The following is a 123,478-nucleotide window of genomic DNA, read 5'->3' on the forward strand; positions in this document are numbered from 1 at the left end:
GGGTCAGGGGGGCCTACCAGCGGCCGGGGCGGCGTTATTTAAAGGCGAGGTGCCGGGTGGCCATTTTTGTTGCTGGCCACCTTCCTGTGCTCCCGTCCCTGGCCTCCTGACCCGCCCCCCACCTCCCGTGGAGTGCCGGCTGCGCTCCATGAGCCCGGCATTCTCTCGAGTGCCGGGCTCTTTTGCCGGCACTCCGATCTCTGGTGGCCCAGCTGGGCCCCGGGTCGCGCAGCGCAAGGCCCCTCCCCTTTAAGAAGGGGAGGAAGGTCTGCAATACCGTGGCACGACGTGCCGCAGCACATGGCGCTACTTTTAGCGCCCCGGCGAAGTTAGCGCCCCAAAAGGGGGCGTGACTCAATTTTTCCCCCCAAGACTGCTAAGAATTTAAAAGAACTAGGGGGAAAAATTCAGTTGGTAGCACCACCCGTTAGCGCCTTAAGAGGGCGCTAAGTGGGGCGCAAACCAACTAGCGCCCAGGTGCGGCGATGTTTGCGCTGCTCGCAAAATTAACTAGACATTTTGCGGCGGCACTAAACACTACCGCCACGATCTCCTGCGCCAGCAGATCGTGACGTCAGTTGAGTGCGCAACGCCCCGGTAGCGCCCCAGACTGGATGTTGAGTGGCGCCCCCTGCCTTACCGCCTGCCGCTAGCAACGACAGGTTGAGGGGAACGTTTTGCAGTCAGGAAGGGACTGGGGGAGCGCTATTTAAAGGCGACCACTTCCTGCCTTTTTTTGTTGGTGACATTTTTGCAGAGATAGAGAGAGAGAGAGAGAGAGAGACTTCTGGAGAGATTCAATGCTGTGTGAAGGAGTTTTGGGTACTGAGCAGCACTTTGCAGGTTCATTTTGATTTGCCCTTCCTTGTATCGATTTAGAAGAGACTGTGGGGGCTGCACTCTGAGCTCTTTCCCTGGGTCTCTCCATTGTTCTTTCCAGCAGATTTGATGTACAGGTCTCTCCAGGCCGAGACTCAAGGCTGCAATGAACAGGATGTGGATGGAGACCAAGATCTACCCTCCCCTTTAAGATAAAAACAGAAAATGCAGGAGAAACTCAGCAGGTCAAGCAGCATCTGTGAAGAGAGAAACAGAGTTAACGTTTCAGGTCGATGACCATTCATCAGAACTCCCCTTTAAGAACTGGCCGGTGCCAGTGTGTCTGTGATCCATTGCTGACTGACATCACATGAGCTTCGCCAGCGCTGTGAGTTAGCGCCTCGCTCCTCGGCCTTTGCGCCTTAAGACAGATGTGAAGCGCCTGATTTAGCGCTCCAATCACCTCCAGGGGCGATAAAAGCCAAGTTTGCCGTCTGAGGCGATAATTAGCAGCAGGCGCTAAACTTTGCGCACGGCCGATAATGGCGCCCCAAACGGGGCGATACTGAATTTTTCCCCCCTAATATCTCCAACATTCAATGAGTAAGAAGGAACATAGAAACATAGAAGATAGGAGCAGGAGTCGGCCATTCGGCCCCTCAAGCCTGCTCCGCCATTCAATGCGATCATGGCTGATCATCCAAATTCAGTACCCTGTCCCTGCCTTCTCCCCATACCCCTTGATCCCTTTAGCCTTAAGAAATATATCCAACTCTTTCTTGAATATATTTAATGAATTGGCCTCCACCGCCCTCTGTGGCAGAGAATTCCACAGGTTCACCACTCTCTGGCTGAAGAAATTCCTCCTCATTTCTGTCCTAAATGGCCTACCCTTTATCCTTAGACTATGACCCCTGGTTCTGGACTCCCCGGCCATCGGGAACATCCTTCCTGCATCTAGTCTGTCCAGTCCTGTCAGAATTTTATAAGTTTCAATGAGATCACCTCTCATTCTTCTAAACTCCAGCGAGTACAAGCCCAATCGACCCAATCTCTCCTCATACATCATTCCTGCCATCCCAGGTATCAGCCTGGTGAATCTTCGCTGAACTCCTTCCATGGCAAGAACATCCTTCCTCAGATAAGGCGACCAAAACTGCACACAATACTCAAGATGTGGTCTCACCAAGGCCCTGTACAACTGCAGCAAGACATCCTTGTTCCTGTACTCAAACCCTCTCGCTACGAAGGCCAACATACCATTTGCCGCCTTAACCGCCTGCTGCACCTGCATGCTTACCTTCAGCGACTGGTGCACAAGGACACCCAGGTCTCGTTGCACTTCCCCTTCTCCCAATCTATTGCCATTTAGATAATAATCTGCCTTCCTGTTTTTGCCACCAAAGTGGACAACCTCACATTTATCCACATTATATTGCATCTGCCATGTTTCTGCCCAATCACCCAACATGTCCAAATCATCCTGGAGTTTCTAGGCATCCTCCTCACAGCACAAACGCCCACCCAGCTTTGTGTCGTCTGCAAATTTGGAGATATTACATCTAGTTCCCTTGTCTAGATCATTAATATATATTGTGAGTAGCTGGGGTCCAAGGACCGATCCCTGCGGTACCCCACTAGTCACTGCCTGCCACTCGGAAAAGACCCGTTTATTCCAAATCTTTGCTTTCTGTCTGCCAACCAGTTCTCTATCCAAGTCAATATCTTGCCCCCAATCCCATGTGCCTTAACTTTACACGCTAATCTCTTATGGGGACCTTATCAAAGGCCTTCTGAAAGTCCAAATACACCACATCCACTGGTTCTCCCTTATCTATTTTACCAGTTACATCCTCAAAAAATTCCAGTAGATTAGTCAAGCACGATTTACCTTTTGTGAATCCATGTTGACTTTGTCCGATCCTGTCACTGTTTTCCAAGTGTTCTGCTATTACATCTTTTATAATGGACTCTAGCATTTTCCCCACTACCGATGTCAGGCTTACCGGTCTGTAATTCCCCGTTTTCTCTCTACCACATTTTTTGAATAGTGGGGTAACATTACCTACCCTCCAATCCATGGGTACTGTTCCAGATTCCATCGAATGTTGGAAGATGATCAGTAATGCATCTACTATTTCTAGGGCCACTTCCTTAAGTACCCTAGGATGTAGATTATCAGGCCCTGGGGATTTATCGGCCTTCAATCCCATCAATTTCCCTAACACCATTTCCCTACAAATACTGATTTCTTTCAGTTCCTCCCTTTCATCAGACCCGATGTTCCCCGGCATCTCATAGAGTCATAGAGTTATACTGCACAGAAAGAGGCCCATCGCGTCCGTGCCGGCCATCAAGCCCTGTCTAATCTAATCCCATTTTCCAGCATTTGGTCCGTAGCCTTGTATGCTATGGCATTTCAAGTGCTCATCCAAATGCTTCTTGAATGTTGTGAGGGTTCCAACATCTCTGGGAGGTTATTTGTGTCCTCCTTTGTGAAGACAGTACCAAAATATGTATTTAGTTGGTCTGCCATTTCTTAGTTCCCCATTATAAATTCCCCTGATTCTGACTGCAAGGGACCTACGCTTGACTTCACCAATCTTTTTCTCTTCACATATCTATAAAAGCTTTTACAGTCAGTCAGTTTTTATGTTACCTGCAAGCTTACTCTCATATTCTATTTTCCCCATCTTAATTAATCTCTTTGTCCTCCTTTGTTGAATCCTAAATTGCTCCCAATCCTCAGGATTATTGCTTTTTCTGGCCAATTTATATGTCCTCTCCTTGGATCTTATGCTATCCCTAATTTCCCTTGTTAGCCACGGTTGAGTCACCTTTTTTGTTTTATTTTTGTGCCAAACTGGGATGAACATTTTCTGTAGTTCATCCATGCGGTCTTTGAATGTTTGCCATTGCCTATCCACCGTCAACCCTTTGAGTGACATTCCCTAATCAATCCTACCCAACTCGCGCCTCAGACCATCGTAGTTTCCTTTATTTAAATTTAGGACCCCAGTCTCTGAGTCAACTACTTCATTCTCCATCTTAATGAAGAATTCGATCATATTATGATCGCTCCGACCCAAGGGGCCTCGTACAGCAAGATTGCTAATTAATCCTTTCTCGTTACATAATACCCAGTCTAAGCTGGCCTGATCTCTGGTTGGTTCCTCGACATATTGGTCCAGGAAACCATCCCGTAAACACTCCAGGAATTCCTCCTCCACAGTATTGTTACTAATTTGGTTGGCCCAATCTATATGTAGATTAAAGTCACCCATGATGACTGCTGTGCCCTTATTGCACGCCTCTTTAAGTTCCCTTTTAATGCCATCCCCAACCTCCGCCTTACTGTTTGGAGGTCTATATACCACTCCCACTAACGTTTTCTGCCCCTTGGTATTTCTCAATTCTACCCATACACATCATGAATGACCCAAGTTCCTTTAACCCAAGTGCATCCCAAGACTGATGAGCAATGACACCAGCATTAAATAGATTACCCAAGATGCTAAGGCCCAATCAGATGGAGGCAAACTGATCACATGCAGTTCTGCCTGTCACATGTGAGGGGCACGAAATACATGAGAAATACCTCTACTCTTAACAACAAATGATTGTAAACCAACATTTTTCCAAATGCATTTTTAACATTGTGCGGTTCACCATGATTAACATGATACTCTTTTTCTCTATTAACAGGTAGGCCAGAAGATAGCAGCATTGAAGAAAGCTATTGATTACCACGGTGCTTACACAGACATGGTAAGAGCAGATCTGGGGCACCTGTTCCCCAACTATGCAGTAAAATGTGTCTGCAGTGCAGTTCTGGTCTTGGTTTGGCCTTTGTTCTTGTCATTTTGTGATCCAGTTTCCTGGAAACTGGTAGGATCAATGAAACTCCAATTAACTTATTGGACTGGGAAAGATTGTTTCATCTGCGAGCTTCTCGAGATAGAATTGAGTGGGAGAGGGGGAAAAGAGTTGATGAAAGTTGTGGGGGACGAAAGTTAAGGCTCAGTGAAAGTAGGCGGAGATATCTGTCAGAATACAGAATATCACAAGCTATAGAAAAGTAAGTGGAACATGACATTTCTGACACTGGCTGGAGTCACACCTTGCACAAAGGAAGATGGTTGTGGTTGTTGGCGGTCAATAATCTCAACCTCAGGACATCGCTGCTGGAGTTCCTCAGGGCAGTGTTCTAGGTCCAGCAATCTTCAGCAGTTTCATCAATGACCTTCCCTCCATCATAAGGTCAGAAGTAGGGATGTTCGCTGATGACTGCACAGTGTTCAGTGCCATTCACAACTCCTCAGATAATGAAGCAGTCCATGCCCGCATGCAACAAAACCTGGACAACGTTCAGGCTTGGGCTGATAAGTGACAAGTAACATTCGCGCCACACAACTGCCAGGCAATGGCTATCTCCAACAAGAGAGCATCTTACCACCGCCCCTTGACATTCAACGGCATTACCAACGCTGAATCCCCCAACATCAACATCCTGGGGGTCACCATTGACCAGAAACTTAACATAAATACTATGGCCACAAGAGCAGGTCAGAGGCTGGTTATTCTGTGGTGAGTGTCTCACCTCCTGACTCCCCAAAGCCTTTCCACCATCTACAAGGCACAAGGAGTGTGATGGAATACTCTCCACTTGTCTGGATGAGTGCAGCTCCAACAGCACTCAAGAAGCTCGACTCCATCCAGGACAAAGCAACCCGCTTGATTGGCACCGATACAGCAAAGGCTATGGGCCCCGACAACATCCCGGCTGTCATGCTGAAGACTTGTGCTGTATCGTTCATGGGATCTGGGCATCGCTGGCAAAGCCAGCATTTATTGCCCATCCCTGATTGCCCTTGAGAAGGTGGTGGTGAGCCGCCTTCTTGAACTGCTGCAGTCCGTGTGGTGAAGGTACTCCCAAAGTGCTGTTAGGGAGGGAGTTCCAGGATTTTGACCCAGCGACGATGAAGGAACAGCGATAAACTTCCAAGTCAGGGTGGTGTGTGAATTGGAGGGGAACTTGGAGGTGGTGGTGTTCCCATGCACCTGCTGCCCTTGTCCTTCTAGGTGGAAGAGGTCGTGGGTTAGGGAGGTGCTGCTAAAGAAGCCTTGGTGAGTTGCTGCAGTGCATCTTGTAGATGGTACACACTGCAGCCACGGTACACCAGTGGTGGAGAGAGTGAATTTTTAAGGTGGTGAATGGCCAATCAAGCGGGCTGCTTTGTCCTGGATGGTGTCGAGCTTCTTGAGTGTTGTTGGAGCTGCACTCATCCAGGCAAGTGGAGAGTATTCCATCACACTCCTGACTTGTGCCTTGTAGATGGTGGAAAGGCTTTGGGGAGTCAGGAGGTGAGACACTCACCACAGAATAACCAGCCTCTGACCTGCTCTTGTGGCCATCGTATTTATGTTAAGTTTCTGGTCACTGGTGACCCCCAGGATGTTGATGGTGGGGGATTCTGCGATGGTAATGCCGTTGAATGTCAAGGGGTGGTGGTTAGACGCTCGCTTGTTGGAGATAGTCATTGCCTGGCACTTCTGTGGCGCGAATGTTACCTGCCACTTATCAGCCCAAGCCTGAACGTTGTCCAGGTTTTGTTGCATGCGGGCATGGACTGCTTCATTATCTGAGGAGTTGCAAATGGCACTGAACACCGTGCAGTCATCAGCGAACATCCCCATTTCTGACCTTATGTTGGAGGGAAGGTCATTGATGAAGCAGTTGAAGATGGTTGGGCCTCGGACACTGCCCTGAGGAACTCCTGCAGTGATGTCCTGGGGCTGTGATGATTGACCTCCAACCACCACAACCATCTTCCTTTGTGCTAGGTATGACTCCAGCCAGTGGAGAGTTTTCCCCCTGATTCCCATTGACTTCAGTTTTACTAGGGCTCCTTGATGACAGAATCGTTCAAATGCTGCCTTGATGTCAAGGGCAGTCACTCTCACCTCACCTCTGGAATTCAGCTCCTTTGTCCATGTTTGGACCAACGCTGTAATGAGGTCAGGAGCTGAGTGGTCCTGGCGGAACCCAAACTGGGCATCAGTGAGCAGGTTATTGGTGAGTAAGTGCCACTTGATAAAACTGTTAATGACACCTTCCATCACTTTGCTGATGATTGAGAGTAGACTGATGGGGCGGTAATTGGCCGGGTTGGATTTGTCCTGCTTTTTGTGGACAGGACATACCTGGGCAGTTTTCTACATTGTCGGATAGATGCCAGTGTTGTAGCTGTACTGGAATGGCTTGGCCAGAGGCGCGGTTAGTTCTGGAGCACAAGTCTTCAGCACGACAGCCGGGATGTTGTCAGGGCCCATAGCCTTTGCTGTATGCAGTGCGCTCAGCCGTTTCTTGATATCACGTGGAGTGAATCGAATTGGCTGAAGACTGGTGGGGACCTCAGGAGGAGGCCAATATGGATAGGACCATTGAAACAGTGAGTGCTCATTAACTATCCTAGGAATTTGTACAGAATGTTTTTCTTTCAAATAATATACTTGTTTTATTTTACTCACAGGCACTTAAAGGAATGGCAATTGACAGACACTTGCTGGGCCTGAAGCTGCAGGCTATTGAAGAAGGTCTGAGTGTGCCAGAGATCTTCATGGACACCTCTTTTGCTGTGGCAACACACTGGAGGCTCTCGACAGGGCAGGTGCGTCTAAGTTGGGCATAGGAAATAATGACAACTTCAGTGCTGGCATTTACAGCACCAGCTGAACCCTCAAAGAGATTACCACACTGCAGACACTCCCAGATATTCTTCATTGTCTCAATTTTGAAGGTCCTGGACCAGCAATAAGGTCTCGCACAGAGCCAGTGCCCGTTGGACAATTGGGGGTAACGTGCCCACCATTTTCTGAAATGCAAGGTCCTGCCAGTGGTGTGGTGCCTTGGAAAATGTATACATACAAGCATACGACCTAGGAGCAGGAGTAGGCCACTCGGCCCTTCGAGCCTGCTCCGCCATTCAATAAGATCATGGCTGATCCGATTACTCCACATTCCCGCCTACCCCCTGTAGTGTATGTACCCGTCTACCTTTAAGGGAACTATTGAATGTAACCGTTCACCTTTAAGGGAACTACTTTAGGTGTGGCACTATTTGTTTGGCTTCTGTATACTGTAATACCGATAGTGACCACACCAGTATATAAGTGTTGTGGCAGGATTGCTGGGGCAGATTCGCCCTGACCTTCGAATAGTAAAGACCTGTTTGTTTGTTACTCCTGAAGTCTGTGTATTTATTAACTGCACAACCCACAGACTTTACAGTGGCGACGAGTCCGATTGTACCCTGCGGCAAGATTACCAAAGCAAGAAGAGCGTCGAAGAGAGGCAACCGCCCTCGTCGTGCTGCTGGAAGAAAACACGAGGCTGCAGCAGGAGAAAGGTGGAAGACTTTAGCAACAAAAGCTTCCATTAGCAACAGGCACTGACTACCCTTCTACCACGGTGCGGAGTGAGCCGATCAGCAGGGAACAAGGCGGCCGAAGAGACTGTGAGTAGGGGAAGGTGTAGAAGTATCCGGAGGATAAGGGCAGAGCACTCGACCTTGGTCGAGGGGGGAACGGAGCCGGTCAGAAAGTCGGGTCCAACGGCGTCGTGAGGCAGTCGGACCTCGATCGGCGGGAAAAGCCGGGCAGCGACCGCAGCCACGAAGCGCTGAGACTGGGAGTAGGCGCGGGAAGAGAAACCCAGCCGCAGCCGGGGAGGGAAACACCAGTCTGCGAGAGGGCTGGGAGGCGAACAGGAACCGTGCGGGTGGGAGAGAGAGACAGAGCCGAGCAAGGGGAGAGAGACTGCGCGAGAGCCAGTCCAGCGGCTGAGCTGTCCTCCACCAACGGGGTAACCAGAGCTGGTAGAACCGAACGTGAGGGAGAGACAGAGCCGAGCAAGGGGAGAGAGACTGTGCGAGAGCCAGTCCAGCGGCTGAACTGTTCTTCACCAACGGGGTACCCAGGGCCGGTAGAACCGAACGTGCGGGAGAGAGAGCGACAGAGCCGGGTACGGAGAGAGAGACTGCGCGAGAGCCAGTCCAGCGGCTGAACTGTCCTCCGTTAACGGGGTGTACCCAGCGCCGGTAGAGCCGTGCGGGCGGGAGGAAAAGACAGAGCCGAGTAAGGGGAGCTGTGCGAGAGCCAGCCCAGCGGCTGAACCTGTCCGCTGTGGGGAAAGCGTACCCCTTCCACCAGGAAGAAACGCGGGAAGCCGCCATTAGGCGGAGGAGACGACAGAAGCGGGAAACCGCCATTGAAGTGGGCGGGGAGAGAAAGGAAGAGCGGGAAACCGCCATTTTCACGGGAAAACCGCCATCTTAACTGACATACCGCCATTGAAGTGGGCGGGGAGAGAAGGAAAGAGCGGGAAACCGCCGATTTTGCGGGAAAACCGCCATCTTAGAAATAAACAAATAAATAAGAATACTTAAAGAAATACTGGTGCTGCTCCCAAGGGAAGAAAGATGCCTAAGCGAGGGAATATTAACGACTTTAATTCTGAAATAGAAGACTGGGCCACGTACGTGGAACGCATAGAGATCTATTGCGAAGCCAACAAAATAGAGGAAGACGACAAGGCGATAACATTGCTAAACTCGATGGGGGCAAAAACATACGGGCTCTTGAAGCATCTAATAGCACCAAATAAACCAGCGGATCAGATCTTCGAAGAGATTGTGGCTGTGCTGAAGGACCACTTGAACCCCACACTGTTGATGCTGGCTGAACGATTCAAATTCTACGCAAGAACGCAGAGGAAAGACGAAAGCAATGCGGAATACTTGGTCGAACTGCGTAGGCTAGCGAAATACTGCCAGTTCGGAGGGAATCTGACAGAAGCGCTGCGGGACAAGTTCGTATGCGGATTGTCCAAAGAAGGGACGCAGAAGTGACTACTGGAAGAGAACGACCTCACACTGGACCGGGCTGTCCTTATAGCTGCATCGCACGAAGCCGCAGCGAAAGGAACGGCGGAAATGCAGCTAAAGGCGGCGGCACTCGGGGTGGACCAAATTACTTCAAGCACAACAAAATGCTACCGTTGTGGGAAGACAACGCATGACCAGAACCAATGCTGGTTTAAGAACCAAGAGTGTAGGAAATGTGGCAAACTGGGTCACATCGCGAAGGTATGCCGGTCCAGGAAAAAGACCAACAATCAAAGGAAGCCACCACAAGAAAAGTACAACAAGGTACACAAGGTGGCTGAGAAGAGTTCAGACGAACAGAATTCAGACTCAGACCCAAACAACCAGGAGCTGGGTAGTCTGAGAATCCACAATGTGGGTAAAGAAACGGATCTACAGACCATCTGGGTCATACTAAAAATAGCTGGAGTCCAAGTAAGAATGGAGCTGGACACTGGATCAGCTCTATCAGTCATCAACCGAAGGGACTACCACCGGCTATTCTCTCACATACCTTTAAGAAATACCAAGTTCGTATTACAGACATACACGGGGCATAACGTATACCCCGTGGGGAAAATAAGAGTCAAGGTGAGAGATAGGGGTAAAGAACACCTAAGAATGAACTTGTACGTATTACCTGAGGGAGGACCACCACTTCTAGGATGGGAGTGGATTAAGAAAATAGACATGGAATGGCACTACCTAAAAGCCATAATGAGGGAGGACTCGGTGCAAGCTATTAGCTCAGATTCTGAAATGGATGATGATAAGACCAATTCGAATATGGAAGACAAGGCTAAAAGGGACTTGCCGACGATGGGGAAGAAAACGAAGACATGCAGAAGGACTTATGGTACCAAGAAGAATAAAGCTGCAGAGCAGAACTCCAGGTTGACAGAGAATTCTGAGCCTGTTCAAGCAAAGGATTCATCCACGACGGAAGAACACCGAGCTCGGACGCAAACTTATGTCAAAGTACGACAGCAATTAGAACAGTTGAGTGACCGTCTCGTACAAGAGATGAAAAATATGGAAAAGTTCTGGGACACCGAATGGGAGAACCTGGAAAGACAACAGAGACAGCTAGCTCAAGCAGAGAGCGACCATAGAGCCACCGTGGCCAAATACCAATCACATTCCCCTGATGTTGTTCAGGAACTAGAATATTTACAGAACGAACCAAAGGAAGAGGAATCTTCAGGAAGCCAGGATTTTATTCCAGTTCTTCTCTACGACTCCTTACAAGCAGAGTGTGAGAAGTTGAAAGAACAATATGAACAGGCCCAGGCTACAATTCTGGAGGGGGTTAACTCGGCAACCTCCGAAAAGCTAGTTTCAGTAGAAGCATATGAACAACTAAAGGTTGAACATGAGCAAGAAGTCCAAAGGCTGCAGGAAATTCTTGATGGGCTCAAGGCCAAGACAGACTCATCGGTAGAAGTTCCATCCATAGATGAGAAATTAGAGGTGAAAGACATGGCAGAACATGAAAGACAAGATGTCCAAGAACTCATAAAAATATTGAAGGAAACCCAAGACAAATATGAGGCGGCAATGTCCGAGGTTCAACAACTTGAAGAACAGATTCAACTGGGAATCCTTTCAGTGGAAGAAAAGGAAACTGTAAGAAACACAGAGACTGTAAGAATGGTCCCTGAACATGAGCTAGAGAGCATCAGGGCACAACTTTTCCGAGCGCTGAAAGCCAAAGTACAAGAGGAACAGAAGGTGGAAGCATTGGAGGAAAAGGTGGATGAAATGGAGAAGACTCTGATCCACAGTGTTCCCGTGGAAGAGTTAACGGTCAGCCAACTCCTTCATATGCTGAGGGAAAAGACTCTGCAATGGGAACAATCTGAACACGAGCTTCAATCTTCAACGGGAAGGAGTTCGGAGCTCTCAAAAGTTTGGGAAATAGCTGAGGTTGCAAAACAGACTTTACTGGGATGCCAAAAGTACGCTGAATCGCGTCTATGTGAACAACAGAATGTTGAAACAGCTGCTCCAGTAGAAGGATTGAATAGCCCGATCAATCAATCCCCGAGGGAAGGGGAAGTGTTAAAATCACAAATGAGGTCATTAGTGAAGGATTTGCAGGAAACCCAGGAAGAGCGGGATGAAGATGAATGCATGAAGAAGTCTTTTCAAGAAAGATGTCTAGGGAAGGAACCACCGTCAGCTAACGTCCAGACGGGTGAGGAGGAAGAAGAAGGCTCTCTCGCTGGCCTAACTCAGGACGAACCCGAATATTACCATGACCTGTTGAGTGACACTGAATATTACGAGGATGTGGTCTGCCCAGCTTGTGATGAAAACTCCCAAAGTGCTGAAATCCGGAGGAAGCACTTAAGGTCTAAGGAACATAGAGAGTTGGTGGCGCTACAGCTGGCAGCCGAGAAAGGAGCTCCGAGAGTTTCAAAAAGGCAGAAAAGAAAAAGAAGAAGCAGAAGATAATAACTGTCTAAAATATTAGCACTTCTACCATCTCAGGCGGGACACTACGAAAGGAGCTAAATTAGTTGAAAAACTGGAAAATGTCAAGACAGCCAGTTGGTTGTAAAAGTCCGCACTGCTGGTTCAACAGGACGAAAGTTCAAGCTGTTACGTCAAGAAAAAGGCTATGGAGGAGTCACGCTAGCCAGGTGAACCGGCTACACCAAAGAAATGTTGTTCGGAACGAGTCAAGATCAGAGACTGAATCTATGAACTGTTTCCGCAGAGACTGAACCTGTGAACTGTTCCCACCGAGATTATATCTGTAAATTGTTTTATATGACATTGACTCCACCGAGATTATATCTGTAATTTGTTTTATAGGAAGTTGAAGATATGTATGTTTAACGGGGACTCTGTAAGTAATAAGCTAAAAAGGGAGGATTGTAGTGTATGTACCCGTCTACCTTTAAGGGAACTATTGAATGTAACCGTTCACCTTTAAGAGAACTACTTTAGGTGTGGCACTATTTGTTTGGCTTCTGTATACTGTAATACCGATAGTGACCACACCAGTATATAAGTGTTGTGACCGGATTGCTGGGGCAGATTCGCCCTGACCTTCGAATAGTAAAGACCTGTTTGTTTGTTACTCCTGAAGTCTGTGTATTTATTAACTGCACAACCCACAGACTTTACACCCCCGATAACTTTTCACCCCCTTGGTAACCAAGAATCTATCTACCTCTGCCTTAAAAATATTCAAAGGCTCTGCTTCCACCGCCCTCTGAGGAAGAGAGTTCCAAAGACTCACGACCCTCTGAGGGAAAAAATTTCTCCTCATCTCTGTCTTATATTCAGGCTTTTTGAAGCAATCTAATCCTATGATCATTTGAATTTGTGGTTCTTAAGTCATATATATTATACTTTAGGAGAACATATCTAATTTCAAATGAAAAATATGTTTAAATGAACATGGGCCCCTAAAATGTAATCTTGTTTGAGGATCTCTGTGGTTATATGTTAAATGACCGCTCATAATTTAGTTTCTAATTAAACATTGTGAGGTTTAATTTACTTTTAGTGTAACCTTTTGCACACTGGCTAATGTGCCCAAGCTAAATTCCTACAATGAGCACACCAGAATTGAGCACAAATGTATTAACCAGTGCATTGAAAAGAACACCGAAGGGGGAAATGAAATTCCTGATTCTGTCGACGAATAAAGTACCCTATTCATGAAAAGGCAAATCTACTTTCATTTGTTTCCTGTTAGTGCATTGCTATTTGTTGGGATTTTGCTGTAAGCATCATGCCTAAAATGTTCTTGCATGTGAAGCGCTTTGAGATGTTTGGTTTAAATGCATCATCCACTTGTGTGTCTAATGTCATATGGTTAAAATTCCATGGTTCAAATGGGTTTTCTCTTGCCTCAAAGAAAAAAACCAAACAACTTTTTAATTAAGACCAAGACCGTTGGTACGTCGCCTTCGTTGCTCTTAGGGTAGGGCGGAGGGAGCAATTAAAGGAAGAAAGAATTAACTTGCATTTATATAGCATCTTTCACATTCTCAGGATGTCTCAAAGCATTTCACAGTTAAGTATTTACTTTTGAAGGGCAGTTCCTGTTACGTAGATGAAAATGGCAGCCAGGTCTCACAAACAGCAACCAAGATGAATTAGTTGATGGCGGTGGTTGGGGGAATAAACCCTGCTCTTCTTCATATAATGATATTTTATGATCAGGCAGACGGAACCTCGGTTTAACATCTCATCCAAAAGACAGCACCTCCAACAACATCCCTTGGTAATGACACTAAGATAGACAGCATGGTGTCAGCCTAAATTAAGCACTCAAGTTGGGATGGGACTTGAACCCACAACGTTTTGATTTGCAGGAGAGATTGATACCAAATGAGTCATGGGAGGGGAAGTTGCAAAACCAGAGGAAAATATACAGAATAGGAGGCAAGACCATTCACAAATTACGCTGAAAGTGATGAAAGGTCTCTGTGAATGTGGAGCTTTTTTTTTGATTGGCTATCAGTGAGCAGGAAATCTAGGCTATGATGTTCATATGGCGCACTGCTAGGCACTAAACTAGCCTGGAAGTGTTGCAACATTTCTGGCCAGGCATAATTGGAGGGCAGCAGAGGTTGGGTGCCATCAGATGCACTCTTTCAAGCTGGTGTAGGAAAAGAAAGTCTTGCATTTATATAGCACCTTATCACTTTGTCTCAGCACATACAGTGAATTACTTTGAATGCAGCAGGCATTTTGTGCACAGCATGGTCCCACAAACCGGAATGAGGTAACTGACCAGTGATCTATTTTTGGTGGTGTTGGTGGAAGGAGGAATGTTGACCAGGGCATTGTGAGAACTAGCTATTCTTCTTGAACCTCTGGGGCAGGCAGATGAGTGCTTGGTTTAGCATCTCACCCAAAGGATGACTCCACTCACAGTCCAGCACAGTTCTCAGTGGGTGCTGCACTGTCGGCCTAGATTATGTGTTCGGTTCTGGGAGCGGAGCTTAGACCCATAACCTTCCGACTCTGAACTGAGCCAAGTTCAGACAAATCTCGAATTGCAGTCCAAGGTACCGCCCCTCCTTGGCAATGCCTGTGCCTAATTTGCATGCCAGTAGCTTTCTGGTTTGATGAAGAGAACTCGACATTTGTATACTGAGCTGTGCATGTTCATTCTTGTGTCATCTTGCCAACCACAACCTAACCAATGCACCTCTCATCGATCACCCTTTGTTCCTCTCTCTGACTTACGAGCTTTGGCTGGTCCGATTTACTGAAGAAACTGCAATCCAGTCTGTGATTAATCCTGGCAGCCTTTACAGTCATCCAGGATCCGACACTTTGACCTCGGCTCAGTCTCTGAGTCAGTCTGGGTCAGGAGTAAAGCTGTGATGGGGTGGGGATAGCAAAGTGTAGTTTCAGTTGCCTGAGCTTGCAGAGTCCAAAATGGTAAGCCTGATAGAGGTGGAGGTAATTCATGTACAATGCATGTGTTAGCTGTTTTGATGTTGAAAGATTGGCCTTAATGTTGAACCTTTTCTCCTGTATAGGTGCCCGCCAGAACGGACTGCGTGATGTGCTTTGGTCCCATGGTGCCAGATGGATATGGTGTCTGGTACAATCCCCTAGAAGATCATATCAATTTCTCTGTCTCTGCCTTCAACTGTTGTGAAGAGACTAACGCAGAATGGTTTTCAAAATCTCTGGAGGCTGCTCTGTCGGACATGCAAAACTTAGTTTTAGAGACATCTTGTCAGACTGCATAAGAGAATCCTGTACGGGGAACACGATACAGCCTTTTATTGAGAAGTCACCTTGCAAACTGAACCAAATTGTTTGGTTAAGGCAGATAGCTGTCCGATCCAGATGTCCCAACAACTGAATTGTTAGTCAGTACCCACCATAATGCCTATTTGTAAGATGCTGGAGGCGGCTTAAGACCAAGTATCTGCTTTCAGTCCCAGAATTCAAAGGTCAAAGTGTAATGTCCTTGTTCTCATAATGTGTCTGAGGAAACCAAAGTTGTCATCTGTATAGTAAAAAATGTGTCTTGCATTTGCATTTATATGTTACAAATGAAGTGTATTTGTGCGGATGTAAGAGATGGACTTCACTTATTATCTCTGTTGGATTCTCATTCGTAACTTAATTGGCGACTGCTATGACAGATCAACACATGAAGGTATTGATTTCACTGTAGAGGACAGTATACGCGTGCATTATAAGCCTGTTACAGCTTTACGTTAAATGCAGTGATTTGTCTTTTGTCATCTTTATGCACATGTTTTTGCACCCCATGATTGCCTCTCACATCCACAGTCTAAAGGTATGGTACCGTGAAGGTCTAACCTAGCACTGTACAATACTCTATTATGCTGACATGTTGCCAGGTTCCACACGCCACTCTAACCTCCACTGCCAGCCCTTAGGCCCTCTCAGATTTCACATTTTGCTTGCAGTAACATTTTGTGTTCTGAATCCCTCTGTACTGGCATCTGGATTGTCACTGCCATTACTTCGGGGCTCGACCAGCCACTGAGAATTTCATTCTATGTATTTGGGTTCAATTTGAAGCTGGATCCCAAAGAAGGTGAAACATAGTCACCATCCCTAAAAATGGAATGCTTCAAATAGTTTGCTCAGTAACACCGTTTGATTTTGAAGTATATTTTTTCATGCAAATTTGCAGACACATATGTTAGTTCTTGCCAGTATTGTGAACAATATTCTACTATTAACAAAAAGTAGTGGGATGTAACAACATTTTAAATAAATAGTTTCTTGCAACTATTTTTTTCTCTTCCCCATATATTTTATTGGCATCTAATTTTAATGATTTTGCTGTTTATGAATGGAAATGTGAAATTGAGAATAACTAGCGAACACGAGCTTGGTTTCCAGTCACGAACTTGGAAGCTTGTTCCATCCTGAACAAATATCCTGAGGCTCAGGAGGAGACGTTTGTAGATTTTCTTTCATGCTGGTAACAGGAAGCACTTTGCATGGTTGTAGTTCACCGAGGAGGAGGAGGAGGGGCACACCTTCGTCTCGCTTTAGTTTGCTGCCTCTCCCTATTCTGTGCTTGCTGGAGGCTTTATAGAAACTTGCAGCACAGAAGGAGGCCACTCGTGCCTGTGCTGGCTCTTTGAAAGAGCAGCCGTACTTAGTCTAAGCCTGTTTTGTGTCCATAACCCTGTTTTGTCCAAGCCGTGTCAGCTGTGGCTCAGTGGGTAGCACTTTCACCTCGTGAGTCAGAAGGTTGTGGGTTCAAAATCTAGGCTGACACTCCCAGTGCTGCACTGTCAGAGGTGCCGTCTTTTGGATGAGACGTTAAACCGAGGCCCCGTCTGCCCTCTCAGGTGGACATAAAAGACACCATGGCACTATTTTGAAGAAGAGCAGGGGAGCTATCCCCGGTGTCCTGGCCAATATTTATCCCTCAATCAACATCACTAAAACAGATTATCACATCGCTGTTTGTGGGAGCTTGCTGAGTGCAATTTAGTTGTCACGTTTCCTACAACAGTGACTACACTCCAAAAGTACTTCATTGGGTATAAAGCGCTTTGAGATGTCCAGTGGATGTGAAAGGTGCGATAGAAATGCAAGTCCTTTTCTTTGTAACTCCTTTATAAAATTAGATAAGGAATCCATTTCAACCACCTTTTCTGGTACCGCGTTCCAGATCCTGACAACTCTGAAAAAATTTCTCCTCATCTCCCCTCTGGATCTTTTGCCAATGATTTTAAATCTAAGACAACTGGTTGTTGGCCCAATCGCCAGAGGAAATAGTTTTTCTCTAACAGAGAAACATAGAAGACAGGAGCAGGAGTAGGCCATTCGGCCCCTTGAGCCTGCTCCACCATTCAATGTGATCATGGCTGATCATCCAAATTCAGTACCTAGTCCCTGCTTTCTCCCCATACCCCTTGATCCCTTTAGCCTTAAGAAATATATCCAACTCCTTCTTGAATATATTTAATGAATTGGCCTCTACTGCCTTCTGTGGGAGAGAATTCCACAGGTTCACCACTCTCTGGGTGAAGAAATTTCTCCTCATCTCTGTCCTAAATGGCTTACCCCTTATCCTTAGACTGTGACCCCTGGTTCTGGACTCCCTGACCATCGGGAACATCCTTCCTGCATCTAGTCTGTCCAGTCCTGTCAGAATTTTATAAGTTTCAATGAGATCCCCTCTCATTCTTCTAAACTCCAGCGAGTACAAGCCCAATCGACACAATCTCTCCTCATACGTCATTCCTGCCATCCCAGGTATCAGCCTGGTGAATCTTCGCTGAACTCCTTCCATGGCAAGAATATCCTTACTCAGATAAGGCGACCAAAACTGCCACAATACTCAAGATGTGGTCTCACCAAGGCCCTGTACAACTGCAGCAAGACATCCTTGTTCCTGTACTCAAACCCTCTCACTACAAAGGCCAACATACCATTTGCCTTCTTAACCGCCTGCTGCACCTGAATGCTTACCTTCAGCGACTGGTGCACAAGGACACCCAGGTCTCGTTGCACTTCCCCTTCTCTCAATTTATTGCCATTCAGATAATAATCTGCCTTCGTGTTTTTGACACCAAAGTGGATAACCTCGCATTTATCCACGTTATATTGCATCTGCCATGCTTCTGTCCAATCACCCAACCTGTCCAAATCATCCTGTAGTTTCTCGGCATCCTCCTTACAGCACACACGCCCACCCAGCTTTGTGTCGTCTGCAAACTTGGAGATAGTACATCTAGTTCCCTTGTCTAGATCATTAATATATATTGTGAATAGCTGGGATCTAAGGACCGATCCCTGCGGTACCCCACTAGTCACTGCCTGCCACTCGGAAAAAGACCCGTTTATTCCAACTCTTTGCTTTCTGTCTGCCAACCAGTTCTCTATCCAAGTCAATACCTTGCCCCCAATCCCATGTGCCTTAACTTTACACGCTAATCTCTTATGCGGGACCTTATCGAAAGCCTTTTGAAAGTCCAAATACACAACATCCACTGGTTCTCCCTTATCTATTTTACCAGTTACATCCTCAAAAAATTCCAGTAGATTACAAGAGGCCCCAGAGGCTCAGGTAGGCCTCAGTGCGGCATCGGCAGCGGGTGGAGGCGGAGCAGCGTGGCAGAGCGACTACAAGAGGCCCCAGAGGCTCAGGTAGACCTCAGTGCGGCATCGGCAGTGGGTGGAGGCGGAGCAGTGCGACTACAAGAGGCCCCAGAGGCTCAGGTAGGCCTCAGTGCGGCAGCGGGTGGAGGCGGAGCAGCATGGCAGAGCGACTACAAGAGGCCCCAGAGGCTCAGGTAGGCCTCACCAATCTCCAATCTCAGGCAAGGAGAGAGGTAAAAAGTATTCAAGGTGTGACATCACCACAAAACAGGTAGGTGATTGGTTGGAGTATTTCTCTCGTTTTAAAACTTTAAGTCTGTGGTTTATAGTTTTTAAGGTTGCTGTGGTGTACCAGGGACAGTTTGTAAACCAGGGCCCTTAAATATATCATTTAACTGGAGTGAAATTGGTGGGATTCATTTAATTTTAATTAATTAGTTAAAGGGTAAGTGCGAGTCATCAGAGTGCTGTGAGCTTGGGTAAGAGTGAGAGTTCTTTAATTGTTATTTCTCTTCAAATCATTCTTGATAAGATTACTTTAAGCAGTTTAAGTAAAGGGGAAAAGTTAAATATTTGGGATTCTGTTGGTTTAAGAAGAGTAAAACAAGGTAACACTGCAGTAGGAGTAAATTGGCACAGCAGGCAGTGGAAACCAGTTTTCTAACCAATCAGCAGGGGTGACTCATTTGGCTGTAAACAAACAAACAGTATAAAAAGACCAGTCCCAGTGCGAGCAAGCACTGAGTGCGAGTCATCAAAGAGTGCTGTGAGTTAGGGTAAGTGGGGTATTAGATGCTCTTTTCAAACTTTAACTCTGGGTTGTAGTTAATAAGGCCTTTCTGGTGCAGAGTGACTGTTGGTAAACCATTTAACTGCTGTAACTAGAGGGATTGATTTAATTTTAATCCAATTAATTAAAGGGGATACTAGCATCTAAAATCGGGCAGAGGGTGTCCATAACTAACAATAAAAAATTTAATTAATTACATAGAATGGAGCAGGTGATGTGCTACTGTTGCGAGATGTGGGAGCCGGTGAACCCCATTGAGGCTCACGGTGATTACGTCTGTGACAAGTGTCTGCTGCTACAGGAACTCCAGCTCCGTGTTGATGAGCTGGAGTCTGAGCTTCAGACACTGCGACACATCAGGTAGGGGGAGAAGTACCTGGACTCTGTGTATCAGGAGGTGGTCACACCTATGAAGTTAAGTAATTCAGATGTAGCCCATGGTCAGGGACAGGACGGTGTGACTACGAGTGAGGCAGGTACGGGGATCCAGGAGGTAGAGCTGGAGGAGCTGCAGCCCTTGCTCTTGACCAACAGGTTCGAGGTTCTTACTCCCTGTGGGGACAGGAGCAGGGACTGCAGGGAGGATGAGCAACCTGGCCACAGCACCGTGGAACGGGGGGCCATTCAAGAGGGGGGAGTAAATAGAAATGTTGTAGTGGTAGGGGATAGTATTAGGGGGATAGATAGAGTTCTCTGCAGCCGAGAGCGAGAGTCCCGAAGGCTGTGTTGCCTACCCAGTGCCAGGGTTAAGGACATCTCCTCTGGGCTGGAAAGAAACTTGCAGTGGGAGGGGGTGGATCCAGTTGTCCTGGTCCATGTTGGTACAAACGACGTAGATAGGACTAGGAAGCCGGTTCTGTTAAAGGAGTATGAGCAGCTAGGGGTCAAATTAAAAAACAGAACCACAAGGGTAATAATCTCTGGATTATTACCTGAGCCACGAGCGAATTTGGCTAGGACAAATAAAATTAGAGAGTTAAATGCGTGGTTCAAAGACTGGTGTGGGAGAAATGGGTTTTGCTTCCTGGGACACTGGCACCAGTACTGGGGCAGGAGGGAGCTGTTCCGTTGGGACGGGCTTCACTTGGCCAGTGCTGGGACTAGAGTCCTGGCGGATCATATAACTAGGGCTGTAGAGAGGGCTTTAAACTAACTAGTGGGGGGGAGGTTCCTAGAGAGCAAATAATAAAAATGACAACAGAGAAGGTCATAGACTTAGGTAGCAGTGGGAAAATTAAAAACCAGAGCGTGTCAGGAAGGGGCAGAAGGTATGGAGTAAAAGGTAAAGTAATAAAAAGGGCAAAAGCAGGAACTAAGTGTCACAAAACATATTTGAAAGTTCTCTATCTGAATGCACATAGCATTCGTAACAAAATAGACGAGTTAATGGCACAAATAACTACATATGGGTATGATCTTGTGGCCATTACAGAAACATGGCTGCAGGGTGACAATGCCTGGGAATTAAACATTCCAGGTTATTTAACGATCAGGAAGGACAGGCAGGAAGGAAGGGGAGGTGGGGTGGCTATATTAAAGGAAGGAATCACTGTAATACAGAGAAATGATATTGGGTCAAAAGATCAGGATAATGAAACAGTTTGGGTGGAGGTAAGGAATAATAAGGGGAAAAAAACACTAGTGGGCGTAGTCTATAGGCCTCCGAACAGTTGCAACTCTGTTGGACGGAGTATCAATCAGGAAATAGTTGAGGCTTGTAATAAGGGAGCATCTATAATTATGGGGGATTTTAACTATCATATTAATTGGACAAATCAAATTGGGCAGGGCTGCCTTGAGGATGAGTTCATTGAGTGTATTAGGGATGGGTTTCTTGAGCAGTATGTAACTGAACTGACCAGGGGGCAAACAACCTTAGATCTGGTCCTGTGTAACGAGACAGGATTAATTAAAAATGTCCTAGTAAAGGATCCCCTTGGAATGAGTGACCATAACATGGTTGAATTCCATATTCAATTAGAGGGTGAGAAGGTTGGATCACAAACAAGCGTGCTAAGCTTGAATAAAGGAGACTACGAAGGTATGAGAGCGGAATTGAGTAGAGTGGGTTGGGAAAATAGATTAAAGGGTAAGACGATACATGATCAGTGGTGTACATTTAAGGAGTTATTTTACAACTTCCAAAAAATATATATTCCACTGAGAAGAAAAGGGTGTAAAAGAAAAGACAGCCATCCGTGGCTAAGTAAAGAAATTAAGGATAGTATTCGACTAAAAACAAGGGCATATAAGGTAGCCAAATCTAGTGGGAGGATAGAGGATTGGGAAAACTTTAAAAGACAGCAAAAAATAACAAAAAGATTGATTAAGAAAGGGAAGATAGATTATGAAAGTAAATTAGCAAAAAATATAAAAACAGATAGTAAGAGTTTTTATAGTTACATAAAAAGAAAAAGGGTGGCTAAAGTAAATGTTGGTCCCTTAGAGGATGAGACCGGGAAATTAATGGTGGGAAATATGGAGATGGCAAAAACACTGAATGAATATTTTATATCAGTCTTTACAGTAGAAGACACTAAGAATATCCCAATACTGGACAAACAGGGGGCTAAAGGGGGAGAGGAGCTAAACACGATCAAAATCACTAAGGAAGTGGTACTCGGTAAAATAATGGGACTCAAGGCGGATAAATCACCTGGACCTGATGGCTTACATCCTAGGGTCTTGAGGGAAGTGGCGGTAGGGATTCTGGATGCATTGGTAATAATTTTTCAAAACTCCCTGGACTCGGCAAAGCTCCCGGCAGACTGGAAAACTGCTAATGTAACACCCTTCGTTAAAAAGGGCATTAGACATGTAATACCCACTGGAAATGTTATGTACGCTAAGTATGGTTATCAATCTTTAACTTAGACACTGTATTATCATTGTTATAAATCCCTGGGTTAAAGTTGCCCATGTGAAGGTACGGCAAGAACTTTTAAGGACACAATGTGACTAAGAGCAGACTTTCCATAATTCTGCACCAGTATCAACTGTTGCAGACAGTGAGGCTGCGCAGTCTCCAGGCAGAAACCCCAGGAGGAAGGGGTGGAGTCGGGGTTTTCGAGCGGGAAAAAGGAGCGACTGGAAAAAAAGAGGGCAGGAGCTCTGAAAAGAGGGCTCAGGAGGCAAATGGCTGCCGCATCCCGTCCCGGGTTTCCAAACTCGGCCGCCGCCCTTCGTATTAGTAGCTCTGCATCCAGAACTCAAAGTGGGATTCAGTGATCGTGAAGAGAATTCAACGAAGGGGTTCGGCGTCGTAAGTCTTGCAGACATTATACATACCATGAGCTCCAACTTAAGCGCGCCAATGAAAGAGTGCACTCGAATTTGGACACAGGGACAGATTCTCCTTTGAATCCATGTAAATGGAGAATGTATGTTTATTATGTCTAGATTCATTCTAATGTATGCAAATGTCTAATTTAGTTCATTGACCTGTAATCTTCTTATACTGTCTGACGTTAAAACTATAAAGTAAGATAATTAGAATTAAGCCAGTGTAGTAGTGATCTCCTTACTGGACTATAGAATACTGTCTACAACAGAGACCACATCTCACATATATCTAGAGAACCGTGAAGGGGTTACAGACAGAAGGCTGGAAACTATAGACCGGTTAGCACTGTGGTTAGCACTGTTGCCTCACAGCGCCAGGGACCCGGGTTCGAATCCGGCCTCGGGTGACCGTCTGTGTGGAGTTTGCACATTCTCCCCGTGTTTGTGTGGGTTTCCTCCGGGTGCTCCGGTTTCCTCCCACAGTCCAAAGATGTGCGGTTAGGTTGATTGGCAATGATAAATTGACCCTTAGTGTTAGGGGGATTAAATACGTGGGGATAGGGTGGGACATGTGTTGGTGTAGGGGTTACGGGGATCGGGTGGGATATGTGTCGGTGCAGGCTCGATGGGCCGAAATGGCCTCTATCTGCACTGTGGGGTTTCTGTGATCTGTGGTAGGTAAAATTTTGGAGTCCATTATTAAGGAGACAGTAACAGGACATTTGGATAATCATAATTTAAAAGGACAAAGTCAGCATGGTTTTATGAAGGGGAAGTCATGTTTGACAAATTTGCTGGAATTCTTTGAGGAAGTAACATATAGGGTGAATAAAGGGGAACCAGTGGATGTAGTGTATTTAGACTTCCAAAAGGCATTTGACAAGGTGCCACACAAAAGATTATTGCTTAAGATAAAAAATCACGGGATTGGGGGTAATATTCTGGCATGGATAGAGGATTGACTATCTAACAGAAGGCTGTGGTAAACCACTGTTTGTATTCCACTGTGTGCATGCCTGTACATGCCTCGGCTGACTCCTCCCACGAATCCAGGTATAAAGGTGACTGCTCCACAGCCCCTTTGTATTCTGGACCGGTCGACCACTCGAGGCACACCTTCATTCTCTTGTTAATAAAAGTCTGTTAATTACTCGCTTAATCTCAGTCTTTTGAGTTATTGATAGCGCATCAAAGGCAGAGAGTTGGGATAAATGGTTCATTCTCAGACTGGCAATCAGTAACTAGTGGTGTTCCGCAGGGGTCAGTGCTGGGTCCCCAACTCTTTACAATCTATATTAACGATTTGGAGGAGGGGACCGAGTGTAACATATCAAAGTTTGCAGATGATACTAAGATGGGAGGGAAAGTAGTGAGTGAGGAGGACATAAAAAAACCTGCAAGGGGACATAGACAGGCTAAGTAAGTGGGCAGAGATTTGGCAGATGGAATACAATACTGGAAAGTGTGAGGTTATGCACTTTGGCAGGAAAAATCGTAGAGCAAGTTATTATCTTAATGGCAAGAAACTGGAAAGTACTGAAGTACAAAGGGATCTGGGGGTCCTGGTGCACGAAACTCAAAAGGTTAGTATGCAGGTGCAGCAAGTGATTAAGAAGGCCAATGGAATGTTGGCTTTCATTGCTAGGGGGATAGAATATAAAAATAGGGAGGTATTGCTTCAGTTGTGCAAGGTATTGGTGAGACCACACCTGGAATACTGCATACAGTTTTGGTGTCCATACTTAAGAAAAGACATACTTGCTCTCGAGTCAGTACAAAGAAGGTTCACTCGGTTAATCCCGGGGATGAGGGGATGGACATATGAGGAGAAGTTGAGTAGATTGGGACTCTACTCATTGGAGTTCAGAAGAATGAGAGGCGATCTTATTGAAACATTTAAGATTGTGAAGGGGTTGGATCGGGTGGATGCGGGGAGGATGTTCCCGATGATGGGTGAAACTAGAACTAGGGGACATAGTCTTAGAATAAGGGGCTGCTCTTTCAAAACTGAGATGAGGAGGAACTACTTCACTCAGGGTGGTAGGTCCATGGAATATGCTGCCCCAAAAAGCTGTAGAAGCTACATCATTACATAAATTTAAAACAGAAATAGACAGTTTCCTAGAAGTAAAGGGAATTAAGGGTTACGGGGTGCGGGCAGGAATTTGGACATGAGTCTAGGTTCGGATCGGACATGGCCCTGTGGGTAGCGGAGCGGGCCCAGGGGCCGTGTAGCCTGATCCTGCTCCTATTTCGTGTGTCTAATTCTGTTAGATTCAGGAGATGGTTCTGTGATAGTAGATTGGCGGTTAGGATCAGATCAGCCATGATCTTATTGAATGGCGGAGCAGGCTCGAGGGGCCGATTGGCCTACTCCTGCTCCTATTTCTTATGTTCTTATTAGTCGAGCATGATTTACCTTTTGTAAATCCATGTTGACTTTGTCCAATCCTGTCACTGCTTTCCAAGTGCTCTGCTATTACATCTTTTATAATGGACTCCAGCATTTTCCCCACTGCCGATGTCAGGCTTACCAGTCTGTAATTTCCCGTTTTCTCTCTACCTCCTTTTTTGAATAGTGGGGTAACATTAGCTACCCTCCAATCCATGGGTACTGTTCTAGATTCCATCGAATGTTGGAAGATGATCAGTAATGCATCTACTATTTCTAGGGCCACTTCCTTAAGTACCCTAGGATGTAGATTATCAGGCCCTGGGGATTTATCGGCCTTCAATCCCGTCAATTTCCCTAACAGCATTTCCCTATAAATCCTGATTTCTTTCAGTTCCTCCCTTTCATCAGACCCTATGTTCCCTGACATCTCTGGGAGATTATTTCTGTCCTCCTTTGTGAAGACAGAACCAAAATATGTATTTAATTGGGATGCCATTTCTTTGTTCCCCATTATAAATTCCCCTGATTCTGACTGCAAGGGACCTATGCTTGACTTCACCAATCTTTTTCTCTTCACATGTCTATAAAAGCTTTTACAGTCAGTTATGTTCCTTGCAAGCTTACTCTCATATTCTATTTTCCCATTCTTAATTAATCCCTTTGTCCTCCTTTGTTGAATCCTAAACTGCTCCCAATCCTCAGGTTTACTGCTTTTTCTGGCCAAGTTATATGTCCTCTCCTTGGATCTTATGCTATCCCTAATTTCCCTTGTTAGCCACGGTTGAGTCACCTTTTTTGTTTTATTTTTATGCCAAACTGGGTTGAACAAATTCTGCAGTTCATCCATGCGGTCTTTGAATGTTGGCCATTGCCTATCCACCGTCAACCCTTTGAGTGACATTCCCCATCAATCCTACCCAACTCGCGCCTTATACCATCGTAGTTTCCTTTATTTAAATTCAGGACCCTAGTCTCTGAGTCAACTGATTCACTCTCCATCTTAATGAAGAATTCTATCATATTATGATCGCTCTGACCCAAGGGGCCTCGTACAACAAGATTGCTAATTAATCCTTTCTCATTACTTAATACCCAGTCTAAGATGGCCTGATCTCCAGTTGGTTCCTCGACATATTGGTCCAGGAAACCATCCCGTAAAAACTTCAGGAATTCCTCCTCCACAGTATTGTTACTAATTTGGTTAGCCCAATCTATATGTAGATTAAAGTCACCCATGATGACTGCTGTGCCCTTATTGCACGCTTCTCTAATTTCCCTTTTAATGCCATCCCCAACCTCCGCATTACTGTTTGGAGGTCTATATACCACTCCTACTAACGTTTTCTGCCCCTTGGTATTTCTCAGTTCTACCCATACAGATTCCACATCATCAGAGCAAATATCCTTCCTTACAATTGTGTTAATCCCCTCTTTAACCAGCAATGCTACCCCACCTCCCTTTCCTTTTTGCCTATCTTTCCTGAATATTGAATATCCCTGGATGTTGAGTTCTCAGCCTTGGCCACCCTGGAGCCATGTTTCCGTAATCCCAATCAAATCATATTCGTTTACCTCTATTTGCGCAGCAAATTCATTCACCTTATTACGAATGCTCCTCGCATTAAGACACAAAGCCTTCAGGCTTGTTTTCTTAACGCTCTTAGACCTATTAGAATTATTATTTACTGTGGCCATATTTGATTTAAACCGTTGATTTCTCTGGCTGCCCCTTTTGTTTTTCTCCTTCCTATCTCTTGCTTTTATCCTTGTTTCCCTTTCCTCTGTCTCCCTGCTCAGGCTCCCAACCCCCTGCCATTTTAGTTTAAACCCTCCCCCAGAGCACTAGCAAACACTCCCCCTAGGACATCAGTCCGGTTTGCACTGGTCCCAGCTCCCCCAGAACTGGTTCCAATGTCCCAGGAATTTGAATCCCTCCGCCTTGCACCATTCCTCTAGCCACGTATTCATCTGAAATATCCTTCTATTTCTACTCTGACTAGCACGTGGCACTGATAGCAATCCTGAGATTACTACCTTTTGAGGTCCTATTTTTTAATTTACCTCCTAGCTCCCTATATTCAGCTTTTAGGACCTCATCCCATTTTTTTACCTATATCGTTGATACCTATATGCACCACGACAACTGGCTGTTCACCCGCCCCTTCCAAAATGTTCTGCAGCCGCTCGGAGACATCCTTGACCCTTGCACCAGGGAGGCAACACACCATCCTGGAGTCTCGTTTGTGGCCGCAGAAATGCCTATCTATTCCCCTTACAATAGAATCCCCTATTACTATAGCTCTACCCCTCTTTTTCCTCCCGTCCTGTGCAGCAGAACCACCCCTGGTGCCAGGAAGTTGGCTGCTGCTGCTTTCCCCTGATAAGGCATCCCCCTCAACAGTATTTAAAGTGGTATATATGTTTGAGAGGGGGATGTCCACAGGGGACTCCTGCACTACCTGCCTGCGTCTACTACTCTGCCTGTTGGTCACCCATTCCCTTTCTGCCTGTGCAAGCTTTGCCTGCGGTGTGACCAACTGTTTAAACGTGATATCCACAACGTCCTCAGCATTGCGAATGGTCCAGTATGTATCCAATCGCAGCTCCAGTGCCGCAATGCGGTCTGCCAGTAGCTGCAGCTGGATACACTTCCTGCTCACATGGTCGTCAGGGACACAGGAAGTGTCCCTGAGTTCCCACATAGCGCAGGAGAAGCATACCACGGGGCCGAGCTCTCCTGTCATGACTTACCCTTTAATTAATTCAAATTAAATTAAATCAAATCAATCCCACCAATTACACTGCAGTTAAATGATATACTTAAGGGCCCTGGTTTACCAACAGCCCGCGCTTTACCACAGAGAGCTTAAAAACTATAAACCATAGAGTTTAAGTTTAAAAAAGAGAGAAATACTCACCAACCACTTACCTGCTTTCTGGTGACGTCACACTTCGATTACTTTTTACTTCTCTCCCTCCCTCTGAGCTCGGAGATTGGTAAACCTACCTGAGACTCACCGCCGCTTTTGAACCTCGCCACCACTGCCTCGGTCCTCGCAGGGCCGCCGCCGCTCTATCTACTCTATCAAAAACTCTTAAAAACCGCTACTATGTCGCCTCTTAACCTTCTCTTTTCCAAGGAGAAAAGTCCTAACTTATCCAATCTCTTCTCATAACTGAAGTCCCTCAGCCTTGGTAAAGCTCCTCTGTGATCTTTCTAAAGACTTCACATCTTTCTTGAGGTGTGCTCCCAAGAATTGTCCACAATACTCCAGCTGAGGCCAGGTTAGGTGTTAATCAGAGTATAAAGTCTTAATCCCCTTGTGCAAGATCTTCATTTAAACACAAATTTTTTGTGTGTTTACACAAAAACATAGAAGATAGGAGCAGGAGCAGGCCATTCAGCCCCTCGAGCCTGTTCCGCCATTTAATGAGATCATGGCTGATCATCCAAATTCAGTACCCTGTCCCTGCTTTCTCCCCATATCCCTTGATCACTTTAGCCTTAAGAAATATATTTAACTCCTTCTTGAATATATTTAATGAATGCCTTCTGTGGTAGAGAATTTAACAGGTTCACCACTCTCTGGGTGAAGAAATTCCTCCTCATCTCTGTCCTAAATGGCTTACCCCTTATCCTTAGACTGTGATCCCTGGTTCTGGACTCCCCGACCATCGGGAACATCCTTAGAGTCATAGAGTCATAGAGTAATACAGCACGGATAGAGGCCCTTCGGCCCATCGTGTCCGCGCCGGCCATCAAGCCCTGTCTAATCTAATCCCATATTCCAGCATTTGGCCCGTAGCCTTGTATGCTATGGCATTTCAAGTGCTCATCCAAATGCATCTTAAATGTTGTGAGGGTTCCTGCCTCCACAACCCTTTCAGGCAGTGAGTTCCAGACTCCAACCACCCTCTGGGTGAAAAAGTTCTTTCTCAAATCCCCTCTAAACCTCCCGCCCTTTACCTTGAATCTATGCCCCCTAGTTATTGACCCCTCTACTAAGGGAAAAAGCTCCTCAGCATCCATCCTATCTATGCCCCTCATAATTTTGTACACCTCAATCATGTCCCCCCTCAGCCTCCAAGGAAAACAAACCCAATCTGCCCAGTCTCTCTTCATAGCTGAAGCGCTCCAGCCCTGGTAACATCCTGGTGAACCTCCTCTGCACCCTCTCTAACGCGATCACATCCTTCCTGTAGTGTGGCGACCAGAACTGCACACAGTATTCCAGCTGTGGCCTAACCAGTGTTTTATACAGCTCCATCATAACCTCCTTGCTCTTATATTCAATGCCTCGGCTAATGAAGGCAAGTATCCCATATGCCTTTTTTACCACCTTATCCACCTGTTCCGCCGCCTTCAGGGATCTGTGTACTTGCACACCCAGATCCCTCTGACCCTCCGTCTTGCCTAGGGTCTTTCCATTCATTGTGTATTCCCTTGCCTTGTTAGTCCCCCCAAAGTGCATCACCTCGCACTTTTCCGGGTTAAATTCCATTTGCCACTGTTCCGCTCATCTGACCAACCCATCTATATCGTCCTGCAGACTGAGGCTACCCTCCTCGCTATTTACCACCCTACCAATTTTTGTATCATCCGCGAACTTACTGATCATACCCTTTACATTCATATCCAAGTCATTAATGTAGACCACAAACAGCAGGGGACCCAGCACCGATCCCTGTGGTACCCCACTGGCCACAGGCTTCCAGTCACAAAAACAACCTTCGACCATCACCCTCTGCCTTCTGCCACTAAGCCAGTTTTGTATCCAATGTGCCAAGGCACCCTGGATTCCATGGGCTCTTACCTTCTTGACCAGCCTCCTGTGCGGGACTTTATCGAAGGCCTTACTGAAATCCATGTATACCACATCCACTGCGTTACCCTCATCCACACACCTAGTCACCCCCTCAAAAAATTCAATCAAATTAGTCAGACATGATCTTCCCTTGACAAAGCCATGTTGACTATCCCTGATTAATCCTTGCCTCTCCAAGTGGAGACAAATTTTGTCCCTCAGGACTTTTTCCAATAATTTTCCTACCACTGATGTTAGGCTCACTGGCCTGTAGTTCCCCGGTTTTTCCCTACTACCCTTCTTGAATAATGGTACTACATTAGCGGTTCTCCAGTCCTCTGGCACATCCCCTGTGGCCAGAGAGGTCCTGAATATATGTGTTAGAGCCCCTGCAATCTCCTCCTTTGCCTCACACAGCAGCCTGGGATACATTTCATCCGGACCTGGGGATTTATCCATTTTTAGGCCAGCTAAAACCGTCAATACCTCCTCCCTCTCGATGTTAATATGTTCGAGCATATCACAGTCCCCCCGCCCTATTTCTATGTCTACATCGTCCTTCTCCATAGTGAAAACAGATGCAAAAAATTCATTTAGAACCCCTCCTACATCTTCCGGCTCCACACACAGATTGCCACTTTTGCATCTAGTCTGTCTAGTCCTGTTAGAATTTTATAAGTTTCAATGAGATCTCCTCTCATTCTTCTAAACTCTAGCGAATAGAAGCCAAATCGACCCAATCTCTCTTCATATGTCATTCCTGCCATTCCAGGTATCAGCCTGGTGAATCTTCACTGCACTCCCTCCATGGCAAGAACATCCTTCCTCCGATAAGGCGACCAAAACTGCACACAATACTCAAGGTGTGGTCTCACCAAGGCCCTGTACAACTGCAGCAAGACATCCTTGCTCCTGTACTCGAATCCTCTCGCTACGAAGGCCAACATACCATTTGCCTTCTTAACCGCCTGCTGCACCTGCATGCTTACCTTCAGCGACTGGTGCACAAGGACACCCAGGTCTCGTTGCACTTCCCCTTTTCCCAATCTATTGCCGTTCAGATAATAATCTGCCTTCCTGTTTTTGCCACTTAAGTGGATAACCTCGCATTTATCCACATTATACTGCATCTGCCACGCATCTGCCCAATAACCCAACCTGTCCAAATCATACTGCAGTTTCTCTGCATCCTCCTCACAGCACACACGCGCACCCAGCTTTGTGTCGTCTGCAAACTTGGAGATATTACATCTAGTTCCCTCGTTCAGATCATTAATATATATTGTGAATAGCTGGGGTCTAAGGACCGATCCCTGCGGTACCCCACTAGTCACTGCCTGCCACTCGGAAAAAGACCTATTTATTCCAACTCTTTGCTTCCTGTCTGCCAACCAGTTCTCTATCCAAGTCAATACCTTACCCCCAATCCCATGTGCTTTAACTTTGCACGCCAATCTCTTATGGGGGACATTATCGAAAGCCTTCTGAAAGTCCAAATACACCACATCCACTGGTTCTTTCTTATCTATTCTACCAGTTACATCCTCAAAAAATTCCAGTAGATTAGTCAAGCATGATCTTTTATAATGGACTCTAGCATTTTCCCCACTACCGATGTCTGGCTTACCGGTCTATAATTCCCCGTTTTCTCTCTACCACCTTTTTTGAATAGTGGGGTAACATTAGCTACCCTCCAATCCATGGGAACTGTTCGAGTCTATAGAATTTTGGAAGATGACCAGCAATGCATCTACTATTTCTAGGGCCACTTCCTTAAGTGTCCTAGGATATAGATTATCAGGCCCTGGGTATTTATCAACCTTCAATCCCATCAATTTCCCTACCACCATTTCCCTACAAATAATGATTTCATTCAGTTCCTCCCTCTCATCAGACCCTATGTTCCCCGACATCTCTGGGAGGTTATTTGTTTCCTCCTTTGTGAAGACAGAACCAAAATATGTATTTAATTGGTCTGCCGTTTCTTTGTTCCCCATTATAAATTCCCCTGATTCTGACTGCAAGAGACCTATGCTTGACTTCACCAATCATTTTCTCTTCACATATCTATAGAAGCTTTTACAGTCAGTTTTTATGTTCCCTGCAAGCTTACTCTCATACTCTATTTTCTCCCTCTTAATTAATCCCTTTGTCCTCCTTTGCTGAATCCTAAACTGCTCCCAATCCTCAGGTTTGCTGCTTTTCCTGGCCAATTTATATGTCCTCTCCTTGGATCTTATGCTATCCCTAATTTCCCTTGTTAGCCACGGTTGAGTCACCTTTTTGTTTTATTTTATGCCAAACAGGGATGAGCAAATTCTGTAGTTCATCCATGCGATCTTTAAATGTTTGCCATTGCCTTTCCACCGTCAACCCTTTAAGTAACATTCCCCAATACATCCTAGCCAACTCGCGCCTCATACCATCGCAGTTTCCTCTGTTTAAATTCAGGACCCTAATCTCTGAGTCAAATACTTCACTCTCCATCTTAATGAAGAATTCTATCATATTATGATCGCTCCACCCCAAGGGGCTTCACACAACAAGATTGCTAATTAATCCTTTCTCATTACATAATACCCAGTCTAAGATGGCCTGATCTCTAGTTGGTTCCTCGACATATTGGTCCAGGAAACCATCACATATACATTCTAGGAATTCCTCCTCCACAGTATTGTTACTAATTTGGTTAGCCCAGTCTATATGCAGATAAAGTCACCCATGATAACAGCTGTGCCCTTATTGCACGCGTCTCTAATTTCCCGTTTAATGCCATCCCCAACCTCAGCATTACTGTTTGGGGTTCTGTATGCAAGTCCCGCTAATGTTTTCTGCCCCTTGGTATTTCTCAACTCTACCCATACAGATTCCATATCATCAGAGCTAATATCCTTCCTTACTATTGTTTTAATCTCTTCTTTAACCAGCAATGCTACCCCACCTCCTTTTCCTTTTTGCCTGTCTTTCCTGAATATTGAATACCCCTGGATGTTGAATTCCCAGCCTTGGTCACCCTGGAGCCAATTATATCATATCCTTTTACATCTATTTGCACAGCTAACTCATCCACGTTCTTGCGAATGCTCCTCGCATTAAGACACAAAGGCCTAGAAATTCAGTATCGCCACGTTTGGGGCGTTATAGTCGAGTGTGCGCTAAATTTAGCGCGCGGCGCAAATTATCGCCACCTTCAGCGAAATTGACTTGCTTCGCCCCAAGAGGTGCTTGGTGCGCTAAAGCAGGCGCTGCACGACTGTCCTAAGGCGCTAAGCCGGAGAGGCAAGGCGCTACCACCGAGGGCGGGCGCAGCGCAGGTGCGGCCAGTTAGCGATTGCAGGCAGACACGCTGGCGCCGCTCACCTCTTAAAGGGGGAGGGTCGATTTGGCTTGCAGCCATGCCCTGCACATTGGAGCCCTGATTCTCGGCCTGGACAGACCCTCTGCCACATTCTAACACCTAGGACCATGGAGAGGGCCAGGGAGTGAGCGCTGCGGTTCAGTGAGGGTGCCCTGAAGGTTCTGGTTGGCGCAGTGGAGCGCAGGCGATCTATCCTGTTTCTGGACAGTGGCAGGAGGCCGCTGCCCAACGAATATCAAAAAGCTTGGAGGGAGGTGGCACACAGAGTGACCTCCAGCATCATGGTACCTAGGACCCCTGTGCAATGCAGGAAGAAGTTCAACGACCTCACTCGGGTTGTCAGGGTGAGTACCCTTTCCAGTATCCTCTTCATCCCTGCATATGCACCTCACTTTATGGCCAAAGGGTCCTGAAAGCCCCAATGCCCAGTCCTCATCCAACACCTATGGGCCTTTCAAGAAACTCATATGCACATTCACCACTTTACACACTGTAAGGGCTATTCGACCATGGGAGGCAGTGCAGCCAAGATCAGGGCTTCACACTGTACTCAGAGCCCGTCCTTTCTCTTGCAGGGCAAGCTGGCGCACAATAGGAGGCAGCAGCAACGGACCGGGGGAGGCCGTCCTGACCTTAAAGACCTCAGCGATCTGGAGCAGCGAGTCCAGCGGATTATGGCAGGCCGGATGATTGGCCCCGTCACCACTGGAGATGCCGACCCCGTTCTGGACAGCAATGGTAAGGTCATCACCTTTTTGACCTCTCTCCTTCCACTTGTGCCTCACACCAGCATCCTTTGCCACTATCGAACCAATACAGTGCATTGCAGCACTCATGCCTCCCTCGCTGCCCCCCTGTCCTCACGCTAAAGCAACTCTTGTACCTCCCTGCTTTCAGATGCTGATTCGCCAGGTGAGGAGGCGGGCCCTCAAGCTGCCACTGTGAGTGATTCTGAAGGCGAGCAGGAAGAGGAAGCCAGACAATCAGTGCCACTCTCAGCCGAGGCAGCCCATGGCCATAATGGGGACACGCCTTCCCTGGAGGGGAGCAGGGGGCAAGGGTCTGAGGAGGGTGAAGCTCCGGGGCCCAGCGGGCTGCAGCAACGCCGGGGGGGGGGCGGGTAGGGAAGCTCGGCGGCCTTCTCCCCGGAGGGAGAGTCTGGCCTCCAGTCCTGCTACAGTGAGCGCAGAAGAGGAGCGGCTCCTCACTGAAATGGGCGCCCAGGCAGAGCAGAGGCACACTGAGCTCATGGCTGCAGTGGCAAGGATGCCTGACTCCATAGAGTCACTGGCAAGGAGTGTCCAGGGCTTCAGGGCAACACAGGCAAGGAGTCTGCAGGACTTCAGTGCAGCACAGGCAAGGAGTCTGCAGGACTTCGGTGCAGCACAGGCAAGGAGTCTGCAGGACTTCGGTGCAGCACAGGCAAGGAGTCTGCAGGACTTCGGTGCAGCACAGGCAAGGAGTCTGCAGGACTTCGGTGCAGCACAGGCAAGGAGTCTGCAGGACTTTGGTGCAGCACAGGCGGCTTCCACGCACGTGCTTAGTCGCGCCATGCAGTCAGTGGCTGGTCTGATGCAGACACAGATTAGGGCCACACGAGCACTGACTGCTGCCACCCTCGCTGGATCGGGCAGGATTCGCTGGGGCCCTCACCGCACCGCAGCAGGCCAGCAGTCTGTGCTTCAGCAGATTGCTCTGCATGCTGCAGTGCTGCCCCGTGGGAGTGCCAGTGTGTCGTCCAACCAGGGAGTGCCTGTGCTCTGTCAGGATGGCAGCATTCCTGCTGCCAACACTGTCACTCCTCCACTGCAGCTGCCACCACCCATAGGACAAACTGCTGCCGCCCATTCATAGTTGGAGCAGTCAGCAGCGGGGCCCTCCAGGCCCAGAGCTGGTCCAGGCCGTCCCCCAAGGGCATCTGCCGACTCACTTTCTGACACTCAGCAGCCTTCCCCCAGCCTTGCTGCAGCCACTGGGGTCCCATTGCGGAGGAGCTGCAGGGTGGGAAGGGGCCAATCTCGCAAGCAAAGCAGATCACCCTCGCAGGCCAAAAAGTAGGAGGTGTGGCAAAATGGTGTGAATTTTTTTATTGAAGGCCGAGGATCATGGTCATTTTTGGTTAACTCTTTTGTTCATTGTCTCCAGGTTGTGAGAGCCAGTTATGTGTCTGACTTTTTTTGGGGGTTTCTCTGTATTTCTTTGTCATGCGGGAAGGGCACAGAGTTTGTTAAATAAATAATTGTCTTTATTCAGATTGTGCATGTTTGCTCTTTGAACTATTTGTTGCCTTGACCGGCTCAGGGTTTGTGGAACCGTTCCTTTCATGTTCTTTCAATGGCACAAGCCATTCCCTCAGAGGGGGCCGAGAACCAACTTGCAATAAGCCGCTGACGGACGGTCCTTGCACTTTGTGCCTCCCTCCCGTCTTGGTGCTCCTCCTCCTCCTCTGGTGGTGCTCCAATGTCTGCTGGCAGTGGCTGAGTCCTGAGGATAGCCAGGTTATGCAGCATGCAGCACACTACAATGAAATGGGAAACTCGGTCAGGCGAGTACTGAAGGGCTCCCCCGGAATGGCCCAGACAGTGGAACCGTTGCTTTAGCATGCCGATTGTGTGCTCAATGATGTTCCTGGTCGCTTGATGGCTGTCATTGTATCGTTCTTCAGCAGGGGTGCTGGGCGCACGGAGTGAGGTCATCAGCCAGGTGCACAAAGGATAGCCCTTGTCCCCGAGAAGCCAGCCTCCTGGGTGAGCCAGGGCTTCGAAAAGGTCTGTCACAGAAGTCTGGCGCAGGATGACGGCGTCGTGGCTGCTGCCTGGAAAGCTGGCATTGACAGCTAGTATCAGCTGTCTGTGGTCACACACCAACTGCACGTTCAACGAATGGAACCCCTTCCGGTTGCGGTAATCCTCGGCATTCTCTTGAGGTGCCCGCAAAGCCACATGCGTGCAGTCAATGGCACCCTGGACCATGGGGAAGCCCGCTATTCTTGCAAATCCCATTGCGCGCTCTTGCTGCTTGTCCAGGATCATGGGGAAGGAAATGTACTGACATCTCCTTTTGAAGAGGGCATTCATGACTTGGCAGATGCAGCAATGCACCGCAAACTGGGAGACATTGGCAATGTCCCCAGTAGCGGATTGGAAGGAGCCGGTGGCATAGAAGTTGAGAGCCACTGTCACCTTCACTGCCACCGACAGAGACGTCCTGCTCCTCAGCTGAGGCTGCAGATCTGTCTGAAGCAGGTGGCAGAGCTCAGTGACCACCTCCCTTCTGAATTGAAGTCTCCGAATACACTGCTCCTCAGACATGTTGAGGTAGGATGCTGGCGGTATACCCTGGGAGGGTAAGGCCTCCTGTGCCAACGCCTGTTGGCCCTCCTCCGTCTGGCCATGATTGGCACTCTCTCTCGGCGTCTCTGAGCCCTCTCAATGCAATGGAGAAACCCAACATTTCCACCCATTGCAGCCCCCATAATATGTGGCCACTCAAGGCTATGCCACTGAAAAATCAATCCAACTGCAAAGTTCTGGGCTGAAGCCAGAAGTACCTCTGCGAGCACTGACTCAATGCAGAAGGCTCTCTCCCTTTGTCTCTCTGCAAATCTCTCTGTCTCTCACACAGAAGGAGTGGTCCAAAAATGGCTACCACTAAGAAGCCAGGAAGCGCCCCCTTTAAATAGTGCCCCCCCAACCCCACAGTGACTGGGAACCGTTCCAGTCAACCAGTCGCTGGGAGTGCCAGGCGGAAAGAAGGGGGGCACCACTGAAGTTCCGGTTCGGGGCGCACCAAGGGCGTTGCACCATGAAATGACGTAAGGATCTGCGCGCACAGCTGAGCGGGCGTTGCGGTTTTGCACCGCCGCTAAATGTCCGCTCAATTTCGCGAGAGGCGCAGGTCTCGCCGCGCCCGGGCGCTAGCCGCTTCGCGCCCCACTTATCGCCCTCTTAAGGTGCTAACGGCTGGCGCTAACAACTGAATTTCTCCCCCAAAGCCTTCAGGCTTGTTTTTTTAACACTCTTAGACCTATTAGAATTATTATTTACTGTGGCCATGTTTGATTTACACCCTTGATTTCTCTGACTGCCACTTTTGCTTTTCTCCTTCCTGTCTTTTGCTTCTATCCTTGCTTCCCTTTCCTCTGTCGCCCTGCACAGGTTCCCATCCCCCTGCCATTTTAGTTTAAACCCTCCCCAACCGCACTAGCAAACACTCCCCCTAGACCATCGGTCCTGGTCCTGCCCAGGTGCAAACCATCCAGTTTGTACTGGTCCCACCTCCCCCAGAACCGGTTCCAATGTCCCAGGAATTTGAATCCCTCCCCCTTGCACCATTCCTCTAGCCACTTATTCATCTGAAATATCCTTCTATTTCTACTCTGACTAGCACGTGGCACTGGTAGCAATCCTGAGATTACTACCTTTTGAGGTCCTATTTTTTAATTTACCTCCTAACTCCCTATATTCAGCTTTTAGGACCTCATCCCGGTTTTTACCTATATCGTTGGTACCTATATGCACCACGACAACTGGCTGTTCACCCTCCCCCTCCAGAATGCCCTGCAGCCACTCCGAGACATCCTTGACCCTTGCACCAGGGAGACAACATACCATCCTGGAGTCTCGTTTGCGGCCGCAGAAATGCCTATCTATTCCCCTTACAATAGAATCCCCTATCACTATGGCTCTCCCACTCTTTTTTCCTCCCGTCCTGTGCAGCAGAACCACCCACGATGCCAGGAAGTTGGCTGCTGCTGCTTTCCCCCGATAAGCCATCTCCCTCAACAATATCCAAAGCAGTATATCTGTTTGAGAGGGGGATTTGCCAAACAATTAATTTTTGGTGATACAATTGGCGTTGAAAGGTATTATCGTAAAGTTCTCTCAGTGCACTGCAAGGTGTAGTTCTGAACACTAGAAACCATAAGGTTAAGTTTCAACACCTAATGTGTGTTGATTTAGCTGACCACAGCTGGCACAGTGGTGAGGGTGTTCCAGCTGGTCACAGTGACCCTCATGAGTGGTATGGGGACATCAGCCTCTGTGCTCCCTTCTGATCTTCATCCAGTGACCTCTACTGGAGAGTATACATGTGTGCAATTTGAATGAGGACAGGGTCAGACTTGGCTTGCTCATTTTCAAGGTTGACACCTGAAGACAGCTTGGATGAAGTTTTTTTTAAAATTTGTTCCTGGGATGTGAACGTCGCTGGCAAGGCCAGCATTTATTGTCCATCCCTAGTTGCCCTTGAGAAGGTGGTGGTGAGCCGCCTTCTTGAACCGCTGCAGTCCATGTGGTGAAGGTACTCCCACAGTGCTTTTGGGGAGGGAGTTCCAGGATTTTGACCCAGTGACGACGAAGGATCGGCGATATACTTCTAAGTCAGGACGGAGTGCGAATTGGAGGGTAACTTGGAGGTGGTGGTGTTCCCATGCACCTGCTGCCCTTGTCCTTCTAGGTGGAAGAGGTCTCAGTTTGGAAGATGTTGTCGAAGAAGCCTTGGCGAGTTGCTGCAGTGCATCTTGTAGATGGTACACACTGCAGCCACGGTGCACCGGTGGTGGAGGGAGTGAATGTTTAAGGTGGTGGATGGGGTGCCAATCAAGCGGGTTGCTTTGTCCTGGATGGTGTCGAGCTTCTTGAGTGTTGTTGGAGCTGCACTCATCCAGGCAAGTGGGGAGTATTCCATCACACTCCTTACTTGTGCCTTGTAGATGGTGGAAAGGCTTTGGGGAGTCAGGAGGTGAGGCACTCGCCACAGAATACCTAGTCTCTGACCTGTTCTTGTTGCCACAGTATTTATGTGGCTGGTCCAGTTAAGTTTCTGGTCAATGGTAAAGTACTGGTGGATTCTTGGCAGTGTGGAAACAGTAGCCCAGCAGAAGTCACCACCTTCAGAAAAGAGAATGAGAGGTGTCGCTGTATGCAAAAGTGGCAAATAAAACTGAACAAGATTGCTTTCATCTTTTCTCCATTTCTGAAATGAAGGCAGTTTCTCTTTTAAAATGAGGATGTTGTAAGTTTCATAAACAGCAGGAAGTTTCCAGAAAGGAAACTGTTTGAAAGAGCACTCATGTGAAATTATTTCTGGAACACTGAACTGGTTTTGAGCTTCATTGAATTCTGCTGTTTTAGCAATTTCTGCCTGAAATAAGAAGTGAAAGAAATGTTAGCAAAGCTGAATGCCAGGGACAAACAGGCATCCCTTGTGCTATGGGGCAGGTAATGGGAAACATAGGCTGATGCATTCCTTTCTTTAACACTGGCAAAAGAACCAGGGGCGACGGGAGGAAATATTTTTTCACGCATCGAGTAGTATGAACTGGAATGCACCGCCTGAAAGGGCGGTGGAAGCAGAGTCAATAGTAACTTTCAAAAGGGAATTGGATAAATACTTGAAGGGAAAAAATTTGTAGGGCTATGGGCAACGTTCCTGCGAAGCTGCACGGCCGTGTAGCGGTCTGGAGATCCCCCGCAGGCCACTCACCGGCTTACAATGGAACTAATTGCTCAAGCGCGAAATATTGAATGGGCCGTGCACCAAAAAAAATTACAGGGACCATTGGCTATGGGGAAAGAGCGGGCGGGAGGAGTGGGATTAATTGGATAGCTCTTTCAAAGAGCCACCACAGGCACAATGGGCTGAATGGCCTACTGTGCTGTATCATTCTATGATTCTAACATCTTATTATGTGGGCAAGAATAGTGAAGGTCAGCAGCGAGAACTCCCAATGGATAGGAGAGCAGCTGGGGGTGGGGTGGGGGGGACCCCGTCCAATTCATGGCCTGCTCCATCTCGAAATTGGTGAAAGGGCACTGGAAGATCCCAGACCTTATCTTTCTGTTGAGCACTTTCCAGGGCTCTGTTCTGAACAGTGGCTTCACCCACTTCAGATTTTAGCAGTCTTCCTCCATTTTCCCCAGCCAAATAAAAAAGCAAAATATCGCAGAAACAAAAATCTGAATCAAAAACAGAAAATGCTGGAAACTCGCAGCAGGCCAAGCAGCATCTGTGGAGAAAGGAATAAGTTAATGTTTCAGGTCTTATGGCCTTTGTCTGAACTGGAAGACGCCACAGATGAACGGGCTGCACCCCTGGTGTCTACCCGCCAGTTTTTCTTCCAGCACACTCCTGGGCCACTGAAGCCTTCTCTGCTTTTCCAGTTTTGCCACGATTCCTTCCCCCTCTGCTATTCTGTTTTAACTATTCACCCATTCTTTTGGTCCCATATATATCTTTTATTTCTCCAATTTCTCTCATCGTGCCTCCTTTTGTCTTATGCTATTATCACTTCTGTCCTTTAATCATCTCCTGTTGTCCACCCAATCACTTTACAGTTCATTATTTTCTCTTATGTGGTGGTTTTTCTTTCTTCCCCCACCGCCTTCTCCCTTGCTCTGTTCCTCCTGATAAACTGTTCATCTGTACCATCTTCCAGTTCTGACAAAGAGTTATAGACCTAAAACATTCCCTTTTTCCACAGATTCCTCCTGACTTTGCAGATGTTTCCACCGTTTTCTGTTTTTATCCTCTATTTTCCTTCCATGCTCAGCCTTTTTTTCCATTCCCCTTTTTGTGTTTTTAATACCTATGGTTGCCTTATTGAGTTGTGCATCATCCAGCAATTTTTCACCTCCGCAGCTTTTTAAACTACCTGTTTGAAGACTATTAATTGCTTCTCTGTGTTAATTATTGGCAGACCTGACCGTTGACTCTTTCTGTTGAATTCTATAAAATATCCTGCTTCTCTTTCTGTTTCCAGTTCTGACCAAGAGTCAGGGAGTTCCAGGATTTTGACCCAACGACGATGAAGGAACAGCAATATATGTCCAAGCCAGGAAGGTGTGTGACTTGGAGGGGAACTTGGAGGTGAAGGTGTGGCCGTGCGCCTGCTGCCCTTGTCCTCCAAGGTGGTGGAAGAAGCCTTAGCTGATATCAAAACTATTCAACGGAAACAATATTTCAGTGAGTAAGCGGTCAATCTGTGGAACAAATTCCCGAGGAAGATGATGGAAACTGTTCGTAGTGATTCATTCAAATGCAAATTGACTTCAATGGACAGTGAAATCAGGCGGAGTTTAAAACCAGCATTGCACCAAAACCAGTCAGTTTCTAACAGTTAATATTGTCCCCAGTGATTCTGCGATTGCAATTTACACCTCCTCTAGACCCATCTTTTGTTTCTTTACTTGTTCAATTACCATCCCCTTTTGCCTTGTACCATCCCTTATGTCATGTAATCACTGCTGCTTTCCACCGTATTACAGTCCTTCCCTTTTGTTCTTTCCTCCCCTAGAATTTAGAAGGGGTGATTGATCGAACTTTTCAAGATATTAAGGGGAACAGATAGGGTAGAGAGAAACTATTTCCACTGGTTGGGGTGTCTAGGACTAGGGGACATAGTCTAAAAATTAGAGCCAGACCTTTCAAGAGTGAAGTTAGGAAACACGTCTACACACACAGTGGTAGAAGTTTGGAATTGTCTCTTCCGCAAATGGCGATTGATGCTAGATCAATTGTTAATTTTAAATCTGAGATTGATAGATTTTTGTTAACCAAAGAAGGGATATGGAGCAAAGGCGGGTATATGGAGTTAGGTCGCAGATCAGCCATGATCTAATTGAATGGTAGAACAGGCTCGAGGGGCTAAATGGCCTATTCCTGTTCCTATGTTCCCCCTTTCCCTTCCTCTGCACTTGCTTAAGAACATTAGAAATAGGAGCAGGAGTAGGCCATATGGCCCTTCGAGTCTGCTCCGCCATTCAATAAGGTCATTGCTGACCGGGACCGATGTCCTAGGGGGAGTGTTTGCTAGTGCTGTTGGGGAGGGTTTAAACTAAAATAGCAGGGGGCTGGGAACCTGTGCAGGGAGACAGAGGAAAGGGAAGCAAGGATAGAAGCAAAAGACAGGAAGGAGAAAAGCAAAAGTGGCAGTCAGAGAAATCAAGCGTGTAAATCAAACATGGCCACAGTAAATAATTCTAAAAGGTATAAGAGTGTTAAAAAAACAAACCTGAAGGCTTTGTGTCTTAATGTGAGGAGCATTCAAAATAAGGTGGATGAATTAGCTGCGCAAATAAATATAAACGGATATGATATAATTGGGATTACGGAGACATGGCTCCAGGGTGACCAAGGCTGGGAATTCAACATCCAGGGGTATTCAATATTCGGGAAGGACAGGCAAAAAGGAAAAGGAGGTGGGGTAGCATTGCTGGTTAAAGAAGAGATTAACACAATAGCAAGGAAGGATATTAGCTCTGATGATGTGGAATCTGTATGGGTAGAGCTGAGAAATACCAAGGGGCAGAAAACATTAGTGGGACTTGCATACAGACCCCCAAACAGTAATGCTGAGGTTGGGGGTGGCATTAAACGGGAAATTAGAGACGCATGCAGTAAGGGCACAGCAGTTATCATGGGTGACTTTAATCTACATATAGATTGGGCTAACCAAATTCGTAACAATACTGTGGAGGAGGAATTCCTAGAGTGTATAGGGGATGGTTTCCTGGACCAATATGTCGAGGAACCAACTAGAGATCAGGCCATCTTAGACTGGGTATTATGTAATGAGAAAGGATTAATTAGCAATCTTGTTGTGCAAGGCACCTTGGGGTGGAGCGATCATAATATGATAGAATTCTTCATTAAAATGGGGAGGGAAGTATTTGACTCAGATACGAGGGTCCTGAATTTAAATAAAGGAAACTACGATGGTATGAGGCACGAGTTGGCTAGGATGGATTGGGGAACGTTACTTAAAGGGTTGATGGTGGATAGGCAATGGCAAACATTTAAAGATCACATGGATGAACTACAGAATTTGTTCATCCCTTTTTGGCATAAAAATAAAACAAAAAAGGTGACTCAACCGTGGCTAACAAGGGAAATTAGGGATAGCATAAGATCCAAGGAGAGGACATAAAATTGGCCAGAAAAAGCAGCAAACCTGAGGATTGGGAGCAGTTTAGGATTCAGCAAAGGAGGACAAAGTAATTAATTAAGAGGGAGAAAATAGAGTATGAGAGTAAGCTTGCGAGGAATATTAAAACTTACTGTAAAAGCTTCTATAGATATGTGAAGAGAAAAAGATTGGTGAAGTCAAGCGTAGGTCTCTTGCAGTCAGAATCAGGGGAATTTATAATGGAGAACAAAGAAATGGCAGACCAATTAAATACATACTTTGGTTCTGTCTTCACAAAGGAGGACAGAAATAATCTCCCAGAGATGTCAGCGAACATAGGGTCTGATGAGAGGGAGGAACTAAATGAAATCAGTATTTGTAGGGAAATGGTGTTAGGGAAATTGACAGGATTGAAGGCTGATAAATCCCCAGGGCCCGATAATCTACATCCTAGGGTACTTAAGGGAGTGGCCCTAGAAATAGTAGATGCATTGCTGACCATCTTCCAAAATTCTATAGACTCTGGAACAGTTCCCATGGATTGGAGGGTAGCTAATGTAACCCCACTATTCTATATAGAATAGAATATTCTATTAACTATAAAACTGCAGTATGATTTGGACAGGTTGGGTGATTGGGCAGATGAAGGCAAATGCAGCATAATGTGGGTAAATGCGAGGTAAGCATGCAGGTGCAGCAGGCGGTTAAGAAGGCAAATGGTATGTTGGCCTTCATAGTGAGAGGATTCGAGTACAGGAGCAAGGATGTCTTGCTGCAGTTGTACAGGGCCTTGGTGAGACCACACCTTGAGTATTGTGTGCAGTTTTGGTCACCTTATCTGAGGAAGGATGTTCTTGCCATGGAGGGAGTGCAGTGAAGATTCACCAGACTGATACCTGGAATGGCAGGAATGACGTATGAAAAGAGATTGGGTCGATTGGGCTTGTATTCACTAGAGTTTAGAAGAATGAGAGGGGATCCCGGTAGCGTCCTGGACCGGATATTGAGTGGCGCCTGTTATGTTCATAAATAAATAGACGTTTTCATTATGACTCGTCATTTTATTCAGCCATGTGGACTAGTATACAGCATCCATCTTGACTACTGCCTTGTGGGTAGCCCCCTCCTAAACATACAGCTCCACCTAGTGTACCATTCTAGAATGACATGTTACTGATCATTACAGCACCCCCTGCCTTACCGCCTGCCGCTAGCAACGGCAGGTTGAGGGGAGCATTTTGCAGTCAGGAAGGGACTGGGAGAGCGCTATTTAAAGGCGACCGCTTCCTGCCTTTTTTTGTCGGTGACATTTTTGCACCACGCATTCTGAGAGTGAGAGACTTCTGGAGAGATTCAATGCTGTGTGAAGGAGTTTTGGGTACTGAGCAGCACTTTGTAGAATCATTTTGATTTAACCTTCCTTGCAATGATTTAGAAGAGACTATGGGGGCTGCACTCTGAGCTCTTTCCCTCGGTCTCTCCATTGTTCTATCCATCAGATTTGATGTACAGGTCTCTCCAGGCCGAGATTCAAGGCTGCAATGATCAGGGTGTGGATGGAGAGCAAGATCGACCCTCCCCTTTAAGAACTGGCCGGCGCCAGTGTGCCTGTGTTCCATTGCTGACTGACATCACATGAGTTTTGCCAGCGTTCTGAGTCAGCGCCTCGCTCCTTGGCGTTAGCGCCGTAAGAGAGGTGTGTAGCGCCTGATTTAGCGCTTCAATCACCTCCAGGGGCGATAGAAGCCAAGTTTGCAGTTGGAGGCGATAATTTGCGCCAGGCGCTAACCTTTGCGACCTGCCGATAATTGCGCTCCAAACGGGACGATACAGAATTTCTCCCCCATTCTGTTTTTCTATTCCTACCAAAGTGAATAGCCTCACATTTCCCTACATTATACTCCATCTGCCACATTATTGCCCACACACTTAGTCAATCTATATCCCTTTGCAGACTCCTTGGGCTAGAAATTCAGTGGCCTGCGCCACCAGTTTGCGCCCAAAGAGGGCTTTTGCGCCAGTCTGCAAACTTCCGGCGAAATTCAGCGTTGCACTAATGGCGGCGTTAGGCTGTAGCGCTGCGCCGCCACCGATGACGTCATCGGTGTGCGCAGCGCCCCGCTATCGCCCCGCTGGCCATATTTAGTAGCGGCCGCCTCCTCCGCGTCGGCCGCAAACAGCGACCGGTGCACAGGGCCTACCTGTGGCGGTAGTGGCGGTAATTAAGGTGGAGGTGCGGCGCCTGCCCGCACCTCCGTCCCCGACCTCCTACACCGCCCCCCCGCGGCATTGCCGGCTATTTCCAGAGAGCCCGGCACTTCTCCTTGGTGCCGGGCTCATTTGCCGGCACTCGCGAGCGGGGATCGCGCTTTTGCAGGCACCTCCCCCTTAAGGGTGAGAGGAAGGCCTGCAGTACCGCAGGCTGCCGTGCCGCAGCGGGTGGCGCTGCGGCACCTTTCCCGCCGATATTCAGTTTCAGCGCCCCAAGCGGGGCGCCGAAACCCCTGTTTAGTGGCCGGCTTCCACTTGGGGCGCTGAAACTGAATATCCCGCTTGCGCAAGTGGATCCGTGCGCAGCGGTAATTCCAGCGCCCAGGCGAGCTGGGCGCCCCAAACTGAATTTTTAGCCCCTTGTGTTCTCCTCATAGCTTACTGTCCCACCTAGCTTTGTATCATCAGCAAACTCGGATACATTACACTCGATCCCTTCATCTAGGTCATTAATATAGATTGTAAGTAACTGAGGCTCCAACAATGATCCTTGCGGCACCCCACTCGTCACAGCCTGCCAACCTGAAAAAGACCCGTTTATCCCTACTCTCTGTTTTCTGTCCTTAAGCCAATCCTCTATCCATGCTAATATATTACCCCCAACCCCATGAGCCTTTATCTTGTGTAATAACCTTTTATGTGGCACTTTATCGAATGCCTTTTGGAAATCCAAATGTACTACATCCACTGATTCCCCTTTATCTACCCTGCTAGTTACACCCTCAAAAAACTCTAATAAATTTGTCAAACACGACTTCCCTTTCATAAAACCATATTAACTCTGCCTAGAAAACAGGGAACTACAGGCCAGTTAGCCTGATATCAGTCGTCAGGAAAATGCAGGAATCCATTGTTAAGGAAGTGGTATCAGGGCACTTAGAAAATCATAAAATAGTTACATAGGATAATTATGTTATGATTTTCATATCCTATGTAACTATTTTGATTTTCTAAGTGCCCTGATACCACTTCCTTAACAATGGATTCCTGCATTTTCCTGACGACTGATATCAGGCTAACTGGCCTGTAGTTCCCTGTTTTCTCTCCCTCCTTTCTTGAATAGCGGTGTTACATTTGCTACCTTCCAATCCGCTGGGACCGTTCTAGAATCTAGGTAATTTTGGAAGATCAAAACCAATTCATCCACTATCTCTGTAGCCACCTCTTTTAGAACCCTAGGATGTAGTCCGTCGGGTTCAGGGGACTTGTTGGCTTTTAGCCCCATTAGTTTCTCTAGTACTTTTTCTCTACTTAAATTAATTACGTTAAGTTCCTCACCCTCATTACACTCTTGGTTCCCCACCATTTTGGGTATGCTTTTTGTGTCTTCTACTGTGAAGACAGATAAAAAATATTTGTTTAACGTTTCTGCCATTTCCTTATTCCCCATAATAATTTTATCTGTCTCAGCCTCTAAGGGACCAACGTTTACTTTTGCTACTCTCTTCCTTTTTACATACTCGTAGAAGCTCTTACAATACGTTTTTATATTTCTTGCTAGTTTTCTCTCATATTCTTTTTTTCCCTTTTTATCAATTTCAATCTAATGCTATCCTTAACTTCTTTAGTTAGCCACGGATGGATCACTTTTCACATGGAGTTTTTGTTTCTCAATGGAATGTATTTTTGTTAAGAATTATGAAATATTTCTTTAAATGCTAGCCACTGCTTATCTACCGCCATACCTTTTAATCTATTTTCCAATATACCTTAGCCAACTCGCCCTCATACCTATGTAATTGGCTTTAAGTTTAAGACTGTAGTTTCTGTAAAATCTGTGTGTTATATGACGAATTAATACACAGACTACAAGAGTAACTTTAACAGGACTTTACTATTCGAAGGTCAGGGCGAATCTGCCCAATCACTCATTACACAGCACTTATATACCGGTGTGGTCACCACTGGTATTACAGTGTACAGCAGCCAAAATAAAGTAGTGCAACACCTAAAATAGTTCTCTTAAAGGTGGACAGTTACATACAATAGTTCTCTTAAAGGTAGAACGGTTACATACACTACAGTTTCAGACTTAGGCAAGTCACTCTCAAACTTAATATTATGATCACTCTGCCCCAGAGGATTCTTTACTATGAGATTGCTAATTAACCCTGTCTCATTACACAAAACAAGATCTAATATAGCCTGTTCCTTGGTTGGGTCCATGACATATTGTTCTAGGAAACTGTCCCAAATACATCCTATGAACTCGTCCTCCAGACTACCTTTGCCAATTTGATTTGTCCAGTCTATATGAAGATTAAAGTCCCCCACGATTACTGCATTACCTTTGTTACAAGCTCCTACTATTTCTTGATTAATATTCTGTCCAACGGTATAGCTACTGTTAGGGGGCCTATATAGTACTCCCACCAGTGTTTTCTGCCCCATGTTATTCCTTATCTCCACCTATACCGATTCTACTTCCTGATCTTCCAAGCCGAGATCCTTTCTCTCTACTGTCCTTATGTCATCCTTTATTATCAGGGCTACGCGCACCCCCCACTTTTCCATTCTGCCTGTCTTTTCACGATGTCAAGTACCCTGGAACATTTAGTTCCCAACTTTGGTCACCATGTCTTCGTAATGGCTATTAGATCAAACCTATTTATCTCTATTTGTGCCACTAGTTCATCTATCTTGTTATGAATGCTTCGTGCTTTCAGATAAAGAGCCTTTAATTTAATTTTTTAACCATTATTCCCTGCTTTGACTTTATTCTCTGCTGCACTGCTACCGTTAAACTCTGTCCCTTCCTGTCACACTCTGCTTATTTTTACCCGAATCACTACACTGCTCTATGGCCTTGACCTTTCTCTATAGATTTCTAAATTTCCCCTCACCTGACCTCCCCCCCACCACCACCACTTCTTTAGTTTAAAGCCTTATCTATTCGATTGCCAGGACACTGGTCCCAGCCTGGTTTAAGTTGGGTCCGTCCCGATGGAACAACTCCCTCTTTCCCCAGTACTGGTGCCAGTGCCCCATGAATTGAAACCCCTTCTTCCCACACCACTCTTTGAGTCACACATTTAACTCTCTGATCGCTTGACCCTATGCCAATTTGTGAGTGGCTCAGGTAGTAATCCAGAGATTATTACTCTTGAGGTTCTGCTTATTAATTTAGATCCTAGCTCCTCAAACTTCCTCAGCAGAAACTTATTCTTAGTTCTACCTATGTCGTTGGTTCCTACATGGACAACGACAACTGGATCCTCCCCCTCCCACTCCAAGATGTGGAGATGCCGGTGTTGGACTGGGGTGGACAAATGTAAGAAGTCACACAACACCAGGTTATAGTCCAACAGCTTTATTTGAAATCACAAGTTTTCGGAGCGCTGCTCCTTCGTCAGGTGAAGTGGAGAGATGCATATAGGCACAGCTTATATAATCAGAGAATACTGCCAGATGATTACAGGTAATCATTCTAACTGCCCTTTATCACACCTCGGCAGAGAGATTACATACAGAGTACCTGTTGGACAAGGTCCAGGGCTGAGGCTCCTCCATCACTGCATCCTGGGTCACCATACCTTCCTGACTCGCGGTCACAACCTCCTGTCCCTGACCACTGACGAACTCTAAAGTACTACTTAACCTAAAGGGTGTGACTGCCTCCAGGAACAAAGTGTCCAGGTAACTCTCCCCCTCCCTGATGCATCGCAATGTCTGCAGCTCGTACTCCAGCTCAACAACTCTGAGCCGAAGTTCGAGTTGCAGACACTTACTGCAGATGTGGTTGCTTGGGATCGCGAAGCTCTCCACAAACTCCCACATGCTGCAGTTATGACACCATCTGCCCTGCCATCTAAAACCTTGATTTATTTAGTAATGAATTAGTTAAAGGTTTATTTAATCGATATTTTAGTTTTATTGTTTGATTATTTTATCTAGTTTAAGTTATTAATAAGTACCAGCAAGTTACAATTTCTCAGCTCTTAATTTAACCCCCTTCCCTAACTTAGAGGGCAAAAAAAAGCTGTAATACTCACCAACCAATCAATTACCTGCTCTCCTGTGATGTCACTCTGATTTTTTTTGGTTGGTTTGAATCGGAGCCTCGCCGCTGCCGCTGCTTTAATTCAGGTCCGCTCTCGGGCCGCTCTTTATCCTCTCGCCGCTGCCGCTGCTTTAATTCAGGTCCGCTTTCGGGCCGCTCTTTATCCTCTCGCCGCTGCTGCTGCTTTAATTCAGGTCCGCTCTCGGGCCGCTCTTTATCCTCTCGCCGCTGCCGCTGCTTTAATTCAGGTCTGCTCTCGGGCCGCTCTTTATCCTCTCGCCGCTGCCGCTGCTTTAATTCAGGTCCGCTCTCGGGCCGCTCTTTATCTTCTCGCCGCTGCTTTAATTCAGGTCTGCTCTCGGGCCGCTCTTTATCCTCTCGCCGCTGCCGCTGCTTTAATTCAGGTCTGCTCTCGGGCCGCTCTTTATCCTCTCGCCGCTGCCGCTGCTTTAATTCAGGTCTGCTCTCGGGCCGCTCTTTATCCTCTCGCCGCTGCCGCTGTTTTAATTCAGGTCTGCTCTCGGGCCGCTCTTTATCCTCTCGCCGCTGCCGCTGTTTTAATTCAGGTCTGCTCTCGGGCCGCTCTTTATCCTCTCGCCGCTGCCGCTGCCTTAATTCAGGTCCGCTCTCGGGCCGCTCTTTATCCTCTCGCCGCTGCCGCTGCTTTAATTCAGGTCCGCTCTCGGGCCGCTCTTTATCCTCTCGCTGCTGCCGCTGCTTTAATTCAGGTCCGCTCTCGGGCCGCTCTTTATCTTCTCGCCGCTGCCGCTGCTTTAATTCAGATCCACTCTCAGGCCGTTCTTTAGCCTCTCGCCGCTGCCGCTGCTTTAATTCAGGTCCACTCTCGGGCCGCTCTTTATCCTCTCGCCGCTGCCATTGCTTTAATTCAGGTCCACTCTCGGGCCGCTCTTTATCCTCTCGCCGCTGCTTTAATTCAGGTCCACTCTCGGGCCGTTCTTTAGCCTCTCGCCGCTGCCGCTGCTTTAATTCAGGTCTGCTCTCAGGCCGCTCTTTATCCTCTCGCTGCCACTGGTTTAATTCAGGTCTGCTCTCAGGCCGCTCTTTATCCTCTCGCCGCTGCCGCTGCTTTAATTCAGGTCTGCTCTCGGGCCGCTCTTTATCCTCTCGCTGCTGCCGCTGCTTTAATTCAGGTCTGCTCTCAGGCCGCTCTTTATCCTCTCGCCGCTGCCGCTGCTTTAATTCAGGTCCACTCTCGGGCCGCTCTTTATCCTCTCGCCGCTGCCATTGCTTTAATTCAGGTCCACTCTTTATCCTCTCATCACTGTCGCTGTTTTAATTCAGGTCCGCTCTTGGGCCGCTCTTTATCCTCTCGCTGCTGTCTTATTTCAGGTCCGCTCTCGGGCCGCTCTTTATCCTCTCGCCGCTGCCGCTGCTTTAATTCAGGTCTGCTCTTTATCCTCTCACTGCTGCCTTAATTCAGGTCCCCTCTTGGGCCACTCTTTATCCTCTCACCGCTGTCTTAATTCAGATCCCCTCTTGGGCCACTCTTTATCCTCTCACTGCTGCCTTAATTCAGGTCCGCTCTCGGACTGCTCTTTATCCTCTCGCCGCCGCTGTTGCTGCTTTAATTCAGGTCTGCTCTCGGGCCGCTCTTTATCCTCTTGCCACCGCTTAAAACCTGCTACATCTCTAACTTTTTCCAGTTCTGATGAAAGGTTATCGACCTGCAACATTAACTCTGTTTCTCGCTCCACAGATGCTGTCTGACCTACTGAGTATTTTCAGCATTTTCTGTTTTTGTTTCAGATTTCCAGCATCTGCAGTATTTTGTTTTTGCCCCAGTGAGTCATATGGCATCATACTGTACTCAGCTTCCAATTTTGATGAGGTTTTACACTCCAAACAGTGACTTTGCAAATGCTGGTGCTGTAGGAATTGCCTAATTCCTATCTAAGAACTGAGGTCGACTCAGGCGAGCAAACAAACAACTTTTAAAGCAAAACTAACGAGTTTAAACAGTTCGTCAAGATCGACACAGGAGAACCACGAAAACACATCTTTGCTGGTCGGAGGCTCCACGAGGACTGCCAGGGCGGTCCCGTGGATGGCGTCATGACGTCATCACGTTTCTCCTGCGCTTGGGTGGTCACGTGATTAGCGGCATGACGTCATCGTGTTTACCCGCGCTTTGCTGCGGTCTTAAAGGGACCGCGCCCCGTACATGCAAACAGTATGTACAAACACAGAAATCACTAACAGACTGGTACAGGCTTAGGTTGGAGCAAAACATTGTTAAAGGGAATTATATACAGTTGCTCAGAGTCCCTCAGTGGCTCTGCCACAGTGCAACTATTGTGTTTTCCCAGGTTTGAAGTTTAAAAAAAAACCCTACCAGCTGTTAACAACTACACACAAATTAAAAAGGACTTACATACGAACATATGAATTAGGAGCAGGAGTAGGCCAGTCGGCCCCTCGAGCCTGCTCCGCCATTCAATAAGATCATGGCTGATCCGATTACTCCACATTCCCGCCTACCCCCGATAGCCTTTCACCCCCTTGCTTACCAAGAATCTATCTACCTCTGCCTTAAAAATATTCAAAGACTCTGCTTCCACCACCCTCTGAGGAAGAGAGTTCCAAAGACTCACGACCCTCTGAGAAAAAATTTCTCCTCATCACTGTCTTAAATGGGCGACCCCTTATTTTTAAACAGTGATCCCTAGTTCTAGATTCTCCCACAAGAGGAAACATCCTCTCCACATCCACCCTGTCCAGACCCCTCAGGATCTTATATGTTTCAATCAAGTCACCTCTTACTCTTCTAAACTCCAGCGGATACAAGCCTAGCCTGTCCAACCTTTCCTCATAAAATAACTCGCCCATTCCAGGTATTAGTCTAGTAAAATAACAACAGAAAATGCTGGAAAAACTCAGCAGGTCAGGCAACATCCGTGGAGAGAAATTTGAGTTGACGTTTCGGGTCGAACCCTTCTTCAAAACTGGAAAGAAAATAAAATAGATCGAAGGCAGGGCTGCGATCGGACAAAAGAAGTGAAAGAGACAAAAGAAGTAGAAGAGACAATAAAAGGTATTCGAAGCCAGACGAGATGGTAATAGGCTGAGGTTAGGTGTGAAGTGTACTGGCAGGGCAAGAGATAGCTGCCAGGTGGGAGAGAGAAACAAAAGGAAAGGGGGGGGGGGGGGAAAGGAGTGGAAAAATTACAAGTCAAAAAGTAATATGGGCCGAGGTAATGATCTGAAATTGTCGAACTCGATATTGAGTCCGGAAACGTTCTCTGAACTGCTTCCAACGCATTTACATCCTTCCTTAAATAAGGAGACCAATACTGTACACAGTACTCCAAATGTGGTCTCACCAATGCCCTGTATAACTGAAGCATAACCTCCCTACTTTTGTATTCAATTCCCCTCGCAATAAACGATAACATTCTATTAGCTTTCCTAATTACCTGCTGTACCTGCATAGTAACCTTTTGCAGTTCATGCGCTAGGACACCTAGATCCCTCTGCATCTCAGAGCTCTGCAATCTCTTACCATTTAGATAATATGCTTCTTTTTTATTCTTCCTGCCAAAATGGACAACTTCACATTTTCCAACATTATATTCCATTTGCCAGATCTTTGCCCACTCACTTAACCTATCTATATCCCTTTGTAGCCTCCTTATGTCCTCTTCACAATTTACTTTCCTACCTATCTTTGTGTCATCAGCAAATTTAGCAACCATACATTCGGTCCCTTCATCCAAGTCAATTATATAAATTGTAAAAAGTTGAGGCCCCAGCACTGATCCCTGTGGCACACCACTCGTTACATCTTGCCAATCAGAAAATGACCCATTTATGCCTACTCTCTGTTTACTGTTAGCTAGCCAATCTTCTATCCATTCCAACATGTTACCCCCTACACCATGAGCTTTTATTTTCCGCAATAACCTTTGATGTGGCACCTTACCAAATGTCTTCTGGAAATCTAAGTACAGTACATCCACCAGTTCCCCTTTATCCACAGCACATGTTACTTCCTCAAAGAACTCCAATAAATTGGTTAAACATGATTTCCCTTGCACAAAACCATGTTGACTCTGCCTGATTACTTTGAACTTTTCTAAGTGCCCTGCTATAACGTCTTTAATAATAGCTTTTAACATCTTCCCTGTGACAGATGTTAAGCTAACTGGCCTGTAGTTTCCTGCTTTCTGTCTCTCTCCCTTTTTGAATAAAAGAGTTACATTCGCTATTTTCCAATCTAATGGAACCTTCCCCGAATCTAGGGAATTTTGGAAAATTAAAACCAACTCATCAACTATCTCACTAGCCACTTCTTTTAAGTCCCGAGGATGAAGTCCATCAGGACCCGTGGACTTGTCAGCCCGCAGCTCCAACAATTTGCTCAATACCACTTCCCTGATGATAATTTTCTTGAGTTCCTCCCTCCCTTCCATTTCCTGATTTATAGCTATTTCTGGGATGTTACTTGTATCCTCTATAGTGAAGACCGATGCAAAATACCTGTTCAATTCAACTGCCATCTCCTTATTTTCCATCATTAATTCCTCAGACTCACTTTTTATAGGACCAACGCTCACTTTGTTAACTCGTTTCTTTTTTAAATATAGAAACTCTTACTATCTGTTTTTATATTTCTAGCTAGCTTTCTCTCGTACTCTAATTTTTCTCTCCTTATTAATCTTTTAGTCATTCTTTACTGCTTTTTATATTCTGTCCAATCTTCTGACCTGCCACCCATCTTTGCGCAATTATATGCTTTTTCTTTAAGTTTAATACTACCTTTAACTTTTTTTAGTTAACCATGTTATGTTCATTAATAAATAGACATTCTTATTATGAACACAGCTAGCTTTTGCTAGCTACTTTTATTGAGCACATGTGGACTTGTACAGCATCTCGTAGAGGCTTCCATCTTGACTGCTGCCTTGTGGGTAGCCTAGTGCCTCATGGGTAATGTAGTCTTAAACACATACAGCTGGGTAGTGTAATCTTAATACATACAGCTATATACAGCTCTACGGCTCCACCTAGTGTCCACTATAGAATGACATGTTATTGATCGTTACATCCCCCTTTCTTTGAGGTTTAACAAAATCAATATCAATCAACTTTCAAGAAAATAATAAAGACAATATCAGTAACACTTTTGTTAGTGCTCTATAAACATAAACATTTTCAAAACAGTCAACACATTTTCAAAGCTTTACATTGTACTCAAAGATTAAGTCTATCAGGCTCTTTTACTTCACGTGTGGATCTTCTCAACACGGGTAAGTCTGATGTGTCTTCATGAGATTGTTCTGGCGGTGAATGACAAGATGCAGTTGTGGCATTGTCATCAATCTGCTCTTGTATAGATCGAGGTCTCCTTGCGATCTTTGCTTGGAGAGGGTTTCAGTGTTTCCTTCACTTTTCATGCCATAACTCTCAATGTAGTCCATGCACTCTCGAAAAACTGCTGGCAGCTGGATCCCATCATACAGCATAGTCCTCTCAGCAGCCTCGGCTAATGGAACACCAAAGATTGGCCTGAGGGAAGAAGGAGTATCCACCGGAACTGCTTCCTGCTCTGGTGCAGGCTTCTTCTTTTTCTTTTTCTCTTTACACTGCTTAACAACATCTGCTGCGGTTATATCTTTGACCTTAAAGTCTTTTTCTTTCTTCTTGGAGAAACTAGGCTTTTTGAAGACATGGATACCCTTTGGCCTTTTCACCCTTGATGGGCTCTCTGCTTCATCACCTGAGTCATCAGGTCTGCTTACGGCACAGTTTATACGGTAGACTCTCTTGACCAGTTTTAAGTCTTCACAAGCTTTGTCACCTAGTATCGAATCAAGTCTTTCAGCCACAACAGAAAACATGAGATGATGCACTTTGTCTTTGACTGTCACTTTAAGTCTGCATACACCTAAGCTATCTAATTTCTGTCCATTATAGCTCTTCAGTAGTACTGACTTTTTCTGTATTTTAGGCTTTTCTTTCATATTTTTTATGTCACTCATACTGATTAAGTTTGCTTTTGCCCCAGTGTCCAGTTTCAATGTAACTAATGCTCCATTTATCTGCAGTGGGATCATCCATTTGTCCACTTTTACTGCATTGACTTTATGTTCAGCATTGTCCATTTCTGAGGGCTGCACATTTTCTGTATCTTTTTTGATATCGTCACATGACACCATTCCTACAAAAAATGTCTCACTTAAATCAGTGTCCTCAATCACATTGACTTGTTGCCCTTTCGTTGTTTTTACTTTTGAAAAGCATTGTTTGACAAAGTGATTCTTTGCATTACACTTTGTGCACATTTTTCCAAACGCTGGGCATTGTCTTAACTGGTGTTTGTAACCACAGCGTTTACAATTAAAAATGTCATCCTCCGATTGCTTTTCATTTCTGTTCTGCCCACGTTTCTTCCCCTTGTAGGACACAGCACCGACAGCAGCATTATCACTCATTACAATCGCATCATTATTGATTTCACTGAAAGTCTTCGCGTGCTTTCGAGCTAGCTCGCTGGCTTGGCATATTTTCACTGCATTTTCCAAATTTAGTTCGGTTTCTCTCAACAGACATTCCCTGACTTTTTTTATCATGAATACCAAACACAATCTGGTCACGAATCATGGATGATTTCAGCTCAGAGAAATTACATGTCTGTGCTTTCAGTTTCAGATCAGTTATAAAGCTATCAAAAGTCTCATTTTGTTGCTGTGTCCGAGAATGGAAGATGTATCTTTCATACGTCTCATTCTTTTTGGGAGAACAATGTGCATCAAATTTCTATAGCACATCGTCTAATTTGTCTCTGTTCTCCGCTGGATTAAATACAAATGTATTAAATACCTCTATCGCCTGTGGGCCTGTAACCGTAAGCAGCAACGCTATCTTCCTTGCGTCTGGCTTCGTACCGGATCCGATGGCTGCAATGTAGAGTTCGAATTGCTGTTTAAAAGTCTGCCAATTGTAGTCGATTTTTTCTGTGAGTTTCAAACGCTCTGGTGTCTTCAAATTCTCCATGTCGCTTTTCACAATTTTCAGCAGATCTTCACCACCCTGGTACCATGTTATGTTCATTAATAACTAGACATTCTTATTATGAACACAGCTAGCTTTTGCTAGCTACTTTTATTGAGCACATGTGGACTTATACAGCATCTTGTAGAGGCTTCCATCTTGACTGCTGCCTTGTGGGTAGCCTAGTGCCTCATGGGTAATGTAGTCTTAAACACATACAGCTGGGTAGTGTAGTCTTAATACATACAGCTATATACAGCTCTACGGCTCCACCTAGTGTCCACTATAGAAGGACATGTTATTGATCGTTACAAACCATGGATGGTGGGTCCTCCCCTTGGAATTTTTCTTTCTTGTTGGAATGTATAAATTCTGTGTATTTTTGAAATATCCACTTAAATGTCTGCCACTGCAACTCTATTGACCTATCCCTTAACCTAATTTGCCAGTTCACTTTAGCTAGCTCTGCTTTCATGCCCTCATAATTGCCCTTATTTAAGTTTAAAATACTAGTCTTGGACCCACTCTTCTCACTCTCAAACTGAATGTAAAATTCAATCATATTATGATCGCTGTTACCTAGGGGCGCCTTCACTATGAGGTCATTCATTAATCCTATCTCGTTGCACAATACCAGGTCTAGTATAGCCTGTTCTCTGGTTGGCTCCAGAACATGCTGTTGTAAGAAACTATCCCGAAAACATTCCATGAATTCCTCATCTATGCTACCTTTGCCCATCTGACTTTTCCAGTCTATATGCAGATTAAAATCCCCTATGATTATTGCCGTAACCTTCTGACAAGCTCCCATTATTTCTTCCTTTATACTCCATCCTACCATGTGGTTACTGTTAGAGGGCCTTACACCACTCCCACAAGTGACTTCTTGCCTTTATTATTTCTCACCTCTACCCAAACCGCTTCTACATCCTGGTTTCCTGAACTTAGGTCATCTCTCTCTATTGTGCTAATACCGTCATTAATTAACAGAGCCACCCCTCCACCTTTTCCCACCTTCCTGTCCTTCCTAAATGTCATGTACCCTTCAATATTCAGGTCCCAATCTATGTCATCCTGCAGCCATGTTTCTGTAATGGCTATCAGATCATATTTATTTATTTCTATTTGCGCTATCAGTTCATCTGTTTTGTTTCGAATGCTACGTGCATTCAGATGCAGAGCCTTTAGTTTTGTCCTTTTATTATTTTTGTAACCTCTAGCCTTATCTGTTGATTTACTCTTAGATTTGTACTCTCTATCCCTTCCTGTCATGGTCTGTTTATCATTTCCCATATTAATACCTTTCTCTATTGCCTTGTCTCTAATCTTTGAATTACCACATCTTCCCAAATTTGATCCCATGCCCCCAATATTTAGTTTAAAGCCCTCTCTACCGCCCTAGTTATACGACTCACCAGAACGCTGGTCCCAGCATGGTTCAGGTGAAGACCGTCCCAATGATACAGATCCCACTTTCCCCAGTACTGGTGCCAGTGCCCCAGGAATTGAAACCCATTTCTCCCACACCAGTCTTTGAGCCACGCATTCATCTCTCTAATTTTATTTACCCTATGCCAATTTGCTCGTGGCTCAGGTAATAATGACATTATTACCCTTGAGGTTCTGCTTTTTAATTTAACCCCTAGCTGCTCATACTCTCTTCAGCAGAACCTCTTTCCTAGTTCTACGTATGTCGTTGGTACCTACATGGACCACGACCACTGGCTCCTCCCCCTCCCATTGCAAGGTCCTCTCCAGCCCAGAGCAGATGTCCTGAACTTGCATTTAAACAGCGCCTTTCACGACCACCAGATGTCCCAAAGCACTTTACAGCCAATGAGGTACCTTCTGAAGTGTAGTCACTGTTATAATGTAGGAAACGTGGCAGCCAATCTGGCACAGCAAGCTCCCAGAAACAGCAACGTGATAATGACCAGAAAATCTGTTTTAGTGATGTTGATTGAGGGATAAATATTGGCCAGGACACCAGGGAGAACTCCGCTGCTCTTCTTCGAAATAGTGCCATGGGATCTTTTACGTCCACCTGAGAGAGCAGACAGGGCATCGGTTTAATGTCTCGTCCGAAAGACGGTACCTCCGACAGTGCAGCAATCCCTCAGCACTGCACTGGGAGAGTCAGCCTGGATTTTTGTGCTCAAGTCTCTGGAGTGGGTCTATGAACCTACAACCGTCTGACTCAGAGGTGAGAGTGCTTCCCACTGAGTCACAGCTAACACGTTAAAAAGTACCCAAGAACAACGAAAAGCAATTTTGTTTCCGGTGATAGCCGATTGTTTCAGTACAACAGTTCTCCTGGTAACAAAATTACACTTTCAGAATTTTAACCGGTGGTCTCCCACAACGGGGCCATAGATTGCATTTCATTTAAAAATGATCTTTTATCAACAAAACAACTTGAAGCTACAGATAAACGAATCGGATACAAAAGTTACAGAGCTACTGCCACAATCTAAATTAAAGGCGAGCACAGTTAGTTAAACTTATAAGACCTAGTGAGACCACAGGAAGGTACTCGGAGTCAGAAGGTCTTCAGGGACTTGAGCACATAATCCAGGCTGACATTCCAGTGCAGTACCGAGGGAGCGCCGCACTGTTGGAGGTGCTGTCTTTCGGATGAGACGTTAAACCGAAGCTCCGTCTGCTCTCTCACGTGGATGTAAAAGATGCCACAGCCACTATTTTGAAGAAGAGCAGGCGCGCTCTCTCCGGTGTCCTAGGCAATATTTATCCCTCAGCCAATATCACGAAAACAGATGATCAGGTCATTATCACATTTCTGTCTGTGGGAGCTTACTGTGCGCAGGTTGGCTGCCGCATTTTCTACATCACAGCAGTGACTACACTTCAAAAGTAACTGACTGGCTGAAAAGCGCTTTGGGACATGCTGAGGTTGTGAAAGGCGCTGTATAAATGCAGGTCTTTCCTTTGACATCAGCTTGGGACTGGTACAGTGAAGAGAATGATGCACGGACTGAACATGGAGCTGCTGCTTTGCACTGATTCTGAACTTGAGCAAAAGACGGTCTTTCAGTTAGTTCTATAACTACATATGTACTTGTGATGTAAAACATTTACACCGAAGCACCCACCAATCCCTCGCACAGTTTCACTCTCTCGGTCCCGCCCATTATTGTATCCATTTTGTGGAATTTAAAATAACTTCCCTTTCTCCCCCGAGCGGCTGCTGTTCCTGTTGTGTGTCCATTAACTCCACATTAAAGAGAGTGGCCCGTTCTGATCCCGCTTATTACAAATTGTTCTTGTGCACAGATTACAAACTCACCGAAGATGAGCGGGGACAAGGTGCCAGCAGCAAGTTCTAGGTCAGGAGAGTCCCGGTGAGAAGGAAAGCGGCTGCTCAAAGTGTTGGACAGGTCAGTGGGCTCCGGAATATTTCACCACACCGGAAGTTGGTGAGAATCACTGGGATAAAGGGTTCACTTTCGGATTTATCATCGGGGATCAGTGAGCGTGAAACTCGCGACTCAGTCTCGCCCTACAGGCCCTTGAGGGCGGGTCCCGGGGAGAATCTTCGGTTCTTTACCTGACCAGGGGGAGCAGGCGGCCCCATTCAGGCTACATTATCTGTGGAGTTGTGAATGAACAGTGTTCAGCGCCAGTCATCAGCGAACATCCCCACTTCTGACCTGATGTTGGAGGGAAGGTCATTGATGAAGCAGCTGAAGATGGTTGGGCCTAGAACACTGCCCTGAGGAACTCTTGCGGCGATGTCCTGGGGCTGTGATGATTGACCTTCAACCACCACAACCATCTTCCTCTGTGCTCGGTATAACTCCAGCCAGTGGAGTGTATCCCCCCCACTGATTCCCATTGACTTCAATTTGACTAGGGCTCCTTGACACCACACTTGGTCAAATGTTGTCTTGATGTCAAGGGCAGTCACTCTCGCCTCACCTCTGGAATTCAGCTCCTTTGTCCATGTTGGACCAAGGCTGCAATGAGGTCAGGAGCCGAGTGGTCTTGGCAGAACCCAAACTGGGCATCAGTGAGCAGGTTTTTGGTGAGTGCCATTTGATAGCACTGTCGATGACATCCTCCATCCCTTTGCTCATGATTTGAGAGTAGACTGATGGGGTGGTAATTGGCCGGGTTGGATTTGTCCTGCTTTTTGTGGACCGGACATACCTGGGCAGTTTTCCACATTGTCGGATAGATGCCTGTGTTATAGCTATACTGGAACAGCTTGGCTAGAGGCGCAGCTAATTCTGGAGCACAAGTCTTCAGCATGATAGCCGGGATGTTGTCGGGGCCCAGAGCCTTTGCTGTATCCAGTGCGCTTTTATAGATATGTGAAGAGAAAAAAATTGGTGAAGTCAAGCGTAGGTCCCTTGCAGTCAGAATCAGGGGAATTTATAATGGGGAACAAAGAAATGGCAGACCAATTAAATATATACTTTGGTTCTGTCTCCACAAAGGAGGACACAAATAACCTCCCAGAGATGTCAGGGAACATAGGGTCTAATGAGAGGGAGGAACTGAAAGAAATCAGTATTTGTAGGGAAATCGCGTTCGGGAAATTGACGGGATTGAAGGCCGATAAATCCCCAGGGCCTGATAATCTACATCCTAGGGTACTTAAGGAAGTGGCCCTAGAAATAGTAGATGCATTGCTGGTCATCTTTCAAAATTCGATAGACTCTGGAACAGTTCCCATGGATTGGAGGGTAGCTAATGTTACCCCACTGTTCAAAAAAGGTGGTAGAGAGAAAACAGGGAATTATAGACCGGTAAGTCTGACATCGGTAGTGGGGAAAATGCTAGAGTCCATTATAAAAGATGTAATAGCAGAGCACTTGGAAAACAGTGACAGGATCGGACAAAGTCAACATGGATTTACAAAAGGTAAATCGTGCTTGATTAATCTACTGGAATTTTTTGAGGATGTAACTGGTAGAATAGATAAGGGAGAACCAGTGGATGTGGTCTATTTGGACTTTCAGAAGGCTTTTGATAAGGTCCTGCATAAGAGATTAGCGTGTAAAGTTAAGGCACATGGGATTGGGGGCAAGGTACTGACTTGGATAGAGAACTGGTTGGCAGACAGGATGCAAAGAGTTGGAATAAACGGGTCTTTTTCCAAGTGGCAGGCAGTGACAAGTGGGGTACCGCAGGGATCGGTCCTAGGACCCCAGCTATTCACAATATATATAAATGATCTAGACGAGGGAACTAGATGTAATATCTCCAAGTTTGCAGAAGACACAAAGCTGGGTGGGCGTGTGTGCTTGAGGAGGACGCCGAGAAACTCCAGTATGATTTGGACAGGTTGGGTGATTGGGCAGAAGCATGGCAGATGCAGTATAATGTGGATAAATACGAGGTTATCCACCTTGGTGGCAAAAACAGGAAGGCAGATTATTAGCTGAACGGCAATAGATTGGGAGAAGGGGAAATGCAACGAGACCTGGGTGTCCTTGTGCACCAGTCACTGAAGGTAAGCATGCAGGTGCAGCAGGCGGTTAAGAAGGCAAATGGTATGTTGGCCTTTTGTAGCGAGAGGGTTCGAGTACAGGAACAAGGATGTCTTGCTGCAGTTGTACAGGGCCTTGGTGAGACCACACCTTGAGTATTGTGTGCAGTTTTGGTCGCCTTATCTGAGGAAGGATGTTCTTGCCATGGAGGGAGTGCAGCGAAGATTCACCAAACTGATACCTGGGATGGCAGGAATGACATATGAGGAGAGATTGGGTCGATTGTGCTTATACTCGCTGGAGTTTAGAAGAATGAGAGGGGATCTCATTGAAACTTATAAAATTCTAATAGGACTAGACAGACTAGATGCAGGAAGGATGTTCCCGATGGTCGGGGAGTCCAGAACCAGGGGTCACAGTCTAAGGATAAGGGGTAAGCCATTTAGGACAGAAATGAGGAGGAATTTCTTCACCCAGAGAGTGGTGAACCTGTGGAATTCTCTACCACAGAAGGCAGTGGAGGCCAATTCATTAAATATATTCAAGAAGGAGTTAGATATATTTCTTAAGGCTAAAGGGATCAAGGGATATGGGGAGAAAGCAGGGACTGGGTAGTGAATTTGGATGATCAGCCATGATCTCATTGAATGGCGGAGCAGGCTCGAGGGGCCGAATGGCCTACTCCTGCTCCTATCTTCTATGTTTCCATGTTTTCTATGCTCAGCCTTTTCTTGCTATCACGTGGAGTGAATCGAATTGGCTGAAGACTGGCTTCTGTGATGGTGGGGACCTCAGGAGTCGGCCGATATGGATCATCCACTCGGCACTTCTGGCTGAAGATGGTTGCAAACGCTTCAGCCTTGTCTTTTGCACTCGTGCTGGGCTCCACCATCATCGAGGATGGTGATATTCATAGCGCCTCCTCCTCCCGTTAGTTGTTTAATGGTCCACCACCATTCATGACTGAATGTGGCAGGAGTCCAGGACTGCAGAGCTTTGATCTGATCCGTTGATTTTGGGATCGCTTAGCCCTGTCTATAGCATACTGCTTCCGCTTTTTAGCTTGCATGTAGCCCTGTGTTGCAGCTTCCCCAGGTTGGCACTTCATTTTTAGGTACTACTGGTGCTGCTCATGACATGCTCTTCTACACTCTTTATTGAACCAGGGTTGGTCCCCTGGCTTGATGATAATGGTAGAGTGAGGGATATGCCGGGCCATGAGGTTACAGATTGTGTTGGAATACAATTCTGCTGCTACTGATGGCCCACAGTGCCTTATGGATGCCCAGTTTTGAGCTGCTAGATCTGTTCTGAATCTATCCCATTTAGCACAGTGGTAGTGCCACACAACACGATGGAGGGTGTCCTCAGTGTGAAGACGGGACTTCATCTCCACAATGACTGTGCGGTGGTCACTGCTACCAATGCTGTCATGGACAGATGCATCTGCGACATGTCGATTGGTGAGGACGAGGTCAAGTAGGTTTTTCCCTCATGTTGGTTTTCTCACAACCTGTCACAGGCCCAGACTGGCAGTTATGTCCTTCAGGACTTGGCCAGCTCAGTCAGCAGTGGTGCTACCGAGCCACTCTTGGTGATGGACATTGAAGTCCCCCACCCAGAGTACATCCTGTGCCCTTGCTACTCTCAGTGCTTCTTCCAAGTGGTGTTCAACTTCCAAGTGGTGTTCAACATGGAGGAGTACTGATTCATCAGCTGAGGGAGGGCGGTAGGTGGTAATCAGCAGGACGTTTCCTTGCCCATGCTTGACCTGAAGCCATGAAATTTCATGGGGTCCAGTGTCAATGTTGAGGGCTCCCAGGGCCACTCCTTCCTGACTGTATACCACTGTGTGTCACCCCTGGTGGGTCTGTCCTGCTGGTGGGACAGGACATACCCAGGGATGGTGATGGAGGAGTTTGGGACATTGTCTGAAAGGTATGATTCTGTGAGTATGACTATGTCAGGCTGTTGCTCGACTAGTCTGTGGGACAGCGCTCCCAATTTTGGCACAAGCCCCCAGATGTTGGTGAGTAGGACTTTGCAGGGTCAACTGGGCTGGGTGCACCGTTGCCGTGTCCGTAGCTGGTGTCGAGGTCGATGCCGGGCGGTCTGTCTGGTTTCATTCTTATTATTGTGTTTTGCAGTGGTTTGTTACAACTGAGTGACTTGCTAGGCCATCTCAGAGGGCAGTTAAGAGTCAACCACATTGTTGTGTCTGGAGTCACATATAGGTCAGACCAGGTAAAGACGGCAGATTTCCTTCCCTAAAGGACATTAGTGAACCATTGCGGATGAAGAAGGCCATTCGGCCCATCTTAGCGCAACTATCCAGAAAGAAACCTGAATTGTTTCTTAAGTAGCCCCTGGGTTTTCACCACCACTGCCAAAGGTCCGTTCCCTCTGTGTGAAAAACTTCTGACATTACTAAAATGACTTGCATTTCTATAACGCCTTTCATGGCCTCCGGACATCCCAAAGCATTTGCAACCGATGAAGTACAGTACCTCTGAAGTGCAGTCACTGTTGTAATGTAGGAAAGGGGCTGCCAATTTGTGCACACCAAGATCGCACAAACAGCAATGAGATTAAAAAATAATACTGGAGAAATTAATGGGACTGAAAGGCAATACATCCCCTGGACCTTGGTCTGCATCCTAGGGTTTTGAAAGAGGTGGCTATAGAGATAGTGGATGCATCGGTTGTCATCTTCCAAAATTCCACTGATTCTAGAATGGTTCCCGCAGATTGGAAGGTCGCAAATTTAACCCCACTATTTAAGAAAGGAGGGAGAGAGAAAACGGGGAACTACAGACCAGTTAGCCTGACATCAGTAGTGGGGAAAATGCTAGAATCAATTATTAAAGATATGGTAACAGAGCACTTAGAAAATAATAAAAGAATTGGGCAGAGTCAACACGGGTTTATGAAAGGGAAATCATGTTTGACAAATCTGTTAGATTTTTTGAGGTTGCAACTAGCAGAATAGATAAGGGGGAACCAGTGGATGTGGTGTATTTGGATTTTCAGAAGGTATTCGATAAGGTGCCACACAAGAGGTTATTAAACAAAATTAGGACTCATAGGATTGGGGGTAATATACTAGCATTGAGTGAGGATTGATTAACGGACAGAAAACAGAGAGGAATAAACGGGTCATTTTCGAGTTGGCAGGCTGCAACTAGTGGGGTATCACAAGGATCAGTGCTTGGGCCTTACTATTCACAATCTACATCAATGATTTGGATGAGGGGAACCAAATGTAATATAGCAAAATACTGCGGATGTTGGAAATCCGAAATAACAACAGAAAATGCTGGAAAAACTCAGCAGGTCAGGCTGCCCTGCCTCCGATCCATCTTTTCTTTCCAGTTTTGAAGAAGGGTTCGACCCGAAACATCAACTCAAATTTCTGTCCACGGATGTTGCCTGACCTGCTGAGTTTTTCCAGCATTTTCTGTTGTTATTTCAAATGTAATATATCCAAGTTTGCTGATGATACAAAGCTAGTTTGGAATGTAAGTTGTGAGGAGGATGCAAAGAGGCTTCAAGGGGATATGGACAGGCTAAGTGAATGGGCAAGAACATGGCAAATGGAATATAACGTGTAGAAATGTGAAGTTGTCCACTTTGGTAGGAAAAATAGAAAAGCAGAGTATTTTTTAAATGGTGAGAGATTGGGAAATGTTGGTGTTCAGAGGGACCTGGGTGTCCTTGTACAAGAATCACTGAAAGTTAACATGCAGGTACAGCAAGCAATTAAAAAAGTAAATGGTATGTTGGCCTTTACTCTTATACTGCAATAAAGATGTCTTACTGCAATTATATAGGGCCCTGGTGAGACCATATTGTGTACAGTTTTGGTCTCCTTATCTAAGGAAGGACATACTTGCCACAGAGGGAGTGCAATGAAGGTTCACCAGACTGGTTCCTGGGATGGGGGGGATTGTCCTATGAGGAGAGGTTGAGTAGACTGGGCCTATATTCTCTGGAGTTTAGAAGAATGAGAGGTGATCTCATTGAAACATACAAAATTCTTACAGGGCTTGACAAGGTAGATGCAGGGAGGATGTTTCCCCTGGCTGGGGAGTCTAGAACTAGGGGTCACAGGCTCAGAATAAGGGGCGGCCATTTAGGACTGAGATGAGGAGAAATTTCTTCACTCAGAGGGTGGTGAATCTTTGGAATTCTCTACCCCAGAGGGCTGTGGAGGCTCAGTCGTTGAGTATATTCAAGATAGAGATCAATAGATTTTTGAATATTAAGAGAATCAAGGGATATGGGGATAGTGCAGGAAAGTGGAGTTGAGGTAGAAGATCAGCCATGATCATCTTGAATGGCGGAGCAGGCTCGAGGGGCCTAATGGCCTACTCCTGCTCCTATTTTTTATGTTCTAAGTAAATAAACAAAAGATGAGTCTAGCAGAGGTGTAAATGGGAATAGCAGAATCATCAACAACTGCCATCTGAAAAAATGGAGGCAGAGGTTCTGATCTGAAATTGTTGAACTCAATGTTGAGTCCGGAAGGCTGTAAAGTGCCTAATTGAAAGATGAGGTGCTGTTCCTGGAGCTTACGTTGAGCTTCATTGGAACAGTATAGGAGGTCAGAGAGGTCTGAGTAGGAGTGGAGCGGAGAATTAAAGTGACAGGCAACCGGAAGCTTGGGGTTGTGCTTGCGGACTGAACGGAGGTGTTCCACAAAGCAGTCACCCAATCTGCGTTTGGTGTCTCCAATGTAGAGGAGACTGCATTGTGAGCAGCAAATACAGTATATTAAATTGCAAGAAGTACGAGTATTTGCTGTTTCACCTGGAAGGATTGTTTGGGGCCCTGGATGGTGGGAAGTAAAAAGGCAGGTGTTGCATCTCCTGCTCTTGCATGGGAAGGTGTTTGGGGTGATTCAGGAGTGGACCAGGGTGTCACAGAGGGAGCAGTCCCTTCCGAATGCTGAAAGAGGAGGGGAGGGGAAGATGTGTTTGGTGGTGGGATCACACTGGAGGTGGCAGAAATGGTGGAGGATGTGGAGGCTGGTTGGGTGGAAGATGAGGACAAGGGCAACCCTATCGTGGCTCTGGGAGGGAAGGAGGGGAAGGGGTGGGAAATGGAACAGGCACAGTCGAGAGCCCTGTCAATCACGGTGGAGGGGTTTAAGGAAGACATATCGGAAGCATTGGTATGGAAGGTGGCGTCGTCAGAACAGATGCAAAGGAGACGGAGAAACTGGGAGAATGGAATAGAGACCCTACAGGAAGAGGGTTGGGAGGAAGTGTAATCAAGGTAGCTGTGGGAGCCAGTGGGCTTATCGTGGAGAACCGTTAACAATATCAGCTAATATGGGAGCCAGGAAGGGAAGTTTGGTGATCAGCAGTTTAGTGGGACTAGGGTCGAGGGAGCGGGAGGTGGGTCTCTTAGACAAGAAGAGCTTGGAGAGGGCATGAGGGGAGATGGGGGAGAAACTAGAGAAAGATGCAAGTTCAAGTCTAGGGCAGGGGAGAACCTCAGAGGAAGTTTGGCCTGGTGGGCTAGGGGAAGGAGGGAAACAGCAGAGGCAGCTAATGGAATGGTGTCAATTTTAGTGACAAAGAAGTCCATGAGCTCCTTGCACTTGTTGACGGAGGAGATAGGGAAGAGGGGTTTAAGGAGATGGTTTGCAGTAGAGAAAAGAAGCCGAGGGTTATCTTTACATTCCAGGATGATTCTGGAATAGTGAGTAGTTTTGGCAGGCGAGAGCAGGACCTGATATTGCTTTATGTGGTTCAGCCAGATCTGGCAGTGAATGGCTAAACCAGTTGTCTGGCATATCCGTTCAAGTCTGCGTCCTTTGGACTTAAGGGAGCGGAGATGAGGGCCGTACTGGTGGAGCGGCTAGGGTGTGAGAGAGTAATTGTTTTAATAGGGACGAGGGCATCAAAGCTGTAGGCGAGGGTGTGGTTGAACTGATCGGTAGCTGCAGAAATGTCGTGGTGAATGGAGGGCCAAAGGGTAGACAGTTGGGATTTCATAAGTGCAGTTGTAAGAGAGTTGGGAGAGAGTTTTTTTCAGGTGCATACACAGAAGGAAGTAGGGTTGGGAGGGGGAAGGGGCAGGTGGGTGAAGAGCGATACAAGGAAATGATTAGAGATGGCCTTAACTGTGATTGACATGATGGGACTAGTGAGGCCACGTGAGATGGAGGGAGCGATTAATTGAGGATAGGAGGGCAGAGAACTCGGAGGAGAGAGAGCATGACGAATTGAGATGGAGGTTGAAATCACCAAGGATGAGAAGTCGCACGGTGCAGAGGCTGTGAAGATATCTCAGTGAGAGAACTTTAATGGCACTTGGGTGGGCGGTAGAGAATAACAACAAAAACCCAAAGCAAACTCAATTGCTACTTGGCCCTAAACAGACAATACAACATGGCTGATTACCTGACCATGGTAAAGGATAGCAAACTGAGAAAAACTTTGACAATGTACAGACTTAGTGAACATAACCTGGCGATCGCAAAAGGTAGACACAGGCAGACCTGGCTACCAAGAGAGGACAGGATATGCTCTCGCTGCAGTCAGGGAGTGGTGGAGACAGAGATGCACTTCCTCACAGCTTGTAGAAAATATCAGGGCATAAGGGAGAATTTCTACCCAAAATTCACAAAAATATGCCCGGAATTCAGAAATTTGAATGGCGACCAAAAACTCCCATACCTACGAGGGGAAGAGAGAAATTGTGTAACACTAGCGGCACACTATGTTACAGCTTGCCATAAACAGAGGGACAACCACTAAATATAAGAAAAGAGTATATATAAATTATATGAAAGTATATTTATACACTCAGGGATATATCTGTTTATACACTGTATGGATAGATCTGTATTTTTGTGAACAAACATGAATGTTTTTCGATGCTTTGGCAACATAAGATGTAACTTGTCATGCCAATAAAGCGATTTGAATTGAATTGAATTGAATTGAATGAAGATTTTAAATGAGAAATGAGAGGGGTGGAACAAGGTGAGATGCTCAAAGGAGGAAGTAGTGCCAGAGGAGTAGGGGATAGACCAAGGTGTGATTTGGTGATGAGGGCCACACCGTCATCTCGCTGGTCCAAGCGGGGCAAGTGGTGGTAGGTATAGCCAGGTGGGGAGGCTTCATTTGGGGGAAGGTGTCATCACTCCTCAGCCAGGATTCCGTCAGGGACATGATGTTGATGCAATCATCCACAATAAGCTCATGGATGGCAAGAGCCTTGTTCACAAGTGAATGGACATTCTGGAGGGAGATGCGGAGGGGGGGTGATGATAGCTGATCTGCTGGCACAGTCCACAGGGTCAGCACTGGGAGGGGTGAGTTGGACGTGGAGGAGATTAGCAAGATTAGCCCCCAGCGAGCCCGCTGGGTGCAACGGTTGGCGAGAGAGTCGGATGGGACAGTTGGGGTTGCTGCTCGTGAGGAGGCAGTGACGAGTGCCTCGATGGGATCTTCGGAGGATGTCAAGAGAGGCACAGAGGGAAGCTGCAGGCTTATCCAAGAGGGAGTTGAGCCTGGGATGGCGGCAGGAGAGTAGGAAGGTCGAGGAGTAATGAAGGGTTGGGGTAGGGATTTGGGAGAGCAGAGTAGCTGAAAGGTGAGAAATGAAAGTAGGCGAGGGGAGAGGGGAGAGGGGTCTAGGAGGGCTAAAGGGGAAAAAAAAATGGGGATAAAAAGGGGAAATAGGAGTGATGGGCTCAGGTGTGGAGCAGCAACCAAAATACGCACGCGAATGGACACCAGGAAAACTCAAGTTACTAACAATTATTAGGATAGATATATCCTGGTAGTAAATGGGGAATAGAGAGGAGATAATAGGAGGGAGTCCAGAGTTAAAATCGGCGGTCCTGTGGTGGGATAAGGTTGACGTAGGTAGGGTGGGGCTGGCATGGAGCATCGAGAAACTATTGTCCATGTTCGGAGACAAGTGTGGTGGGTGAGTGAAGTCCAGAAGCTATTTGAAGGGTAGAATATTGGAGGACGCACTGATGGAGGTATTTCCGTGGGAATAAAGATCCCGGAGGTGTGCAGAATCGGTTGCAGGGCAGAAAAAAAATCTATGGCGAAGTTGGAAGTTACCGTAAGATCCAGAAGTGGTGGAGAAATGTACTTCGGCCCAGGAGTGTGAATCTCTGGCCAGGAACCAGACTGTGTAGATGAAGCGGAAAAAAACAGTCGGCCAGTCACAGGTACAGCAGGGAACAGCAGCGATGAGGGAAGGGCTGTAAGCTGAGCAAAGTTACTTTGACACAGAGACACAGCAGCTGTGTCTTACGGTGTAGTCCACGATAATCCAGTGCAGAAGCATAGTCTTGATGTCCAGGAATTTGGAAGCCAAATTTCAGAAAAGATCCAGTGCTCACTGAGGAAAGCACAGAGCAGGCATGGTCTGGGGATGAGGAGTAGCGGATTAAACTAGCAGTTAACTTGCAGTTAGGGCTAAAATGTACTCGCTATTAAAGCCTGGGGAACTTAAACAGTAGAAGAGAGGAGATTGGAGGAGAAAGGGCAGTGGATGACAGTGGATGACCAAGGATAGAGGTGCACAGTAAGGAGCTCCTGAGGGAGCTGACTGCCAGGAGCCATCTTCAGCTGCATCCATGTTGTTGTTGTTATAAAATTTAAGTTGCCATTTGTTAAATTCTTATACATGGAGGTTTAATTTGAAAACCAGCTAGTCCTGTGATGCTGATCCAACCATAATGCCGTGAAGAATGGAGTGGAATGGACCATTTTCATCAAGCTCACTAGTCTGCGTGGCTTTAGTGTGTACTGAGGTCAGAAGCAAGTGAACGGTTTTCTCCATTAGATGGGCTGCAACATTCCATCACTGGGTAGTTGAAGGCTTTGTCGAACACTGAATTAGGCAACAAATAGGGCAGAACTTGCTTGAGAAATCCTATTCTTCTACTGTCCCACTGCCATTGCCACTTGTTTGTTGCAGTGCCAATCAGATGTAGTTACTTCTTGCCCCATAATCAGCATTTCTGTTACAATAACATCATGTTTTACAGTGAACGTACATTTTGCGAACACATGGTTCTGTTTTCCTCTCCCTGTCTGTACTTTTCATTCCTAATCAACGATCAGGGTTTTTTCCATCAATTTTCTCCCTTCCCTTGTTGTGATGTAGTTGTACAGGTGGCAGTCACCCTCTGGCATCTCACCGAAATGGCCATTATTTACGTGTAATCCTTGACTGCGAATGTCAGCAAGCTATTTGTTTGTGCAGACATCACAGCCATATCTGGTCGTCTTCTCACCCAGAGTCCACAAGTGCACTTCCAGCATAAAGATATTGATCAGGAATGGAAACATTGGCTGGTTTTCCACTCACTATTGTAGGACTAGTGAAGCCAACTGTGGTGTTACACTCACAATCCTGGCTGAGATTAGACAACACATTACAGGCCACGGATCCAGGTCTGTGTGCTCACTGGATAAACTTGCTGAGCCGCCACAGAGCTGACCTTGGTGTTGAATGTTGAGAACATGTGTACTCATGCAGTAATATTAGACCAGTATTAGAGTACAAGAGAAGCAATAATAGCAGCAGCTCATTATAACATTCTTCAGCTTCCCTCTCACTGTGGTAGGCATATTGGTGAGGTGGGTGGTGAGATACATTGTGTATGAGGAAGGGAGGACTAGGTTTACATGGAGCAAGGGAGATGGGGAATGAACAATCAGGGCTTATTGATCTTAAATGGTTTGCACCTCTGCTGAAAAAGCAGAGAGGAATTTCAGAGCTTGCATTCATCATTCGTACACTAGCATCTGACAGCTTAATTTCAGAGCCACTGATTATTTTATTAATATCGCTTCAAAAAGGATAACAAGGATTTTCTTTTAGGTAACCAATCAATTCTTTACAAAGATGAAAAGAAGATGCTTCAGTATTTTGTTCCTACTCTGTATTCTTCAAACTGCAATACCAGGTAAGAAATTGAATTTTTATGGTAAATCTTACTGATGTCTTATTTTTATACTGGTCATATTTACCAGTGTAACCAAATTAGAGCACAACAGTTTTAGGGAACAGGAAAGGATCATTAGACCCAAAGAAACTCATCCTCTTGAAACTAGTCCAGGAGATCAATCTGGCCCTGAATTCCCTGAAGTACCTACTTTTTGTTAGAGGTGATGTCCGCTCCAACCAGAAACCAGTCCAGCTCACCCTTGAAGGAATTCAGCGAATCACTGTCCACTGCACGAGCCAGCAGCCTGTTCCTGATGTGTATTATTTGTGAGCAGGAGGATGGTGGCAATGCACTTATAAATTTTCTGGTGAGTAGTGCTGTGCACCATGCTCGTAAGGAGCTGTCTGTCTAGTGAGTACTCACACTCATGTTTGTCAATTTTCTAATGGCGAACTAGTGACTGCCCTCCTTAAAGAAAATCAATAAAGTGTGTATACAGAAGTTCTTTGTTCAGAATTAGGAGATGAATTGAGGAACATCGTTAACATGAAGATCAGTGAGTTCAACGCCTCAACCTTCCGCATCATCAAAATAATCTCCATGGAATAACGACAAAGTAGCTTAACGCACTGCTTCTCCTGTCTGGGAGTCACTTCCTCAGCCAGTGCCACAACCTGAACCGCCTCTCACAAGATCACAAGACAATTACAGATGAGGAAGACCATTTGGCCCATCTTAATTTATCAATCTAGACAGTCCTCCCCTGCCCCATTTCAGCATCCATTATTTGCCTCCACTACTCTTCCTGAAAGTCCATTCCATATCTTGACTGTTATTTTGTGTGAAGAATTTCCGAATAGCAGCCTTAGATTTATCTTTGACTAGTTTGAACCTGTTGTCCCCTTGTCCCATTCTAGCAATTTAATTTAAAATAGTGTTCCGGATTTACCTTTCCCATTCCCTTAACTACCATATGTATATACCTCTTGGATGCCTCCAACCTAGGTGAAAAAGCCCAAGTTCCTCCAGTCTTTCCTCGTAACACAGGCCTTTGGCATTAGGGAGGATCAGCTTTGTGTCTCTTTCTCTCCAGCACTTCAACGTCTCCCTTGTGCCTCAGTGACCAGAATTGAACACAGCACTCAAAAGTGTGATTTTTGCCCAGAGTTTGGTTCTGACTTCTATTCTACTATTTTGATTAAGATGTTTAACATTTTATCGGCTCTGTCGATTGTTGCTCTGCATTGACTGGACACGATGAGCATTAAGTCTACCAAGATCTCTTTCAACATCGTGCTTAGCTATCTTGTGGAGAAATGTGAATACTGAATGGATGAGACTGCCATTAAGTTATAGGAAATCCCCCACCCCCAGTACAATTTGGAGTTTTCATACTTTTAGAAACCACCAGGGTTCGATTTCAGATTTTTCTTGTGAGAAATATAAAGGAATTTTCAAATTCCAAATGAAGATTTAATTGATGATTCTCTCTCTCTCTCTCCTCTCTCTCTCTCTCCTCTCTCTCTCTCTCTCTCTCTCTCTCTCCCCTCTCTCTCTCTCTCTCTCCCTCTCTCCCTCCCTCCCTCCCTCTCTCTCTCTCTCTCTCCATGTTTCCTTCTCCACCCCCCCCCCCCCCCCACCCTTTGTCAAGAAAAAAATGTAACTGAAAGAAAGATTTGCATTTATACACAGCGCCTTTCTCAACCTCGGGACGCCCCCAAAGCGCTTTACAGCCAATTAATTACTTTTGAAGTGTAGTCACTGTTATAATGTAGGAGCAGCAAATTTGCACACAGCAATCAATGTGACACCCACAAACACCAATGTGATAATGACCAGCTAATCTGTTTTATAGTGATTTTGGTTAAAGGATAAATATTGACCAGGACACTGGGGGAGAACTAGAAAGAAAGACTTGCATTTATATAGCACCTTTCATAACCTTGGGACACCCCAAAGTGCTGTACACCCAATGAAGTACTTTTAAGGTATAAATATTGGCCAGGACACCAGGGATAACTCCCCTCCTCCTCTTCGAAATAGTGTCATGGGATCTTTTACATCCACCTTAGATAGCAGATGTGGCCTCGGTTTAACATCTCATCCGAAAGACGCCACCTCAGTACTGCACTGGAGTGTTAGCCTAGATTTCTGTGCTCAAGTCTCACAACCTTCTGACTCCGAGGCGAGAGTGCTGCCCACTGAGCCAGGGCTGACATTGCTCTTCTTCGGAATAGTGGCCATGGGATCTTTTCATGTCAATCTAATGAGGCCATATGGGTAGAACTTAAAAACAAAAAGGGGGCAAGCACTTTGCTGGGAGTGTACTATAGGCCCCCAAACAGTCAGGGGGAGATAGAGGAACAGATATGTAGGCAAATCTCAGAAAAATGTGCAAATAATAGGGTCATAATAGTGGGGGATTTCAACTTCCCCAATATTAACTGGGATAGTCAGAGTGTGAAAGGCTTAGAGGGTGCAGAATTCTTAAAGTGCATCCAGGAGAGCTTTTTGAGCCAGCATGTAGAAAGTCCTACAAGAGAGGGGGCGGTACTGGACCAAATTCTAGGGAATGTGGCCGGCCAAGTGGAAGAAGTGTTAGTAGGTGAGCACTTTGGTGACAGTGACCATAATTCGGTGAGATTTAAGGTAGTCATGGAAAAGGACAGAGATGGACCGGAAATAAAGGTTCTAAATTGGGGAAAGGCCGATTTTAATAAGATAAGGCAGGATCTGGCCAAAGTGGACTGGGATCAGCTACTTGTAGGAAAATCCACATCGGAGCAATGGGAGTCTTTCAGAAAGGAAATTGAGAGAGTACAATGGCAACATGTTCCCGTAATGGTCAAGGGTGGGACCAACAAGCCCAGGGAACCTTGGATGTCAAGGGATATACGAGAATGGATTAGGAAAAAAAGGGGGGCTTTTGGCAGATACAAAGGGCTAAAGACAGAGGAAGCCCTAGAGGAGTATAAAAAGTGCAGGGGGATACTTAAAAAAGAAATTAGGAAAGCGAGGAGGGGCCATGAAATAACACTGGCGAGCAAAATAAAGGAAAATCCTATGGTGTTTTATAAGTATATTAAGGGCAAGAGGATAACTAGGGAAAGTGTAGGGCCCATTAGGGACCAAAGTGGCAATCTGTGTGTGGAGCCAGAAGATGTAGGTGGGGTTTTAAATGAATTTTTTTGCATCTGTGTTCACTATGGAGAAGGACGATGTAGACATAGAAATCGGGCAGGGGGACTGTGATATACTTGAACATATTAGCATCGAGAGGGAGGAGGTACTAGCGGTTTTAGCAGGCTTAAAAGTGGATAAATCCCCAGGCCCGGACGAGATGTATCCCAGGCTGCTGTGTGAGGCAAAGGAGGAGATTGCAGGGGCTCTGACACACATTTTCAAAACCTCTCTGGCCACGGGGGATGTGCCAGAGGACTGGAGAACAGCTAACGTAGTACCACTATTCAAGAAGGGTAGTAGGGATAAACCAGGGAATTACAGACCAGTGAGCCTAACATCAGTGGTAGGGAAATTATTGGAAAAAATTCTGAGGGACAGAATTAGTCTCCATTTGGAGAGGCAAGGATTAATCAGGGATAGTCAGCATGGCTTTGTCAAGGGAAGATCATGTCTGACCAATTTGATTGAATTTTTCGAGGGGGTGACTAGGTGTGTGGATGAGGGTAGTGCAGTGGATGTGGTATACATGGATTTCAGTAAGGCTTTCGATGAAGTCCCGCACAGGAGACTGGTCAAGAAGGTAAGAGCCCATGGGATCCAGGGTGCCTTGGATCCAAAACTGGCTTAGTGGCAGAAGGCAGAGGGTGATGGTCGAAGGTTGTTTTTGTGACTGGAAGCCTGTGTCCAGTGGGGTACCGCAGGGATCGGTGCTGGGTCCCTTGCTGTTTGTGGTCTACATTAATGATTTGGATGTGAATGTAAAAGGTATGATCAGTAAGTTCGCAGATGACACGAAAATTGGTGGGGTGGTAAATAGCGAGGAGGGTAGCCTCAGTCTGCAGGACGATATAGATGGGCTGGTCAGATGGGCGGAACAGTGGCAAATGGAATTTAACCCTGAAAAGTGTGAGGTGATGCATTTTGGAGGGACTAACAAGGCAAGGGAATACACAATGAATGGTAAGACCCTGGGAAAGACAGAGGATCAGAGGGACCTTGGTGTGCATGTACATAGATCCCTGAGGCAGCAGAACAGGTGGATAAGGTGGTTAAAAAGGCATATGGGATACTTGCCTTCATTAGCCGAGGCATAGAATATAAGAGCAGGGAGGTTATGATGGAGCTGTACAAAACGCTGGTTAGGCCACAGCTGGAATACTGTGTGCAGTTCTGGTCGCCACACTATAGGAAGGATGTGATTGCTTTGGAGAGGGTGCAGAGGAGATTTACCAGGATGTTACCTGGGCTGGAGCGCTTCAGCTATGAAGAAAGACTGGACAGGCTGGGGTTGTTTTCCTTGGAGCAGAGAAGGCTGAGGGGGGAACCTGATTGAGGTGTACAAAATTATGAGGGGCATAGATAGGGTAGATAGAAAGGAACTTCTTCCCTTAGTAGAGGGGCCAATAACAAGGGGGCATAGATTCAAGGTAAGTGGCAGGAGGTTTAGAGGGGATTTGAGGAAGAACTTTTTCACCCAGAGGGTGGTTGGAATCTGGAACTCGCTGCCTGAAAGGGTGGTAGAGGCAGGAACCCTCACAACATTCAAGAAGCATTTGGATGAGCACTTAAAATGCCATAGCATAAAAGGCTACGGACCAAATGCTGGAAAATGGGATTAGATTAGATGGGGCTTGATGGCCGGCGCGGATGCGATGGGCCCAAGGGCCTCTTTCTGTGCTGTATAACGCTATGGCAGATGGGGTGTCGGTGTAACGTCTCATCTGAAAGACAGACTACCACTGCACCCCTCCACTCTCAGTAAGAATCTGAGATGGATGGTCGGAATGTCCCTTTTTCACTCCTGCCTTTTTTACATACTGGCTTTGAAATTCTGCAGGTTCTCTCAGTCTCCTGCTGTAACTTTGGCAGGAAACTGGTGGAATTCCCAGTGCAATGGCAGGAACAATCATTTACACTGTTTCTCTAGACATTCCACCAATCTCATGCCAAAGCAGTCATCATGGGTGACTTTAATCTACATATAGATTGGGCTAACCAAAATTCGTAACAATACTGTGGAGGAGAAATTCCTGGAGTGTTTACGGGATGGTTTCCTGGACCAATATGTTGAGGAACCAACCAGAGATCAGGCCATCTTAGACTGGGTATTATGTAACGAGAAAGGATTAATTAGCAATCTTGTTGTACAAGGCCCCTTGGGTCGGAGTGATCATAATATGATCGAATTCTTTATTAAGATGGAGAATGAAGTTGTTGACACAGAGACTAGGGTCCTGAATTTAAATAAAGGAAACTACGATGGTCTGAGGCGCGAGTTGGGTAGGATTGATTGGGGAATGTCACTCAAAGGGTTGACGGTGGATAGGCAATGGCAAACATTCAAAGACCGCATGAATGAACTACAGAAGTTGTTCATCCCAGTTTGGCATAAAAATAAAACAGAAATGGTAACTCAACCGTGGCTAACAAGGGAAATTAGGGATAGCATAAGATCCAAGGAGAGGACATATAAATTGGCCAGAAAAAGCAGTAAACCTGAGGATTGGGAGCAGTTTAGGATTCAACAAAGGAGGACAAAGGGATTAATTAAGAAGGGGAAAATAGAATATGAGAGTAAGCTTGCAGGGAACATAAAACTGACTGTAAAAGCTTTTATAGATATGTGAAGAGAAAGAGATTGGTGAAGTCAAGCATAGGTCTCTTGCAGTCAGAATCAGGGGAATTTATAATGGGGAACAAAGAAATGGCAGACCAATTAAATACATATTTTAGTTCTGTCTTCACAAAGGAGGACACAAATAACCTCCCCGAGATGTCGGGGAACATAGGGTCTGATGAAAGGGAGGAACTGAAAGAAATCAGTATTTGTAGGGAAATGGTGTTAGGGAAATTGATGGGATTCAAGGCCGATAAATCCCCAGGGCCTGATAATCTACATCCTAGGGTACTTAAGGAAGTGGCCCTAGAAATAGTAGATGCATTGCTGATGATCTTCCAACATTCGATGGAATCTGGAACAGTACCCATGGATTGGAGGGTAGCTAATGTACCCCACTATTCAAAAAAGGTGGTAGGGAGAAAACGGGGAATTACAGACCGGTAAGCCTGACATCGGTAGTGGGGAAAATGCTAGAGTCCATTATAAAAGTTGTAATAGCAGAGCACTTGGAAAACTGTGACAGGATCGGACAAAGTCAACATAGATTTACAAAAGGTAAATCGTGTTTGATTAATCTGCTGGAAATTTTTGAGGATGTAACTGGTAAAATAGATAAGGGAGAACCAGTGGATGTGGTGTATTTGGACTTTCAGAAGGCTTTCGATAAGGTCCCGCATAAGAGATTAGCGTGTAAAGTTAAGGCACATGGGATTGGGGGCAAGGTATTGACTTGGATAGAGAACTGGTTGGCAGACAGAAAGCAAAGAGTTGGAATAAACAGGTCTTTTTCTGAGTGGCAGGCAGTGACGAGTGGGGTACCGCAGGGATTGGTCCTTGGACCCCAGCTATTCACAATATATATTAATGATCTAGACAAGGGAACTAGATGTAATATCTCCAAATTTGCAGACGACACAATGCTGGGTGGGCGTGTGTGCGATGAGGAGGATGCCGAGAAACTCCAGTATGATTTGGACAAGTTGGGTGATTGGGCAGAAGCATGGCAGATGCAGTATAATGTGGATAAATGTGAGGTTATCCACTTTGGTGGCAAAAACAGGAACGCAGATTATTATCTGAATGGCAATGGATTGGGAGAAGGGGGAAGTGTAACGAGACCTGGGCGTCCTTGTGCACCAGTCGCTGAAGGTAAGCATGCAGGTGCAGCAGGCGGTTAAGAAGGCAAATGGTATGTTGGCCTTCGTAGCGAGAGGGTTTGAGTACAGGAACAAGGATGTCTTGCTGCAGTTGTACAGGGCCTTGGTGAGACCACATCTTGAGTATTGTGTGCAGTTTTGGTCGCCTTATCTGAGGAAGGATGTTCTTGCCATGGAAAGAGTTCAGCGAAGATTCACCAGACTGATACCTGGGATGGCAGGAATGACGTACGAGGAGAGATTGGGTTGATTGGGCTTGTACTCGCTGGAGTTTAGAAGAATGAGAGGGGATCTCATTGAAACTTATAAAATTCTGACAGGACTGGACAGACTAGATGCAGGAAGAATGTTCCCGATGGTTGGGGAGTCCAGAACCAGGCATCACAGTCTAAGGATAAGGGGTAGGCCATTTAGGACAGAAATGAGGAGGAATTTCTTCACCCAGAGAGTGGTGAACCTGTGGAATTCTCTACCACAGAAGGCAGTGGAGGCCAATTCATTAAATATATTCAAGAAGGAGTTAGATATATTTCTTAAGGCTAAAGGGATCAAAGGGTTTGGGGAGAAAGCAGGGACTGGGTACTGAATTTGGATGATCAGCCATGATCGCATTGAATGGCGGAGCAGGCTCGAAGGGCCGAATGGCCTACTCCTGCTCCTATCTTCTATGTTTCTATGTAAAGCTATGGCTGAAGACTAGGGTGCAAGGCTGGTGGAATCTTAAGGTCGTTGTATTTACTGTGCAAGTAAGTACTTGTGTAAACAATACACCATGTAATAGTTATAATTGTTATAATGTATCTTCCCTTTGCAGTTAATGTAAAGTTATTTCTTAGAGAAATGGTTTTTAAAAGATTAACTTCAAAAAAGAAATTTCAGTTATGTTTCACTAAATATTTTTGAAGATGTTGCAACTAAAATATTTCTGTGGTAAGACTGCTGACTTTGCTGAAATGTTATATTTTACCAGAAAAGTTTCATGTCTTTGGACCAGAACGTCCCATCATAGTCGCTGTAGATGAAGATGTTGTATTACAGTGCCAAGTGGAACCAGGTACATCCCTGCACAGTCTGGAGGTTCGATGGTTTAAGTCCGACTTTACTTCGCCAGTACATTTATACACCGGTGGACAGGATCGACCTGATGTGCAGGACAAAGCTTATCAAGGGAGGACAGAACTTTTTAAAGATGAGTTTCCCCGTGGAAATGCCTCTCTCAAACTGAGGAAGATAAAAGCATCAGATGAAGGGAGATACACGTGTTTCATTGACTCCAAATCATACTATGAGGAAGCAGTGATAAATCTGAAAGTTGGAGGTTAGTCTGCTTAGTTACAATATTCAAAATGGCAATTAAAAAAAAATCATTAAATAAGAAGTAGCAAGCTCAGAGCCCCTGGCAAACCAAAAACCACAGAGACTTAGCAAAAATTAAAGACGTTTGTTAATAAATCATCGAGTGCTATCTTTTGTATCACAGCCTGGAAATCTGTGCATGTGTTCAATGAAAATTATTCAGTTGTGCCATTCACAGTGTAAACACTTTTCAATATATTTGATTTTTTTTCTTCACAGAAAGGATTTAGGAATGAGTTATGTTTAAGTGTTATTTTAAAACAGTGCACTTGCACAGGTTTGCAGAAAAATCCCCAGGCTCCAGGCATACAACATGTACATTAAAACTAGTTGAGCCAGTTTGTGGAATTTTATCTGTTTCAAATGAAGACAGTGAGTGCTAATTGATTCATCCCAGTCCATCAAGCCAGGATGACCTCTCTTTATTTTGAGAATACTAGGAGAACTATACTTTAAATGCACGCTCCAAGGGGCAAGGAGAGGCAGTGGGTTTAACAGACGAATCACCAAATTGGAAAAGGTCAGAGGGACAGCCCTCCCATGTACTGGGAACACCGTGGGAAAAATGACAGAGACATTTGGGCAGCCAGCTCAATCTGGGGGGAAAGTCCGGCCTAAATTGGGGAAACTTGCTCATTTCAAACCCAGAGCCATTCAGAAACAGAAAGCTGATCAGGAAAAGTTAAGTAATAGTTTGGCATTTTTTTTGTAGTTAATTAAATCAAGGTCAGATTTGATTACAACTGTTACTCTGTACAGTCACTTGCAGTCTGTAAGTGAAAGCACCTTAATGATTTATCACTGGCTTCGTCTCACGAAAGTCATAGTCATAACGGCACAGAAGGAGGCTATTTGGCCCATCGAGTCTGTGCCATTCAATATGATCATGGCTGATCCTCTATTTCAATACCATATTCCCGCTCTCTCCCCATACCCCTTGATGCCTTTTGTGTCTAGAAATCTATCTAGCTCCTTCTTACATATATTCAGTGGCTTAGCTTCCGCAACCTTCTGTGGTAGAGAATTCCACAGGTTCACCACCCTCTGAGTGAAGAAATTTCTCCTCATCTCAGTCCTAAATGTCCTACCCCATATCTTGAGACTGTGACCCCTCATTCTAGACCTCCCAGCCAGGGGAAACATCCTTCCTGCATCCAGTCTGTCTAGCCCTGTCAGAATTTTATACGTTTCAATGAGATCCCCTCTCATTCTTCTAAACTCTAGTGAATACAGGCCTAGCCAACCCAGTCTCTCCTCATACGACAGTCCTGCCATCCCAGGAATCAGTCTGGTGAACCTTCACTGCACTCCCTCTATGGCAAGTGTATCCTTTCTTAGGTAAGGAGACCAAAACTGCACACAGTACTCCAGGTGTGGTCTCACCAAGCCCCTGTATAACTGTAGTAAGACATCCTTGCTCTTGTACTCAAATCCTCTTGCAATGAAGGCCAACATACCATGTGCCTTCCTAACTGCTTGCTGCACCTGCATGTTTGCTTTCAGTGACTGGTGTACAAGGACACCCAGCTCCCTTTTTACATGAACATTTCCCAATCTATCACCATTCAGTCCCATTAATTTCTCCAGCACTATTTTTTTACTAATACTAATTTCCTTTAATTCCTCCTGCTCATTAGACCCTTGGTTCCCTAGCATTTCTGGGAAGTTATTTCTGTCCTATTTGTTTAATTGCTCTGCCATTTCCTTGTTCCCCATTATAAATTCTCCCATTTCTGACTGTAAGGGACCTACATTTGTCTTCACTAATCTTTTTCTTTTGACATACTTGTAGAAGCTTTTACTGTCTGCTTTTATGTTCCTTGCAAGTTTACTCTCATACTCTATTTTTCCCCTCTTAACCTCTTGGTCCTTTTTTGCTGAATCCTAAACTGCTCCCAGTCATGCATGCTACTTTTTCTGGCAACTTTATATGACTCCTCTTTGGATCTAATACTATCCTTAATTTCTTTTGTTAGCCATGGTTGGGCCACTTTTCCTTTTGTGTATTTGCGCCAGAAAGGAATGTATAACTGTTGCAATTTATGCATTTGTTCCTTAAATTCCTTACATTGCCTATCCACTGTCATGCCTTTTAATGAAGCTCCCCAATCTATCATAGCCAACTCACTCCTCATACCTTCATAGTTTCCTTTATTTAGATTTAGGACCCTAGTTTCGGATTGGACTACTTCACTTTCTATCTTAATGAAGAATTCCATCATGTTATGGTCACTCTTCCCTAAAGGACCCCGCACAACAAGATTATTAATTAACCCCTTCTCATTGCACAATACCCAATCTAGGATAGCCTGTTCCCTAGTTGGCTCCTCAACGTACTGGTCTAAAAAACCATCTTGTAGATACTCCAGGAATTCATCCTCCACAGTATTATTGCTAATTTGGTTTGGCCAGTTTATATGTAGATTAAAGTCACCCATGATTACTGTAGTACCCTTGTTACATGTGTATCTAATTTCCTGTTTGTTGCCATCCCCTACCTTACCACTACTGTTTGGAGGCCTATAGACAACCCCCACCAATGTTTTCTCCCCCTTGGTGCTTCTTGGCTCCACCCAGACTGATTCTACATCTTGATTTTCTGAGCCAATATCCTTTACTAACAACGCCACCCCCACCTCCTTTTCCTTTTTGCCTGTCCTTCCTAAATATCGAATATCCTTGGATATTCAGCTCCCAGCCTTGGTCACCCTTTATCGGTGATGCTGTCTCCAGATCAGCTTATAATATTAGCACCCAGAAAGATCCGCTATTGCTTTCCAGGACAGTTATTGGGGATAGTTGGGAGAGAAGGGCTGTGCATTGATTGCCCAATAAGGCAGTAACATGTTGAGGTTGGGCTCACGCTATGCCAGGTGCGAGCTCTTGGCCATCTGTGGCCCGGTGCTGCTCTCCCAGGGCAGCCAGTGGCCGCCTTCATGAGGTGAAATGAAAAGGTACCAATTTCCACCCAAACTCGACGGCTTCGCCTCTCCCCTGGCCCAGGGCGTCGAATAAACTGCTTGGATTGAATTTTTTGAAGTAAAAAAAAAAGGCAATTTGAAAAGCAAAACGAGGCTTGGCGCCCGACCGTGATGGCGCCGCGCGAGGCATCGTGGGAGTTGTAGTCCGCTCACTTGTTTGTCAACGGCCTTCGGTGTCGCGGGTTTCTCCACCGTGTCTCACCGCTGCCGTCTGATGCAATAATCGGTCGAGCCGCCTGCAACTCATCCCGCCGACCGGGCTCGCTTTCCCAGAATCCCCTGGGCGCCGGCCCACTCTGGGAAAGATTGGAGCAGCGCACATGCACAGGACGCAATATCCAGTTCAGATCACAAGGGACCTGTTGTTGCGACCCTGGGTTATTCTATCGTAAACTGGGGCAGCAGGGGCCCACTCCTCAGTGTAAGACGCTTGGCCGGCTTATGGGAGAGTTCCAAAACTTGCAACGTTGTTATCTTCAGAGGAGTTTGGGATCTGTGCTCCAGAGTTCTTGGTTTGATTGTCATCTATGTCTAGGGAACGCAGTGATAGATGAAGAGAAACTTGAGAAGAGTAATTATTGTGAGACTTGGCGAGATCCAGAACTAAACTAGTGGGAACAGAGATCAGAATTATTTGTTGTTTTCCCCCCACAGAATGTTGGACACTAAAACAGGCAATGAAGGCAGGTAACCCTGTGTTGGTTAACACCTTGTAATAGAACTGAATAAATATCTGGTTTGAAGGATAAATATGGATAAAAATGACAACATTTTGTGTGGAAAGTGCTGCTGAATAATGTAGATAGAAGATTAGATGTATATTCTGGAGTTCTACTTGTTTACACTTGGGGACAGGACTATGCTTGCAGATACATTCCTACAAAACTTCAAATCACTGGAGCCTGAAGTCATGTGACCTTTTCTCATTCCAAAACAGAAATAGAACCTGCTTAAACCCACAGCATCTGAGAGAGTAAAATGAACACGAACTTGCATTTCTATAGCGCCTTTCACAACCTCAGGACGTCTCTGTGTTTTACAGCCAATGAAGTACTTTTTTGAAGTGTAGTCACTGTTGTAATGTAGGAAACGCAGCAGCCAATATGTGCACAGCAAGCTCCCACAAACAACAATGTGAGAATGACCAGATCATCTGTTTTACAGCTGTTGGTTGAGGGACAAATATTGGCCGGGGAGAACTCACCTCTTCGAAATAGTGCCCTGGGATCTTCTCTGTCCATCTTAGAGTGCAGGTAGAGCCTCAGTTTAAAGTCTCATCCGAAAGACAGCACCTCCGACAGTGCAGCGCTCCCTCAGTACTGCACTGGAGTGTCAGCCTAGATTATGTGCTCAAGTCTCGGGAGTGGGACTTCAACCCACCACCTCCTGGCTCAGAGGCACGAGTGCTACCAACTGAGCCACAGCTGACTCTCTCTTAGGCAGTCCCTCGTAACCGAGGATGACTTGCTTCCACATTAGAAATGAGTTCTCAGGTGACTGATGAGTCCAATGCGGGACCTGCAGTCTCTGTCACAGGTGGGGCAGACGGTAGTTGAAGGGGTGGGCGGGTGAGCTGGTTGGGTTGATTTGCGCTGGGCTTCCGCTTGCTCCCGGCGAAGAGACGCGAGGTGTTCGGCGCCTTCCCGGATGCTTCTCCTCCACTTTGTGCGGTTTTGGGCCAGAGATTCCCAGGTGTCGGTGGGGATGTTACACTTTTTCAAGGAGGCTTTGAGGGTGTCCTTGAAGCGTTTCCTCTGCCCACCTGGGGCTCTCTTGCCATGTCGGAGCTCCGAGGCCTGTTTCTGTGCCGTATATCCTATGTAATCCTATGTAGATGCACAGAAGACTGGAGGGAGCGGGAGAACACATAAGGCTGGAAGATGCTGCAGAGATAGGTGGGGAAAGGCCATGGGGGGGATTTGAAAGCAAGGACAAGGATTCTAAATGTAATGCGTGTAGGATTGGGAGCCAGTGTCAGTTATTGAGGATGGGGGAGTGATTGGCAAGTGTGACCTACTGAGGGACAGGATATGGACAACACAGTTTTGGGTCAGTTGGCGTTTATGCAGAATTGTGAAGGCCAATGAGAAGAATGTCATGGGCTATATTTTCATCTTTTTGTCAACTTTAGTGAAAAATGGTTATTATGTCAATAAAGCAATAAAACTACTTTATACTCGTGTCAGCCAGTAGCTCAGCTGGTAGCACCCTTGTCTCTGAGTCGGAAGGTTGTGGATTCAAGTCTGTTCCAGAGACATGAGCACATAATCTAGGCTGACACTCCAGTGCAGCACTGAGGGATGAGACGTTAAACCGAAGCCCCATCTACTCTCTCGGGTGGGTGTAAAAATCCCATGGCACTATTTCGAGGAAGAGCAGTGGAGTCCCAAAACTGTGTTGTCCATATCATGTCCCCAGTGTCCTGGCCAATATTTATCCCTCAAAAAACAGATCTGGTCATTAACACATTGCTGTTTGTGGGAACTTGCTGTGTGCAAATTGGCTGCCACATTTCCTACATTGTAACAGTGACTACACTTCAAAAAGTACTTCATTGGCTGTAAAGCGTTTTGGGATGTCCGGTGGTCGTGAAAGGTGCTATATAAATGCAAGTCTTTCTTTCTTTCTCCTGTCTAGTCTTTTGTTAAAATTAGTCAGTGGAGGAACTCTGATCCCTATATTAATAGCACTTCATGGTCTACAATCATGGTGCATTGTTGCAGCTGGACAGTAAACAATGGCCTGGAATTTGCGGTCCTGATAACAAAAAACTGGCAGCGTTTGCCATCATTTTGCCTTTGAAACTGACCGTGACTTCAGGATTTAGTGCATGCGCTGCCTAATGCAGAAACCCTGAAGTTGTGGTCTGTCATTTACTGCTCCACCAGAGGCTGTGCTGTGAACGCCCCACCACACTCTTTCCCCCCGCCCCGGCCCCAAAACCGGCAACCTGAAATCACTGATCCAATGAAAACTTCCTGTTTTATGAACAAATATCGCTGTTCGAAACCCATAACAAGTTAGACCCATTCTAATGAGGTGTAACTGGGTTTTTAATGGCAATCTGAGTAATAACTACTAATAAACAACTGTTCTGGCCCTGAAAAACTAATTTTATATTGGTAGAATGTCAAATTTCTCCATTAAGTTAAAAATTGTTAGATTTTAAAATTAATAATTTTTTTAAAAGTTGGTTCGTGAAATTTCAGCTTCTACCTTAACCCAATGCATGTAAAACATCTTCATTTTGCTCGCTGTAAATTTTTAAAAAAATGATTGATTATTAATGCTTTCTGTTTCCTGGTTCTGTGTCTGTGAGAATCCTGCAATGTGATTGGCTGCTTAGACAGTTTGTTGATGTCACAGCAGCTCGCACTATGGGATTCCCACTATACTACGCTGATTTCAGTTGCACATCCGAAAAGCCAAACTTCTCACCACAGAAATCATGAGATTTTTGTGGGAAGCTTACATCGGGGCCAGCAGTGAACACCTTTGCTTTGCCACTGACTACAAATGATGTGTCATTAAGAGAGTAATAATTTTCATTGATCATGTAAACTTAATATAGTATGATAATTACATTTACATTGCAGGTATTGGAAGCCAGCCTTGGATTCACCTGGAGGGAATCAATAAACAAGGAGTTCATCTTGTGTGTAAATCTGATGGGTGGTATCCTGAACCAGGTGTACAGTGGCTGGCTGGGAACGGACAAGTTATGACAGCACAACCTGTAACAACACACAAAAGTGACGCCAGTGGCCTTTTTACTGCTTTGAGTCAAATTGATGTAACAAGTGATTCTGTGAACAGATTCTCCTGTCTAATGAAAAACAGTTTATTGAACAAAGAGGAAGAGGCCCATCTCCAGATATCAGGTGTGTGAGCAGCCTTTCATTGTTTTAACCAAACTTTCTGTGAAAATGTGTTCCCTCTGTCCTGAAGGTACTGAGTCTGACTGGATATGGTTCCACAGGCATCAGTTCTCCTCGGGCATGTCTTCCTGATGCTATTTGTCATACGTGGGGCCCAGGCAGCTGGCTAGTCAAGTATTGGGGTACGACAGCCGAGCCCAATCCTGTCCTCTTCTGACATCCACACGCGCACAATCCAGCAGAGGTCGCAGGCTAGCGATTCGCACCAGAAACTTTGGAAAACTCTTTTTTCCTCCTTGGGCCAATTGTATTGCCTCCCCTTCTGCTACCCTGGCTGTGACCTACTCACTCAACGGGGACGAGAAATGGAACCTGGGATCTTGGTCGTATGGGTTGCTTACACCCTAGACTTACCAGCTAGGCCATTAGGGAACCAGCGGCAATCAGCTTTAAATGTGATAATCATGACCTCCTTTGTGCTCCGCAGTTCAGCAGCCATGGAAAGCACAGAATTCCTCTATTGTGGAATTTATTATTTGCCATTGTTTTTTCTCTTTGTTTTCCTTCCTCATATTTCCCCATTGTAATTGTATTGGGACCAATGCCTGATGCTCTTAAGTCTGAGTGGTGTCATTTAGCACCAACCTTCTAATCTCCATTGAGGTTGTGTTGTGTTTAATTCCTTACATTTGATACCTTGCCCACACTACTTGCAGGGATTATGTAACTCCCATTGATCTGGGCTCCTGAATAAACTGATTTTCCATAAACCCTCAACCCAGGGTGAGCCAATACTGGTACAGGTGGCCATCCAATTGATGTAAATGCCCTGACCTCAGGATTTCTATGGGGTGATGGGTGCCTTGGACCAGCAGTTAGAAATCTGGTATGGGTCTGATGGCTTGGAAGACCCCAAAGAAATTTGGGGTGCCAAGGTCCATTCCACAGTGGTGTGTAGCACAGACCAGACACTGATTCTGTTTCTTTACTTTACAGAGGCATTCTTCCCCAAGGTTAACGTATGGCTGGTAATCTTCTGGGTGGCTGTAGTCCTTGTGATTATGGCTATTGCTCTTGATATAATATTCCACAGAAGAAAACTTAAAAAGATTAAAGGTAGGAGCACAATTAACAGTTCACCATTATTCCAGTAAAAAGGCTGTAAAATGCTACATAAGCAAAATCCTTGGGGGTGAAATTGGATGTGGGGGCGGAGACACAAAGCAGGCGGTTTCGCATTAGTTGCCCGCTGAACGCCCCGCCCGATACTCCGTTCCATTGACTTCAATACAACTCAATATCAGGCGGATGGTATGACGGGCGGCAAATACAATTCTGTTTGTTTTCCGTCCCCAAACATGCCCAATTTCAACCCCCTTGTGTCTGACACACCTTCACATCTCAGTGTCAAACTAGATTGACAAAAAGGAAACCAACTTGTTTTTTTATATGGCCTTGATGTGCTGGATCTCCCCAAGGGCATGAGGCAGAAATAAGCAACAATAATGTGCATTTATATAGCACCTTTAATGTAGTAAAACATCCCAAGGCGCTTCACAGGAGTGTTATCAAACAACATTTCATACCGAGTCACAAAAGGAGATAGTAGGACCAAAAGCTTGGTCAAAGAGATAGATTTTAAGGAACGTATGAAAGGAGGGAATTCCAGAGCTTCAGGCCTAGGCAGCTGAAGGCATGGCTGCCATTGGTGGAGCATTTAAATCGGGGATGCCCAAGAGGCCAGAATTGGAGGAGTGCAGAGATCTCGGCGGGTTGGAGGGCTGGAGGAGGTTAGAGATGGGGAGTGGCGAGACCATGGAGGGATTTGAAAACAAGGATGAGAATTTTAAAATCGAGGCATTGGTGGACCGTGAGCCAATGTAAGTGAGCACAGGGTTGGTGGGTGAATGGGACTTGGTGCGAGTTAGTTTACGGGCAGCAGAGTTTCGGATGAGCTCAAATTTATGGATGGTGGAAGATGGGAGACAGGCCAGGAGAGCGTTGGAATAGTCAAGTCTGGAGCTAACAAAGGCATGGATGAATGGATGAGGGTTTCAGCAGCAGGTGAGCTGAGGCAGGGACGGAGACGGGCGATGTTATGGAGGCGGAAGTAGGCGATCTTGGTGATGGAGTGGATATGGGGTCGGAATCTCATCTCGGGGTCAAATAGGATGCCAAGGTTGCGAGCGGTCAGGTACAGCCTCGGACAGTGACAGGGAGAGGGATGGAGTCTGTGGCAGGGAGAGGGATGGGGACGGTGGCAGGGAGAGGGATGGGGACAGTGACGGGGAGAGGGATGGGGACAGTGACGGGGAGAGGGATGGGGACAGTGACGGGGAGAGGGATGGGGACAGTGACGGGGAGAGGGATGGGGACAGTGACGGGGAGAGGGATGGGGACAGTGACGGGGAGAGGGATGGGGACAGTGACGGGGAGAGGGATGGGGACAGTGACGGGGAGAGGGATGGGGACAGTGACGGGGAGAGGGATGGGGACAGTGACGGGGAGAGGGATGGGGACAGTGACGGGGAGAGGGATGGGGACAGTGACGGGGAGAGGGATGGGGACAGTGACGGGGAGAGGGATGGGGACAGTGACGGGGAGAGGGATGGGGACAGTGACGGGGAGAGGGATGGGGACAGTGACGGGGAGAGGGATGGGGACAGTGACGGGGAGAGGGATGGGGACAGTGACGGGGAGAGGGATGGGGACAGTGACGGGGAGAGGGATGGGGACAGTGACGGGGAGAGGGAAGGGGACAGAGTGACAGGGAGAGGGAAGGGGACAGAGTGACGGAGAGGGACGGGGACAGGGAGAGGGACGGGGACAGTGACGGGGACAGTGACGGGGAGAGGGACGGGGACAGTGACGGGGAGAGGGACGGGGACAGTGACAGGGAGAGGGACGGGGACAGTGACAGGGAGAGGGACGGGGACAGTGACAGGGAGAGGGACGGGGACAGTGACAGGGAGAGGGACGGGGACAGTGACAGGGAGAGGGACGGGGAGAAGGACGGGGAGAGGGACGGGGAGAGGGACGGGGAGAGGGACGGGGACAGTGACGGGGAGAGGGACGGGGACAGTGACGGGGAGAGGGACGGGGACAGTGACGGGGAGAGGGACAGTGACGGGGAGAGGGAAGGGGACAGAGTGACGGAGAGGGAAGGGGACAGAGGGAGAGGGACGGGGACAGGGACAGGGAGAGGGACGGGGACAGTGACGGGGACAGTGACGGGGAGAGGGACGGGGACAGTGACGGGGAGAGGGACAGTGACAGGGAGAGGGACGGGGACAGTGACAGGGACGGGGACAGTGACAGGGAGAGGGACGGGGACAGTGACAGGGAGAGGGAGAGGGACGGGGACAGGGACAGGGAGAGGGACGGGGACAGTGACGGGGACAGTGACGGGGAGAGGGACGGGGACAGTGACAGGGAGAGGGACGGGGACAGTGACAGGGAGAGGGACGGGGACAGTGACAGGGAGAGGGACGGGGACAGGGAGAGGGACGGGGACAGTGACGGGGACAGTGACGGGGACAGTGACGGGGACAGTGACGGGGACAGTGACGGGGACGGTGACGGGGAGAGGGACGGGGACGGTGACCGGGAGAGGGACGGGGACGGTGACCGGGAGAGGGACGGGGACGGTGACCGGGAGAGGGACGGGGACGGTGACCGGGAGAGGGACGGGGACGGTGACCGGGAGAGGGACGGGGACGGTGACCGGGAGAGGGACGGGGACGGTGACCGGGAGAGGGACGGGGACGGTGACCGGGAGAGGGACGGGGACGGTGAGAGGGATGGGGACAGTGACGGGGACGGTGACGGGGAGAGGGACGGGGACAGTGACGGGGACGGTGACCGGGAGAGGGACGGGGACAGTGACGGGGACGGTGACCGGGAGAGGGACGGGGACGGTGACCGGGAGAGGGACGGGGACGGTGACCGGGAGAGGGACGGGGACGGTGAGAGGGATGGGGACAGTGACGGGGACAGTGACGGGGAGAGGGACGGGGAGAGGGACGGGGACAGTGACGGGGACGGTGACCGGGAGAGGGACGGTGACCGGGAGAGGGACGGGGACGGTGACCGGGAGAGGGACGGGGACGGTGACCGGGAGAGGGACGGGGACGGTGACCGGGAGAGGGACGGGGACGGTGACCGGGAGAGGGACGGGGACGGTGACCGGGAGAGGGACGGGGACGGTGACCGGGAGAGGGACGGGGACGGTGACCGGGAGAGGGACGGGGACGGTGACAGGGAGAGGGACGGGGACAGTGAGAGGGATGGGGACAGTGACGGGGACAGTGAGAGGGATGGGGACAGTGACGGGGAGAGGGATGGGGACAGTGACTGGGAGAGGGATGGGGACAGTGACGGGGAGAGGGATGGGGACAGTGACGGGGAGAGGGATGGGGACAGGGAGAGGGACAGTGACCGGGAGAGGGATGGAGTCTGTGACGGGGAGAGGGATGGAGTCTGTGGCTAGGGAATGGAATTTGTGACGGGGACCAAAGACACTGGCTTTGGCCTTCCCAGTGTTTAGTTGGAGGTAATTCCTGTTCATCCAATAAGCCAATAAACTTGCTGAGAATTGAAGTATCTGCTGAGGTAACTCCAGGATGTTTAGTGAAATACCAGTGGTGGATCTTTGACAATCTAATTTGTATATTTGTTTGCAGTTTTCAATTGCTGTTCAATCAGGTTAAAACGGATGCTGTCTTATTATCACAATTTGGTCTCATTTCTATTCTTCATGAGTGAGACCTCAGAGCATCTATCAGTGGACTGTTCAACTGGGGGTCTTGGTAACAAATCCCGTTCCTGTCCTTATCTGACATTCACACAGGTATTCCTATGGGTGTCACTGCACAGTGATCAGAAGAAGCACTGCCCAGTTTTTCTCGCCCTCCTTACTTGAGGATGATGGAATCAGCTAATTCAGTAAAGGCCAGACATATTGCAACACCTCGCATTTATATTACATAGAATTACATAGAATACAGCATAGAAACAGGCCTTTTGGCCCAACCAGTCCATACTGGCGTTTATGCTCCACTCGAGCCTCCTCCCATCCTTCCTCATCTCACTATCAGCATAACCCTCTATTCCCTTCTCCCTCATAATTATCTAGCTTCCCCTTAAATGCATCTATACTATTCGCCTCAACCGCCCCCTGTGGTAACGAGTTCCACATTCTCATCACTCTCTGAGTAAAGAAGTTTCTTCTGAATTCTCTATTTGATTTCTTGGTGACTATCTTATATTGGTGGCCTCCAGTTTTGCTCTTCTCCTCAAGTGGAAACACTCTGTGTCCACTCTATCAAAATCTTTCATAATTTTAAAGACCTCTATTAGGTCACCCCATAGTCTTCTCTTTTCAAGAGGAAAGAGACCCAGTCAGTTCATCCTTTCCTTATCAGTATAACCTCACAGTTCTGGTATCATCCTTGTAAATCTATTTTGCACCCTATCCAGTGCCTCTGTATTATTTTTATAATCTGGCGACCAGAACTGGACACAGTACTCCAAGTGTGGTCTAACCAAAGTTCGATACAAGTTTAACGTCTCTACTTTTCAATTCTATCCTTTTTTTAAATTCATTGATGGGATGTGGGCGTCGCTGGCTGGCTAGGCCTGCATTTAGTGCCCATCCCTAATTGCCCTTGAGAAGATGGTGGTGAGCCGCCTTCTTGAACCGCTGCAGTCCATATGGTGTAGGTACACCCACAATGCTGTTAGGAAGGGAGTTCCAGGATTTTGGCTCAGCGACAGTGAAGGAACGGCGATACAGGTCCAAGTCAGGATGGTGTGTGGCTTGGAGGGGAACTTGTAGGTGATGATGTTCCCATGCGTCTGCTGCCCTTGACCTTCTAAGTGGTAGAGGTCGCGGGTTTGGAAGGTGCTGTTGAAGGAGCTTTGGCGAGTTGCTGCAGTGCATCTTGTAGATGGTACACACTGCAGCCACAGTGCGCCGGTGGTGGAGGGAGTGAATGTTGAAGGTGGTGGATGGGGTGCCAATCAAGCGGGCTGCTTTATCCTGAATGGTGTCGAGCTTCTTGAGTGTTGTTGGAGCTGCACTCATCCAGGCCAGTGGAGAATATTCCATCACACTCCTGACTTGTGCTTTATAGATGGTGGAAAGGCTTTGGGGAGTCAAGAGGTGAGACACTCGCCGCAGAATTCCCAGCCTCTGGCCTGCTCTTATAGCCACAGTATTTATATGGCTGGTCCAGTTCAGTTTCTGATCAATGGTAACCCCCAGGATGTTGATAGTGGGGGATTCAGCGATGGTAATGCCATGCCTTTTAATGTAAAATAAACATCTTGAGGTACTTCTCTATGGATGTATGTAAGGGAACAGACAGTGGACCATAGAGCAGGAAAAAGAAAAGAAAGACTTGCATTTATATAGCGCCTTTCACGACCACCGGATGTCTCAAAGCGCTTTACAGTCAATGAAGTACTTTTGAAGTGGAGTCACTGTTGTAATGTGAGAAATTAGGAGATTAGGAATGGTAGCCAGAAGCTTGGTCAAAGCATTTCACATGTTAAGTAATGACATAATTTTACATTATCAGAATCTCAGGAAAACTAGCTGGTAAATGTTTAATTATACAGACTGATTCCTTGGTAACTAACAGTGCTACACAGTAACAAGATAGAACACAGAGCTAATCTACAATCTGATGACACAAGTATACTTTCATTTGTTTAAGATACTGTAATACTCTCTGGCTGTCGAGCCCAGTTCATTTCTCATTAAACTTAGATTCAAAAGTTCAATATCACCAATACGCACCCAAACTGTTATCCCAACACTCCCCATGTTTGATCTGAATTTTACAGTAGGTGGCGTCATGAATTGAACCAAGAATGAGAGTTGTGCTGATGATCATTTCATCATCACTAGAACATTTGGGTGGAAAGCGAAATAAATAAATTCTACAGAAGGACGTGGGTTCAAGTCCCACTCCAGAGAATTGAACACATAGTCTAGGTTAACACTTCAGTGCAGTACTGAGTGAGTGCTGCACTGTCGGAGGTGCAGTCTTTGCCATGCGACGTTAAACCAAGGCCCTTTCTGCCCTCTCAGGTGAACACAAGATCCCATGGCCACTATTTGTAGAAGAGCAGGGGCGTTCTCCCTGATGTCCTGGCCAATATTTATCCCTCAACCAACATCACTAAAACAGCGGATCTGGTCATTATCACATTGCTGTTTGTGGGGGCTTGCTGTGCGCAAACTGGCTGCCGTGTTCCCTGCATTACAACAGTGACTACACTTCAAAAGAACTTAATTGGCTTAAAAGCGCTTTGGGACATCCTGAGGTTGTGAAAGGCGCTATATAAATGCAAGTCCTTTCTTCAATCAAGATTTTAAACCTCAAGGGAGTTAGAATTTTAAAATGTAATCAATTATTTGTTAGAAATTTCAGAAGTTTCTCTTTCGGATTTGTTTCACATTTACGATGAGAAGTATATTGTGTGCTGAACGTGTAGCCAGTGTTCATTTACACGGTGTGACAGTAGCTGCAGAATCTCTCGCACTAACACATCCCTGTGTTCTTGACTTTCAGAACTACGGCTGTTTTGCACTTTAGAAGGTAAGATATCTCCGTACCATTTCAGAGCCCCGATTTCTGAATCTGAAAATTCTTTTAATTACTTAGAATTTGGGGAATTTTGAAAAACAAATGCTGTGATTCCACATGTTTTCACAAGTACTGAAAGAAATGGAAGAATTAAAGTGGAAAAGGCGCCGTGCCCTGATGGCGTGCATCCTACAATGCTGAGGGAAGTCCAGAGGCCCTGACCACAATCTTTCAAACATCCTTTTGTATGGAAGTTGTGCCAGAGAACTGGGGGGCTAAATGCTCTGTTCAAAAAGGGATAAACCAGGTAACTATAGACCAGCTAGCCTAACCTCAGTAGTGGGTAAGCTTCTAGAGTCCATAATACAGCATAAAATTAATACTCCCCACAAAAGATTTGGGTTAATCAAGGTTGGCTAATAAGGCGAGATCTGTCTGACAAATTTAAGCGTTCTTTGAGGAAATAATAGCGTGTACATAGAGCTGCATAGGAGGCTTCCTGATCAAATGAAGGCACATAATATTAAAATGGCAGCATGGATAGGAAGTGGCTTAAAGGACTGGAAACCAGTTAATAGATGTTTTCGGACTAGAGGGATGTAAAGAGCAATGGCTCTAGGGGTCAATGTTGGGACCATTGCACAATTCTCAAAATTTGCAGAAGACACAAAAATGGGACGTGTGGTTAACTGTGAAGAGGACTGTAAATAACTTCAGGAGGACATGGAGGGACAGCTTTTTCTGTTCCTGCACCTGGAGTCATTGGTTTGCCTGGGCACAGTCAATACAGGATAATTGGACGGAGAGGAGTGTATGCCCACAGGGGAACCTGTCCTTAAATTAGTGGACAGAAGATCTCACAGGCTCCATTGGATTTCAGTGTAGCCGTGACAGTGCAGACTGGTGAGGGGAGAACTTCATTCATTCCTAATTTGCAAAAGGTACAATTGACAACATTTATTTGGTGGTCAATGAGGACTGCAAAGTATGAAAAATGTTGTTTTTTACCTGCAGGTTATAGCGACCTGGAAATAGATTATGGTAAGTACAGAACTACAGTACAAAACAAAAACATGTATTTATATAGCACCTTTAACGTAGTAAAAGGTCCAAAGACACAGGAGTGTTATCAGAGAAAAATTGACACTGAGCCACATAAAGAGATATTAGGACAAGTGACCAATAGCTTGGTTTTATTTTTTTACAAGTCTACTGCACCTGGTATTCCCAGGTGGTCTCCCCTCCAAGTACTAACCAGGTCTGAGTCTGCTTAGCTTCTAAGATCAGGTATTTTTAGATGAGTGTGGCCATAGGTTATATTGTTGCCTGGTTTTGAGCCAAGGCCCTTTTGTGTGATAATCACCTGCGATAACCTCTACACTAAATGAACAGGCCCGACAAACATGGTTAGATGCCACTAAGTAGATGGCAATGCCTTAACCATTTGTGTGTTGTAAGGCCACTTGTGCTCCTTCCATCCTTATCAAGGGGCATGTTAACCGTCTCTCCTTTCATACAACACAAATATTTCTGCACAGTTTCAAACCAGGGACTTTCTGCATGTTAAGCACATGTGATAACCACTACACTACAGAGCTAGGTTTTACGGAGCATCATAAAGGAGGCGAGAGATGGAGAGTTTTTGGGAGGGGACCAGAGCTTAGGGCACAAGCAGCTGAAGGCACTGCGGTCACCAATGGCGGGGCAGTGGAAATCAGGGATGCGCAAGAGGACAGAATTGGGGGAATGCAGGACTGGAGGAGGTTACATAGATAGGGAGGGGCGAGACATGGAGGGATTTGAACACTAGGTTGAGAATTTTAAAATCGAGGCGTTGTCAACCGGGAGCCAATGCAGGTTAGTAAGGACCACAAATGCAATTTTCTTCAACCTTCTGACATTGGCCGACTGCACATCCATCCAGAGGGAGCTGTTCCGTCGGGACGGGCGCCACTTAAACCGGGCTGGGACCAGCGTCTTGGCAAATCGAATAACTAGGGCTGTAGATGGGGCTTTAAACTAAAAAAGGGGGTGGAGGGGTCAGGTGAGGGGAAATTTAGAAATCTAAAGAGAAAGGTCAAGGCCATAGAGCAGTGTAGTGATTCGGGTAAAAATAAGCAGTGTGACAGGAATGGACAGAGTTTAACGGTAGCAGTGCAGCAGAGAATAAGGTCAAAGCAGGGAATAATGGTAAAAAATTTAAATTGAAGGCTCTTTGTCTGAATGCACAAAGCATTCGTAACTAGATAGATGAACGAGTGGCGCAAATAGAGATACATGGGTTTGATCTAATAGCCATTACAGAGACGCAAGGTGGCCAAGGTTGGGAAATGTTCCAGGGTATTTGACGTTTGGAAAAGACAGGCAGAATGGAAAAGGAGGGGGTGTAGCCCTGATAATAAAGGATGACATAAGGACAGTAGAGAGAAAGAATCTCAGCTCGGAAGATCAGCAAGTAGAATCAGTATGGGTGGAGATAAGGAATAACATGGGGCAGAAAACACTGGTAGGAGTAATATATAGGCCTCCTAACAGTAGCTATACTGTTGACAAATATTAATCAAGGAATAGTAGGAGCTTGCAACAAAGGTAATGCAATAATCGTGGGGAACATTAATCTTATACTCTCTGGAGGTTAGAAGAATGAGAGGTGATCTCATTGAAACATACAAGATTCTGAAGGGGATTGACAGGGTAGATAAGGGGGTGAAAGGTTATTGGGGGTAGGCAGGAATGTGGAGTAATCAGATCAGCCATGACCTTATTGAATGGCAGAGCAGGCTCGAGGGACCGAGCGGCCTACTCCTGCTCTTAATTCGTATGTTTAAATGCTGAGAGATTGTTTCCCCTGGCTGGAGTTTCTAGAACTAGGAGACATAGTCTCAGGATAAGGGGTCGGCCATTTAAGACTGAGATGAGGAGGAATTTCTTCACTGAGGGTTGTGAATCTTTGGAATTCCCTGCCCCAGAGGGCTGTGAATGCTGAGTCTTTGAGTATATTCAAGGCTGGAATAGATAGTATTTTGGACTCTAGGGGAATCGAGGGATATGGAGATCGGGCAGGAAAGTGGAGTCGAGGTCGATGATCAGCCATGATCTTATTGAGTGGTGGAGCAGGCTCGAGGGGCCTTATGGCCTACTCCTGCTCTGATTTCTTCTGTTATGTTTTCATGGTGTCTTTCATAAAATCTGCTGTTGAAAACACACAAACCACTGAATGGTAGTCAATTGTAAATTGAGGCTCCAATCTCCTCCTTTGATCATTTTATTTTTGTAACCTCACAATAGGTTACAGGTTTAAAACAATGGAAATGCTAAAAAAACTGACACTTCAACCACCCTTCCCCCTGTGACACTGGGCGGAGTGACACTTCAACCACCCTTCCCCCTGTGACACTGGGTGGTGACACTTCAACCACCCTTCCCCCTGTGACACTGGGTGGTGACACTTCAACCACCCTTCCCCCTGTGACACTGGGTGGTGACACTTCAACCACCCTTCCCCCTGTGACACTGGGTGGTGACACTTCAACCACCCTTCCCCTGTGACACTGGGTGGTGACACTTCAACCACCCTTCCCCTGTGACACTGGGTGGTGACACTTCAACCACCCTTCCCCTGTGACACTGGGTGGTGACACTTCAACCACCCTTCCCCTGTGACACTGGGTGGTGACACTTCAACCACCCTTCCCCCTGTGACACTGGGTGGTGACACTTCAACCACCCTTCCCCCTGTGACACTGGGTGGTGACACTTCAACCACCCTTCCCCCTGTGACACTGGGTGGTGACACTTCAACCACCCTTCCCCCTGTGACACTGGGTGGTGACACTTCAACCACCCTTCCCCTGTGACACTGGGTGGTGACACTTCAACCACCCTTCCCCTGTGACACTGGGTGGTGACACTTCAACCACCCTTCCCCTGTGACACTGGGTGGTGACACTTCAACCACCCTTCCCCCTGTGACACTGGGTGGTGACACTTCAACCACCCTTCCCCTGTGACACTGGGTGGTGAAACTTCAACCACCCTTCCCCTGTGACACTGGGTGGTGACACTTCAACCACCCTTCCCCCTGTGACACTGGGTGGAGTGACACTTCAACCACCCTTCCCCCTGTGACACTGGGTGGTGACACTTCAACCACCCTTCCCCCTGTGACACTGGGTGGTGACACTTCAACCACCCTTCCCCCTGTGACACTGGGTGGTAACACTTCAACCACCCTTCCCCTGTGACACTGGGTGGTGACACTTCAACCACCCTTCCCCCTGTGACACTGGGTGGTAACACTTCAACCACCCTTCCCCCTGTGACTCTGGGTGGTGACACTTCAACCACCCTTCCCTCTGTGACACTGGGTGGTGACACTTCAACCACCCTTCCCCTGTGACACTGGGTGGTGACACTTCAACCACCCTTCCCCCTGTGACACTGGGTGGAGTGACACTTCAACCACCCTTCCCCCTGTGACACTGGGCGGAGTGACACTTCAACCACCCTTCCCCCTGTGACACTGGGTGGTGACACTTCAACCACCCTTCCCCCTGTGACTCTGGGTGGTGACACTTCAACCACCCTTCCCTCTGTGACACTGGGTGGTGACACTTCAACCACCCTTCCCCTGTGACACTGGGTGGTGACACTTCAACCACCCTTCCCCTGTGACACTGGGTGGTGACACTTCAACCACCCTTCCCCTGTGACACTGGGTGGTGACACTTCAACCACCCTTCCCCTGTGACACTGGGTGGTGACACTTCAACCACCCTTCCCCTGTGACACTGGGTGGTGACACTTCAACCACCCTTCCCCTGTGACACTGGGTGGTGACACTTCAACCACCCTTCCCCTGTGACACTGGGTGGAGTGACACTTCAACCACCCTTCCCCCTGTGACTCTGGGTGGAGTGACACTTCAACCACCCTTCCCCTGTGACACTGGGTGGTGACACTTCAACCACCCTTCCCCCTGTGACACTGGGTGGAGTGACACTTCAACCACCCTTCCCCCTGTGACTCTGGGTGGAGTGACACTTCAACCACCCTTCCCCCTGTGACTCTGGGTGGAGTGACACTTCAACCGCCCTTCCCCTGTGACTCTGGGTGGAGTGACACTTCAACCACCCTTCCCCCTGTGACACTGGGTGGTGACACTTCAACCACCCTTCCCCCTGTGACTCTGGGTGGTGACACTTCAACCACCCTTCCCCCTGTGACACTGGGTGGTGACACTTCAACCACCCTTCCCCTGTGACTCTGGGTGGTGACACTTCAACCACCCTTCCCCTGTGACTCTGGGTGGAGTGACACATCTACCACCCTTCCCCTGTGACTCTGGGTGGAGTGACACATCTACCACCCTTCCCCCTGTGACCCTGGTGGTCTATTACCTGCCTTGTTGGACAGGCAGTGTTCTGCTGTTGCCGGTTTCTCATTTTCCCACCTTGGGGCGATCCCTTTCTTGTGTTCAGAAACTGGAAAGCTGTTAGAAACACCGCATTTGGTGAAAGCACCAAAATTGGCCAATCCCTGGGATTGGGACCGACAATCTCCGGCCAATCAGAGAAAATGAATTAAATGGTCAGCTGAGATCAAAAACAGGCATCCTGCAGCTCTGGATGTGGTTGATGGATTTATTTAATGTATAAATCCTAAATCAATCTCTCTTTCTAATCTCGAGTGAATCTCTCTCTAATTCTTGCCCTTCCCCCTCCCAGCCGCTGTGACCTTGGATAAGGAAACAGCCCATCTGGACCTCGAGGTGTCGGAGGATCTGAAGAGTGTGAGATGGACCGGGACAAGTAGGAATCTCCCTGACTCCAAGAAGAGGTTTACTGCCTTTCCCTGTGTGCTGGGATCGGAGGGATTCACATCGGGGAAACACTACTGGGAGGTGGAAGTTGCGGAGAATCACGAGTGGAGTCTGGGAATAGTTGCAGAGTCTGTCGACAGGAAGGGGCAGATGGAACTGAAACCTGAGAATGGATTCTGGGCCATTGGGTGGCTTGGAAACCAGTTTGTGGTAAACTCCTCCAATCCATCCGATAAGTCTCTGAGTGACATCCCCAGGAGGATTGGTGTTTACCTCAGTTATGAGTCCACGTCAGTTTCATTTTACAATGCGGAAACAAAGTGTCATCTCCACACTTTCCCTGGGAACACATTCACAGAGAAACTTTTTCCTTTCTTGTGTACTTCGAAAAATGAATGGCTAAAAATCTGTCCCAGTTCAGTAAAAGGTTTCTGGCATTAAAGAACTTGAAGTCTACACTTTAACATATAGGGAGTGAAATTGGACATGGGGCGGGAAGGCAAAACGGGCGGTATCGCATCGGATGTCCGTTACACGTTCCGCCCATAGTCCGTTCCCTTGACGGCAATAGAATTGAATATCAGGTGTGTGGTATAAGGGACAGTAAATGCAATTTTGTCTGTTTTGCCTCCCTCGCCATGTGCAATTTCAATCCCGTTCAGTCAAAGGAACCCATGAAATGATGTTTTCTGTAAGAAACAATTAAATGCAGAGCTGCATTAAGAATTCTTTAGCTGTGGGCAACAAGAACATTTAGCGGCCTCCTCCTCACCCACTGCACAACATTTCCCATGTCCTGGCCAACATTCCATCTGCAATCAACTGATGGATCTGGAAGAGTTGGGCAATGGAACATGCACTTAATTACAAAGTTGACATAGTACGTCAGAGTCATAATGGCACAGAAGGAGGCCATTCCGCCCATCGAGTCTGTGCCGGCTCTCTGTAGAGCAATCCAGTCAGTCCCATTCCCCCGCTCTATCCCCGTAGCCCTGCAAGTTTATTTCCCTCAAGTGCCTATCCAGTCTCCCCTTGAAAACATTGAGTGTCTCCACTTCCACCACTTCTGTCGGCAGCGAATTCCAGGTCATCACCACTCGCTGCGTAAAAAAGCTTTTCCTCACGTCCCCCCTGTATCTCTTGCCCAAAAATTGAAATCTGTGTCCCCTAGTCCTTGCACCATCAACTAGTGGGAACAGCCTTTCCCCGACAAGTCTATCCAAACCCGTCATAATCTTGTACACCTCTATCAAATCACCCCGCAACCTCCTTTGCTCTAATGAAAACAAATCCAGCTTCTCCAACCTGTCCTTGTAGCTAAGATCCCCCATCCCAGGAATAATTCTGGTAAATCTCCTCTGCACCCTCTCAAGGGCCTTCACATCCTTCCTAAACTGTGGTGACCAGAACTGGACGCAATACTCCAGTTGTGGCCTAACCAGCGCTTTATAAAGGTTCAGCATAACTTCTCTACTTTTGTACTCAATACCTCTATTTATGAAGCCCAAGATCCCATATGCTTTGTTAACCACCCTCCCAATATGTCCTGCCACCTCCAGGGACCTATGCACATTAACTCCCAAGCCCCTTGGTCCCTGCACACTATTTAAAACTGTGCCATTAAGTGTATATTGCCTCTCCCCGTTCCTTCTGCCAAAATGCATCACCTCACACTTCTCTGTATTAAATTCCATCTGTCACTTGTCTGCCCATTCTGCTAGCCTTTCTATGTCCTGTTGCAGTCGCTTGATATCATCATCACTGTTTGCCGCACCACCAAGTTTGGATTCATCGGCAAATTTAGAAATTCGACTCTGAATTCCAATATCCAGGTCATTTATATATATCCAAAAAAGCAGTGGCCCCAGCACTGACCCTTGGGGAACACCACTGTCTACCATCCTCCAGTCTGAAAAACAGCCATTTACCACAACTCGCTGTTTTCTGTCCTTAAGCTAATTCCTTATCCAAGCTGCCACTGACCCACCTATTCCATGAGCCTCAATTTTGTTAACCAGCCTTCTATGTGGTACTTTGTCAAACGCCTTCCTAAAATCCATGTAGACAACATCCATTGCATTCCCTTCATCAATCCTCTCTGCTACTTCATCAAAAAATTCAATTAAATTAGTCAAACACAATCTGCCTTTTACAAACCCATGTTGACTCCCCTTAATTAGCTTAAACCTCTTCAAATACCCGTTAATTTTTTCCTTGATCATTGTTTTTAAAACTTTACCCACCACTGATGTTAAACTGACTGGGCTGTAGTTACTAGGATTGCCCTTACACCCTTTCTTGAGCAATGGTGTCACATTTGCCACTTTCCGATCCTCAGGCACCTCCCCCGCATCTAGGGAAGATTGGAAAATTATGGCAAGCCCTTCTGCTATCTCCTCCCCCAATTCCCTTAGCAACCTGGGATGCAAGCTGTGGTAAACCACGTTCACTATCGTATCACTGTTAGTAGTTAGCACTGTTCACCACTGTTCGTTATAACTGTATCACTGACCACTATTGTATCACGGTACGAGGTCGCCTCTTGCCACACTGCTATACCTGGGATGACCACTGCCGACTCCGCCTTGGCTCCACCCACCAGGCCAGGTATAAAGGTGAGCGACTGGCTGGTATTCCTCCTGCTTGGATCGGATCACCCACGAGAGTGGGCTCTGTTATTTAGTCAATAAAAACCTTTAGTCACCTTCGTAACTCTTCGCCTTTTATTGGAGGAATTGATAGGTATATCAATTTTATTGACTAAATTTAATGATGTCCGACAACGAGTCACAACCGGCGGAGGAGCCACCAGCGCAGCTCCCAGGAGCACAGCCACACCAGCCAGCTTGGCTGCGAGCCCTCAGACCGCCGTACCTGGACCTGAACCCACGAGCAGCAAACTCAGCCGCAGACTTTAAACACTGGCTGGTCTGCTTCGAATCATACCTGAGAGAATCCAGCGTCCCTCAGGCATCCAAACTAAGTGTCCTGCAGGCACAACTGAGCCCGAGAGTATACACTCTCATCGAGGACATGACTACCTACGAGACCGCCATCAACCTGCTGAAACAGAAGTACCGGACCCCGGTAAACTACATGTACGCTAGGCACCTCCTAAGATCACGGCCGCAACAGCCAGGAGAATCAGTAGCCGAATTCTCACAGGCGCTATATGCACTCGCCAGGAACTGTGAGTTTAAATCGGTGTCGGCAGCCGAAAATACTGAAGATAATATCCGCGACGCATTCCTGAAAGGCCTACGGTCCGAGTACTCACGGCAAAGACTGCTGGAAGCTAAAGACCTCAGCATGGAAAAAGCTGAAGCCCTCGCTATCTCCCTGGAAGTGGCCCACCAAGATCAGGAAGCATTCACCAGGTACTGCTCGCGACCCTGGGACTCGGGCCCGACCCCTACCACAGCACCCTTCCCAGCGCCGCCCCCGGGACCTACCTCTGCGTCGGCGTCCCGGACCCGACCGGCCCCGCCACCCCCGGCACCGGCCCCGACATCGGGCATCCGCGATCGGGCCGCCGGCTGTTTTTTTTGTGGCCAGGAGAAGCACCCGAGGTCGTGCTGCCCAGCCAAGAACTCCATATGTAAAACCTGCCTGAAGAAAGGCCACTTCTCCAAGGCCTGCAGGAGCGGATCCGCAGAGGCCAGCAGTGCCGCATGCGAACTATGGGGGCGGCCATCTTCGTTTAGGGCAACTGAGGCCAGCATCCCCACACATGAGTCATGGGGGCGGCCATCTTTGTTTAGGGCAACTGAGGCCAGCATCCCCACACATGAGTCATGGGGGCGGCCATCTTTGATTAAGGCAACCGACCCCAATAGTGCCTCATGGGGCCCTACCTCGTGGGAGACGCCATTTTACTCACCACGCCCGACCGCCTCGCCCGCAGATGACAACGACTCGCTCAGCTACACACTAGCTTCCGTCACCCTGGACCAAGCCCGCCCGCACCATCTGTCCAAGTCAATGATGGACATCAAAGTGAACGGCCACGCCACGACCTGCCTGTTCGACAGCGGAAGCACGGAGAGCTTCATCCACCCAGACACGGTGAGCCACTACTCCCTCTCTGTCCTACCAACGCGCAGCCGAATCTCGATGGCATCGAGGTCCCACGCCACGGACATCAGCGGCTACTGTGTCGTGACCCTGTCGGTTAAGGGCACGGAGTATAAAAACTTTAAACTCCTCGTCCTCCCCCATCTCTGCGCTGCCGTCCTACTAGGGCTGGACTTCCAATCCCACCTCCAAAGCGTAACCCTAGCATACGGTGGACCCCTCCCCCCACTCACAGTCAACAACCAGCAAACGTTAAACCGCCCACCGCGTAACACCTGCAGCCTCTCCACCCTCAAGGTCCCGCCACCCTCTCTGTTTGCTAACCTTACCCCTGACTGCAAACCCGTCGCTACCAAAAGCAGGCGGTATAGCGCCGGGGACAGAGCCTTCATTAGCTCTGAGGTGCGGCGCCTCCTGAAAGAGGGCATTATCGAGGGGAGCAGCAGCCCCTGGCGTGCCCAGGTCGTAGTCGTAAAGACCGGCGATAAAAACCGCCTGGTCATCGACTACAGCCAGACCATAAACAGATATACCCAGCTGGACGCATACCCCCTCCCCCGCATATCTGACATGGTCAATCAGATTGCACAGTATAAAGTATTCTCGACCATCGACCTGAAGTCGGCCTACCACCAACTCCCTATCCACCCTGAGGACCGCCAGTATACCGCCTTCGAGGCGAATGGGCGCCTATACCACTTCCTTAGGGTCCCCTTCGGTGTCACTAATGGGGTCTCGGTCTTCCAAAGGGAGATGGACCAGATGGTTGACCAGAACGAACTGCAGGCTACATTCCCCTACCTAGATAACGTCACTATCTGCGGCCGCGACCGGCAGGAACATGACGCGAATCTGGAGAAATTCCTCCGTACGGCCCAACGGCTGAACCTCACCTACAATAAGGAGAAATGCGTGTTTAACACCACGCGCCTTGCCATCCTCGGCTGCGTAGTGGAGAACGGAATCATCGGCCCCGACCCAGAAAGAATGCGCCCCCTCATGGAGCTACCCCTCCCCCACTGCCCTAAAGCACTTAGGAGAACCCTGGGGCTTTTCGCCTACTATGCCCAATGGGTACCCAATTACGCGGACAAAGCCAGACCCCTCCTGAAAGCCACTTCCTTCCCCCTCACGGAGGAGGCGTGCGCGGCCTTCTCCCTCATTAAGGGAGACATAGCCAAGGCCACGATGCACGCAGTGGACGAGTCCATCCCCTTTCAGGTGGAGAGCGACGCATCCGACTTCGCCTTAGCCGCCACCCTAAACCAGGAGGGGAGGCCAGTGGCCTTCTTCTCAAGGACCCTACAGGGCCCCGAGATCCGACATTCGTCGGTCGAGAAAGAGGCCCAGGCGATCGTGGAGGCAGTACGGCGCTGGAGGCACTACCTGGCAGGCAAACGATTTACCCTCCTCACCGACCAGCGTTCGGTGGCTTTCATGTTTAATAACAAGCTGAAGGGCAAAATCAAGAATGACAAGATTTTGAGATGGAGAATCGAGCTCTCCACCTACGATTATGAGATCTTGTACCGGCCAGGCAAGCTGAACGAATCCCCTGATGCCCTTTCACGAATGACATGCGCCAGCGCGCATATCGATAGGCTTCAGACCCTCCACGACCAGCTCTGCCACCCCGGAGTCACCAGACTCTACCATTTCATTAAGGCCCGCAACCTGACCTACTCCATCGAGGAGGTCAGGACCATGACCAGGAACTGCCAGACCTGTGCGGAGTGCAAACCGCACTTCTATAGGCCGGACCGAGCAAGCCTGATCAAGGCCACCCGCCCCTTCGAGCGCCTGAGCATCGACTTTAAGGGGCCCCTCCCGTCCTCTGACCGTAATGTGTACTTCCTCAACATCGTTGATGAGTACTCCCGTTTCCCCTTTGCCTTCCCCTGCCCCGACATGACCAGTAGCACGGTCATTAAGTGCCTGAATGCCCTCTTCGCCTTGTTCGGGTTCCCGAACTATATACACAGCGACCGGGGCTCCTCCTTCATGAGCGAGGAACTCCGGCAATTCCTCCTAGAGAGAGGTATTGCAGCAAGCAGGACCACCAGCTACAACCCCAGAGGTAACGGTCAGGTGGAAAGAGAGAACGCGACGGTATGGAAGGCCGTCCTCTTAGCCTTAAAGTCTAAGGGCCTCCCAACCTCCCGCTGGCAAGAAGTCCTCCCGACAGCGCTGCACTCCATCCGGTCATTACTTTGCACGGCCACTAACACCACCCCCCATGAACGAATGTTCGTTTTCCCCAGGAAGTCGACTACGGGAACCACTCTACCAACCTGGCTGACCGCCCCGGGGCCGGTCTGGCTGCGGAAACACGTGAGGACCCATAAAACGGACCCCCTGGTCGAGAGGGTGAACCTCCTGCACGCCAACCCCCAGTACGCCTACGTGGCGTACCCAGACGGGCGGGAGGACACTGTCTCCCTACGAGACCTCGCACCCTCAGCCGATCCGGAAACACCGCCACCACCCCCCCCAACCTCAGTCCAGGTAGACGGCATGCCGGAACCCCACGAGCCCTCGCCGACCACGCAAACACCAGCATCAACACCGGATAAGGCACCAGCACCGGATAAGGCAACACCACCGCTGCGGCGATCGGAGAGGCTTACGAAGCCTCCGGACAGACTGACCTACCAGAATTGGTAGTACACTTCACCCCGCCGGACTTAATTCTAAACAAGGGGTGAATGTGGTAAACCACGTTCACTATCGTATCACTGTTAGTAGTTAGCACTGTTCACCACTGTTCGTTATAACTGTATCACTGACCACTATTGTATCACGGTACGAGGTCGCCTCTTGCCACACTGCTATACCTGGGATGACCACTGCCGACTCCGCCTTGGCTCCACCCACCAGGCCAGGTATAAAGGTGAGCGACTGGCTGGTATTCCTCCTGCTTGGATCGGATCACCCACGAGAGTGGGCTCTGTTATTTAGTCAATAAAAACCTTTAGTCACCTTCGTAACTCTTCGCCTTTTATTGGAGGAATTGATAGGTATATCACAAGCCATCTGGACCAGGCGACTTGTCCATTCTAAGCATACCCAGCCTTTTTATTACATCTTGTCTATCTATTTTCACCCCTTCCATTGCTTCTACCTTTTCCACTTTTACCGATATTTTGTCAGCACCCACCTCCTCAGTAAACATCGATACAAAGTACTCATTGAATATTCTAGCCTTGCCCTGCTCCTCCAAGCATATATCACCTTCTTTGTCTCTAATAGCCCCATCCCGCTTCTTACTACCACTTTTGGTTTCCCTTTTATGTTAACCACCATCCTACTCTCATATTCTCTCTTTGCCGATCTTATTTTTATCTTCACATCCCCTCTCAACTTATTGTATTTGGTCTGGTTCTCCCATGAATATTAAGTGCCCAGTCTTCACCATTTTTAAGCCACGTTTCTGTTATTGCCATATCATATTCCACACAAATTGTGCTTGTAGCTCACCAACCTTATTCACCACACTTTGTGCGTTTACTTCCATGCATTCTAAACCCATTTTTGAATTTTTCAGTATTTCTTAGTCTGCTCCTATCTAATATGGTACTACTACTGCCTCTAGTACTATCTCCTCTAGTACTATCCAGCACACTAACTCTTTTATGCAAATTTTTCCTCTTTCCTACTCCTATATGCTGGTGCCCACCCCCCCTGCCAAGCTAGTTTAAACCCTCCCCAACAGCACTAACAAACCTCCCCGTGAGAATATTGGTCCCGGCTCTTGAGGTGTAACCCATCCGGCTTGTACAAGTCCCACCTTCTCCAGGTCCCAATGCCTCAGGAATCTAAATCCTTCCATCCTGCACCATCTCTCCAGCCACGCATTCATCTGTTCTATCCTCCTATTCCTGTACTCACTAGCACGTGGCACAGGGAGATTACTACCTTTTGAGGTCCTGCTTTTTAATCTCTTTCCTAGCTCCCTAAACTCTTCCTGCAGGACCTCATCCCTCTTTCTGCCTATGTCGTTGGTACTGATGTGGACAACGACCTCTGGCTGTTCACCCTCCCCCCTCAGATTGTGCTGCAGCCGCTCAGTGACATCCTTGACCCTGGCACCAGGGAGGCAACATACCATCCTGGAGTCACATCTATGGCCACAAAATCTCCTGTCTGCCCCCCTAACTGTCGAATTCCCTACCACTATTGCTCTTCCACTCTTTTTCCTCCCCCCCTGTGTAGCTGAGCCACCCGTGGTGCCGTGGACTTGACTCTGGCTGCTCTCCCCAGAGAAACCAGTGCCCTCACCAGTACTCAGAACAGAATACTGGTTGGAGAGCGCGATGCACTCTGGGGACTCCTGCACTACATGCCTGGTCCTCCTTTTCTGTTTGGCGGTCACCCATTCACTCTCTGCCTGCATACTCTTAAGCTGCAGGGTGACCGCCTCTAGAAACGTGCTTTCCACGTAACTCTCAGCCTCGCGGATGCACCGCAGTGACTCCAGCCGCCGCTCAAGCTCCGTTTGATGCATGGTCTTAAAATTTACAGCGAGATCTCGGTTATCTACAAGAAAGTTAGTGGGAGTCAGGCTGGGTTTGCATAAAGTGAGTAAATACAACTGAGTGTTGTTAACTGATTTCCCACAGACTCCGGGTTACTGGCCCAGCAGGATAATCAGGCCAGCGCCTGATTGAATTTACTATTCCTGTATTGAGGTCAATTCAGGACACCAGGGGGAATACGAGTTTCATGTCTGAGACTAGAGAGTCAGGTTGCCAACACTTTATTTCATGAAAATGCATTTTGCATTTAAAATGGAAATATGTGGTCTTGTGTGCATACGCTGGAGACCTGATTATGGAATCGAAATAAACCACAGGTAAAAAACTCGAGTTAGAGTAAGTATGGGGGCCTGGATTATCCACCCATTTCCACTATCTATTGGGGTCCCCTCCATCAGAGCAGATGGTCCAGATTCCATTATAGTTTACTTCTCGAGAGAGGAGGAGATGATGGCGTCTCTCTGTGCTGATTGGATCAGTTCCTACTACAGTGTATTTGATTACAGTTTAGGTGTTGGCGTTCCTCGTGTGTGGCCCTGATGGCTCAGTGGGTAAATGTACAGCCTGGTGTGGTACTGAGCCGTGCAGAGCAGGGAGGGCCCCCACCCATACTGAGTTAACTGGTCTCAGCCTGAACAGTGGTGGGGATACTCCGGGTGTCAGAGGGTAGCCTAAGTGATGGATTTCTATTACAGAGTATTGCATATTATTTACAGCACAGAAACGGGCCATTCAGCCCAACTGGTCTATGCCGGTGTTTATTCTCCACACGAGCCTCCTCCCACCCTCTTCATCTTACCCCATCACCATATCCTTCTATTCCTTTCTCCCTCATGTGTTTATCCAGCTTCCCTCCTTAAATGCATCTGTGCTATTCGTCTCAACTACTCCCTGTGGCATCGAGTTTCACATCACACCACTCTCTTAGATGAGGGGTTTGACTTATGGGGAAAGGTTGAGCAGGCTGGGCCTGTACTCATTGGAATTTAGAAGAATGAGAGGTGATCTTATTGAAACATATAAGATACTGAGGGGGCTCGACAAGGTAGATGCAGAGAGGATGTTTCCCCTTGTGGGGAAATCTAGAACTCGGAGGCACAGTCTCAGAATAAAGGGTCGCCCTTTTAGAACTGAGATGAGGAGGAATTTCTTCTCTGAGGGTTGTAAATTTGTGGAATTCTCTGCCCCAGAGAGTTGTGGAGGCTGGGACATTAATTACATTTAAAGTGGAGATAGACAAATTTTTGCAAGATAAGGGAGTGAAGGGTTATGGAGAGTGGGCTGGGAAGTGGTTTTGAGCCCAAGATCAGCCATGATCTTATTGAATGGCGGAGCAGGCTCGAGGGGCCAAGTGGCCTATTCCTGCTCCTATTTCATGTTCTAAAGAAGTTTCTCCAGAATTCCCTATTGGATTTATAGGTGCCGATCGTATATTTATGGCCCCTTGTTCTGGTCTCGCCCACAAGTGGAAACATCTCCTCTACGTCTACCCTACCCTTTCATCGTTGTAAAGACCTCTATCAGGTCTCCCCTCAGCCTTCTCTTATCTGGAGAAAAGAGCCCCAGCCTGGGTGCTCTCCAGTGACTCCTCCCGCTGGACGTGGCCATCAGGTGAGGACACAACTGAGCTCAGCTCTGCTGTTCCCGAGACTGGAGTTAGTGCCTTCAGGAGAAGAAGCGAGGAAATTGAGGTTTCAGGGACTCCTACAAAGAAAGCCACGTTATAAAAAGGCGATTGGCTGTGCTGGTGCTCCGCTCACTGTGCCACGGTGCTCGCTGCACTCCACACATGGTGATCTCCCAGTCTGAGCTGTGCTGCCCTATAAGCTGGACTGAAATACCTTTTACAGTCCTCAATGCATTGAGAAATATTGTGGTTTCCAACGGACTTTTTTCTTGAGGAAACTACCTGCCCCTGTTGACCGGAGTAAGATCTGGATCTCAATGTGTGGCCAACAACATTGCCCGTGAACTTTATTCCAGTACATCCACGGGTATCTTGCTGGTTTGTCCTGATGTTGCACCACCTGCACCTTGTATTAAGATTGTGAAAAGTGAGCATCTTGTATCTCCTCTTGCATCAGTACCAGTCGCTGACTGAGATGGTGGATGGGAGACATGCTCCAGTCCTCAGCCTCGGGAGATGGTGGATGGGAGACGTGCTCCAGTCCTCAGCCTCGGGAGATGGTGGATGGGAGACATGCTCCAGTCCTCCGCCTCGGGAGATGGTGGATGGGAGACATGCTCCAGTCCTCCGCCTCGGGAGATGGTGGATGGGAGACATGCTCCAGTCCTCAGCCTCGGGAGATGGTGGATGGGAGACACGCTCCAGTCCTCAGCCTCGGGAGATGGTGGATGGGAGACACGCTCCAGTCCTCAGCCTCGGGAGATGGTGGATGGGAGACACGCTCCAGTCCTCAGCCTCGGGAGATGGTGGATGGGAGACACGCTCCAGTCCTCAGCCTCGGGAGATGGTGGATGAGAGACATGCTCCAGTCCTCAGCCTCGGGAGATGGTGGATGGGAGACATGCTCCAGTCCTCAGCCTCGGGCTGTTACTAGGTGCAGTAGAGCAGCCCAATTACACACAATGCTTCTTCCACCCAGCTCCTGCGGGCAAGTGTCTGCAATTATCTCACCGTGCGTGCAATATTCCTGCTGGATTTTTACAAAGTGTTCTGTGGCAGTTTTGCAAACTACAATTCCTGATTCAACTAGGAGTTTGTAATGAAAATATTACCAGGAAACTGGGTGTTTGAAAGGCCAGCTCTATGATATTTTTATTTGCTTTGCTCTCTTTAGACAGTTAAATGGTAAGAATGTCAAACCCTGCTCCCACTATTGGATCACACTTTGTTCTCTCCCATTTACTGAATGTTTCAGTTCATTTTGTCTCCTTTTTGCATGTCAGTGAGTTTGATCAGAATTGATGTCAATATTGTAAAATATATTTTTCTACTAAAAATAACCGTGAAAACTATTAACTGACTTCTGTAATTGTTGTAAAGTCTGTGGGTTGTGCAGTTAATAAATACACAGACTTCAGAAGTAACAAACAAAACAGGTCTTTACTATTCGAAGGTCCAGGCGAATCTGCCCCAGTTATCCTGTCACAACACTTATATACTGGTGTGGTCACTGTCGGTATTACAGTATACAGAAGCCAAACAAGTAGTGCCACACTTAAAGTAGTTCCCTTAAAGGTGAACGGTTACATACAATAATTTCCTTAAGGGTAGACGGGTACATACACTACAATTGTAATCACCCTATGTATCAATAAAGAGCCTGTTGTAAGCTCCCTGTGGTGTTATGTCAGTGTTGGTTATGGTAACAAGAGTTTCAAAAGGAAAGAGGAAGACATTCGATCAGAGTTGTATCACACACACATTTTAAAAGCCAGATGAATTTATGTTGGCATCACAGCAAGACAAAAGCTAGATAGCCATCCTGTTTTATGGGGTTACTGGCTTACCCAGGTACACAGATGCTGCTCACAGTGATGGGCAAACCTGTACATTTAACCCCCTCAACAGAAAGGGTTTCCATTTGCTGAATGATCATATTGTGTGTGACAACAAGCAAAGGACCCTGCATGTCAATGTGGAATTAACTGAAAGTTGCCAGGGTACGTTCACCCTGCACTCTGAAAGGAAGAAAATTATGTCAATGGACAGCCTGTGGGTGATGCGAATAATAGTCCCACGACAAGTTGCATGAATGGTACTGGGGACAGCTACAGAGACACATGCCTTTACCAAAGTGGCATTTGGGAGGATCATCAAAAAGGGTATATTTGCTGTGACAGGTCAGGAGGGGCTGTGTCGTATATTTCAGCTTGTGTGTCCCACAAAGTTAAGCACAATTTTGCCATCCATTCTTGGTGAGGTGATCATAGCTGCTTTGAGGCAGAAGTATATGAAGGAGAGCATCAGGATGCCCATCACTTACAGGACTACTCTCGATCCCCACTCATCTGCACCTCCTTCCTCCTCTCTCAACCCACCCCACATTGCCAACCCCCATAGACCTTCACTCTCCCCGCCTGGGTTCAATTAGGCATTGTGTATTTGCAACACCAATGTTCTGATTGATCCCCTTTGAGGACAAGACACACCCAACAGTTTGTCTGGAATGTCTAATGGATCCTGCCTGCCTGAGTAATCAAGTACTTTGCAATGTGTCATTTGAGCCATTCATTCTGACTGCCAGGCTTCAGACAGAGTCTCAGTACTGCTTTCAGAGAACAGACAGGGCTCACCCTCGTGGGTTAGGACATTCTACCACCACCCCACCCCCCGAGTTCTTTACCTTCCCCTGCCCAAGTTCCTGATCTTCATCCACCCCCCCACCCGAGTTCCTGACCTTCTCTGCCATGCAACAAGTTCCTGACTCATCCCCCCCCACCCCCCCCCGCAAACAAATTCCTGACCTCCCCACCGGCCCCCCCCCCCACCACAAGATCCTGATGCCCCCTCCAACCTCCTCCATAGATGGGGCATTGTTGGTGGGTCACAGATTGTTAACAGGTTTATTGGGTATGAAGTGAATAGTGAGTGTCATGACTTCCGGATTTCTTCCAGTCCAATGATGTCACTTACCGCACACGTGCCGGGCTTTCCGAGAAATCAACCCGGTCTAGGCAGGAGAGGGAGAACGTGGTGCGGGTGTAAAGGGGGTGGATGTGGTGTGGGAAGAATGTGATCCAAGTCTAACAGATCCTTTTTCTTCCCCCCCCATCTCTCCGCCTTCGATCCCCTTCCCGATACTGTCTCTCTCCCCGATTCTCTCTCCCCTTTGATCCTCTCACCCGCTTCGATCCCCCTCTCCCCCGTCGATCCCCCTCTCTTCCCCTTCAATCCTCTCTCTCCCTTTCGATCCTCTCCCCCTTCGATCCTCTCTTCCCCCCCCTTTCGAGCCTCTCTCCCTCTTTGATCCGATCCCCCTCTCCCCCTTCAATCCCCCTCTCTTCCCCTTCAATCCTCTCTTCCCCCTTTCGATCCTCTTCCCCCTTCGATCTTCTCTCCCCCCTCCTTCGAGCCTCTCTCCCCCCCTTCGAGCCTCTCTCCCTCTTTGATCCCTCTTCGATCCCCTCTACCCTCTTCGATCCCCTCTCCCCCTTCGATCCCCCTCCCCCTTCGATCCCCCTCCCCCTTCGATCCCCTCTCCTCCTTCCCCCCTTCGATCCCCTCCCCCCTTCGATCCCCTCTCCTCCTTCCCCCTTCGATCCCCTCTACTCCTTCCCCCTTCGATCCCCTCTACCCTCTTCGATCCCCTCTCCCCCTTTGATCACCTCTCCCCCCTTCGATCCCCTCTCCCCCTTTGATCCCCTCTCCCCCCTTCGATCCCCTCTCCCCCCTTCGATCCCTCTCCCCCCTTCGATCCCCTCTCCCCCTCCCCCTCTCCCCCTTCCCCCTCTCCCCCTTTGATCCCCTCTCCCCCTTCCCCCTCTCCCCCCTTCGATCCCCTCTTCCCCCTCTTCCCCTTCCCCCTCTCCCCCTTCCCCCTCTCCCCCTTCGATCCCCTCTCCCCTTCCCCCTCTCCCCCCTTTGATCCCCTCTCCCCCCTTCGATGCCCCCCGCTTTGATCCCCTCTCCTCCTTCCCCCCCTTCGATCCCCCCCTTTGATCCCCTCTCCTCCTCCCCCCCTTCGATCCCCTCTCCCCCCTTTGATTCCCTCTCCCCCCTTCGATTCCCCCCCTTTGATCCCCTCTCCTCCTTCCCCCCCCTCCCCCCCTTCGATTCCCTCTACCCCCTTCGATCCCCTCTACCCTCTTCGATCCCCTCTCCTCCTTCCCCCCCTCCCCCCCTTCGATCCCCTCTCCTCCTTCCCCCCTCCCCGCTTCGATCCCCCCTCCCCCGCTTCGATCCCCCCTCCTCCCCTTCGATCCCCCCTCCCCCCCTTCGATCCCCTCTCCCCCCCCTTCGATCCCCTCTCCTCCTTCCCCCCTCCCCCGCTTCGATCCCCCCTCCCCCGCTTCGATCCCCCCTCCCCCCCTTCGATCCCCCCTCCCCCCCTTCGATCCCCCCTCCCCCCCTTCGATCCCCTCTCCCCCCCCCGCTTCGATCCCCTCTCCCCCCCCTTCGATCTCCTCTCCCCCCCGCTTCGATCCCCTCTCCCCCCCCTTCGATCCCCTCTTCCCCCCCCCTTCGTTCCCCTCTTCCCCCCCCTTCGTTCCCCTCTGCCCCCCTTCGATCCCCTCTCCCCCCCCCTTCGATCCCCTCTCCCCCCCCCTTCGATCCCCTCTTCTCCCCCCCTTCGATCCCCTCTTCCCCCCCCTTCGTTCCCCTCTGCCCCCCCTCGATCCCCTCTCCCCCCCCCCTCGATCCCCTCACCCCCCCCGATCCCCTCTCCCCCCCCCCGATCCCCTCTCCCCCCCCTCGATCCCCTCTCCCCCACCCTCGATCCCCTCTCCCCCCCCCCTCGATCCCCTCTCCCCCCCCTCGATCCCCTCTCCCCCCCCCTTCGATCCCCTCTCCCCCCCCTTCGATCCCCTCTCCCCCCCCCTTCGATCCCCTCCCCCCCCTTCGATCCCCTCCCCCCCCCTTCGATCCCCTCCCCCCCTTGATCCCCTCCCCCCCCTTCGATCCCCTCCCCCCCCTTCGATCCCCTCCCCCCCCTTCGATCCCCTCCCCCCCTTCGATGCCCTCCCCCCCCCTTCGATCCCCTCTCCCCCCCCCCTTCGATCCCCTCTCCCCCCCCCTTCGATCCCCTCTCCCCCCCCCCTTCGATCCCCTCTCCCCCCCTTCGATCCCCTCTCCCCCCCCTTCGATCCCCTCTCCCCCCCCCTTCGATCCCCTCTCCCCCCCCTTCGATCCCCTCTCCCCCCCCCTTCGATCCCCTCTCCCCCCCCCTTCGATCCCCTCTCCCCCCCCCTTCGATCCCCTCTCCCCCCCCCTTCGATCCCCTCTCCCCCCCCCTTCGATCCCCCTCTCCCCCCCCTTCGATCCCCTCTCCCAATTCACAATTCACAATTCAAATCGCTTTATTGGCATGATAAGTTACATCTTATGTTGCCAAAGCATCAAAATACATTTATGGTTTACCACATAAACGCAGTTCTATTCATACAGTGTATAAACAGGTATATCCCTGAGTGTATAAATATACATTCGCATTGTTTATATATATTCTTTTCTTAGTTTACTGGTTGGCTCTCTGTTCATGGCAAGCTGTAACATAGCGTGCCGCCAGTGTTATACAGCTTCTCTCCTCTCCCCAGTAGGAATGGGAGTTTTTGGTTGTCATTCAGATTTCTGAAATCAGGGCATATTTGTGAGAATTTTTGGTAGAAATTCTCCCTGATGCCCTGATATTTTCCACAAGCTGTGAGGAAGTGCATCTCTGTCTCCACCACTCCCTGACTGCAGTGCGAGCATATCCTGTCCTCTCTTGGCAGCCTGGTCTGCCTGTGTCTGCCTTTTTCGATCGCTAGGCTATGTTCGCTAAGTCTGTACCTTGTCAAGGTTCTTCTCAGTTTGTTATCCTTTACCATGGTCAGGTAATCAGCTATGTTGTATTGTCTGTTTAGGGCCAAGTAGCAATTGAGTTTGCTTTGGGTTTTTGTTGTTTCTGCCCAATATGTCAGATATTTTTCCTTTTGCTTAGCGACGATTGTGTTGGGTCGAATTCTTTGTGTTACCCTGTCACTGTCCTGGGGCTGGTTATTGTTAGTATTGTTAGTAGTTACTTCACTGAGTCCCAGGACTAGTTGACTGAGGGTATTCTTCTTTATGGTCAGCTCTTGGCATTTCAGGGCGTCGTAGTGATAGCATTGGGGATTGCTCATTTGTAGGTGATTCCAAAATTTGGTGGCTCTTTTTTGGATAGTGATTATTAATGGATATTGGCCTAGTTCCGCCCTGCATGCATTGTTTACTGTTTTCCTTTGAGTCCGGAGGATACTTTTACAGAATTCTGCATGTAGGATCTCAATTGGGTGTTTGTCCCATTTTGCAAATTCTTGTTGAGTTAGCGGTCCCCATACCTCACTGCCATAGAGTGCAATTGGTTCAATTACTGATTTGAAAATTTTGAGCCAAATGCTAATTGGGATTTCTATTTGGATTGATTTTTTGATGGCATAGAAAGCCCTTCTTGCTTTCTCTTTCAGTTCATTCACAGCCAGTTTGAAGTTTCCCGTAGAACTGATTTTTAAGCCCAAGTATGTGTAATTAGTGGTTTGTTCAATTTTGGTTGTTCCTACTGTGAAATTTATTTTGGGTCCCTGATGTTTGGATCTTTGCTGGAACACAAGGACTTTGGTTTTTTGGGGATTTATTGTCAGGGCCCAAGTCTGGCAGTACGACTCCAGCAGGTCCAGGTTTTGCTGTAGCCCCTCTTTAGTAGGTGACAGCAGAACCAGGTCGTCTGCATAGAGGAGGAATTTAACCTTGGATTCATATAGGGTGAGGCCGGGTGCTGTAGATTGTTCAAGTAGTTTTGCCAATCCATTTATGTAAATATTAAAGAGTGTCGGTGAGATTGGCGAGCCCTGCGTCACCCCCCGCCCCTGTGGGAAGTATTTTGTTTGTCTCCAATTTTAACTGCACATTTGTTGTTTGTATACATTGATTTAATTACATCATATGTTTTCCCTCCTACCCCACTTTCGATAAGTTTCAGGAATAAACCGTCATGCCAGATGGAGTCGAAAGCCTTCTGGAAATCTACAAAGCATGCGTAGATTTTGCTTTTGTTATGGTGAACGTGTTTGTCAATTAGGGTCTGTAGGGTGAAGATATGATCGGATGTTCTATAGTTTGGCAGGAATCCAATTTGGCTTTTACTCAAGACATTGTGCTCCTCAAGGAAGTTTATAAGTCTTTTGTTTATGATGCTACAGAATACCTTCCCCAGGTTACTGTTTACACAGATGCCTCGATAGTTGTTTGGGTCGATTTTGTCCCCACTTTTGTATATGGGCGTTATGAGTCCTTTGTTCCAGATATCAGGGAAATAACCGACACTCAGAACCAAGTTGAAGAGTTTTAGGATAGCCAGTTTCATTTTGTTGTCTGTGTGTTTAATCATCTCGTTTAGTATGCCGTCTGTCCCGCAGGCTTTTCCTGGTCGCAGGTCCTTGAGTTTTTCAAGAAGTTCTTTTTCTGTTATTATGGCGTCCAGCGGGTTTTGGTTATCTTTTATGGCCATTTCTAGCTTTTCCAGTTTTTTGCATATTTGGTGTTGCTCTGGTCTCCCCCTTCGATCCCCTCTCCCCCCCCCCTTCGATCCCCTCTCCCCCCCCTTCGATCCCCTCTCCCCCCCCTTCGATCCCCTCTCCCCCCCCTTCGATCCCCTCTCCCCCCCCTTCGATCCCCTCTCCCCCCCCCTTCGATCCCCTCTCCCCCCCCCCTTCGATCCCCTCTCCCCCCCCTTCGATCCCCTCTCCCCCCCCTTCGATCCCCTCTCCCCCCCCTTCGATCCCCTCTCCCCCCGCCTTCGATCCCCTCTCCCCCCCCCTCGATCCCCTCTCCCCCCTTCGATCCCCCTCTCCCCCCCCTTCGATCCCCTCTCCCCCCCCTTCGATCCCCTCTCCCCCCCCTTCGATCCCCTCTCCCCCCCCTTTCGATCCCCTCTCCCCCCCCTTTCGATCCCCTCTCCCCCCCCACTTCGATCCCCTCTCCCCCCCCAACTTCGATCCCCTCTCCCCCCCCCTTCGATCCCCTCTCCCCCCCCTTTCGATCCCCTCTCCCCCCCCTTTCGATCCCCTCTCCCCCCCCCCACTTCGATCCCCTCTCCCCCCCAACTTCGATCCCCTCTCCCCCCCCCACTTCGATCCCCTCTCCCCCCCACTTCGATCCCCTCTCCCCCCCCAACTTCGATCCCCTCTCCCATCCCCTCTTCCCCCCCACTTCGATCCCCTCTTCCCCCCCCACTTCGATCCCCTCTTCCCCCCCCACTTCGATCCCCTCTCCCCCCCACTTCGATCCCCTCTCCCCCCCACTTCGATCCCCTCTCCCCCCCCACTTCGATCCCCTCTCCCCCCCCACTTCGATCCCCTCTCCCCCCCACTTCGATCCCCTCTCCCCCCCCCACTTCGATCCCCTCTCCCCCCCCACTTCGATCCCCTCTCCCCCCCCACTTCGATCCCCTCTCCCCCCCACTTCGATCCCCTCTCCCCCCCACTTCGATCCCCTCTCCCCCCCCACTTCGATCCCCTCTCCCCCCCCACTTCGATCCCCTCTCCCCCCCCCACTTCGATCCCCTCTCCCATCCCCTTCCCCCCCCACTTTGATCCCCTCTCCCCCCCTACTTCGATCCCCTCTCCCCTCCCCCCCTACTTCGATCCCCTCTCCCCTCCCCCCTTCGATCCACTCTCCCCCCCCTTCGATCCCCTCTCCCCCCCCTTCGATCCCCTCTCCCCCCCCCTTCGATCCCCTCTCCCCCCCCCTTCGATCCCCTCTCCCCCCCCTTCGATCCCCTCTCCCCCCCCTTCGATCCCCTCCCCCCCCCCTTCGATCCCCTCTCCCCCCCTTCGATCCCCTCTCCCCCCCCTTCGATCCCCTCTCCCCCCCTTCGATCCCCTCTCCCCCCCCTTCGATCCCCTCTCCCCCCCCTTCGATCCCCTCTCCCCCCCCTTCGATCCCCTCTCCCCCCCCTTCGATCCCCTCTCCCCCCCCTTCGATCCCCCTCCCCCCCCTTCGATCCCCTCTTCCCCCCCCCTTCGATCCCCTCTCCCCCCCCTTCGATCCCCTCTCCCCCCCCTTCGATCCCCTCTCCCCCCCCTTCGATCCCCTCTCCCCCCCCTTCGATCCCCTCTCCCCCCCCTTCGATCCCCTCTCCCCCCCCTTCGATCCCCTCTCCCCCCCCTTCGATCCCCTCTCCCCCCCTTCGATTCCCTCTCCCCCCCCTTCGATCCCCTCCCCCCCACTTCGATCCCCTCTCCCCCCCACTTCGATCCCCTTTCCCCCCCACTCCGATCCCCTCTCCCCCCACTTCGATCCCCTCTCCCCCCCCTTCGACCCCCTCTCCCCCCCTTCGACCCCCTCTCCCCCCCCTTCGACCCCCTCTCCCCCCCCTTCGACCCCCTCTCCCCCCCCTTCGACCCCCTCTCCCACCCCTTCGACCCCCTCTCCCCCCCCTTCGACCCCCTCTCCCCCCCGCTTCGATCCCCTCTTCCCCCCCCTTCGATCCCCTCTCCCCCCCGCTTCGATCCCCTCTCCCCCCCCGCTTCGATCCCCTCTCCCTCCCCCTTCGATCCCCTCTCCCCCCCCCTTCGATCCCCTCTCCCCCCCCTTCGATCCCCTCTCCCCCCCGCTTCGATCCCCTCTCCCCCCCGCTTCGATCCCCTCTCCCCCCCCTTCGATCCCTTCTCCCCCCCCTTCGATCCCCTCTCCCCCCCCTTCGATCCCCTCTCCCCCCCCCCTTCGATCCCCTCTCCCCCCCCTTCGATCCCCTCTCCCCCCCCTTCGATCCCCTCTCCCCCCCCCTTCGATCCCCTCTCCCCCCCCCTTCGATCCCCTCTCCCCCCCCTTCGATCCCCTCTTCCCCCCCCTTCGATCCCTCTTCCCCCCCCTTCGATCCCCTCTCCCCCCCCTTCGATCCCCCTCTCCCCCCCCTTCGATCCCCTCTCCCCCCCCCTTCGATCCCCTCTCCCCCCCCTTCGATCCCCTCTCCCCCCCCTTCGATCCCCTCTCCCCCCCCTTCGATCCCCCCTCCCCCCGCTTCGATCCCCCCTCCCCCCCTTCGATCCCCCCTCCTCCCCTTCGATCCCCTCTCCCCCCCCCGCTTCGATCCCCTCTCCCCCCCCCCTTCGATCCCCTCTCCCCCCCCCTTCGATCCCCTCTCCCCCCCCCTTCGATCCCCTCTCCCCCCCGCTTCGATCCCCTCTCCCCCCCCTTCGATCCCCTCTTTCCCCCCCCCCTTCGTTCCCCTCTGCCCCCCTTCGTTCCCCTCTGCCCCCCTTCGATCCCCTCTCCCCCCCCCTTCGATCCCCTCTCCTCCCCCCCTTCGATCCCCTCTTCCCCCCCTTCGTTCCCCTCTGCCCCCCCTCGATCCCCTCACCCCCCCCGATCCCCTCACCCCCCCCCGATCCCCTCTCCCCCCCCTCAATCCCCTCTCCCCCCCCTCGATCCCCTCTCCCCCCCCCCCGATCCCCTCTCCCCCCCCTTCGATCCCCTCTCCCCCCCCTTCGATCCCCTCCCCCCTTCGATCCCCTCCCCCTCCTTCGATCCCCTCCCCCCCCTTCGATCCACTCCCCCCCCCTTCGATCCCCTCCCCCCCCTTCGATCCCCTCCCCCCCCTTCGATCCCCTCCCCCCCCCTTCGATCCCCTCCCCCCCTTCGATCCCATCCCCCCCTTCGATCCCCTCCCCCCCCTTCGATCCCCTCCCCCCCTTCGATCCCCCTCTCCCCCCCCTTCGATCCCCTCCCCCCCTTCGATCCCCTCCCCCCCCCTTCGATCCCCTCCCCCCCCTTCGATCCCCTCTCCCCCCCCCTTCGATCCCCTCTCCCCCCCCCTTCGATCCCCTCTCCCCCCCCTTCGATCCCCTCTCCCCCCCCTTCGATCCCCTCTCCCCCCCCCCTTCGATCCCCTCTCCCCCCCTTCGATCCCCTCTCCCCCCCTTCGATCCCCTCTCCCCCCCCTTCGATCCTCTCTCCCCCCCCTTCGATCCCCTCTCCCCCCCTTCGATCCCCTCTCCCCCCCCTTCGATCCCCTCTCCCCCCCCTTCGATCCCCTCTCCCCCCCCCTTCGATCCCCTCTCCCCCCCCCTTCGATCCCCTCTCCCCCCCCCTTCGATCCCCTCTCCCCCCCCCTTCGATCCCCTCTCCCCCCCCCTTCGATCCCCTCTCCCCCCCCTTCGATCCCTCTCCCCCCCCCTTCGATCCCCTCTCCCCCCCCTTCGATCCCCTCTCCCCCCCCTTCGATCCCCTCTCCCCCCCCCTTCGATCCCCTCTCCCCCCCCCTTCGATCCCCTCTCCCCCCCCCCTTCGATCCCCTCTCCCCCCCCTTCGATCCCCTCCCCCCCCCCTTCGATCCCCTCTCCCCCCCCTTCGATCCCCTCTCCCCCCCCTTCGATCCCCTCTCCCCCCCCTTCGATCCCCTCTCCCCCCCTCGATCCCCTCTCCCCCCCACTTCGATCCCCTCTCCCCCCCCCACTTCGATCCCCTCTCCCCCCCCATTTCGATCCCCTCTCCCCCCCCAACTTCGATCCCCTCTCCCATCCCCTCTTCCCCCCCACGTCGATCCCCTCTTCCCCCCCCACTTCGATCCCCTCTCCCCCCCCCACTTCGATCCCCTCTCCCCCCCCACTTCGATCCCCTCTCCCCCCCCACTTCGATCCCCTCTCCCCCCCCACTTCGATCCCCTCTCCCCCCCCACTTCGATCCCCTCTCCCCCCCACTTCGATCCCCTCTCCCCCCCCACTTCGATCCCCTCTCCCCCCCCACTTCGATCCCCTCTCCCCCCCCCACTTCGATCCCCTCTCCCCCCCCCACTTCGATCCCCTCTCCCCCCCCCACTTCGATCCCCTCTCCCCCCCCACTTCGATCCCCTCTCCCCCCCCCACTTCGATCCCCTCATCCCCTCCCCCACTGATCCCCTCTCCCCCCCACTTCGATCCCCTCATCGCCCTCCCCCTTCCCCCCCACTTCGATCCCCTCTCCCCCCCCCACTTCGATCCCCTCTCCATCCCCTCCCCCCCCACTTCGATCCCCTCTCCCCCCCCTTCGATCCCCTCTCCCCCCCCCCCTTCGATCCCCTCTCCCCTCCCCCCTTCGATCCACTCTCCCCCCCCCTTCGATCCCCTCTCCCCCCCCCTTCGATCCCCTCTCCCCCCCCCTTCGATCCCCTCTCCCCCCCCTTCGATCCCCTCTCCCCCCCCTTCGATCCCCTCTCCCCCCCCTTCGATCCCCTCTCCCCCCCCTTCGATCCCCTCTCCCCCCCCTTCGATCCCCTCTCCCCCCCCCTTCGATCCCCTCTCCCCCCCCCTTCGATCCCCTCTCCCCCCCCTTCGATCCCCTCTCCCCCCCCTTCGATCCCCTCTCCCCCCCCCTTCGATCCCCTCTCCCCCCCCTTCGATCCCCTCTCCCCCCCCTTCGATCCCCTCTCCCCCCCCTTCGATCCCCTCTCCCCCCACTTCGATCCCCTCTCCCCCCACTTCGATCCCCTCTCCCCCCACTTCGATCCCCCTTCCCCCCCACTCCGATCCCCTCTCCCCCCCCTTCGAACCCCTCTCCCCCCCTTCGACCCCCTCTCCCCCCCCTTCGACCCCCTCTCCCCCCCTTCGACCCCCTCTCCCCCCCTTCGAC

At 48.3% G+C, this 123,478-nt stretch overlaps 2 protein-coding genes and 1 non-coding gene across 9 annotated transcripts in view; 2 read left to right on the forward strand and 1 right to left on the reverse strand.

Annotated features, from left to right (window-relative positions):
• LOC147096263 (carnitine O-acetyltransferase-like) overlaps positions 1-16,496 on the forward strand; it is a 79,834-nt gene extending 63,338 nt beyond the window's left edge. For all 6 annotated transcript variants that reach the window (XM_085975117.1, XM_085975118.1, XM_085975113.1 and 3 more), the window contains 3 exons: positions 4,525-4,587; positions 7,353-7,490; positions 15,257-16,496. In XM_085975117.1, coding sequence (XP_085831243.1) covers positions 4,525-4,587; positions 7,353-7,490; positions 15,257-15,472 — 417 coding nt within the window. In that variant the 3' untranslated portion in view covers positions 15,473-16,496. The remainder of the gene's footprint in view (positions 1-4,524; positions 4,588-7,352; positions 7,491-15,256) is intronic.
• A 43,298-nt stretch (positions 16,497-59,794) lies between these two features.
• On the forward strand, positions 59,795-103,324 carry LOC147096264 (butyrophilin subfamily 1 member A1-like). 2 transcript variants are annotated; one of them, XM_085975121.1, is made up of 8 exons: positions 59,796-60,038; positions 71,961-72,045; positions 79,958-80,305; positions 86,921-87,205; positions 88,199-88,318; positions 94,783-94,809; positions 95,812-95,838; positions 100,524-103,324. In XM_085975121.1, the coding sequence occupies exons 2-8, from the start codon at positions 71,985-71,987 to the stop codon at positions 101,057-101,059; spliced, it is 1,404 nt and encodes a 467-aa protein (XP_085831247.1). In that variant the 5' UTR covers positions 59,796-60,038; positions 71,961-71,984; the 3' UTR covers positions 101,060-103,324. The 2 variants fall into 2 exon arrangements, with proteins under 2 accessions (XP_085831248.1, XP_085831247.1); XM_085975122.1 differs by lacking the exon at positions 88,199-88,318 and having other exon boundaries at positions 59,795-60,038.
• LOC147096265 (U6atac minor spliceosomal RNA) lies at positions 96,195-96,319 on the reverse strand. The gene has a single exon (XR_015074954.1). It is a non-coding gene; the product is annotated as a U6atac minor spliceosomal RNA (small nuclear RNA).
• Positions 103,325-123,478: the final 20,154 nt, after the last annotated feature.

This window comes from Somniosus microcephalus, unplaced genomic scaffold (assembly GCF_052327205.1).
Source record: "Somniosus microcephalus isolate GS21.2 unplaced genomic scaffold, FLI_Smic_1.0 unresolved_chr1, whole genome shotgun sequence".
Taxonomy (NCBI): domain Eukaryota; kingdom Metazoa; phylum Chordata; class Chondrichthyes; order Squaliformes; family Somniosidae; genus Somniosus; species Somniosus microcephalus.

What these genes read in the sequence shown, in the direction of transcription:
- LOC147096264 (XM_085975121.1), top strand. Translation starts at nt 71,985, where the DNA reads ATGAAAAGAAGATGCTTCAGTATTTTGTTCCTACTCTGTATTCTTCAA. An exon ending in GCTGTTTTGCACTTTAGAAG is followed by an intron (nt 94,810 to 95,811) that starts GTAAGATATCTC and finishes TTTTACCTGCAG; the next exon opens with GTTATAGCGACCTGGAAATA. An exon ending in CGACCTGGAAATAGATTATG is followed by an intron (nt 95,839 to 100,523) that starts GTAAGTACAGAA and finishes TCCCCCTCCCAG; the next exon opens with CCGCTGTGACCTTGGATAAG.